At 41.3% G+C, this 105,262-nt stretch overlaps 9 protein-coding genes across 14 annotated transcripts; 2 read left to right on the forward strand and 7 right to left on the reverse strand.

The window, feature by feature from the left end:
- The first annotated feature begins 2,522 nt into the window (after nucleotides 1-2,522).
- cecr2 (CECR2 histone acetyl-lysine reader) lies at nucleotides 2,523-32,502 on the forward strand. Of its 3 annotated transcripts, none has more exons than XM_028407775.1 (19): nucleotides 2,523-2,802; nucleotides 16,183-16,277; nucleotides 17,893-18,076; nucleotides 18,404-18,531; nucleotides 18,785-18,871; nucleotides 19,283-19,377; nucleotides 19,480-19,640; nucleotides 22,578-22,661; nucleotides 22,768-22,918; nucleotides 23,817-23,949; nucleotides 24,026-24,063; nucleotides 24,149-24,240; nucleotides 24,339-24,465; nucleotides 25,161-25,519; nucleotides 25,661-25,801; nucleotides 25,938-26,742; nucleotides 27,140-29,138; nucleotides 29,326-29,398; nucleotides 29,477-32,502. In XM_028407775.1, the coding sequence occupies exons 1-18, from the start codon at nucleotides 2,683-2,685 to the stop codon at nucleotides 29,375-29,377; spliced, it is 4,851 nt and encodes a 1,616-aa protein (XP_028263576.1). In that variant the 5' UTR covers nucleotides 2,523-2,682; the 3' UTR covers nucleotides 29,378-29,398; nucleotides 29,477-32,502. The 3 variants fall into 3 exon arrangements, with proteins under 3 accessions (XP_028263576.1, XP_028263575.1, XP_028263577.1); XM_028407774.1 differs by having other exon boundaries at nucleotides 29,326-29,394; XM_028407776.1 differs by having other exon boundaries at nucleotides 18,788-18,871; nucleotides 29,326-29,394.
- Nucleotides 32,503-32,664: 162 nt separating this feature from the next.
- Nucleotides 32,665-36,144, forward strand: ada2a (adenosine deaminase 2a). 2 transcript variants are annotated; one of them, XM_028407990.1, is made up of 10 exons: nucleotides 32,665-32,945; nucleotides 33,221-33,543; nucleotides 33,762-33,981; nucleotides 34,268-34,478; nucleotides 34,600-34,727; nucleotides 34,819-34,909; nucleotides 34,985-35,093; nucleotides 35,360-35,517; nucleotides 35,654-35,856; nucleotides 35,936-36,144. In XM_028407990.1, exons 2-10 carry the CDS (start codon nucleotides 33,237-33,239, stop codon nucleotides 36,024-36,026), a joined length of 1,518 nt encoding a protein of 505 aa, XP_028263791.1. In that variant the 5' UTR covers nucleotides 32,665-32,945; nucleotides 33,221-33,236; the 3' UTR covers nucleotides 36,027-36,144. The 2 variants fall into 2 exon arrangements, with proteins under 2 accessions (XP_028263791.1, XP_028263792.1); XM_028407991.1 differs by having other exon boundaries at nucleotides 33,221-33,372.
- Nucleotides 36,145-36,708: 564 nt separating this feature from the next.
- ribc2 (RIB43A domain with coiled-coils 2) lies at nucleotides 36,709-38,709 on the reverse strand. Its single transcript, XM_028408463.1, has 7 exons — nucleotides 38,534-38,709; nucleotides 38,359-38,440; nucleotides 37,818-38,138; nucleotides 37,606-37,724; nucleotides 37,132-37,290; nucleotides 36,869-37,035; nucleotides 36,709-36,778 (listed from the first exon to the last, which is right to left on the reverse strand). Exons 1-7 carry the CDS (start codon nucleotides 38,648-38,650, stop codon nucleotides 36,709-36,711), a joined length of 1,035 nt encoding a protein of 344 aa, XP_028264264.1. The 5' UTR covers nucleotides 38,651-38,709.
- Nucleotides 38,710-43,903: 5,194 nt separating this feature from the next.
- Nucleotides 43,904-48,794, reverse strand: LOC114437343 (probable polypeptide N-acetylgalactosaminyltransferase 8). Its single transcript, XM_028407978.1, has 11 exons — nucleotides 48,458-48,794; nucleotides 47,651-48,077; nucleotides 47,352-47,518; nucleotides 46,371-46,557; nucleotides 45,758-45,955; nucleotides 45,563-45,677; nucleotides 45,002-45,187; nucleotides 44,778-44,915; nucleotides 44,559-44,651; nucleotides 44,306-44,476; nucleotides 43,904-44,210 (listed from the first exon to the last, which is right to left on the reverse strand). The coding sequence occupies exons 1-11, from the start codon at nucleotides 48,603-48,605 to the stop codon at nucleotides 44,091-44,093; spliced, it is 1,950 nt and encodes a 649-aa protein (XP_028263779.1). The 5' UTR covers nucleotides 48,606-48,794; the 3' UTR covers nucleotides 43,904-44,090.
- An 886-nt stretch (nucleotides 48,795-49,680) lies between these two features.
- LOC114437353 (probable polypeptide N-acetylgalactosaminyltransferase 8) lies at nucleotides 49,681-54,778 on the reverse strand. Its single transcript, XM_028407999.1, has 11 exons — nucleotides 54,315-54,778; nucleotides 53,548-53,797; nucleotides 53,270-53,436; nucleotides 53,001-53,184; nucleotides 52,511-52,708; nucleotides 52,206-52,320; nucleotides 51,943-52,128; nucleotides 51,563-51,700; nucleotides 51,383-51,478; nucleotides 51,146-51,313; nucleotides 49,681-51,049 (listed from the first exon to the last, which is right to left on the reverse strand). Exons 1-11 carry the CDS (start codon nucleotides 54,472-54,474, stop codon nucleotides 50,915-50,917), a joined length of 1,797 nt encoding a protein of 598 aa, XP_028263800.1. The 5' UTR covers nucleotides 54,475-54,778; the 3' UTR covers nucleotides 49,681-50,914.
- Nucleotides 54,779-55,186: 408 nt separating this feature from the next.
- On the reverse strand, nucleotides 55,187-60,515 carry ndufa9a (NADH:ubiquinone oxidoreductase subunit A9a). The gene is made up of 11 exons (XM_028408043.1): nucleotides 60,445-60,515; nucleotides 59,661-59,834; nucleotides 59,445-59,542; nucleotides 59,221-59,312; nucleotides 58,585-58,726; nucleotides 58,333-58,435; nucleotides 58,054-58,124; nucleotides 56,261-56,337; nucleotides 55,941-56,036; nucleotides 55,549-55,615; nucleotides 55,187-55,440 (listed from the first exon to the last, which is right to left on the reverse strand). Exons 1-11 carry the CDS (start codon nucleotides 60,497-60,499, stop codon nucleotides 55,270-55,272), a joined length of 1,146 nt encoding a protein of 381 aa, XP_028263844.1. The 5' UTR covers nucleotides 60,500-60,515; the 3' UTR covers nucleotides 55,187-55,269.
- A 1,813-nt stretch (nucleotides 60,516-62,328) lies between these two features.
- dyrk4 (dual-specificity tyrosine-(Y)-phosphorylation regulated kinase 4) lies at nucleotides 62,329-72,957 on the reverse strand. Its single transcript, XM_028407964.1, has 14 exons — nucleotides 72,432-72,957; nucleotides 70,158-70,241; nucleotides 68,884-69,036; nucleotides 68,645-68,795; nucleotides 68,270-68,433; nucleotides 66,918-67,054; nucleotides 66,223-66,363; nucleotides 65,311-65,449; nucleotides 64,988-65,069; nucleotides 64,729-64,901; nucleotides 64,553-64,613; nucleotides 64,264-64,393; nucleotides 64,019-64,167; nucleotides 62,329-63,883 (listed from the first exon to the last, which is right to left on the reverse strand). Exons 1-14 carry the CDS (start codon nucleotides 72,453-72,455, stop codon nucleotides 63,606-63,608), a joined length of 1,866 nt encoding a protein of 621 aa, XP_028263765.1. The 5' UTR covers nucleotides 72,456-72,957; the 3' UTR covers nucleotides 62,329-63,605.
- Nucleotides 72,958-84,064: 11,107 nt separating this feature from the next.
- Nucleotides 84,065-93,604, reverse strand: wfdc1 (WAP four-disulfide core domain 1). 2 transcript variants are annotated; one of them, XM_028408000.1, is made up of 6 exons: nucleotides 93,106-93,604; nucleotides 86,931-87,126; nucleotides 86,706-86,789; nucleotides 86,491-86,631; nucleotides 85,424-85,474; nucleotides 84,065-85,328 (listed from the first exon to the last, which is right to left on the reverse strand). In XM_028408000.1, exons 1-6 carry the CDS (start codon nucleotides 93,199-93,201, stop codon nucleotides 85,270-85,272), a joined length of 627 nt encoding a protein of 208 aa, XP_028263801.1. In that variant the 5' UTR covers nucleotides 93,202-93,604; the 3' UTR covers nucleotides 84,065-85,269. The 2 variants fall into 2 exon arrangements, with proteins under 2 accessions (XP_028263801.1, XP_028263802.1); XM_028408001.1 differs by having other exon boundaries at nucleotides 86,462-86,631.
- Nucleotides 93,605-98,799: 5,195 nt separating this feature from the next.
- Nucleotides 98,800-104,252, reverse strand: LOC114437630 (monocarboxylate transporter 2). 2 transcript variants are annotated; one of them, XM_028408442.1, is made up of 6 exons: nucleotides 104,126-104,252; nucleotides 102,803-103,066; nucleotides 102,329-102,472; nucleotides 101,582-102,249; nucleotides 101,231-101,471; nucleotides 98,800-99,339 (listed from the first exon to the last, which is right to left on the reverse strand). In XM_028408442.1, the coding sequence occupies exons 2-6, from the start codon at nucleotides 103,038-103,040 to the stop codon at nucleotides 99,137-99,139; spliced, it is 1,494 nt and encodes a 497-aa protein (XP_028264243.1). In that variant the 5' UTR covers nucleotides 103,041-103,066; nucleotides 104,126-104,252; the 3' UTR covers nucleotides 98,800-99,136. The 2 variants fall into 2 exon arrangements, with proteins under 2 accessions (XP_028264243.1, XP_028264242.1); XM_028408441.1 differs by lacking the exon at nucleotides 104,126-104,252 and adding an exon at nucleotides 103,452-103,562.
- Between the last annotated feature and the right edge of the window lie 1,010 nt (nucleotides 104,253-105,262).

A 105,262-nucleotide genomic window follows, 5' to 3' on the forward strand; every position in this document is an offset into this window, starting at 1 on the left:
ATGCCTGTAACAATAGGCATCTTTTTTCACAACAGACACTGTATTTGACCTGTCAAATAGATGAAGCCATATTAATGATGCCTACATTCCACTTAGGGGAGGTTCAGCTTTGTGTGCAGCTCATTTGAACACATGATCTATCAATAATTTTACAGGTGATTTCCCAGCTGTGACATGTCAAAATGTAACAGTCTTTACCATTAAAGCATCTGCATATGTACTGTAAGTAAAAAGTAATGGGTGTTCATCACCTACACAATCAGAATAGGAAGAGTAATACACTTGATGCAATCTGAAACTTCACCACTAGATGTCACTAAATCATACACTATTCATTTAAGTAAAACTGTCCATATTGTAGTTTAAACACACTGAAGGTGCAACATTAAAACTTGTCAGCATTGTGTTTTTAAACACAATGCTGACAAGTTTTTATATATATATATATATATATATATATATATATATATATATATATATATATATATATATATATATACAGAGAGAGAGAGAGCGAATAACTTGACTAACCAGGGAATTTACTCGGCAAACAATATAGAGTTTTTGTTTGTTTGTGTCGAAGCCCTGCACATTGGACAACTCAAAAATCTAAATCAATAAAATATAAAGCTTTTCATGACCTTTCCTCCCGTGCCATCTTTAAAAGTTTTGCACGACTATTCACAAAACACGTTCCATCAGTTTTACTACATGCACTTTTCAAATATTGCGATGGGGGGCGCCCCTGTTCAGTGAATTTAAAATTGAAGCTTTTTTTTACAAAATAGCAGTGTAGCTTGGAACTTACTGCATGTGATACAACAGAAGCGAACAACACTTATGTGAACTGTTTTAAGTTACTACGACTGTGATGCATAAAAGAGAACACAGAATTAGAAAATTTAACTAGAAAAGGGCATTTCCTGAAGAAAATGCAAGTTTGATTGCTGCAGCTGAAGCATTGCTTTGAATGCTGATGTGAAGGATTGCTCTGAATTACTGGAGAATCTGCAATCTGAACTTAATTTGCTGAAACACGGTTAAGAATTTAGAAAGATAAAGCTCTTATCTGGAAAATTAGAAAATGTTGTAATATTATAAAGATATGAAAAACTGTTATGAAAAAACAGCTGAAGACAAGAACAGTATGAAGTCGCTGACCTTAAAGAATAGCCTGTGAATATACCATATGAAAGGTCTGAGGCTGGATTAATACCATAAGCTTATAAGAATCACAGGCTGTGTGATTTTAATGTGGAAAAGTAGTATACAGCTGAAGGATGATCAATATGACAGATATAATGCTTAAAATGTGATAAAGACTACAAATATGGCTGCTTTGTATGCTTCTTGTGTGTCAGCCTGTCACCATGGTAACAGCCCTGCCTGCCTGCCTGGAATCCATGACAACCTGAATGTTTATCAACTGTATCAACACTCTCTGCCCCCTCCTAATGCATTTCCAATGTAAAAACACCCTCTAAACAACTTCTGGTTTTGTCCAAACTGAGCCTTCAGACAAAAAATATGGACACCATGAGAATCGCAAGAAGTTGCTTTACAACACAGTATGTCTATGGTGTCAAAGATTTGGAGATGGCGGCGAGTTAGAAAATATGGCTGCTCTGCTTCTGTTTTTGGTTTTACATTATGTCTTAATGGAAGAATGACCGGCACTCTCCCCGAACTGGCTGTACGGGCAAAACGGTTGGGTGTTCCTTCGAACTGATATAAAAATTATCCCAGTTAGATGGAAGGTGCAGGCCTGAGTGCAGGTTAGAGAGATTTTTTTAGGCATCTCCCCAGCCTCTCTCCACTCTGAGTGATGACATCATCCACTCTGGCCCCCATCACACTAATACACACTAATGTTAAACTCAGAGGACGCCTCAAAAACCACTCCAACTTTGAGAGCCTGGCGTGCAGAAACGATTCGGAATTAGAAAATTCTGAACACAAGTTTGATAGAGCAGCATCTAATGAGCGTTTTAAGATTAAAATGGAGTCTGTAGCTTGAAATTTGTAGAAGGAGATACATTTGGCAGATGACCCTCGTTGAAGGGCTCTCTCATAGACTCCCATGTTAAACGTAAATTGCTTAATATTTGAAAAATTATCATTTTTTGAAAAACACTTCAAGTTGACCCTGAATGTCCTCTATGAGATGAACATTTTGGTAGTTGAATGGTTGAAATCGGTCAATGTATGCTGAAGTTTCAACGTTTTGGGTTTTTGGTCATTCACCATTTACAGTCATTCCCTTTAAACGGCGGGCGCATTAATCAATCAGTGGGGAACGTTGGCTGTAGACCCATGCTACTAAAAAGGAAATGTGGGTTTGTTTCCAAATATTTTATTGTTCATACGTTATGATTGTTTAACATCAAAGTACAAAGCATTACAATGACTATTCATGCCCACAGTGTAGTTGTACATATAAGGCTAAGTAATCCTCCCCCCTTATTTGTTGTGCAGTGGTATCGTCCTTCCCATCTGTTCAGCTCAGTGAGACTTTGATTGAAACAGATTGTAGCGTTCCACGCGTCGCAATGGCAACCGTCCGGAATAGACGGCAGAAGCAACTGTGTTCGTATTTGTAATGTTACGGAGACAACATAAGTCGCTGAAGAAACTACTTTCTAATGTGAGAACTAAACGTTACACCATTTATCCAGTCCGAAAATGTCCCAGGGATGTACAGTTTCTGTGGAAGAAATCCAGTCGTGGTGGGAAGTCCCCGCCATAGCCCACTTCTGCTCGCTGTTCAGGACAGCGTTCAACCTTCCAGACTTTGAAATAGAGGTAAATAAGAGTTGTGGCTACTTTCAGTAACACGAATGTCTTTCATTACGGAAATGAAAAGTTGTTTGTGTCATGTTTTTTGTCTACGCGGTCCGTTGGGTGTTCTTCCTATAACTAGCGGTTTGGTTAACCAGCTTAGTTGTGTTCCTTGAACTTCTCATATGTTAACGTTACTAAGGCAATCCTGTTAGATAACGATCTGGCGAGCTCGTTAGCGCAGCTAAAAGCTAGCTTTCTGTGCTAGTTGGTGTTCCTCAAAGGTGGAAGTGTTTCGAGCTGATTCATGTATACACATGAATCAGCTTTTATGGTGTAATTTCCGTGGCAACATAACGTGTTGCTCTATATCTAAGGATGCTCTGGTGTTCCAGAGTAACTTAAGATAAAGGTCCTCTTGGACCATGTGCCCCTCGTTTGTTTTTATCCAGCCAGAGGCTCCTGTTTAACAGTTGCCTTGGTCATTTAAACAAAACACACGCTTTTAAAATGTTTGGAAACGTGTCAAACGGTTCAAAACGGTCATGTTTAAGTGATAATCCTATTATGTAAATAAATAACATATGTTTTTATTGTATAAATTGAACGCTAACCTATTTTTATCCTGCTTATTGAGTTCTCCACACTGTAATGATTTCGTTTTTTTTTCTGTCAGTTAAAGTTAAGTTAATGGCATGAGGATGGAGTTTATTGTCTTGCAAGCCATCTGGCTGGAGTAGCCACAGGGACGCAGATGCTGTTCAGGCATTGTTTGTTCGCCTTATCCCTATTTTGTTGCAAAAGACGAGGGTTTAACATTTGTTTACGATATGAATTGGCTACATTAAGTTATTAGGGCAACAATCGTTCACCCACTCTCCCTTCTGTCACAGAATAAACGAAATATATTACAGTACGATTACATAATACAACTTTATTACTCGATGTGGACCCCCCCCCCCCCCCCACGTTCGGAAAAAACTGTGCAGATAATTCCAACAAGCACCTATGTTAGCTTTACATCAGAGTTAATAGAGATGGTTTGTTCTGCCGAGGAATGATTGCACGAGAAATTGGTAAGGTCAACATCACGCATCAGCAGTCCCCATCACTCAGCCATCCCCACCCCCTTCACAAGAGAAACGTAGGCATCAGCTTTGTTGTTACACCAAGTGTGAGGCAGATGGGGGATCGCATTGCGCCTAGTTTACATGAAAGTTAGGTGTGTTGTGCTGGTGCCTTTCTCCCTAAGACAAGAACTGAATTTTAAGGAGTATTATGTTGAACCACTCATTGACTTGATCAAGTAATCTTTCTGTTTTTAAGTAATTAGGCTAATTATGATGGTTTAAGGCGTTCAGTTTAACAATGGTGGTACTGCTGTAACCCACTGTAAAAGATGTATATTATAATAAAATATAATTAACTGCAGTTGCATTTATAATAATAGCTAGTAACTCCAACATGAAAATGGGAAAATCAGTAGAATTTCTTTTATAACGTATTTGAGGTTTGACAACTTAATTTAAATTAGATGTATGTGTATTGAACTTGTATTTTTTTTCTAGGTCTAGCTCAGTGCTGTTTTTGTCACTGCTTGGTTGATTGTAGTACTCACACCATAAGGTAAACAAAGGGATTGTGTTTTTCTGACTTTGTTTTTGTAGTTTCTGTATGTAGTGGAGCATTTCGTGCTTACTGAAGCAGCTGAATTAAGTGAGTTTAGAGAAACTTTGATTTCACTTACACAAAAGCACATTTTATACCACTAATGCAAGAGCAAATCATTCCAAATTATGGCACCTTAATGTGACTTTCAAGTGCTTGTGTGATTCCTCAGGTGATGTTTTGCAATATGTTGCAAACTACTGATTTGTGACACATCATCTCGTCATGAAAAGTACAATTGTCCAGAGTGCCTTGAGTTTCCTGTGTGTATCTAATTTCATATGTAAAGCAAGCATTTAGACAGGCGCCCGGACGTCCTCCCTAAATCACTGAACTTTGGATATGATTATATTAAGAAATCTGCTGACGCACCCCTGTCCTGTTGGTCAGGTTCATGTTGTATTAGAAACATATGAATTCAGTCTTAGGCACAACCAGATCAAGCATGTTTACTTGTAACTACTGTGTGTTGTAGGAATATGAGGAAGCAGTCAAGAAAACAGGTTTGTTGTGTTTAATGCCACGAAGCAGCAACAAGACAAGCTGGCCGGGGCACTCTCACAAATGCAGCCATTTTGGCTGGGAGAGATTGGTTGGGTAATGTCAGAGAAAGACATTGAGTGATTTTACTCTTCACATTGTTTACTCAACTTTCCATCAGTTTCTTGTGGATATGGCATGTTAAAACATTTGCTTTAAGCTGCGTCTGACTCCCAGATGTACCTATAGAGAGCAGGGGTCAGTGTTTCGGCAGCTGAAGGCCTCAAGTATCTTTCAAAAACTGCGTTTTGCTGTCTCTAAGTAATTGCCTTAAATTCTAAAGGTGTATTTTAGTTTTGCCTTTCAGGGTCAGCTGTTGAAGATAAGTAAGAAGGGTGCGTGGATGCATACCTCTACAGGTTTATCACAATTATCAAGTGGGAGTAATTGCCTGAGGGCTTTATGCCTGTTGAGTAAGATTAGAAGCATTACGATATAATCAAGCACACTTTTACCCTGTGTGTAAGTTAAACAACACAGGACACTAGGTACAAATTTGAGTCTCGCCTCTCCTATACACACCTACTTGCTCTTCCTCCATATCTGTAGCTCTATCTCACCCTCTTTCATTGACAATTTGTTTAGATCTCAGTAGTCAAATATCCAGGAAGACAATGCTGTGTTGTACTGTACGCATTTAAATGTCATCAATAAAGTAAATATAGTTCCTTGACTGTCTCTCACCTTTAAACTCCTGACCAGTGAAGTGGGTTTCTGCACTCAGTGTCAGACCATGCAGGATGTATTTTGTAGAGATGGCAAATATTGCCTTCTAGTGATCCTAGAACACCTGTTTCTTTTTTCATAATGGATAATACTTGTGCCATGTGAAACTGCTGGAAATTTCCAAACTCAGTGATCCAGTCCAACAGTGCTGCTGTGTGGCAGCTCTTTGCTTTCTACGGTGCTGGTCAGTGATAATGGAGTCTACCCCCATCTTCCTTGGCTAGTTTTACAAAACGGCCCCTTGCACATTGTTCCTGAACTGATACACTTCACTGTCGCTGGTTTCCACTTTCCTCAGGCTGCAGGCAGCAAGCTGGGAAAGCAGTGTGGATGTGTGTGAATGCATGAGAGAACTGAGTGGGAGAGATGGAGAGCAAAGAAAGAATAAGTGGGAGGGAAAGAGGAGAAGTAGAGAAAAGTGTTCTAGAGATGGAGATGCGTGAGGAAGTGAGTGAGGGAACCAAAAGACATTAGTATGAGAGAGTGATCTGGAGGAAGGCGGCCCAGGGTCAACATGGCTGTCCCCTTTGCCTGGCTTTTTGTCTCTGGCTTATGCTCGGTTTCTTGGCTACGTATCTGTGAAATGATGCCTGAAATCCCACAGCCAACAGACTCTGCAGGCTACTGTTGCTCCATCCTCACTGATGTGCCCTTCGTTGCCAGACATAGCCCTTCATGCCAAGGACCTCTGTTCCTGTCTTGTCTATTTGTGCTTTGCTGGCAGCCTGTTTGGCACATTGTCACACATTTATGCAATATATCTTCATCAGCTGCCTGTCAACAAATTGGTTTCCTCTTTGTTTATTATTAAACTAGGCATAAGCAAAGAACCTTTTAGATCAGACACAAGTATGGTTTGTATGTTATTGTGTCTTTACTTGTGACACTGTACTTTTTTTACTAATTCATAATAGCAATAGAAGAACAAATATTAGAAAATTGACTTGAGTAACTTTGACTGATGGGGGACTTTTGACAAAGTCCCCCATCAGTCTTGATCTTTTGGTATCATTTTGATGTAAATTGTATTTGACAAAAGATGTAGTCTATGAGGCACTCTTTATATATAATTATATATTCCTTTACATATTAACTTTTTTTATTTGTAAAATAATATTATATATATTATAATAATATTTATTTTAGTGTTAGCAACTCGAACTAACATTTAGATCAAAAACAACCTTATGTGTTTTAAAATAGTTAGTTGGCTGTTTTCTTCCTGTTTTGTAAGGGATGGAAGATAATCTGCAACAGAGTGCAAATTCCACCTGTATCACACAATCATGATATTTCCAAAACAGGCTGTAAACAGTTTCACTGTGGTTTATGACCTTTCCGTTGTGTCTGTCAGCAGTTCTATTACCTGAATCATTTATTCTGAGAATTTGTATGTGCTGCTTTATTTAATTTAGTAGATAACAGTTTAGTAGTAATACAAAGAGATCAAATATAGTTATGTTCCTGTTATTGGATTGCCATCACTCCTATCTTATTGAGGATTCTATCTGTGCCCCCCCATCTTTTGTAATAGATAATTATTCCATAGGGAGAGGAAAACAGCATCAACAGCATTGTCAATAATGGCTATTTTGCTGAACTGTTTAATGCCAAGTGTCATGTCAGTGACATTTACAACTACTGGTATGTATTGTGTCTATGCTGACTTGTGATGGAATCCCTTTTAGTGTGTGTTATTGCTGCATCTACACAGGCTTAACAAACAGGTACTTAACTGGGATTATCTTCTGTCTGAACTGCATGTTGGATGGTCAGATAATTTTTGAAACTCCTTTAAACCACAACACACCTGAGAAACTAGATCTGAGGGACCCTGATCTGGCCATTGTGCTTGTGTGTGAAATTGGCTTCCATCTCCACTTTTGTGCTTTCACCATCGAAATAGATATTGTTTTTCTCTCTTCGTTCCATTGTTTAGAATCTATTTTTTATGTCTCCTTTTTATTATCATTTATTTTTTCTTTATTAATATTATTATTATTGTTTTAATTACACCAGGGCTCTTGATCTGTATCTTGTCCCACAGCTATAGTCCTCCCTTAAAATTACATTTATGCAGGTGTTCAGTGTATAGACACACACACCATACTTTACATGGCTCCTGTGTTCTCTGGTTTGTTTTGATGTTTACAATTTTGTGTTTATAGTTCAAAATTATTAGTTAGAATTAACATGCATTCTCTAAATCTAATTCTTTAACTTGACTGAATATCTAATCTACTAGACTGATTTAAAATGCCTGTTTAGGGTGTATAGATTTCTTACTTTACATTTAGATGATGACATATGTTTTTGCTTATCATTAACTACCAAACTACCCTTTCTTTACCCAGTACCCAACAACATTCCCTCTATCCTATTACTCTAAAAGCCCGGTAGTCTTCCTGTTAGTGCACCCCAGCCCCTGGCATCACCATGACTAAACCACCCAGATGGTGGTTCTTTCTTTCCCTTCCCCCTGGAGGGTGCAGTGTCTTCACTCAGACTGGGTGCTAGCTGCTTCTGCAGCTCTCCTGGGGTGGGGGCGGGGGGGCGCTACCTTATTTTTATTTTTTTTAATAAAAGGCCCATGTGTGATTGTAAAAGAAGATTTAGTCCTGTTAGATCTGGTAAATAAGTGAGAGCAGACTGCCTGTGAGCATGTCCTTGTTTCTGTTCTGGATAAACAGGGGGAATAGGATCAAGGCTTAAGTGTTGCTCCATCATGGCTTAACTTCAGAAAGACACAGTCTCCTGATCCACCTCTTGTGAGTTGCAACTGCAGAGTGCTCACTCATTTTATGTTGCCAGTCTGGCCTTAGTGAGGGTAGCTTTGATGTCAGGGCCAAGGATGGTAATGTTGAAGATAGATGACAGGACATTACTTGCAAAGGCAAATGAAGGGTAGAATTTGATAATTTTTCTACAAGAGCAAGATAATATTTGCTGTGGACTCATCTACAGAGATCAGTAGCTAATGACTAAAATCCCTGATATGTGTATCTCTTTCCTTAGCCAGCTTCACCTCTTTTGTCCATGCCAAGAATGTGATTGTAGCTCCCACACACAGCAACAATGATTCATTCTCATCTCACATCTCTACTGTTCAGTTATCCCTTGTCTCCCTTTGTCACCCTTCTGTCCCACCCACATAAAATATCCCAAGGTCAGCTCTTCTTATAACCAACAGACACCAGCCTTTTTCACTTTCTTTTCCAGACCAGGGTATACATAATGCCTTAAACTTTTTCACACTCTGCAAGCACTGCTCAGAGATCAAAAACCTTTTTGCATGTCTTTTTTAATAGCCTGTCCTGCATGCGCTGTGAGGGTGGGGAGCTTTGTAAGGAGCTGAATCCCCTCCCCCAGTTGTGATTGACAAGTGAGAGCGGCAGTACATGCATCAGATGGTTTCACATGGGGAGTGTGTGCACAGAGGGGGAGGCAGAGGGGCACATACACTGTTGTTTTTTTTTCTGCCAGTTCTATTGTTGAAGCTCCCCATGGTTCCTTCTCTCTGTCTCCAGTCTGGGGCGGCATCCTTCTTTTGCAGCTGGTTGTGAAGTAGAAATGAGAAGTGTGAAGGGAAGCCAAAGTTATCAGAATTTCACCAAACTAGGTCTCTTCCACTGGGAAGCTAACTAGAGTTTGCTGGTAATGTGTTTAGCCTGCCTAGAGACCGTTGTTGTCTATGTGTGTTTGAAGCAACATCATAAAGAGTGATGGACATAAAGCAAAATATATTCTGCTGCATGTTGCTGTTTATCTACAAAACAGCCGGAATTAGAAGACTAATTTAAAGATGTTAGGATAATCAGGAAGCCTATTTATTTATTTATTTATTAAAATCCTAAGCAAGTTTACTAGTATGTTTCTAAGGTTTCCTGGGTTGCAGACTGATACATTTTCAGCTGACTGTATTCATTGTGGTAGTTTTTGCTGCGGACCTGTGACACTGTATTTTGGAAACTTTCAGCCTCAAGAAACAATTCCCGGTAGTCAAAATTGTGGATTTTGTTTGTTTTTCAGTAGCATATTAGAATTCAATCTAGAAAAGCTGTTTGAGATTGATAGAGGAGTGCCGCCCCCCTCTCCGAACAGGGGTGGGGCTCGTTATCACCCCTCATACAGAAAACAGATATTTGGACAAACAAGCGAAACCGTGAAATCGCGAATAGTAGCAACAAATCTTCCGCCTCCTCTTCCGCTTCAAACATGTTCGCTGTTTTCTGATACACCCATGAAAACCTAACAGGAACATGCAGAAACTTTGCATTGTGTTCCAGCAGAAGTTGAACGTATTGCAACTTTTCTTTTGCCAGATTACACTGCCAGAGGGAGTGTCTGCCAGAGGCCTCTGCTGTTTTGGCAACGCTGTTGCATCAACGCAGTGGCCTCATTCAAATGAATTAGGGGGCTGGATTGTCTCATGCCGGGTCTAAAGTGCCTGGAAGCTATTGCAGTTTTGTTTGGGAATGTCAGGACCTTGACTTTTACGGACTCTAAATTGGCCAAAGAGTGTGAATGGTTTGCATGTTTGAATGTCTTAGCCCTGTGATAAACTGTGGACCTATCAGACCGACTTTATCAACCAATCTTATCTACCTCCTCAAAGATCTAAAATTCAGCCACTGTCTGACTTCAGCTGACTGACAGGCCCGCCCACCCGGTCGGGTCTGAATTACAACAACAGTCACCCAGAGCATCCTCAAGCAAGCAAGTCAAAGAACGAGAGTAAAGGATCGCAATTTGTAATTCATGTAAGGCCCAAATAAGTATGCAGCATTAGAAACTAGCAATCAAGCTAAGGCTGAAGCTAGCGACAGCAAAGAGTAAGCCAGTAGAAACCAAAAACCCAGGGCACAGTGGTTGCTGTTGTTTTGTTAGTTTGTCCTGTAAATTTATTTTAATTTATTTAACATTTTGACTACCGCAAACTCCTTACTTCCTCTATTTGCAGAAGCAAAATACTGCTGAATTCACGGGTATTGTTTTTCAACAAAACAAGATTCAAACATTGAAGGTGTATGCTATCAGTTTTAAAACTAATTGATTTCAGCCAAAATCGGAATTGCCCGGAAAATTGCAATTCGTTCACCTGTAATGACTACTGAGCTAACTGAAAAGGACAGTGAATTTTATGTGTTTGTATGACTTAAGCCTTAAGAGTAGGCTCTGTTTGCTTTCCATAAACACACTCACAAGAGAGTTTTTCTCTAGTTAGCATCCTGCATTTTAACAATCTGTTTGTGTGTGTTTATGTGTGTGTGTGCATGTATATGTCGCGCGCGCGCACATGCATATGTCCACTGGGATGGCGGCTTGAAGCAGTTTGTATGAGGAAGTTGGATGATGCAGTTTCCTTAATGCTGCCACTGGAAGAATGAGTGCAGAGACTTTGCTGTGATGGGTGGCCTCTAGGGGTGGAGCGGTTCAGGAAAAATATCAGAATATTATGCTCATCTGGTATTTCCAGAGTGTTTAAAGTAGAAAAAACCTCAACAATGTAAACCGAACCGAGAACCGTGACCTCGGAACTGTGATACGAACCGAACCATGGATTTGGTGAACCGTTCCACACCTAGTGGCCTCCCATCTCCTGTGCTTAATGATCCTCACCCACATAGTCAATGAGCTAGTCTGCACCACCTGTCCCACCTGGCCCTGACATTGACACTATAATAAAACCAGGCTGAAAGTTGAAACTGACCCCACAGTTGGTGTACAAGCTATATTTAGTGTTCGTCACTGTTCCGACATTGTGGTTTAGCTCTTGTAGAACAAACATGAGTTGTTCTTTCTGGTTATATTTTCATGAACAAATTTTGCCCTCGCCCAGAGGCTCTAATTATTTGAATGTGTTAGAAGCTGGGCTGGAAAGGCAGTTGTAGACAACACAGCTTTTCAACAGACATTGTGTAAGGCAGGACTAACTGAAAGCAAATTGGGCAACAAGTTCTTGTTTTGGTGCATCAGTGAGATGCATTTGGCAACAACTCAAAGATGTTGATGCTTTCCTCTGATCAGATGAACCGTACATCCTGAGGATGCGAGGGCGTTTTCCTGTGGTGTTACGACTTGTGTGTATGTTTGTCATGTGGCAGGAGGTGGTTTCGTGTGGGGGTGGAGGGTGTTGTCAGATGATGGCTCCTGGAGGACCCATGTGTGAGCTGAAAGTAGGAGGGGGTTGGGGGAGGAAGAAATAAAGAAAGAAGCATCGGAGAGGAGGAGAGGAAGAGAGGAAGAGAGGAGCCTTTACACAACAAACTGGCCTCCCTTCCCCCTCCAGCTAACCATGCACACGTCCTCCAACTGTTGGTGATATCGACCCCGGAGGAGCTGTTAACGGCAGTGGCGTGGAAAGTGTCTGTTGTGAGGGTAGTCAGAGGCCAACCCCCTAATACTATGAGCACCATGCATCTACTACAGCCTTGGAGCTGCTGATACAAATGTTTCAGCACTTCTTATCACATCCCTCCTCTCTCCCTGTTTCTTTCTTTCTCTCTTACACACATTGGACGACGGAGACTGAAGATATGGATTAGGAGTTGGACACATGATGGGCCCATTAGTGTCCATTGAGAAAAATGCATTTCACTTTTATTTAACTGAAAATGTTGTTTTTTTTCTTTCAAACGTTGTTTGACCTTGAGTTCTCTTTTATTTTAAAAAGTCAGACTCTTTCCTCTTTTTAGTTGATTGATGTCTCATAACCTTTACTGACTCGTTCTTGTGTCAAAGAAACTTTGAGACTTTGAGTTTTGTCCCAGTGGTATCGTTGTAACCTCTTTATATAGCAGATGTGCCTATGATGCAGGTTTATCAAATACACAGTGAAGTCACGTGGGTCCCATTTTTATGGTGCAGCTGTGGCTGGTTAATCTCTGTCACCTTCAACGTTGACTCAAGTCTGCATTATATAATTGTATTTCACTGCTTAACACAGAGAATTACATTGACATTACTAAATACCAATACGTTACTTATTTAAGGGGTTTAATACGTATTATTATTATTATTATTATTATATGCTCATAATATTATAACATATGATCTCCACTTCATTGGGCGCTCTGTCACTGTGTTTTTTGGAGGCCTCTTTCACACATCTTGCTTGAGGTGTTGCTGTCACACTTGTAATGCACAATGGTGTTTTATGGGTAGGGTACAAAGATAAAGTCGCTGGTATTTTCTTGCTACTCATTGTGTAACAGGGCAAGATGGCTTGACAGACTCGTGACAAAACCACTGACATGATGACACAACTCTGATTGCACATATTGTGAATGCCGTTTGAAAGCAGCATTACATCAGCATTAGCTGTAGTTTAAACAAGCAAATGTGCTAACATAAATAGGGCAAATAGCACTCTCCCCGTGTGAAAAGGACCAGAAGGTCCCTGAGATGGGCTTAGGCAGCCCCATATCTCTCTCTCACACAGACACACACTCAACAGGTGAGAGGACAGAAGCAGCTTAACCAGAAATTTCAGCAAAATACATCTAAAAAAAACTGTAAATAATGGTGTAACAGTGGTGAAATACCTGGTTATTTTGAACTTGTTGCTTCTCACACTGTTTGAATAAACAGATGGTTGACACTGTGACTATAACAATTCAGTTTATGTTGCCCTAAAGTAAATATGTTATAGTTCTATTATTTCCATCTTACCAGTAAACATTCCCGGGACAATTTATTTATTTTCTACTGTACTGTATAGGTTCTGCTTTCTTCCCATTTACAGTAAAGGCTACTACAAGTGGGGACAGTGTGTTGAGGAAGAAGAGAGATAAGGAATACTGAGAAAGGAAAAAAGTGGGGTGGAGAGTGGAGTAAGGGTGTTGTCAGGGGAATAATAGAATGCCTCAGAGGCCTTCACAGACACCGTGCAGCAGGGCAGGGGGAGGAAAATGGTGTGGAAGGGGAGGAATAAGAGGTTAAGCCAGTGAGAGAAGCAGAGAGAGAAACAGCAGGGGAGTCTGGTGAGAGAAGTGGCAAATACCTTCAGGGTGAATTGCTGATTGCAATCCACGCCTGCAGAAGGACTGAAGTGATGACACACCTTTTGAGTAAGCCTTGACTCACCCTTCAATCTTTGTTCCAGTATGTGAAAGGAATGATCTGGTTTGTTCACAGCACTAGCTCTGTGATAAATCTGACAGTTTGGTTCTATGATTTATACTCTTTAAAGCTTATCATGTATCCAGCTCTCTTATCTTTTGAGCCCCATTGATCATTAATGTAAAGCAGCCAAAGACCTATGCCATGTTTTTTTTTCTGTTGAGACATGTGTAAGAATGAATGTTGGTAAAATTATATCTTTTTGTCTGTTGACTTACACTGTGCGCTAGTTTGGACACTGCATTTTAGGTGTATGTGCCTAACTTGGGTATCTGTGTTTTTTAGCACTTTGCCACAATGGATGGATATTAAACAAAGGGCATGCAATTTTCCTTCCGTTTGCCATCTGAGATGTTGGCACCTAGAACTTGGTGGTGTTAATCTTGCTGTAGCAAGCCCTTCACTCTGCTGCCCTCTACTCGACTCTCCACTCTTTCCCCAGCCATGGCCCCCAGCTTTTTCATGTGTGATCAAAGTGCAGTTTGTCTCTGATGGATGGGCTCACTTGGCCCCAGAGGCTGCCTGACAGGGGACCTGGAAGTAAAGGGGAGTGTGACACAGGATCCTACATCTTATCCACATGTATTTGTAGACAGATACACACAGTATCTTTTTTAGTTATCAGAACTTGTGGCTACAACAACTACATGTGAACAAACAGTGAATTATGTGGCTTTAGGCAGATAGAAGTGTGTAGAAAATACACATTAAACATTAAGAAATACGTTTTCAGCAGATATACCAACTTCTTAAGAAAAGAGTTTGCGAAAGTTGACACACAGTATACATTTTTGTATTTCCAGTGAGATTTGTCCACATGAAAATGTTGTTTTCTTTGATCACTTTTGGCCTCAGCCATTTGTCAAGCACGTGAGTGTGAACAGTGTAGCAGTAGTCTGAATCTAATTCTATAATTGGTGTTGTAAAGTGTTAGTAGTGACCACAGAACTATCAGCAAGTCGAAATTTTTTTTATTTTCATCTTTCACAGTGAATGTGTAAAGAAGCCAGAGTTTAAGCAACTGCGATTTAGCTGTAAAACAATGGCACAGGTCTTGACATGATATGAAATGACATGGAATTGATCCTTTTTCAGGAGTGTATGCACCACCTACAGGGTTGAACAATGTTTGTAAAGTTGCTTAGGTTGTCTCTAGATTGTCTCCTCTGGTATATTTCCAAAATAATTGTGATTTAGTGATTCAGAGGTCAGAGCAAGCTGTCTTCTATTTTCCAACCTCAAGCAGATACATTTATCTTATCCTATTTTTCAGCTTTTTTTCTGACCCTCCTCTCTGGTCCTCCCCTCCTCCTCTTCTGTTTTTCATCGTGGTGACTTGTTGGCTCCTGGCTTCCGTCATTCTTCATGGCCGGGAGGTGTGTACGCTGACCTTTGGTGACCTGAGCTCAACCAGGTTCCTCCAGAGAGGCAGACTGAGAAGAGTGAGCACACCATAATTAAAACGTGCCTCAGTGTCATTGAGCTAATTTTGCAGCAGTTTTCTTGTTGAAGTTGAAAGAAGAGGATACTATGCATAGTAATGTAGTGATACTTGTGAATGAGAGAGGAAGAGTGACACAGAGGAAAAGATAGATGCGTTGTTAGTAGGTTCTTAGTCTGAGTCACTGGCACAGTTATTGCCGGTTAGCTGCTAGCAGTTATGTACACTCAAGAGTGACTGGTTAAGCTTCTACCTGGAAGATACTTTGGGTGTTTTAACTGAAATGGACACTTGGCTGATGGAACACATTACATTTGCATTTCTGCCCCTTCAGCCTCCACTTTTCCTCCCTTCCCTGTTTAACTACAGTAATTTGAGTATCATTGGAGTGAACGGTGCATGTTGGATATGTGTGGGGTGCTGTGTCGAGGTTGGTCAGCAGAGGAGAAGAGGGGGACATTGCAGCTCTGCACCCCTGCTGCCTGCCATCTTTCCTTGGTGCTTTCAGTTCCTTTAGAGTTTGATCTGGCAGTTACTGTCGCTTCATAAAATCTCAATGGATGAAACACAATGCCAGGCAGGAGATGGGTCATGGGTAAACTTAAACTTCAGCTACAGCCCAACAGCCACTGGCAAACCAAGAAGCCGTAATGGGACTACCGGTAGTTGCAAATTCAACTCATCTGTTCACAGCATGCTGTCTACCTCTGCCAGCTTACCTTGTACTGATACCAACGTTTTTGTGCATAGTGATTAGCAGATGTTTGATACACTACATATGTTGTGCTTAGAAACATCTTTTAGTTTGGTCATTGTGCAAGTTACTGTAACATCTGTCTGGATACCACTCATTTTTAAGGGGTACTTGCAGTGTCCTCGGCATTAATTCTGAATTTTGTTGTGTCCAGGAGCTGGAGAAGGCCCTGTCAGAACAGGACTTGGACTTCCTTGGGGACCTCATTGCCTGTCTACTGCAGGGATGCTACCAGCGCACTGACATTACGTAAGTATAAAGTAATAAAAATTCAGTAATTCTTGATCATAATAGCAGTGTATTCCTTATGACCAAGAAGGATGAGCTTTCTACCTGCACAAACATCATTGTCCTTCTTATGTGTTACTGAAACATCATCCGTGATCCAACCCATCCCACCCACCATCTTTTCAAACTACTTTCTTATGGTGGGCCGTAATAATTAAAGTACACTACCAGAAAACTGAAAAAATCTTCCCCACCTTTGTCTACATGGCCTGACACTTCCCTGTCTTCCTACACCAGGTTATTATATATTACCATGCATTCTAAAGATGATTAAAAAGGTATTATAAGTATCTTATTGCTGCTTAAAACTGCATCACCAATTGTAGGAAAATGTAGACGACACTAGGCCTTGACAGTCTACAAGTCTTTAATTAAACAGTAGAGTGGAAATGAATAAATTAACATTTTTAGCTAAATTTGCAATCTTGATAAACATTTCCATTTTCTTGAAATTAGTCATACAACCCAGACGTTTTACAGGAAGTCTGAGTCACTGGCACAGTAACTCACTTAGGAGTTGGAACTTTCTCACCATATTGTGAGTTAAGATTAAAAGGCGGTGTGGTGAAATAATGCTTTACCACATCTAAAACATGACAAAATAATGGGAGAAAGTGAGTGTGTGACAGAGGGTGTTATTGAAAGCCACATATGTATTGATTCTCTCATGGGACTTTCCCTTCTATACAACCTCCTACTCTTGTCTGTCTGGAAAGTAGCATAATAGTACAGTGAACTGATAAGCAGAGGCAGGAATGATCCAGTTTTTTCACCAAGGCAGCCGGTTTTATTGGACTGGACAGGCGCTGGCATCCTGGGGGTGGCTCCTCAGCACTGGCCTTTCACAGAGCTGGCCTTTTCATCCGCACGCGTTAAACGCTCTGCCGGAGCGGGGGAAAAGTGTGTGTGTGTGTGTGTGTGGGTGGGTGTGGGGGGGGTGTTGGAGAAAACGAGGGACAGAATGAAGGAGAAAGATGGGGCAGTGAGGAGGGGAGAGCCTGCAGCTGTGTGAAAAGTGCACACTGCTCTTTCAAGATAAGCCACTCTTTTTCCTCCCTTTTTCTCTGTGTGGTTGCTTAGATGCTCACCCCTGCCCCAAGCCCTTGTTCTGTTCATCTGAGTAGGAACTGAAAGGTACAGATTAATCGGCTAGACCTGAACCGGAACCAACATTTATTTGCCACATCTCCTTATAACAGAGGTCCAGTCGAATTCCCAACCTTTCAGAGGAACTGGTTTCCTTTTTCCCAGCTCCAGTTCTTATATCTATTCTCCCACTTGTATGGTTTGAACTTTGCTTGTTTCTTAAACTATGTATAACAAAAGGATACTAACACATATTGTGTTGACTTTACAATGTTGCATCCATAGTGACAGCATGTTAGTGGCTATAGATAACCTTGTCTGAATTGTTATTGTTTGCAAAATGTAATATTCACATGGCAAAAGAATTACCACGAAGTAGCTACTTGTAATAGGCTAGAGATGAACAGTCAAAATAACACAATTTCTCCATTGTGGGACAAATCTTAAAATAGGCAGACAGACATGATATGGAGACTGCTTTACCATTCAGCCCCCAGGCATTTAGCAGTTACCTGGATGACATCATCAGTTACCGGTGGGAACTAGAAGAGGGAAAGCCCAACCCACTTCGAAAGGGGCCCTTTGAGAGTCTCCCACTGCGCACTCAGGTGGAGCTGCTGCACCGGCTCTGTGACTACCGCCTGGATGCTGCTGATGTCTTTGACCTGCTTAAGGTACACGACTCATTTAAAATGCGTTTGAAGTGTTTTCCTCCGGATCTCTCTTTGTATGTGCATATTGTTGAAGTAAAGATGTTTAATTAAAGTTGCAGCTTAGTTACCATATTTACTGGCTTAAAATAAGGTGATCTATACTATCAGTTTTTAGTTTTATTATGTTAAATGTTTCATGTACGAATGCATACATCTACTCATGTCAATAGGATAAACTGTTTAGGCTCAATGGGCAGCATAACAACCACTAATCCACTGACGATCTATGAAACACAGTTCTACACGTGTTTAAAAAAAAATGTTATGTTCTAACTCTACCTTCTTCAGGGGCTCGATGCAGACAGTCTGAGGGTAGAACCCCTTGGGCAAGATGGAAATGGAGCCCTCTACTGGTACTTTTATGGCACTCGTATGTACAAAGAAGAGCCAATCAAGAGGAAAACAAAGAGGTTCAGGTAAATCCCAAAATTTACAGTGTATCTGCCTTTTCTGTCCCACACACCAACATGAAGCTGTGACACTGATCCTGTCTGTGGTTAACTGGTACATGGGATAAATGTGTAATTGCAGCAGTAGCGTTACACATGTTTACATGCCTATTAAGGTTTAATTATAGAGGCTAATTACACATGTATTCCATTGCTAATTACCCTTGTTAAAAAGCTATCATTTTTATAGGGAAAATTTTCCCTTGTGTTGTTTTTCTAGCAGTGACATAACTGACCTAACATTACCAGAGAAGAAGAAAAGGGGAAGACCACCAAAGAAGAGAAAGTTAGAAGACCCTCACTTAAGGTAAAGAAACGCTGTTTGTTGTCAGTTCCAATAGAGTAATGCAGTGGAGCCCAGCCATATGAAGCTGTGCATGTGTTACACAGATGTGCTAATAATGTTAAAAGAAAAGGCGCAGAGCAGCTGCCACGAGTGTTTGCCACATGGTCTTTCAGTGCAGAGTTTTAGTCAGGAATTGCATCAAGTGTTTAAATAGAAAAACTGCCTCTCTTGTTCTTCAACATTAAAAGATTATGACTGACTGATCTGTGGCCTGCTCCCAAAAACTGTAATAAAAGATTATTTATTCTTACGCTTAACTATGTCTAAGTGTGTTCTAAACACATATGTAAATAGAAATTGTAAATAATTCCACAAAAATAGACTAATTTCACCTGCAATCTACTATTTATTTGTTTTTACTGTTCTTTTTAGTGAGGTGGAGAGTGAAGTGACAGAGGAGAAGACAGAAAATGAAGAAAATGAAGAAGTAGAGGAACTTCCCCCAACCACTACTGAAAGGATCTCATGTATATCAACTTTTTCATTTTCTTTGTTGATTGTGTCACAGAATCTGTGTATCTAAGCTTTTTTTTACGCCTTCTTGACCTTCTCCACACATTTTTTACCAGGCCGTACACGAGGCACTTGGTCTCTTGTGTGTGAAACAGAGGAACAGTGGCTTAGTCTGGCAGAAAGCATCAAGGACAAAACCTCCCCAGAGGACCGCCACCTTTACCGTGTCATCAGCCAGAACTTCCTGCCTGAGATCAGCAGCATGATTGAGCACAAGGTCAGATCCCATAAAGAAGCTACCCCCAGTCTCCATTATAACAGTTAAAAATGCTTTCCGTGTGAGGAAATACCACCTCACAACTGGTAATATGTGATTGTTGACTACTGCTACTGTAGTCAGTGTGTATTAAGAGCAGCTGTATGTTCTTATACTAGTCCTGCTTTGAGCTTTATCAAGCTTAGTCGTATGCTTATGTGTGTCATGTGTACCCTGAAAATCCCTTGCTAGTTTGAAATAATCAAATTTCTGCTTCAATTACCTGGACAAAGACAGCCATCCCTGTTTCTATCCCACCCAATTATATCAAGATGTCTTCTCCTATAATAATATATAATCAACCCACTGTGCCTCTCACAATATTACCAGTGGACTAAAGATTCCTGCTGTCATTTTGATGTTGGCAAAGAGGTCAATTATTGCAAATGGTTGGTGAATGAATGTCTTCTTGTCCTTCATCAATTGTACACTGATGTGCATCCAGTTGTGAATACGGCATTCAGAAGTTCTGTGTAGCTATAGGGTCAGTATATAGTACACAGAATACACACCAGTGCTTCCTGCTGGATGTTTGGTTATTTGTGAAAGCTGTCTTGATCCTTTGATTTGGACCGTTTGGTACAACTGGTATCATGAAGGTGCTTCCAGTTGTGAGAGTGGGACTTTTAACCTGATATTGTGTCCACCAAACATGATCACAGATTGGAAGGTCTGATACATTAAAATGTATTCAAAGATAAAATGAATCTTATATTCCCCATAATGGTCTTTATATATGCGAATACATACCACTGATATCACACAGCAGGAGATCAAATTAGATCATATTAGAATTCCTGTGTTTTCCAATATATTTATTACCACCGAGTGCTGTATAGATTCCTGCAATTCATCTGTAAAAGAAAAAACATACCAACTAAATTGGCAATGATGTAAATGTCAGTTTTCTTCTCATTTGGGGATGTATGAAGTCCATATGAGTATTATCCATAGTAGATGGTGGTCGTTTCAGCTCCAGTTTGGAGACATTGCTATGACTGCTGACACAAAAGCCAAGCAATGACTACAGTGGGCAGGGTCAACAGAAAAATCTATTTGAGCTACCTGGAAAAATACCAGTTTAAGACACACAATAAAGCATGTATGATTAGTTTTTTTTAGTTCGAATCAAAATTAATTTGATAAACATCACAGTCACATAACAATAAATGAGCATTTCCCATTTTCTGCATGGTCTGGTGTTAAAGGTAGGGTAGGAGAATTTGAAAACTCAGTAAGAGTCAGCCAGATTTTGAAAGTAAACACATGCCCCTTTCTCTCGGAGCTCACTCCAAAGCCACGCCTCTCAACCAGTCTGTGACTTCGGCCATCATGCTCTGGTGCGCGCAGAGCAGGAAGAGAGTGACAACCAGCCAACTATGCGCGCAGGGGCACCTCGTGGGATTGGCTGATGTTTTTAGCGTTTTATAGCTTCCACAGATGATTAATATTCTTCGTTTTAACTAATTGGTTGCTATTGGATTGTAAAGAGAAGTTACACTAATTTAACAAAAAGTGCATCAGAATGAAATCTCCTACCCTACCTTTAATAAGCATATAGCACATATAATGAGTTAAGTCAATTAGTCACACATTAGACACACTGAAATTGCATGTGTTTTGTATATACTTGCTATATGTGCTTTACTTGGTCTTTATGGTGATGTGTTCATACAAGCATGCTGAATACTGTGTGTTTATACACTCAAATCTTTTCTTCCATGTGTGTTGGACTGCTGTCACCAGTCATTTCATGGGGCACTGACAGCCAGCAGGAGCTCACCTTAAGGCAGGATGGAGCCTCTTGAGTGACAGCTCTGCTGTGCTGCAGGATTCTGTTGACCTCTCTAAGTAGTGACACCAGAGGCACTTTATCTTGTGTGTGTTGTATGTTAAGGGGGATTCAGTGCTGGTGGTAATATAACGAGGAATTTTGGAGCCTGGGGACACGTCAGTGTTTTCTCACTAAGATGAGGGAGAAGGAGTGGAGACACAAAGAACTGTGGGCAGATCAGATCACATCTGCATTTCCTATTTCTTTCATCTTTTCTCAACCTCTCTTTTCTTTATTTTTGTCTTTAACTTGACAACATCCTCCTTCATCTTTTGCCTTATCTGTTCATTGGCTTTATATGGACACTATTGTTTTTTTTTTAAACCTCCCTAGTTATTGTATGTCCAGAAGCCTGACTGTGACACCCCTCAGCTCTGTTAGCTGTGCCAAGCTGGAAGATCTGCACAGTTCTGCTTAACAGATGAACTCTGACATGAGCTGCTGAGGCTGTTTCAGATATAGACAGACTTCCAGGGGATTTGCCCTGAGCTATCTGCTAGTGTTTTCCCCTATAACAAAGATTACGGATGTTCATTGTTGAGCACATTATAATGGTTAATGCAGGATAATTGTAATACTCAAATTATTGGCATTTCTTTACTTAACTAAACTACTACTGGGCTTACACCGTCATGCGGACCTGTCTGGACAGCACAGGAGGGAGGGTGAGGGGAGAGCAGAATCAATACTCAGTACTCACTCAGAACCAGAGGGGCCTGTCACTGTGTAGGTTTGTGTGTGCTGGTTGTCTGTCTGCAAAGTCTGTAATGTAAAATGGTTGTTATTGGTTGTGATGGACATACTTTCCATGTGCTGAAATACCACCACTCAACTTGCAATTGTGACTGCTGACTACTGTTTTTGCAGTCATTGTGTATTGAGATCAGTTGTATGTTCTCATACTTGTTTGATACAAAGAAGGCCACAAGTTCTGCTGTGAGCTTTATTAGGCTTAGTCATAGATCACAGATTTATTTCTGTGTTTGCATACCTTATAGGTGCAGGCTTATAAGGAACAGGGCTATACTGAAGTTACCTATATCACTTTTCTTTCTTAACTATAGGAGCGGGAGCAGAAGCAGAAGATGCTGGACCCAACTCCATTTCGCACATCACAACGGTTTTCTGAAAATCACATTAAAAATGAGGTGTGTGGTAAAAGGAGACATATTTTGTGTTTTATATGTAAAATCCACGTAGTATCTTTTTATGAGTGCAGACTGTATTAATGGACTTGCATGTGTATGCATCTAGGACAATCTCAGGACCGTAACAGAGGATGAGAAAAAGAAAGATGAAGAGCTGGACAGACAGGTCTTGCTGGCTGAGCAGCGTCGAGAAGAGGAAAGGATTTTGCAGGAAGAACAGCAGAGAGAGAAGATGGAGAAGATCAAAGCTGTGGAGGGTAAAAAGCATCACTCTCTCTTTTGTGCTGTCCAGACACCTCTGCTTTTATCTGTGCTCATCAACTTATTGTAAACAATGATCTATACACCAGGTTTGTATTTGGACGAACCTTAGATTGGTTATGAAAGAAAAGCTTGGTGCTAGCAGTCAAACATGAAAAAGCAGCAATAATAGTACATTCTTTCATCAGTAACCTGTCGGCAGCAGGTTGGTGGCATTGTGAAGGGCACCTCACACATAGACTTGTATATCTTCATTGCTATGGTTCGGCTCTTGATGGCTGAAAAATCTGCAGTAGCACAACAGCACTTGAAGCCTTGTGATTTATGTGTAGTACACAGAGACTGTGAGAGGGAATGTTCAGGGCCTTTAATCACAGGATCACTTCTTTTTCTCCCTGCCTCTGATGTCATCTGTCAAGGGTTAATGAACTACTGATTGTGCTTCAGTGGAGGAGCCTCATTAATGTATTATAGATGAACAGCAGGACCTGGCCTACTCTCTGTGTGGACTGCATATGTGGAATCCTCCCTCTAACATCTTTAATCCACACTGCAGGGGGCTGCCAGGCCTCTATGCCTTTCATGTTAAAAGATAAAGCAGTGATACATATGCACTCTGTGTTCCGTTCTGCTCTTTTGATCAACCAGACCTAAGAAAAGATAGCAGATGAATCGTTCTTTTTACTTATTTGAGCTACTGCTGTCTCTTGCGACCAAGGGCTGTTTTTTTAATTGACAAATCTCAATTGCAAGCAACTGCAATTTAAACTGTATCCGTAGAGCATGTAAATGGCATTCAAATCATTTGCTGCAACCTCCTGGAATGTTTTTGTTTTTTTCAAATTTCATCATTTGTGCTTCTAATTGACCACTGTGTTAATCCTTTTCTCGCAGAGCGAGCAAAAAGGAGGAAGATGCGAGAGGAAAAGGCCTGGTTGCTTTCTCAAGGAAAAGACCTGCCTCCAGAACTCCTGAATCTTGAACCTTCTTCTCCTGTACAGAGCAGAACACGCAAGAACAAACAATTGTAAGAAGCTCCTAACATTTGGTTTTCTACTTTACCAACTCAACTTATCTAACATGCCCTATGTGTGACATTTCAGCTATGACATTGATGATGACTACACTGCTCTCTACAAAGGTATGTTTATACATGGTAACTGAAGCCTGTTGCTTTTATTCCAATCTGCATTAATGTCAGATCTGTTCAAATCTCTGTTCTTCAGTTCTTGAGGTCCTGAAAGCCCATAAAGATGCTTGGCCTTTCTTAGAACCTGTGGATGACTCCTACGCACCCAATTACCATGAAATCATCCAGGTAATAAACACTGTCAGTAATTTCACATTTGGCATGACACTGGAATCACATTTGTACCTATGTATGTGGTTTTAAGTAATAATATCACTTGTCTTCAGACTCCTATGGACCTGTCCACCATAGAGAAGAAGCTCAATAATGGAGAATATGTTGCCAAGGAGGAGTTTGTTGCTGATGTGAAGCTCATGTTTGAAAACTGCCTTGAGTACAATGGAGAAGACAGCGGTAAATTAACACTATGACACACAGACCTCCTCCACACAAAAACAATCCTACATTAATTGTTCAGCCTCAAACAAAGTCTAAATCTATCATGTACACGTATATTGTGACAAAGAAATGCTTATATGCATTTTCTATGGGAGAGGCAGGGGGTGAGAATGGGAGAGACCGCTAAAGAAAAGGGGCAGGACCTAGTGCAGCGTTGGGGCCGGGGCCAGGGCAGCCTTGACAGTGATTAATGGGGAGTGATTGAGTTGTGCTCCAGTGCTCTGAGCCCTGCAGTGCCAGAGAAACATTCCAGCCCCTAAGCCCCCTGTCTGGAGCCATCCATCCAACTGAATACTCTCCCCAGGGATAGGGGGAGGAGAGTGGAAAGGAGGCCCAGAGTGAAGCAGGAGGAGGAAAAGGAAGGGGTTGGAGGAGCAGGGGTCAGCCTATGCCCTCTGACATGGTCAGTTTTTTTAGCATTGGGCTAAGAACAGAGGTGCAATTTTGTGATCTGTAGGTGGAGCTTGTATTCTGGTCACAGTTTTTAAGTACAAGGGATCTACTGGTCATCAGTGGAAGTGTGTAGAGCAGTGAAGAGGAGTGAATATGCTATGAATGTGAATTTGGTTATCTGTTTATGAGATGTGAAGGATGCATTTGTATACAGGAAATTTCATGTGTCATATGAACTTATGTCTGTCTGTCTACAGAGTACACTGTCATGGCAGAGTCTCTAGAACGGTGTTTTACCCGCGCTCTATTGAAACACTTTCCGTCAGAGGATGGAGACACAGATGAAGAGTTCCACATAAGCCGTGAAGAGAAGGAGCGCAAAGACAAAAAGCGCAACCGTGGTAGCAAATATTTGGGACCTGAAGGTTTGATCAGGGCTACTGCGCAAATTCATCGTAAGCGCAACTCCCAGGGGGGCAAAGGCAGTGCACTGTCAGAAGAAGAGGATGGAAGGCTGACACGACCACCTCCTTCCTCTCACTGGACTAATGGCCCCCCTCGCCCCAACAGCCAGCAGCATCTTCATGATGGGGGCATGTATCACCCAGGGCAACAGGTATCTGCAAGATTACTCGTTTTATGAATTTCCTCTGCCAAATCCTATATAACACATGAAATGTATTCTTTTAAGTGTAGGAGCCTGACAGAATTGAAATTTCTCTGCTTATCTTTGTATATCTCTTTCTTATCTTTGCAGCTCCGTCTTCCACCTGGTCCTCATGGTCCACATATGTATACCCAAAGAATGGCCATGGATCCTCGCTTTGCCTACGCAGTTCACATACCTCGACACGGAGACCCCAACTTGAACCGCTTGCCTCACAACTTTAACATGCAGGTATTGTGTGTTACTTCCGTATGTGTGGTCTATTGACATTTAGTCTAAATTGAGGATCCTTTGCATCTTAAACCTGGTAAAACTCTGATACACAGTTATCTCCATCCCTCAAACCTTAATTTTCTATTCTTTACAGCATCGTATGATTGAGGGACATAATATGGGTGCCAGATATCCCATGAGCCTAGATCCTAGCCAGCAGCAGCCTCCACAGCAGCACCCTTACATAGGTCCAACTCATGGTCCATCCTTGGGCCCACGTCCCATGGCCCTTCAGCCTGGACCTCCTCCTGAAGCTAGCATGTACCCATCCCACCATCACCCACAGGGCCATACAATGCATCCTATGGGCAACAGATTTCTAGGGCCAGACAGACCAGCTCAACACAACTACCAAGGCTTGAGAACTCCTGGAATGGGCCTGTCTACAATGTGGACTAGTATGAATCATCAGGGCCAGGAGAGGCCCAATGGGATGCGCATGCAGGATCCTAACATGGTGAATCAGCGCAACTTTAGTTACGGTGGAATACCCCCTCCAGTGGGGCATAAACCATGGCCCGAAGCTGCTGGATACCCCCACCATCCATCCAATGCCCAGTATCAAATGTCTGCAGCGGCCAGCTCCCCAGGGCCAATATCAGTACGCCCTCCTGTGCCCCACCCAGACTCCTCCGGCAGGACACGCTTGGCTTCCATGCTGGAAAGCCCAGAGATGCTGGCCCTGCAGCAGCTGTCAGCCTCTTCTGGACCTCCTGCTGGTACCTCTCATCAGCACATAGGCAACTTTCAGCAGCCTGGACCCCCATCAGGAATTGGCACCATCCCAGCTCACCCCTCTCAACAACCTCCCCCTGCCCCTGAGGTTCAGCTGCTGCGTCCTGCCAGAGACAAAGGGCCAGACAGCCAGGCTTTGCAACAGACAGACTCACATCCCAAAGGTAAACCTGATCTGATCTTGCAATTTGTTGTGATATAGAGCCCAAAGTCAGTCTTTCTTTTTGACAAATTGATTTCAATGATTTTTCATATTAAGTGGCATATTGAATATGCATAAGTTCAGTTAATTTTATCCCTGATGTCTTTGAGGGTGCGAAGGATGGCTTGTCATCAGTTTAGCTTTACTATTAAGACAGCATATACATTTGCATTCTTCATTGTAAGGAGATGAAAAAAGGACAATGGTTTGTTTTTGATTGCAGGCTATTGGTCCTTAATTCGTAGCTCACCAGTGTCTTTCTCTTGTCCTTATTTCTTTTGATTCTGTAACACAAGTATGTGTGCCAACCCCACAAACAACATTCTATCACACTAATTACTGTTTTATTATTATAACAGGGACAACATCAGAGAACAAAATGGCCACAAACAGCATATCTGATGAAAGTTCATCACACAAAAACATTGTTTCAGTTAACCAAGAACACCTGTCAAACCCCAGCCCCACAGGACATCACTGGGGGGCAGCTGATAGAATGCAGAGCCCCCCAGCCTCTACCTTGGGCAGATCACAGGAGAATCTTTCCGGACCACAAAACACACAGAGTTCCACACAGGGTCACAAGCTGGAGGTCGACAGCCGATGTCCTTCTCAACAGAATAGTGCTGCTGCTGTTTTATCACATCTCAGCAGCAAGTCTGCTGATCATGTTCCTCCCAACCCCCCTCAGCCTACACCAGACAGTCCACAGCAAAACCCTGCACTCCTTCCCCAAAATGTACCACCATCAGTTTCCGCACCTCAGGATTTCACTCAACAAATGTCAGAGAAGAACTTAAAACACAAGCAGAGTGAACATCAGCAAAGTGAACACCAGCACAACATCCAAAAACATGAACAACCTCAAGCAAGTAGTACCCCTCCTCAAAGTTTCTCTCAGAGCTCTCCCCAGTCAGTGGATCAGAATACAAAACAACAGAATTCTCTGCTACCTACTCATCGTGCATCCCAAAGCGCCTCGCTGCAATGCCCTGCACAGAACAGCTCTATGCAAGGGATGCGAGAAGCCCAGCCTGCACCTCTTACTTCTTTGCCACCCAGTCATCCTACCCCTCTGTTACCCCCCCAGCCTAGCCCAGCAGACCAGGGAGATCAAAGGCCAAGTGAGCCAACCAGTCGGCCAGACATAGAAGGTTCTCCACATAATACCATGATGACACCAGGGCCACCAAGTAGTAATTATAAACATGAAGCTTTTAGCCCAAATCACCATCAAACCCAACTGTTGGGTGGTAATCTCGGTATGCACGGTCAAAGAGGGCTGCAACATGGTCACAATCCAGCCCTGTCTCCTCACTCACAAGGCCAGGGGAATGGAGCTATGGGTCCATATGGCATAGGGAACCCTCCACATCCACACTACAATCAGACAAACATGAGTAGGCCCATGCTTCCATCTGCCCACCAACCATATCACAACCAGTCCATTAATGCCCTCCACAATCCTTCTCCCCACCCCACCTACCACCAGCAGGGTGGAACTGCTTACTCTTACCACATGGCAGGCCAACAGCACCCTCAGGCACATGGTAATATATATCCACCTCATCAGTACCAGCAGCAGACTTACTACCCACAGCCCCAAGCTCAGGCACATAACCAAACCACTGGTAGACGGGGTTACCCTCCAGAGGAGTGGCATCGACCTCAATATCAGCCTCATCAACCAATGCCACCCAATGCCTTCTTACCCGTAGCCAGTGCAAGAGCCAATGGTCAATCTAAGGAGTGCAGTGTGTCACCCCAGGGTTCTGAAGGCTCCAGCGGTGCTGGTTTGATGTCTCCTGGCCCAGTGCCTGACGTTGGACCACCCCTAGGGGGCACAGAGGAAGGCAATTGTGAAAACAGGGAGCGGGCTGGTGGATGCAGTCCAGTAAAGCAAACTCGTGAGAGCTCAGAGCAACCTGAAAGCCCAAAAGAAATCTTGGACCTTGACAGCCATAATGCAGCTGCCCGCCGTCGGAGCAACCAGCCCTCTCATCAGCAACATCCACCTTCCTCGGCTGCACACATGGTGCCTGGCTTTATGTATGATCCTCGGGCTTTGCATCCAGGAATGCAGCAAGGCCGCATACCTCCACCGCATATGATGTCTCAAAGCCATGGAGTTGGAAACGGAACCCCTTACCCTGGTCAGCCGTACTCGGATCCAGGCCGCTATGCTGCCCAAAGACCTCACCCTCACCTGATGGAAGCTCTGCAGCGACCCCAGCAGCTACCCTACTCCCCAGGCCAGACTCGTATGGCCATGTACAGACACCCACGGCCAGGTGGGCATTTTCAGGGCATGATGATTCAGCAGAGGGGCCTAACACCAGAACGCTTTCTACACCCTGGGTAAAAAAAAATCCTTCTCGTTTTAACTCACATTTTTATCACCAATGTGGTGAAGCTTTAGTATTCTGAAATCTTAGCTAGGGTAATTGATATATTGTATTTAGAATTACTATTTTTCTTTCTGCAACAGTGGCAAACTAAACAGTTGCTAACAGCAGCAGTTAACATATGTTTGGTTGGTTTCTAGGCAGCAAATGATGGCTGCTCAAGGCGGCCCTGGCAGTAAACAGGGATTGTGACCCACCATAAAATCAAAGTGAGTAAATGCACCATTTTTTACTTTATCATGTCTTTGCTAAGGCCACTGTGCTTATGTTTTTATTTTCTTATTCTTTCAGAGATGAAGATCTGACACTCTTACACTGTACTTATGTTGCCCACTTGTGGACTAGAAGATCAAAGCAGGAAGCTGGAAAAGCTATAATGTGAAATATTTTTGAGCCCTGCAGGACATTTTTTTTCTCACTTGCTCTTCTCCTTTAAGTGCTTCAGAATAGCTCTGTGGAACTGTTGGGACTCAAGGACACTTCACTAGAAGGGTTTATAACCAACATTTGACTCTTCATTAGAAGAGTGCCAAGCACAGGGGACATTGCCTTCATGAACACTGGATAGCCCTCTTCTCTATGAGCCTGCCTCTCTTGTCCACTGACTGTAGGACAGGACTGTGAATAAGAAGAGGACTGTTGTGTTTTTCCCTATTTTTCCAACCACTATTTAAACTCAGGTGTAAAAAGGAGGTACTATGAGACTGTCACAGGCACTCAGTCACTGGCCCCTTACAATTGCCTTGGTTTCTTTTGTGAATGTATGAGTGAATGTGTAGACAGCACAGTGATTGCATGTGACAGGACTCTGGTCATCTGTCTGAAGATGTATGACATGTTCAGCCCAGTTACAGTCCTTTTTCACCCTGACTAGTAGTAGTAGTAAACACACATGATATGCATCTTTCTAAGCTGCCTTCATTGATGAGAATGTCTTTGACTAGCAGAGAGGGACAGGTAGGGATGGTGCTGTTTGGCTCAGACTGTACCTGTTTCTCTGTTATGCACTAGATATTTGTTAGTCTTGACATCATGGAATTGAGTGGCCTTGTATAGTCTAATCTAGTCAATGTCTGTTCACAAACATATGTGTTAAAATGTATGTTAATCACACCTTCACTGCAGAGAGGTGAGCATCCGATGATATGCACATGAACACAACCAACACTCTTCAGACATTTGTTGCATCATCCCTCTACGTGTTTGTAGATTTAGGTTTTTTATACCTTCACAGCCCTGCCATTTGCACGGTTGCGTTTCTTTTAGTGCTTCCTCTTTTCCATGTCAATACTAAGTGTGTCCTCAGGGTGTACAGTTTCTATATATACGGGTATTGTTTTGAGTTATTTGAGAGAGGAGCATAGTAAGAAAAATAGGTCTACAACTGCGGCATATCAGCCTGCTTCATGAAGCTGACTGTTAAAAATAACTGGATTAAGACATTGTCAGCCTGTTTTTTTGTCTTCTTTTTTTTGCAATGTTGATTGAATCTCAGTTTATTTGCTCTACATTCCAGTCTATTAGTCTTTTTCAGTTTATTCTCACAGCTGGAGGTTTTGTTCTTTGTCTGCGAACACAACCAGTGCAGTTTAGCAGAATTCAAATCTACCTCAAGTTAGTCTGCCGTCTGCCATCTACTATTACGTCCACTTCTTCGTTTGCTCTGCTAAGCTCCTATGGGGTCAACATTTTGTGGCCAGCTGATGATTTTTAGCACAGCTTTTAGAATTGTAGGCTTACAAAACTGATAGTAAAACGATCTTACAATACTTTACGAGATTGCTGTGCACAGTTATGGCACAGACTGGCCAGCTCAGTTAAGCGATTATTCAGCTGTCAATTCAACATTGATTACTGGTTCTGAAATATTTTTGATATGTTAGTATGATAAGTATGATAATATGACAGCATATTTCTGAAGTTGGCCTATTGTACAGATTGCATGCCTTCTAGCCTAAGGGTTGTTGACAGATATGTTGGCAGTAGTCCTGTTTAGGGTCTGAAATAGCAACATGACTCACATGACTTAGTTATAGGTACTTAGGGTATTGAAGGAAATATCTGAGAAGGGAAGATGGAAAAGCAAAATGTTGTGGTGTGGCAAATTTGTCACACAACACTTTGTCATAGACAACTTGCTGTTTTCTTAAAATAGGGAAATGTCATACTATTTTTGCCTGCACAAAGGAGCAAGTCTGTTCATTTGTGCTGTCCAATGTATGAAGAGCAGGCTTTAAAGGTCTGTGAGGTTGTAATATTGTCTTATGTTGTACAGGTGTGTTTGTATGTGTGTGTGCATGTTTCTGGTGTGTAGAATCGGCACGGAAGTGTGCATTCAATATTCACTTTTAATCTGCTGTCATCTCTCTGCACTAGCAAAAAACATTTAGGCGTGATTAAATGTGAAACATATTTATTTGCTCTTTTAAGAATTTTTGTACATTGTTGGACTTTGTTTTAATATAATGTGGTGGCTGTTTCGTTTTCTCTTGATGTTTTTAAGCAGTTGTCTTTTACCTCAGTAGCATGGTGGCATCAGAAAAAAAGACCTTTCATTTTTAAGTGACGTTTACAAGTTCTTATCTGACTGACATAGATTATTTTGGAAATGGACTGGAATATTTTCTATACTGTACATTTCTTAGAAATAAATAACTTTTGAAAACAGTTTGTTTTATAATAAGAAATAATATCTTTGAGGAAATTACTTTTATTATAAAATGACTGTGTGTTTGTGTGACCTATTTGACACCGATAAAAATGGATAGAAACGAGGAACACTGTGTAGAATGCATCTATAATCCATCATTTAAAAAACTGAAAGGCCAAAAGTGATGAAATGTAAAGAGACAAAACAACAGGGCTAGTGCAAGACAATGAATTATTCTATTAGCGTGCTTCACACTGTCAACTTGAATTAGTGTTTATCCCTTTGACGGACACCCTGCACAGCCTGAATGCTTCTTCGTCTGACCCTCCTTGTGTCTCCAGGAGTCAGTAATGTGATGTGACGTCAGTCTGAAGAGAAGAGAAAGAGCAGCTCCTGCTTTTCAATTGGCTCCCTGTAAACTAACAAGTAATATATTCTTTTGTTGAGGTCTAATTAGGGCAAAACTGACTGTGGAAAATATGCAAATGTTAATAAGGAACTTTAATTGGGCGCAGTTATGGATGAAAGATACAACGCAACATAGTAAACAACTCTGTTAAATCATGATTTAAATGTGGAGGTTTGGAAAGTTCAGCCTAGTCAGTTTAAATTTGTCTTGTATGCCTATTTTTCACGTGACTATTATGAAAGTAAACAGAATCAGGTACTGTTTCCCCCGAGCTCTGTCTTGTCGGCCACTGTTTATGCAGCCACATTCACCAATCAAACGGCAGCAATGTGACGTGTCAGCCAATTGTAGCTAAGGGGGCGGTGCTACACAACGATTTACATGCCTAAAAGGCAAAGCCCCAAGTAAACAAATCCCATGTAATGCAAACAGACGCCACTGTGCCTTGCTGTTGGTTTAGCGCTGTGAAATCGTTACCTTTTGTATTTTTAGTTTCCACTGTAATAAATTACATTATTGGATAAAAGTATAGCGTATTTCTAGCTGACACGCCGAATAAGTTCGTCCGTAGTCCTCTACCTTTGATGTTAACAGGACTGTTTGAAAAGCGTTGCGGCTCCAGTTAAGCTAAGCAGTGTGCACCTGGTTCAGAAATCATATTTTACATCCAGAAGACGCTACACGGCAACGATTAACGCGAGGTAACGTAACGGTGTTTCGTTTTCTTGTGTTGGCTCTTTCTCGTTGGCTATTGTCGTTAGTTAAAACAAGAAAATGTATTAAATATTTAATGTGCAAAAAATGTGCACATTATATGTAGCTAGAATAAACCCCTGTTTTTTATAGTTCCGCAGATGTTGGTTGCGCTTTATTTTTTCTGCCTTACGTGCAGAACAGTTGTTTTCACTTCCCTAAACATGGTGGTCTGACTGAGTTTGGTCTTAAGCTCAACCCCCCTTTATGTTTTCCATCACAGCTACCCTGTTCCGACAATGGCGGTCCGGCTGCAGCGCCCCCATGCGGCTGTGGTGTTTGGTTTCCTGCTGTGCTGTATGTCCAGAGTACTGCCCACCCCAGACCCCAGGCGTAGAGAGGCCCTCATACAGCAGGAAGTCTCCATGCAGACAGGTGGCCAGATGACGCTGTCTGATGCTGAGAAGCGGCTGGATGCTCGCCTGTTTAAAATGAAACAGGAGGAAGAGCAAAAGGCTGATTTTCCTCCTGCCTTGCACTTCTTTAAGAGCAGGGATATTATCAAGACCAGTCCTATCTTCAGTCTGTTACAGAAGATGCCTAAGGGTACTTTTTTTTACATTTTTAAATACAAAAACAATGCTTTATGCTGATACAAAAGTATCAGCATAAAGTGGCAAATATTGCAAAAGGTATTCTGCAGTAATGTTTAGTAACATACACAAGGACACGTTATACAGCAGTGAGTTCATAGAAGATTTAAAGGGCGCACAGTTCCACAGGATCAGTTCAGATAATTGAGTTTTCTTTATTTATTGTTTCAGGTGGAGCTCTCCACGTCCATGACTTTTCCATGGTAGATGTACAGTGGCTGGTGAAGAACGTGACATACCGTCCACACTGCTATATGTGCTTTACTGACAACCTCTCCATTAGATTCATCTTCATGTCTCAGTGGCCCAAACCTCTGCCACACTGCTCTCCCTGGAACCTGCTGGAAAACCTCAGGGCTAAGGTGACCAACATCACAGATCTGGACAACAGGTAGCTTGCTCTTTGTTAAATTTAGACAGATTTTCTGAAGTAATGATGTAAAGATGCTCTCATATGTCCCTAATAGTCCCCCTTTTTGCCTTTTTGAGTTATGCATTGGAAGTTTCAGCTATTGGATTATGTTGTGTATTGGGATTTATTTTATTAGAATATATACTACAGGTCTAAAAAGACAAGGAGCATGCAATATTAAATCGTTTTACATAGCTGCTTCTCTGTATTATGTGAAACAAGACAATGAATTATTACTGCATAAATTATTCTGATTTACTCTCAGCATCATGGCCAACCTTACGCTCTTCACTGATGATCCGGAGGCAGCGTACCCCAGTCAGTATGTGGTGTGGGATCGATTTGAGCAAAAGTTTCAGGCACTTTGGGGTCTGGTCACGTATGCTCCAGTGTTCAGAGACTACTACTATGAAGGCCTGAGACAGTTCTACATGGACAATGTCATGTATCTGGAACTGCGGGCTCTGCTCCCAGAGGTACAGTAATGTCTACACTCCACATGGCTTTACTGCATGCTGTGCTTGAGTCAATAGCATTCACTTGCACACATAAGGTCTATGTTTGCATGGTATTTGATTGTCATTGATGCTATTGTAGCTGTATGAGTTGGATGGCAGCACTCATGACTCAACCTGGACTCTAAAGACCTACCAAGATGTCACCCGGCAGTTTACAGAAAACTACCCAGATTTCTATGGGGCAAGAATCATCTTTACAGTCCACAGGCAAGTGCTATTGCTGACTTGCTATTTAATGAATTCTACATTACTTGTTGACCAATACAGTCATGGATCACACACTGTTTATCTGCTTCAGAGGAGTAAATGCATCTGTGATGACTGATGTTGTGGAGAAGGCTATGAAGCTGCAGAGAGACTTCCCAGATATCATGGCTGGTTTTGACTTGGTAAGAGCCAACATCAGTTATGGTGTGGCTGTTTGTTTGCTGATGAAAGTGCTCACTTTCTCTCTCCATGTACAGGTGGGGCATGAAGATAAAGGCAGGCCCCTGTGGTATTTCAGAGATGCCTTGTCACTGCCTGCAGAGAAAGGGGTCACACTGCCTTTCTTTTTCCATGCTGGAGAGACAGGTAGGCTCAAACCGGGCTTCAATAATCATCTTGCTGCCAGTGCAACAATGTTTTTCAAGTCTATATTTTCAGTTTCAGTAGCAACTTAATCTTAAATATTGTATTCATTACAAGGCCTGTAAATTACACAGTAATGATATTATTAGAATGCTGTTGTTAATATCAACTGTAAATCTAAAAACTCCAAATAGCACACCAGCATCACAACTGTCACACAATCACATTCTGCAACTACAGAAGACAAATACGCATTGTCCTTGTTATAGATCTGGAGGGCACAGATGTGGATCAGAATTTGCTGGATGCTCTTCTCTTCAATGCATCTCGTATTGGTCATGGATTTGCTCTCCTTCGCCACCCAGTGGCTAAAGATCTGTCCAGGAAGAGGGAGGTTGCTGTGGAAGTGTGCCCCATCTCCAACCAGGTACACACTGCACAATATAAATACTTCTGTCTTCTTGCTGCTAATGTGTGTTACTTAAACTCCTCTGAAAAACTGTATTTAGTACTTGGTTCCTGTAACTTGTGAACACATTTACTTTCCTATGCCCCTTATTCAGGTGATGAAGTTGGTAAAAGATATGCGAAACCACCCAGCAGCTGCGCTGCTGGCAGAAAATCATCCAGTTGTCATCAGCTCTGATGATCCTGCCATGTTTGGGTCCTGTGGCCTCTCATATGACTTTTATGAAGCTTTTGTCGGATTTGGAGGCCTAAGGTCCCATATAGGCTCCCTTAAACAGCTGGTTATAAACTCTATCAAGTAAGATTGATTTGCAGATCTGATTTGTGTGTTCCAACATGATATCTGGGTGGGTTTTATATCCTGGTCTGTCTTTCAGGTATAGCTCTTTGACCAATGCACAACAGGAGAAAGCACTGGCTCTGTGGCAGAACAGCTGGAACAAGTTTGTCTCTGAAAATGCATTTTAGGGGGAACAAAACTTTTTTTGATGCTTTTTGAAAAAAGGGAAAGTTGGCACAGGTGAAATAAAAAAAAAGGAAATGAGAAATGTTAACTGTGCTGCACAGCTGCTGAGGTTCCAGTAAGCACAAATATGGGACAAAGAAACTCAATCTAAAGCAAACATACAAAAGAAAACACGTAAGTATTGTAATTGCACTTTACATTTTTGGTTTGCCTGTATTTTGTGGTGGCAGTAACAGTGTCATACAGAATCATTAGGTGGTGTAGGTGTTAAATGCTTTTTTTTTTTTTTTTAATCTGTGGTGTGTTTGTGGGTTGTTGTGCTTTGTAAGTGTGTAATAGGAAGCTTTTTTAAAATGGGTTTTAAATTTGAGCCGTGTAACACTGTGTGAAGACAGAAGAGTTTTTACACAGTTTTATAGGATTTGTACTTGAATGTAATGTCTCTTCACTGTCAGGACTTCTACACAGAATGTGTTTGTTATAATAAAAAAAGTACACAAAGAGCACATTTGCCGCCTTTTTTTACCCAATAACAACAATTCTATGACCTCACCATTACACAGACATCCATTAAATACATTTTAACATTATTAAAACAACAGCTGTTTTACAGTGCAGTTTGGTTTATTCTGTGTTCTCTTATAGCACCACAAGTAAGTCTTTAACAGTGCAGTGTGTCATCCATCATCTGCTGCAGGTGTTGAATTTGGAGAAGAAGCTGTCGTCGATGTATCCTCTTTTAATGTCTGGGTCTCTAAAGTGGCAAAAAGTTTAAAAACATATTGAGATGATATACAGTGTGTAAAGAAGGATTAAAAAGTACTAAGATATGTATGTTACTGACTGTTGTTTGTGTGTTTGGGCCAGTTGGACGTTGGTGCTGTCCAGGTGTTGCCTCTGCTGTTTTTTCAGTCTGGCCTGCTGCCTCTCTCTAAGCAGAGCTGTACGATTCAAGTCCAAGCTGAAGCGTACAACACGCTCCTCCTCTTGCTTCTTCTCAAATTCAATCCTCTGAATAAATTCACAAATAATGGTCAATGAGCAGGTGCATGCTTTGTGTATCCTGCTTATAAATGATCCTTGTTATTTAGATGCAGTTTGTATTACCTTCTTTTCATCTATTTGGTATTTCTGGAACTGCACAATCTGCTGCGGACTCTCAGGAGGAAGTCTCCTGTCGCTACTCGGATTTAGTCCAAGAACACCCACCACGCTTGGGGCACACTCAGTATCTACATCTGCTTGTTGTCTACGCTTCTCTTCAACCTTTGCCCAGAAAGACCTCCATGTTACAATGTACAAATTTACAGTAGAAATAATCTGTTTACAATATGGTATAAAAATGGTCTCATTAGCTCATGACACTGTATTTGTGGCAATATTTTTTATACAATATTTCTGCAAAATTAAGAGTCATATGTTGTCTAGGTGTCATTCATTTTACATATACTGTACAGTGTTTATATTACAGGCCATGTCCCCAAACCTTTACTCTTCTTTGTTGACTCACACAAGCCTTATGTAATATAATCAATTACCTTCATCAGTGAGTGAGTCTGAGACATTACTAGAGGGTCTCACCATGGCCAGATTGTAGTCTTTAGTTGCAATGACAGCTGCTTTCCTCTTCTCCATCTCAAGGATCTTTAGCTGCATAGCTTCATTTTCCATGTCTGCTCTGCTTTGGTCACAATGCTGCTCTAAATTTAAGTACAAAAAGATGACGTGAGCTTTTATTTCCATGTGAGTGAACCTCGGAAGTGTGCCCTGTATAATATGAAGACAAAATGTACCTTCCAGCTTCTGTTGATGCCTTTCTGCTGCCTGATCATTCTGCTGCTGGAGGAGCCACTCTCTGAGCTGCTCCTTCTGTCTCTGCAGTCTGATCTCACTCTCCGGCTCCTCGCCCACCAGGCCGGGCAGCATCATCTGTGCATCACATTGGTCTGTTTTTTTAGAGCGGTCCGGGTCGTTCAGATCAAACTCCTGCCTGTGTTCAGGCTGCTGGTACTGACGCCTGAAGGTTACGATGTCCTTTTCCATCTCGCGCTTCTCCTTCACTTGTCTTTGTTGAAGAATACGAGCTGTTTTGCTATCACGGAGAACATCTGCATCTGTATAGAGAACACATATACACCATCTGTACTTCACTTTAAAGCATCACACGAAGAGTGGCTGAGGTGGAAGTATATCAGTTATATAGAAAGTTTGAAGTTGATAACATGCTCCATATGACTACTGGACTACACGTGTATCTGTTGACTGGGTGAATGAACACCCTTCAATCAGTCCTTGGATGCATCAATATTGGTTATTGTTTACATTAAAACCTACCACAGGCATCCTCTTCTTTTTTCATGTCCTCCTCTTGTTTCTTCTTCTCTTTCACTTGCATGTCCAGAGTATCTTTGTCAATCTGTGGGAAACAAAAAAAAACAACAAAAAAAACCTTTATTGACCCGCTAGCATTAGGCCTACATGTGTACTAGCCTAAACAGAAAACACTCACCCCAATCGTCCTCACTTTCTCATTAAAAATCCGCTCTCGCCGTTCAGCTTCGTTGTTGCGACGCTTCTCCAGATTTAATCTGGCGATGCGCTCTGACGGTAATTCATTAATAAACATTTTCACTCACAATTTGGGTCTAAATCTGAAGCGGACTCTGCTAGAGACGAAGAAAAGTTTCAAACATACTGGTTGCTAGGAAACCAGAGGGCTCGGGAGTCTGCGTAGGTTGTCGTCTCCTTCCGGTGTCATCACCACCGATTGGCTCATTTTAGCGCCTTTTGACCAATGAATCGAGACTCAGGTCCTACAATGTTTGCAGCAGGATGCTCCACCTGTTCTACCAGTCTGCCATGGAGAGCACCATTTTTTTGCTGTGGGAAGCAGGCATTAAAGCAGGGGTTCTCAAGGTTTTGATAGCTGAGGGCCAATTAATTTATGAACCCGACACTGGACTGAGGGCCGCCAATGAAAAAAAATGGAAACAAGAAAAAATAATTACAGTGTAACCATTTTAATGACCCAGTTGCATCTGTTTATTGTTATGTATGTGCAATAAACACATACGGGGATAAACATTGTTATTCACAAAAAATCCCTGGTGATTAAAGCTGGGCGGTATGACCAAAATTCTATATCACGGTATTTTTATGATATTATAACGGTTTCCGGTTTGACAGGTTCTTTCCCCTCATGCATTGACTGTGAGAAGAATTACTGCAGTAGAGTGGTTACCCTATTCCACAGTCATCAGAACTGTATAAAAAAATCCACAGTAATACAGTAGGGCTGTGGGTTATTATTTAATAACCAGTAATATCTTGATCACTTGAGGGTTTTTCCGCAATTACGATTACAAAACGATCATTTTTATTGTTTTAAAAATAATTACAAATAATTGGGGGGGGGGGGGTATATTTAAATTATACTCAGCTTCACTCGTGGCTTCGAGTGAAGGCAGACTAGATGAAGGAGGCGGAGTGACGTGACAGAAGCCTGTTAAATACTCCACGAGGACAGAGAAATCTGCTCGTGTTCCTGAGGTGGCAGAAATAAGAGCAAGATCCGTTTGGACCGGACTTTTCATACTTCATGAGAAACGAGTGTGCAGAACTCGCAGCGTCACACACACATACAGGTTTTGCCGCTATTTCGCTGCTAATCATCGGCAGAAGCAGCAGTTCAGGTGAACATGTATGAAGCGAGATATTTGGCAAAGCCATGAAATACCAATCAGTAGCAGCGTCTCCAAAACCTGTTTGTGTGTGTGTGTGACCGCGATGTGCGCTGAGAGCCGTGTGAAGGGTTTTACACACGTTCCTGCTTCAGAACGTCCCCTGTCCATTCTCACCAACAACTCCACTAATACCTGTGCTCTGATCCATGCGTGAGCAGCGTGCAGCAATGAAAAACGCCCCGTGAAACAATTTACTACCGCGCTGAGTTCCGGACATTTTAGGTCATTTAAAATTCATATCATAACACAAATTCATATAATTCATTGCGCCGCCATACATTTTTCTGCGGGCCGCCATTGGCCCGCGGGCCGCACATTGAGAACCTATGCATTAAAGCAAAGGAGTCAGAAAGTCATTCCTGCCGTCCGCCAGACTGTAACTCCTCTGTGACTGTCAGAGCTGTGCTCACTAACTTAAACTAAAGCATCACCTCAGGTGCACTTCAGACTTCTCACATTAACTGTATTTAAAGGTAGGGTTAGGAGATTTCTTTCTGATGCACTTTTTGCTAGATTAGTGTAACTTCTCTTTACAATCCGATAGCAACCGATTAGTTCGGCAGTTTCGCGTTAAAACGAAGAATATTAATCATCTGTGGAAGCTATAAAACGCTAAAAACATCACGTGCATGATGGCCGAAGTCCCAGACTGGCTGGGAGGCGTGGCTTCGGGGTGAGCTCCGAGAGGACATCTCCTACCCTACCTTTAAGTCCATTTGTCTGAATAGTTTTTTCTGTGTATATTGTATTTATTGTTCTTTGATATAGGTTGCTACTACAACTTCATTTCCCCACAGGGATTAATAAAGTAAATCTTAATATTGGTGACAGCATTTTAGTGACATTTAACCTTTCCTGAAGGGACTGACCTAATTTTCATTTTTGAGATGTCATGGTTTTATCAGATATGGAGCACTTTGAACTTTGTGCACAATGTACCTCCCAGATAGCAAAATTATTATGGCCCACATTTGGGCCAAAACTGGCTTGCCATTTTGGTAAAGTTTTGGCACGGCACATGGCCCCATTTTGGCCCAAAATAGGAATGCCAAAATTATAACCAAAGGAAGCCAAAATCAACCCTAAACCTGCCAAAAACCGACTATGGAACTCCAAAACATAGCCATAACTGCCCCCCAAAACTCCCAAAATCCCACATTCAGCCAAAGATTAGCCAAAAGTTACCCAGAATGAAACCATAACTATGCCATATGGCTTATTCATTTATTTATTTATTTACATTATATCTTAGCACTCTATGCTCATAAAGTTATATTGTGAAATTATAGGCTATGGTGTCTATTTGTAGAAAAAGCACAATTCATTTTTCCCAGCGACTGGTCCAGTCACTGGGGAACCCCCAACTCTGGCTTCCAGCCCTGACCCTGGAGGGTCCCCTGCTCTAGTTTCCTGTCGGGACCCTGGAGGGTCCCCTGCTCTGGTTTCCTGTCCGGACCCCGGAGGGTCCCCTGCCTTGGCTTCCTGTCCGGACCCCGGAGGGTTCCCTGCCTTGGCTTCCTGTCCGGACCCCGGAGGGTCCCCTGCCTTGGCTTCCTGTCCGGACCCCGGAGGGTCCCCTGCCTTGGCTTCCTGTCCGGACCCCGGAGGGTCCCCTGCCTTGGCTTCCTGTCCGGACCCCGGAGGGTCCCCTGCCTTGGCTTCCTGTCCGGACCCCGGAGGGTCCCCTGCCTCGTCTTCGGTTCTGGCTTCCTGTCCGGACCCTGGAGGGTCTTCTGCTTCGTCTTCGTCTCTGGTTTCCTGTCGGGACCCTGGAGGGCCCCCTGCTTCGTCTTCGTCTCTGGCTTCCTGTCGGGACCCTGGAGGGTCTTCTGCTTCGTCTTCGGCTCTGGCTTCCTGTCGGGACCCTGGAGGGTCTTCTGCTTCGTCTTCGGCTCTGCCTTCCTGTCGGGACCCTGGAGGGTCTTCTGCCTCGTCTTCGGCTCTGGCTTCCTGTCGGGACCCTGGAGGGTCCGCTGCCTCGTCTTCGGCGCTGGTGTTCTGCCCGGACCCTGGAGGGCCCGCGGCCTCGTCTTCGGCGCTGGTGTTCTGCCCGGGCCCTGGAGGGTCCGCGGCCTCGTCTTCGCTGGTGTTCTGCCCGGACCCTGGAGGGTCCGCGGCCTCGTCTTCGCTGGTGTTCTGCCCGGACCCTGGAGGGTCCGCCGCCTCGACTTCGCTGGTGTTCTGCCCGGACCCTGGAGGGTCCGCTGCCTCGTCTTCGCTGGTGTTCTGCCCTGACCCTGGTGGGTCAGCCTCACCGTCTCCGCTGACCTTCTGCCCTGACCCTGGAGGGTCAGCCTCCTCGTCTGGTGGGTCAGCCTCCTCATCTCTGCTGACTGTCTGCCCTGAACCTGGTGGGTCAGACTCATCGTCTCCGCCGACCTTCTGCCCGGACCCTGGAGGGTCCGCAGCCTCATCGTCTCCGCCGACCTTCTGCCCTGACCCTGGTGGGTCAGCCTCATCGTCTCCGCTGGTCTTCAGCCTGGACCCAGGTGGGTCCGTCTCGCCTTCATCGCTGGTGGTCTTCCGCCCGGACCCTGGAGGGTCCGCGTCTCCATCGCTGGTGGTCTTCCGCCCGGACCCTGGAGGGTCCGCGTCTCCATCGCTGGCGGTCTTCTGCCCGGACCCCAGAGAGCCCTCAGCCATGTCCCTGCTGTGCTGCCACCCGGACCCCGGAGGGTCCTCACCCCTGTCCATGCTGGGCTTCCGACCGGACCCTGGAGGGCCCGCGACTCTGCCCCCACTGGCCCTTTTGCCCTTTTCCTTGCCTCTGTTGGGCAGCTGCCAGGACCCAGAAGGTCCCAAACCCCTGACTGTTTTGGCCCCCCGGCCATTTTTGACTCTGTTTTTGCCCCCTGGCCATTTTTGACTCTGTTTGGGCCCTCTGGCCAGTTTGACTCTGTTTTGGCCCCCTGGCCATTTATGAACTTTGTCTTCTTCCCGAACTTTTGCCCATTGGGTCACCTTGTGTTGAACTCTGGCCTTGTAATTTTGTTTTGGTCCCTCCTCCGGACCTCCCCCCACCCTCCCGGCTCAGTTTTGGACTCTTGTTGTATTTTTCCTTCAGGGACGTCTGGGAGCCGTCCCTTGAGGGGGGGGTACTGTCATGAGCCAGGGTCTTGGCTCCTTGTCTTTTATTATATTGTTTATTTTGTTATTTAGTTTTCAGTGTTTGTCCTCTTTCTCTGCTCCTCCTCAGTCCTTCCCTCTCTCCTTCTGTTCCTCCTCCCTCCTGTTCTCTGCTCCTCAGTCCTTCCCTCTCTCCTCCTCTAGCCTCCTCCCTGATTATCAGCTCCTCCCTAATTGTGTTCACCTGTGTCATCTCTCCTCTTTTTAAGCCCTGTGCCTTCCCTTTGTCTTTGTCAGTTCTTCCCTTGTGATTCCCCGTGTGCACCCCCGTGTGTACTCCCTTGTGATTCCTCATGTGCACCCCCGTGTGTACTCCCTCGTGATTCACCTCTTCGTCCTTCTTCTTCCTCCGTGTTTCCTCATGTTTCCCCGATCATCCTCAGGTTTGGTTTGGTTTATCCTTTTGTGTTTATTTTGTACTTTTTACCTTTTGTTTGGCACTGTTCCCAGTAGCCCTCCTTTCGTTTACCTGCTCCTCTGGACTGGTTTTTGTGTTGGCTTTAAATAAAGCTCCCCTTTTGTTGAACATTATTTTGTCTGCGCTTGGGTCCTATTAAGAACTACACCCCACATAACAGAAACGCATTATATACCAACAACTCCACTGAGCACTTTTATAAATTCATTTTACCTCCAAACACATTCATAATTTAAAACATGTTTCATATTTACACAATAAAACAAAAAACATAATATTTTCTAACTCATTATCCCTCAATCCTCTTCTTCATTCACACCAAACTGTCACAGATATAATAAACAGATAATATACAAATAACCCACAGTCAAGCCTTCCCTCACCCAACAGCTCCAAGGTTAGTGCATGTATCTGTAACAGTCTGAGGTATCCTCAGCGCACAGTAACCATTCAAACAAAACAAAGCTCATAACCCCTCATTTGCTCCAGGATTTAATATTAAGAAATCCAGAGAGTGCTTTATATATGTGTGTGAGGTGTCACCGAGTAACAGTGTTTTTGTGTTTATTATTAAGAATGGCAGTTCAACAGGTTTCATCATCATCTAAGATAACAAAGCCTGTCAGTTCTCTTCAATTGTTATTTGTCACATATGGTAAAAAAAACAGTGGTACTTTTTCCCCATCCTCATAAGAATGCTGATGTGTTTTGTTTGTTTGTTTTGTACACATTCAGGCACTGGTATTTACTGTCCAAAGAGCAGAGATTTTTTTGCCTAGTTAAACGGCCTTAATTATGTTTTGGATTTCCCATCGCTGGCCAGTGCATTCTTGTATTAGAAGCTTGCTGTTTTTAATTTCCAGGCATCTCTTTGTCTGTCTGTTCCTCATTTCTTTTCCCTGAAAAAAAAACACAGTCAAAAACAAAGTCAGTCTCTTGGCATGAGTCAGCCTAAATTAATCGAACCATTTTCTAACACTTTGTCTGATAGTACCTGGCTGAAGTCCCAATATATCCCCATTCCTTTCTGCATAGCTTCTTTGCAGTTGTACAGGCCTGGCTCAGTTTCTTTTTCACCCATGTCAGTCAAACATCGATTGTCGTTGTACTTGTGGGATTTTATTCCACCAATGTAGAGCTCACCAGTTCCTCTGTAATATGTGTACTATAACGTGGAAAGAAATTAGAGTTGTAAACCTGTAATTACAGACTGTAATTATGAATCCTGATAACCACAGATCACTTACTTGAGGCCCATAATAGTAACAGTTGTAGGCAATAGGTGTGTTGCCTGGCACAGGACCTTGGTCTAAGCACATTTTGGCATCCAGATTCTTTAACTGAGAACAAGCAAGCATAGCAACGTAGGTGTGTTAGGAAAACAAATTAAAAAAAAAAACACAAGCTGATGTGCCAATGTGCCTGAACCAAATATAATCTTACAAAAGTAATGAAAGTAAACTTACTCCACCATAGCCAAATAGGTTGTCCCAGGGGTCCAGTTTAGGATACACGTTTTCCAGGTACCACTTGAAAGGTTTACACTTCAACCTTTCTCTGAGTTGCTTTCGTTCCGAGATATCTCCAATGTCAATCCCATGATTCTGCAGAAAATATCAGCAGAGCGTTCCTGTCATTGCTGAGATACACTGGGTAATAACTCATGTGCATTTCTTGACTTAAGAAGTACCTCAAATGGCAAGTTCCATGCTAAGTTTATGTTGTGCTTGTAATCATCCATCCAGACCTCCGCGACACGCAGGGCATTTCTCTTCATTGCAGGGCTCAGGTCCAGCAGGTAGGGCTTGTGGTACCTCTCAATGTGAGCGATCTTGGAGCAAGGGACTACTTCAACACTGCCCCCACATGTCCACACCTACAGGAGCAGCAAAATGCACAACTTCTAATTGACCAACCACCAGTTATGGCAACGTGTGAACTTACAATCTTACAGTACACCGTATGAAAAAAATTCAATAGTCTTGGCAGCATGTTGACACAGCAGTATGACTACTTTAAATACAAAAATAGTAGTACTTGCTAAAGGTGGGACAAGTGACACTGAGTGTTGAATTTGGCTCTGAGTGGTGTGATATCAGTGACTTGATGTCTATTACCAAAAGAAATATTTGCATGTGCATCATTTAATTTCCTGGAACATCCATTCATAAAGAATATGTTTCACTAGGAATTGTCTGTCCTGAGCCATCATGGCATAAAGTTCAGAGTATGAATTTAAGGATTTACTTACACGAACTCCAAGCTCAACATTCTCTCCACCGTACACTTTCATTCCTTCATCGAGACCGCCGATTTCTCTAAGAAACGTTCTATCAGCAACAAAGATGCCCATGACGGACGGACTCCTGAAATGAAAGGAGAGAGGCGTTACTGCTGAGGAGTGCATTGAGAATGCATGATTAAAATTCAGACTGATTTCACTTACTTTCCAGGTAATGAACCATCTTTAAGTTCATAATACTCAGGAGAAAAACTCTCGTACATGCACCATAGAGCCCAGTCAAAGGCGTGTGCCGCAGGTTGGTACTGAATAACCTTGAGATCATCAAAGTTGACTCTGTCAAACACGGGGGACACCACTACTGTTCGGTCCCCTTTGATCTGTGTCAGCAGGGGTTCGGCCCTGTATAGGGAAAAGCATGGAAATGTGGCTTAGCCCTCATCTGTTAGTCCACTAAACCCATTTTTTTCTGTCTGATTCCTCATGTTAAAATGCCCAGTGTCTGTGCAGGTTGCTCATGTGTAGGCGTGCCACAACGTCGCACTTTTTAGAAGTGAGTATGTGTTGCCTGTCTTAGCAGCACCCTCATTACCACTGAAGCACCTTTGCGCAAGCCAATATCCTGGCTAAACAAAGACTAAGGATAGCATTACTGCCTTAGAAGCAGTCTGTCAACATGTATGAATGTGTGTGTCAACATGTATGAATGTGTGTGTGATTTTAAAAAAAAACTATGCAAAGGCAAATTTCAAAAGACATTTTCTTTCTATACTGTAATATATTGCAATATATAAATATATTTATGACACACTCATACCACATTTTGTGAACTTCAATGTGTGCGTCCAAGATGGCCACCACGTCAGCAGTAGCGGCCTTCCACCCTGATGATCTGGCATGAGCGAGGCCTAGCTGCTCAGTGTGCCTCACTCTTACAATGCGGAGACTTGGGTTCTCCTGCTCAAGTGACTTCACATACGTGTCAAGTTCCCCCTTCAGGTTTTCTGAGTTGAAAAGAGAACGTAGACATATATTTCAGAGAACAAGTCTGATAATCACATGGTATTCCCAGGTCACTGTAGCAAGCTCTGATAACCCAATTTACATAAAGGATAACCTGAATGCAAAGCAGACAGAGAACCTGTTTTTTCCTGATAAATGTATGCTTCTCAGAACAATGATTCTGTCATAAATACTCCCTCTGGGAATCATGTTCTTGTTCAGTTCGTTCTGACTGTGTGACGCTGATGGAAGCATACATTGTAATGAAGTATTGTCTGGGAAAAATAAATGAGAAACATTACGTAGGACACTGTACTCCACTGTGAACGCCACAGGGACTAATTAATCAGGGACTGTGTGTATTTGAGCTGTTGCTAAGGCTCAGGCTACTGCAGCTGCTGTTATTAGCTTAGCAACGAAAGGCAGAAAGAAAACAGCCAGACCGGCTTAACAATGAATAGAACAAAAGCCTACATATTTTTATAAGACATCCCATAAAACCCAAATTATCTTTACAGTTCTTCAGTCTTGAGAGTAAGCTAACCAGCTGCTTTCTGTGTATCATATGTCTTCATCAGCTAATACACAGTGTATGAGCCTAAAAACAAACTTTTACTTGAGTAACAGCCTTCTTTTGAGACTGCAGGGATTTACATTGTTTGACAAACAAAGCATCAGAGACATCCAGCAGCACATCATTATCACTCATTCCTGTCTCTCAGTAATCTGCAAAGACTATAAATACTGGGTGAGTTTTTGTTTGTCAAACATTGTTTGCAATCCATTAGCAACCAACCATTAGAGCTGTTGTCATCAACCATTATTATCTCCTTCAACAGGTTTTTAGGGGTGCGGTCAATTATGCTTCGCAGGGCTCTTTTGATCACGGACAGAGCTTCATTCAGGTAGATCAGGACCACACCAAGGCTTGGTAGGTCCTCTGGGTAACTCTTTTTCAAACACCTACACCAGGACAAAGACATGCTAAAATTATACACTGTGTAAGAAGTTAATCAGAAGTGTAATACTAGGTGGAGTTAAACTGCAGCTGTGTTTCCTTAACCTTTAGGGTGGCATGAAAACTGTCAGCTTTACCTTGGATCCCTGGTATCAGGAAGAGCTCGATCCAGAGGGAGGCGATCACTGAGGAAAACGTTGTATCCATACTCCTCAAACAGACGCTGGGCCTCTTTCTGGTCATCCTCGGACAGATTCTCCCCCCACTCTTTGAACAGAGCAGACTTAGGGTACAGTTTATGGGACTCCTTTGCTTTAGGGGCCACCTGTTTAGGAGCTTCCCGTTTGTGGGCCTCCTGTTTGTGGGCCTCCTGTTTGGGGGCCTCCTGTTTGGGGGCCTCCTGTTTGGGGGCCTCATCTTTTGGCTGGATCTTCACGTCAGCTTGCTTTTTTCCCTCTGACTGCTTTTGGACTTCTTGCTCCAAAGCCTTTTTCCTGTCTCTGTCCTCCTCAAGGAGTTTCTGCATTTTATCCTGCTTTTCCTGAAAACTTTTGACCAAATCGTCTGTAGAAAATGTGAGAGATGAAGAATGACAGTGAGAAAACAACACACACACACATTATATATATATATATATATATATATATATATATAAACAAATAAAAGAGCAGTGTAGGGATTGGAAAATTATTGAAGAATAAAAAGAATGACTAAAAACTTCAAATTATAAAATTATTGCTAGATTTAGAATTTCCACACTAATAAATTGCTTTTTTTTCTTTAGACATGTAAGATTTTCCACTGAACTTGTTCGAAATTCTTCATATTTTAATGTCATTTTACCCTAAAACATACAGATTTATTTCCTGAATTTGATTCAGTATTGCAGTGTAAAAACCTGATGGAAAAAAGCACAGAAGAAATATTAATATGCAAGAACTCACAGAGGATGTCAATGTCCCTTCGCGGTTTGTCCTCCTCTACTTCAGTCCTCACTTGCTCGTACCCATTCTTTATAAACAAGAGTATGTAGACGGTGAACCCAATGCCCCCCAGCACGAGGACCAGCCGCTTCAACGACGCTGCCCTCATATTGATCACACGCCGACCCTTATCCAGACAGTAAAACCTCACAGACACACACTCAAAGAAACACACAGAGGACTCAAAGCTCACCGGACAAACGGTCTCAAACAGACAACTGAGCTGTTGCTCATCATGATTTCAAATGCAGAGTGAAAACATCATTTAAATGGAGCCAGGGTGAGTCTGCTCTTCCGTAGATGCATGACCATATCGGGCGCGGACAGGGCCTGCCCCTGCCTGAGACACGCAGTGCGGGTACTGATCAGCGCAGGTGTGGAGGCACCTGTGGAGGCTCCGCCTCAGTGAAGCGCAGCCGTTTAAGCACGGAGTCATAAATAGAAAGATGGGTAGCTCTCGGCTCTTGGTGGCTCTGGCTGTTGCAATCTGAGCAGAACCGGATTTCACCTAACTTAAGGTTTTGCAGGTTTGAGCAAAGCAGGGCACCCGGGATTTATGTCAATTAACCAGACTGGTGATCTGTGACAACATTTGTCCTTTATATTTATTAAAATTTATGAGTTATAAGATATAATCACATTCACTGATTTCAGTTATCATGAATGTGGGAAATTGTCCATGTGTTGGAGACTAAAACATGGTGGAACATTTTAAAGTCGGGGTCCATGGGGATGGACTCACGTCTGAAGCCAGCCTCACATGACTGCTTGGGATTGATAGCCATTCATTCCATTTAGGGAAGGTCCTGCTGTTTGGTCTGGGTGGGTCATTGTTATGGTTCACTGGGACTCTATTCATTGTTAGTCTTACCTCAAAATACATTTAAGATAAATGAATGTCTGCTAAATCTGCCTAAAACATGTGTGACAGAGGAGTCAATGATCCTGTTGTGCACTGAATATAGGCGTGCCTGATGGCTTACTCTAGCATGTAATTCCCATTGTCTCTTTTTGTTGTATATAATCTGGTTTTTCTGAGCGTTTGTACACTTAGAAAATTAATTCATTTCTTTACTGCTATGACCAAATTAAATGCCTCGGTTGTTTCTTTCTCTTATTCGCATATAAGGCTTTCTATTTGCCTTCCTAACCATGTTTTCTGTTGAAACCATAACCAACCAAAACCAGTTTTGCCACTTTATTTTTTCTTTCTCCACAAACAGGCATCCTCATAAACACAACAAGCGCCAGAGACAGACATACTGTTTTGTTCTATATGATAAGCTGGTGGCTGAAATGAACTGTTGGCATTTCCTTGTTTGACACCGTAGTGACAGATTACTGAACAGAAACTAGAAACCTTGCTGAAAACCTGCTGTTTTAATGATATGTAGCCTCACTGTGAAGCAAAGGCAGATACAATCAGCCAGTACTGGGTGAACATAACACATCAGCATAACAGCTATAGCATATAGTGGACCCACATAGAAGCCTATGTTACAGAAGGGTCAGTGCACTTCAGCTTTTTGTTTACAGTATTCTCTACAGAGCATCATAGCTGAACAGATGATGGTGTGATAGTGCAAACATTCTTTTCATTGTTTTCTCAAGTTTCTTAAACATTTATGAAATGCAGTCAAAAAAAATCAAGACTCCATCATTTGCATTGTCAATGCTAAGAATACACTCTCAGAGTCTGTATGAGTCGGATTTGAAATGTGAACAAGTTGTCTTGACTGTTTGTTATCCTGTGTACAGTACAGGATGGTTGCAGCCTATTATCCACACACTGGAACAACTGAACAAAACAAACAGATGTGCAGCTGAAAGAATGGATTGGTTATTTTAATGTGTTTTAGAAATTATTTCTGCATGTTCACACAGTGTGAGTAAATGTCTTTGGTCAGGCAACCATCCCATTATTTATGTGCAAGTTATTAATAGACAGTAGTCAAATAAGTGACTAGTACCAACGCACACAGAAACTGGTTTTTATTACAAGTGTGTTTTTCTAGCTAGCTAACAATCAACAAAATACTGTGAGGTATTCTTTTGATACAGTTGTGTTCGTGTGTTGTATTTTTAGGTGTGTCTATAAAAATAGATGGTGCACAAAGTTTACAGAGAAGCAACTGTTTTTCAGTGCATCAGTAGGTTATTATAAACATTCTTATTATGTGTGCACAACAAACCTGTGCTCAGAATCTGTTTCTGTTTGCATGTTCAGTGCGATTCATCCCTTGGGATTGTGCAGACAGTCAATGTGTGGAAAACTTGGAATTTAAATATTTTAAGACTTCACTGCAAAACTCAAAAGTTTAGCTTTTAATTCTGTCTTATTAAGTAAGTCTTAGTAAAAATATACACATTAGATCCAATCTGACACCAGGATATAAGAAAATTAATTAAAGAACTGCACTAAAAACTCTTGATGAGATGCTGAATGCTCCAGCTCTGCCCGCTGCACTGCTGAATGATGAGCTCATAGTAAGTGTTTTCCCCCTGGGCAATCTCAAGACATCTGTTTGTTGCTTTGTTTCTGATGGCTTGACCCTGCAAATGTTGGGCAAAGTTACTAGTACTTCTGCAGAATGTAACCATTGATGAGAAGATTTTTGACTCTGGTTCCTCCTACTGGTAGAGTCTTACCTGTTTGAAGTCCCAGTGCATGTGTAGTTGGTTTTGCTTTGCCAGCTGACATGAATGCAGAGTGGGAGTGCTTCCTGAGTCCGGGTCAATCAGGCAGCGGTTACTGTTGTATTTGTGAGATTTAATCATCCCAATGATGATTTCACCATCTGTGTTGTAGTAGCAGTACTGGTGGAAAGTATATAAAGTTATGATGTAATATTATGATAAAATTTAATAGTGTTATAATGAAATTACCTGTGGTGATTGAAAGTGGCACTCATGCAAGATGGGGATGTTTCCTGGAATGGCTCCCTGGTCCACACAGTAGTTCTTAAAAAGGCTGTTCTGCAGCTGTAGTGTCAGAGCTTTGTGTTCAGTAATGTGAATATTCATTAAGTGTTAGCTCAAGGAAGGAAGGAAATAAATTCCTCTTACCACACCATAGCCCTGGAGATTCTCCCATGTTTCCAGACTTGGATAGACATTCTCCATGTACCACCTGAAAGGTTTACATTTCAGCTTTTCTCTGAGCTTCTTCCTCTCTGAAACATCACCAATGTCGATTCCATGATCCTGTGTATCACAAGGCATTAATAATGGAAAACTGTGTTATTCATGTGAACACTGACAGGTAAGATACAATGCAGTGCAGCTTTTCTTTGTTCACTGACTGACTGGACAGTGAGGTCTTTTCTTTACACTGATGATGGTGTACATTTTGGTGTGTGTGTGTGTGTGTGATATGAAAGCCAACCCCACTAGCCAACTTGATAGTCAATTTAATTGCAGCTACAACACAGATCACATCTACAAACCTTGAGAGGAAGGTTCCAGCTAACTAACACATTTTTCTTGTATTCATCCAACCAAACTTCAGCAACCCTCAAAGCATTTCTCCTCATGGGGAGGCTGAGGTCAGGTGCATATGGCTTGTGTGCCCTCTCAATGTGAGCTATCCTGGAGCAAGGCACCACCTCTACGCTTCCACCACACAGCCACACCTGTCAGACACAGATCACATGATCATTTTGCAAATCCGCAGTTGTCTTTTCAACTAGCGCTACTGTATAATCCTCACTCGAATCCCCAGTTCAACATTTTCTCCTCCATAGACTGACATTCCTCCATCAAGTCCACCAATTTCTCCAAGAAAACCTCGGTCTGCGGCAAAGATTCCCATAACAGATGGACTCCTGCAGGTAAAAAGAAGACATTACAGCACAATTAGCTTACTTGCAGGCAATCAAATGCTACTTTTTTTACTTTTTGTCTGTTACATCATGACACACCTGAACAATTATTGCCTACAATAAACAATCAATTAATAAATTGATAAGTGGACATTAAAGACTACATCATTAAGAATAAGATAATCCCACATACTTCCCAGGTTGTGACACATCGTTCATCTTCTGCCACTCAGAGCTAAATGACTCATACATGCACCACAGCGCCCAGTCAAAGCCATGAGTTGCTGCGTAATATTTTTCCACATGCAGGTCATCAAAATGGACCTTATCAAACACAGGGGACACCACCACAGTCCTGTCAGCTTTTATGCGGGCCAGCAAAGGTTCTGCCCTGCAAAGAAAACACAAATGAATATTGCAATATCACATGGCTTGACTCATTGGAGTGACTACGCTCAGTACTTGCTGATAGTCTCCTAAAGGGGTGGGGCAGTGACATGTGACACAGGACTCTTTTAGTGCTTTATCACTTCTGAATATTCATTTCATGGTATCCCCTTCAGATTTATCCAGGACATTAAATTTGGTAAATCAAAAAAAGAATGGGCATTCTGGGAGGTAGGTACCCTTCCTTCCTGTCTTCAACTTTGAGAGATGTATTTTTTTAAATATGAAACACTTACCAACCCTCTGTGGCCTCAATGTGGGCATCTAAAATGACCACAACATCAGCAGTGGCTTGCTCCCAACCTGAGATCCGAGACTGGGCCAAACCCATCTGGTGATCATGGTGCACTTTCTTTACAAGTCCAGGTCTCTCTTTGTGAATCTCTTCTATGTAGTCTTGTAACGGCTGTCCAAGGTCATCTGACAAAATATTCCATTGTCAGAACTAATGCTGAACAAAATATTTATGAAAGTCATTATATAATAGTACTGGTATTAAACTTACTGTAAGTACTGCAATCATCCACCAGAATGATCTCCTTCAGCAGACGCTCTGGAGTGTGAGTGATGATACTTCGTATTGCCCTCTTAATGACAGAAAGAGCCTCATTTATGTAGATCAGTACCACGCTGATGTTTGGCAGGTCTTTGGGATAACTCTTAGCAAGACATCTAAATGGTGTCACACAGTATTTGGTTCATCAAATGTTTTTTTTAGTATCACAAATGCAGAGGATGATTGCATATAAGAAAGGGAAGAAGTGAATAAAATGTTGGCTGTACCTTTGTTCTCTTGAGTCTGGGAGCTGTCTGTCGAGTGGTAACCGATTACTCAGGAAAACATTGTATCCATAAATCTGATAAAGACCTTCAGCCTCCTTTTGTTCCTTTTCTGACAGGCCGTCGCCCCACTTAGTAAACAGATAGGAGTTTGGGTATATCTTTGGCACCATCCCCTTTGGTTTTTCTTGGGTTACTTTTTGAAAAAGTGTCTCAGTAGAGCTCCTGAGACCTGACACCTCCATTAGCTTTGCTTTAATTAAGGTTAGGAAATGAGAACAATGACTGTTAGTCAGCTTTACTCAATTGGCTTGAAGGATTAATGGGAATTAATCGTTCAATAGACCCAGCACACAACATCTGACCACCAGGAATTTGCCACAATTTTTGTTACAGGTAGAAGACATGAGATTTCTGTTTTCTTAATAAAATTCAGTAAAGACAAAAAAAATACAAAACTAATGTGGCCAAGTCCATATTACTGCCTAAATAGCAGTCACTCAGTCCTGGAACATGTTTTTTAAAAGTGCCAAATCTGGTAGGACATGTTAATAACGGCATTCTTGACAGCCATCCATACGGTGCGAGTGATACAAGGGCTTACAACTCATCTCCTTTATGCTGGAAAATTAAATGCAGAATAGGACATGGTGTTTTATATTATGCTGCTATGCCCTTTTCAGTATATTAAACAGTCCCAGCACATCAAGCTAAGAAGAAACAAAGTGAGAACCTTGCATCAGAAATCTTTCTGTGTGAACTGTACTCACCCAGTTTATTTAATGACTGTTCAATTCTGTCCAGCTTTCTTCTCACAACTTCCTGATCAGTGACTCCTGAAGATTTTCCTGCTCTCCAGCTTATCATCATGTAGATGACGAAGAGTGAAAAAGCTCCAATTATTCCATATCTTCGCACATATGTCTTCATTTTGTTTTCTCACAAGGGATCACCTTGTAATCCACCAACACTCACTGCTTGAGTCGAACATTGAAGCACATCTTATCTTAAAGATAATACTTCCTACCACTTGCACCTATAATGGGGCATTTACTTTAAATCAATAATAGCACAAGATAGTAAGGCTGAAAAAAGGTTTAACACGTTAAAGAAACCCAGAACACCTGTACACACAAGTGCCTGACTGTGTGAAGAGGTGTCCAATAAGTCACGATACAGCTAATAGTACATGTTTCAAAGTACAGTACTAATGTTTACAGCATGTTTTTGATGTCTTATTGTTTTACAACTTAAGTGACTAATCAGGGTTAAAATATAACAATGTAAAATTAATAATTACCATGATTCTGCGTGGATTTCTACTAAAGAACCACCCAATTTTAGTGACTTCCTGCTTATAACAATATGGTGGTCATTGCTCTCATATTTCTCTCAGTCTAATTAATTCTGATTATTTCAAAGTTTTATAGTTTTATGCTCAGCAGTTTGGCTGCTGGGGCACCCTTGTGGGATTACAGAGTACTCCAGTAGCTTAAAACACCTTAAAACATTCTCATTTTGCTACTTTGTATAAGATCTGGCTCTAACTTAATCCCATCATGATATCAATATTATCTTTAACACCTAAATCTAAATTGTAAACTTAAAAAAAAGTTTTTTTAATCAACTCTCAAAACAAGACTAACCCTTAGAGGATAGTTCTTTATTTATGTACACAATACAGTTAAAGACAAAGCTTTTAAAGGAGACCTCTCATTGGGAGCTTTAATAGTTGACAGTCTTGGCTGGCTTTGTTTCGTCTAGGTCAGCTTCAAGATAACGGAATCGGCGATGACGTCGCAGAACCTCAATTGCCCTCTGTTCTACACTGGAAGGAGTGATACCGAGATCCTCCAGACCAGGAAGTCCTGGGTACTTCATGTCTGTTGTATGAAACTGAAAAATGATCATACAACACAGCATTTCAATTTGTTTTAGTTGCTGACAGTCAAAAGTACGTTTCTCAAAAGTTTTAAGTGATACTGAAATTCCTGGGTGTCTTACCCTGTCCACCTTGTCTGGGCTTGTCCAGGGCTCAAATGGGTTCATTGCAAAAAACTGGGCTGACAGGCTGTTAAGGCAAAACATTTGTCATTGTATGAGCTGAAATGTTGCATCTAAGTGACCCCTGTAACATTAATAAACATTAATAAATGTTTGGATTAGTACTGGCGCTGGCAGAGGTTAGCAGCCTTTCTAGTAGCTCTGTCTTCTTGAATTCATTTAAAATGAATATTGATTTAAAAAAGGTCAACCTGGGAGTGTGCGTTTCCATTGTTTAAAGTACCGTACCTGCTCTGCAACAAAATTTGGATGGGTTGAAACGCTTGAGGTAATTTGAAAGAAAACAAAACATTTTCTGAAACATGTGGAGGAACATGTATAAAGGTGCTTACTGATAGAGTGGGCGGGGTAGAGGATAGGGCACAAAAGGTCTGTGTGCCACTGCGTAAATGTACTCCACCAGGTCATGAAGGAGGTAACGGCTGGGACTAGAAAAGAAAAAAAACAGGACAAATTAATAAAAGTCTCCACTGTATAAAGCAGAATAATGTGTTCACAAAGGTGTTTCATACACATCTAACTGCTTGTAAAAAACAGTCGACTGCATGATTTTGATAGATGTATGTATTTGCAGGTTTGCTTTTGAGTACTGTTTTTAGAAGGTGTTACCATCCCAACTTATCTGTAAAATTATTCGTATCTGAACACTTACCCAACTAGCGCGTATGTCTTTCCATTAGCATCGGGGTCTCTGACAGCACTGATAATGGCCTTGGCCACATCAGCCACCTGAGGGAGGAGAGGACAGTTTAGTTCATCTTTTTGTCAGTGAAGCAAGGTTATAAAGATATTAGTTTTTTTTTCTAAACAGTTAAACATTTTACAGAAATGTTCCCACCACCAACTCAACTTGGACAACATCCATGATTTAGTGATTTTAAGTTTCTTATAAAGTAAAAAATGTAGGGATGTCCCGATCCGATCACATGATCGGAAATCGGGCCCGATTACGTGATTTCAGACTCGATCGGAATCGGACATTACCTCCCGATCAGGACTCGGATATTTTTTTTAGGGCTGTCAAAGTTAACGCCTTCTGTGCAGGGTGGCTCTGTGTCTTGTAGTGCAGGGGTATGACAGCTGCTTTTGGTGCGACAGGTCCTGGTTCGAGACCTCGATGTGCTGCGTGTGTGAAATCTCCCAGTGTGGCGGCACACACACACACAGGCCTGTCGCTAAACAATAAATCAATTAATTGCACGATAACTTTAAATGGGCTCTAAGTTTTTCGGCCGCGATAAATTACATTTGCACGCTTGTTTGTTTTCCTCTCTCTCTCTCTCTCTCTCTCCCTCTCGCTGCCAAAGAGGCTGGATGACAAAAGGCGTCACTCGGTGCGTCGTAGCGTATAAAGTGTGCAAAGTCCGGCCGTCAGATTTAAAATGTCCCGCGGCTTCTGTCTTAAAATGTGTCAAATCAACAGGTAGTTCTTATTTTTTTAACTCATTGTGTGACGTTTACGGGATGTTCTGAGCAGACCACGGTCAGCTCGCTGTCTGCGTCGCCACGGTGCGTCACAGCGCTGCAGGGCTTGGACGTTACAGCAACACAGAGAGCTGTGAAGCTGCACAACACCGGTTCAACACTTCGACACAATTCACCACGAGATTAAACATGCTTATGAATACAACGTGCCATCAGAGAGAGTCCGCGTTGTACGAGTGAAGTTCTCTGCCTTTTTACCGGCGGCACTCGCGGCAGCGCCACCATTAGTTCTCTTGCCCAGTCCTCTGGTGCCATCTCTGCTATTTTATGTGTTTCTGTCTACATGGTGGCGTTTTTAAAATTCGCTGATGCGCATCTACACACGCAAACGCGTGCGCACACAAACACATGTGCGCACAGGTGAGCCCACTCCCAGCAGCAGGTAGAGTGCGTGTTGATTTGCTCTCTGTTGCTCATGACGTGCTAGTTGGTTTGACTTAACTCCATTGACTATGCTCAGATAAGCCATGGTAATAGGCCTACCACTACTCATAATAATAATATTAATATCATTAATAATAACAATAATAATAATAATAATAATAATGTTGATGATTGGGGGCCTTTCCAGTGTTAAAAGTTCTTTAGAAATTGAAGTTTATTGATCTTTAAAGGGTGTACTTGCATTATATGTCGTTATCATTATGTTAGTTGACAATATTATCGCTTATCGCAATAATTTCTCTTGGCAATTAATGGCCAATCGTTATCGTGACAGGCCTACACACACACACACACACACACACACACGCACACACACGCACACACGCGCACACACGCGCACACACGCACACACAGGTTCTGCCGCAATGAGTGCCTTTATAGAAAGTATGGGATCGGGACTCGGTATCGGCAGATACTCAAAATCAAATGACTCAGACTCGGACTCGAGGGCAAAAAAACCTGATCGGGACATCCCTAAAAAAATGTGCCCACAGTTGCTTCCATTCAAATACGTACGTGGACTGGCTGCTTTACGGTCTTCTTCCCCAGGGAAATCAGGGGGACAGCATTGCCAAACCAGCGCATGTCTTTAAAAAAAGCAAAAAAAACAAGGCACATAAAACTAAACAGTAAACCGTTTTAAAGAACATGAAAAGAAGTGTGGGAAGGAAATATATTTCTGATTCTGTCTAGTAGCACTTAAACACTGCAGTTACACACACAGCAATCTAACTATGAACTAAATATGTTAATTTAAGTGGACTAATCACACCATCACACAAACACCCCTCTTACTTGCGTAGTAATTGAAGAATCTGTCCTCCCTTCCAAACATTTCAGAGGGCTTCATGATGATCGCGTCAGGAAACTCATCTCTCACTGCTGTTTCTCCTACAGCCTTGTGTACAACATTAAACACAAAAATCAAATATATTTCTGAATACTCATCGTCATTAATGTATCCAATACTTGCATTAAAATAGTCAAACCGACACAGCAGTCAAGAGTGGAAGATGTGTGCAACATGCAGAGAGACAGCACACCTACCTTGTTCCTCAGGTATTTGGACGGGCTGCGTATATCAGCGTTAAGGTGTGACATGTGGACAAACTTTGTGATGCCGGCTTCTCTGGCTGCCCTAGCAATCTGTTGAGGGATGGTCACGAAGACATCCTCAAAGCGATAGTTCCTTCATCAGAAAATATATACAATTCATATGCATCTTTATATTCAATAATTGCACATGTACCATGCTGTTTACCTCCTGACAGTTTTTGCAATTATTCATTCTCTGCTGAATTTGCACAACAGCTGATGTAGCACACATGCACATTTATGTATATAGCTCTACTTGACTTTACTTATTCGTAGTTTATATAGCACATATGTCCTATGTATTAAATGTACATGAAGAGATATAAATTTGATTATTGAGGTATTTCACTGTTTTCTTTTAATTTACAGACACCCCACATCCAATTTTATTTAAATATTTAAATATATCTTAATCTTTAACAGCATTCAGTGTGAACAGCAAAGTAAGAATTGCAGTCTATAGTGAAACCTGTTTCCTTACTGTGTTTACATGGCAATAAACGCTTTGAAACTTTGAAACTTAAATCAACCTGCCTGAAATTTAGCTTCATGTATAGAACACTGTAATAAATTTTATTTTTTTTGTACCTTGTCTCCCACTCTCTGCCCACAAGGTTGATGACAACGTTAGAGTGCTCAAGGGCTCGTTTGATAGAATCTTTGTTCCTTGCATCCCACTCCTTATAGAAAATAAAAAACAAAGATGACAGTTAATGTATTTAATAGTCTAAATGCATGAGCACAGATTATTGTAGGATTTTAACATACAGAAGTGTTTTGACATTCCTACAGCATGTATATCTGTATCTTACCATAAAAAGGATTTGCCCAAGATCACCCATAGGCTTGAAGTACATGATGTCATACTGATCACTGCGGTGAGGGATTACAACCTGAGAGCCTATCCTACCTGTAAATCACCATACGACAATCCATCGGTTTCAACAAACTTAAATCCAATGTTATACTCTTTATGTATTAGCACACCATTAAATACAGAGAGCTGATGAATACTCAGTAAATCTCACCCAGCCTGTTGACCACATATCGACCCAGAAAGCCAGTGGCACCAAACACAGTGGCAGCTATTCCACTGGATGAGGAGCGGCCACCTTTCCCTTTGGGGGTGACAGCATGGTGCAGCTTTCTCTGCTGGACCGAAGTGGCAGAGGCAGCTGATAATACAGCAGTGGAGCAGCCGTCTGTTTAAATGAGAGGAAGATAGGTATCAGTCGATCACCATCAGATGGTAGGTGTAGGTGGTATGCCTTGTAATGGTTTATAGGATCCCAGAATTGTATGGATTTATACTGGAGGTTGTGCTACTATATTTTTATACAGCTCCAGGTACTGTAACGCAACGGCTCTGTTGCTCAGTAAAAACACTACTTTCTCATTACGTTCGCGATGGTGTGTAGCAAAACAGTGCTTCGAGGAACAGACGAGTGCACAAAAACAACTTAAAACTGTGTTAATTATTTATACGTAGTCACACACACACACACACACACACACACACACACACACACATATATATATATATATATATATATATATATATATATATATATCGTGGGGACACTCTTATAATGTCACAACTTTATGAGAATTTAGATTTACAGTCCAAATGAAAGATAGTAGCTAGCTTGGCTAGCAGGTGATTAGCTGAAAGTGTTAGCAAGGTCACTCCACCAATGTGTACTCTACATATAAACTAGCGTTGGAGAAGCGTATATATAAAAAATAAACGCTACATTATATTGCAAAACATATATTTAGCTGTGCCTAGTCCACTGCTGTAAAATTACTCACTTGAAATCTTAAGAAGGACACTCGCAGGACGGCTAACCAGCGCCGAGGTCGCCATCTTTCCAACTATGGCAAGCCCGATGGCCCAAAATGAATTCATGCGCGTGTATTCACCAAATTACAAACTCTGCGAAAAACTTTTCCAGAAACATAAAGTGCAGCATTGCTTGGCCATGAGTGAGGAGCCAGATTACTCGTCTCTAGGATCTTGCTCTGAAATTAATCCTTCCTATTGTGTGGGAATTTTTTTCAAGTGCGTTAGTATGTTATTAAAATAGTTTATTCATCTAGATTGTTTCATTTTTAAGGGGTAACTCTTCGAAGCATGAAAGGAAAGGTTGTTCACTGGATTTGGACATTTTTTTATAACCATTTTAGTAGAAGGAAGAATGTGGGAAGGGCTTGGAAGATGCAACACCTACAGTAGTTTTGTTGAACAAAATTCATGTTTTTGTTTTGATGATGAATTAGACTTGTTATTAATCTTCCTAAAAAGCACAAGATCTTGAACCATGAAATAATATTGAAAGTAAAATTTTTAGTATATAAGGTAAAGATTTGTTGCTGCCTTACAGAACTATAGTTTTCATTGAATTACATGGAGAGAGGCTCTATCTATGAGCATTTCTAATAAAAACATGGAGATTTAGTGTCTTGTTGAAGTGTGAAGTTTGCAAATATTCAAAATGTTCAAAACTCAAATTTCAAGGTGGGAGAACGGTGCCAAATCTGAAACTATGAAAATGTATACTTAAAAAAAAAGCAAGGGTGCAACAAGGGGTTTGAATCTCTGAAAAAGTGAGGGTGAAACTCCATAATAAGCATGTTGCACGTATATGAAAAATTACAATTCCATACAATACAAAATTATCAGAGATTAAAAAACATTTTTTTCATCCTTTCAAAATATTATTCAAGGTTGCAAAACTTTTTAGACTTGCAAAACTTTTTTTCCTTGCTTTAAATTTTCACTGGTTTCAAAATATTTTTCTTTCTGTTTTAAATGATGGCAGGATTCTAATATGCAAGTTGTTTTATTTTTTTTTAATGCTATATCAATGTAAAAAGGTAACAAAGGTCTTACTATATGGCCCAAGATTTGGCAAAAATCCTGAGTTTGTTAACGCTTTTGGACAAACCAAACTATAATAAGTACAATGTTCATGCTGTATAGCCAAAAACCTTTAAGGTTTTATGTTAGCTGATGTTTGGGCCATACTAAAATATGTGTCCATGAAAAAATTCCATCACGTTACCACATGCAATATAATCAAGTGTCAACGTTATTATGTGATTGAGTGGTTTGTATGTATCGCAATCTGCAATCTAATTTTCATGAGCCAAGAGGTCGCCTAGTATGGACGCCCTGGTGCTTGGTGCACTCACTAAACACCAAGGCAAATTCCTAGTAATGTGATTCTTCAGTTACATGGCAATAAACTCAAGTCTGATTCTGGTATGACCCAAATTTGCCTTAGCATCAACCCACAGCTTTTTGGGGGTTTGGTTATAACTGACTCTTGCAAACATTTATAAGACATATTTCAAACACATCTGAATGACATCAATTTTGGATGCCTCAATGACATCTTGATGTCTAGATGTCTTTAAAACTGACATCTTAGTTTGCCATATATTATCAATATAAATCATTTTGACCATGCACACTATTTATAAAAGAAATGAAAAGAGAAAAAACATCTAACAGCATGAACACTTTATAATAGCACTGTGGATAGTGCATTAAAGTTTTTACACACTCTTGGACACATTTGGAAATATAAGGATAACACTGGAAAATGTCAAACACATGGTCTTTAATACAACTTTATAATTCATCATAAAAGACATAAAAATGACGTTTCTTCCTTGTCATTAATTAGCTACAATCTATCCTCTTAGGACCTCTAGTTGTTGAGCTAATACAGTGAGGGCACGGGTCTTGTCTTCAAGTTGGATTATTGTGTTGGCGACTAAAAAAACATAAAGCATTTATAAAAAGCTCATTTCAATATGTTGTGTTACATTAGATGAGAAATCATTTTGTCAAATAAACAGGGATCCTGGCAGGCTAGTCCAAAGTCATGTCATGACAATGCAACGGTTTCTAATCCTAAAGTGCACACACAATTATAAAGTGCAATATTCTAATACTGCAAGGCACAAACTATCCAGAATATGATTGTCGCTTTGAGTCTAATATAAAAATATTAGGAATAACACAGACATACAAAATGTTTTCATACAGTAACAACACAACAAGTAGAACCTTGTCTAAATCCTCAACAGGTATTTGAAACATTTTCTTAAAATATGTTCTGAAGTACATGTGTATAAGAAATTACAGCAGAAATATATACAATAAATTCTAATTACAAATACATATTTTACGGTTGTTGAGTTAAATTGTTAATAAATATGAAACACGGGTTTAAAGATATTTCACAATAAATACGGGAAATCAACATGAATCAATATGTAATTCATAATCAACTTCATCCTACAGTTAAAAAGTACATGACAATTATTTGTTACTGTAATTAAAAAAAATGGCTCAGCCTTTATTGCACACAATTCTTTGATTCTTTGATAATGAAAGTAAAATGAAGCTAAAATAGCAACAACAGATTTGTTCATATATTTCTACTCATGCACTGTAATCAGCTACATCATTTTCCTTATAAAAAATGTCTGTCCAGGTGATCAGAGCAAAGATTAATTCAATTAATCATATGGTAGATATGACTGCAAAATCTATATGCTGCGTTATGAACCTAAACATGTGCATTCATACTGGGCATGTTTAAATAAGTACAACAGGATGGTTAACTTCACTGTCATAGAAACTCACAGAACAAAAGGAAGCCACAATGACTGTATACTTAATAGATGTCTTTTATCTACCACATACATACACATGTTGTTCATGGCACATGGGAACTGAGTAGGTTCCTCCCTGTTTGTAGTAAACACCTCTTGGAGATGATTTCCAGCTTGAAACGTTCTCTTGTTGTTTGGTGACATTGTGTAGACACATGGCAGTGCTTGATGTATATTTAATGTTCCACAATGCAGCGCCAAAAAAACAAAGGCAGCTTGCTCAGCCATCCGCTTTGAAAAGTCCCAGTTCCCACTTGTCATAAACACAGCAACAAACCCCTTAGTTACATTATAGCGGGCAAACACTGAGACGGTTCCTGGCTATCCTTCCTTTCTGTGACCTCTTCATCTTGAGGCTTTATGATGATGTGAACGGGCCTCTCTCCGCTGCTTTCTCCCCTGCTGGTATCTGTGGAGCAGTTCCCCCCACTTTCACACACTTCGTCCTCTGCAGAGGCTCCAATGGGCCTCAGGCGTTCTGAAGAAGCCATGTTTGCTTCTGCTGATGAACCCTCCCTCTTCAGCTTCTCATTACTCTTACTTTCTGAGTCGACCTTCTCAGCTGTAGCAATGAAATGAAGCATAATTAAAGTGTGCTTACAGTGAGAAAAAAAACAGCTAACAACTTATGTTACATATTTGTTGAATTCTTCAAATGATATTCAAGTGGAGGCAGTTTGTGATCTACCAGTCTTACTGTTAGCTTGTCGGTCTGTGTTGGTGGAGCTGTCAGAGGTCTTCTTGACTGTAGGCTTGGTTCTGGGCCGGATTTTGTTGAAATTTCCTTCCAGGATCCACTGATGCTGTAACCCTTCATCAGGACTCATACGCTTAGTGGGATCCCAACTTTTGAGGTACAGAAAAATAATTTCAGTCAACCATGCAGGTGGTTAAAACACACTAATACGTGTAACCTGTAATTTATTAAAATATCAAACATACGTGAGACAGCGCTTAATGAAGTCTAAGAATAAAGCATCATTTGTCTTCAGTGCTTCCGACAGCTCCTTGGAGTTGGGTCTTCGTTTCTTCCCCTTGCTGTTAGTGATGTTTCTCGGGTTTCCTTTTGAATCTGCACACAGGACACAGTATAGATGTATCCACATTGTCTTTTCATGTTTACCATCCATCATAAACATTTGTTATATTTGCTCTCTCATTATTATTTTTGTGCCATATATCATGCCCTTCTTGGCATGATGTTGTAGCTGAGAAGAACAAAAATTCTCACCGAAGAATAGCCTCCTCCTGGATGCAGACTGAACAAAATCATTTGGAGGCATTCCCAGTACCTAAAAGAAAAACGAATATTCAGATCCAGTACAATATGTATTTAATTGTTATTTTGATAATGACTGACAATAAAATTACTGAATAAATGAAGGCACAATTATTTTCCTGCTATACCTCCATTATGCAGGCAATCTGCTCTGCTTCGCTCTCTCCTGGGAAGAGAGGATAGCCTGTGTAGAGCTCAGCCAGGATGCAGCCCAGACTCCACATGTCAATGGCCATGCTGTAGTTGTGACCCAGGATGACCTCCGGAGAGCGGTAGAAGCGACTCTGGATGTAGGTGTACACTAAAAGAAACAAAAGTTTAAGAGATTTAAACTTGAAGGCTTAGCCATTTCTTTAAATATATATTATCATTAACTTATTGATCTACCTCTTTGTTGTTCGTAACAGCTCGATCCAAAGTCAACTACCTTAATGTTTCCCGGCCCTCTCTGAGACAGAAGGATATTTTCCTGTCAAAAAAACAAAAACAAACGTTCTGGTAATGTTGCTTTTACTGGTGCAATATTTGGATGTTCCACAAGATGGAGCAAGATTCACATTATTATTAAACTTTGCATTACCCACAGGGATACAGCAATGCAGTGCAAAGGCGTGGTTCTTAGGTTTGGTTGGCTTAACTACATTAGTCAGTATCATAATTTACTTTCTCCAAAAAGAATTTGATATAAAAGAGGTCAGGGGCATCTGTACCGGTTTGAGGTCACAGTGGATTATCTTCTCCCTGTGCAGCATCTGCAGGCACCTGAGAAGTGCGTGGGTGAACCGACGGATAAGAGCCAGACTGAATCCTTGGAAGTTGTTTTTTTTGATTAGCTCATACAGGTTTACCCTGTTGAATTGAGAGAAAGTGATTAGTTTAAGATACACATGAAACAAAAAAAAACATTTTCCACCATAAATGTTTAAATAAAACAGTGTAATACATAGCCAGTATGATTTGACTTAGAGGAAGATGGACCACATGAATAACTCCTTCATGCTCCTCAAATAAACGCTCCGAAAAAAGATGGCTGCTAAATTTGATGTCACTCAACACCTGCAATAAACCATCCACTGACTGTCAGGCACATACTTGGAAATAACCTATGATTGTGCTTGCTTTCAGATGCAGACATAGAGCGTATCCTCCTGCTATTTCCTGCTCTATGTGATAAGTATAAACTTCTTTAGACTGTGTAACTGGATCCTTCACACCATGAAGCAAGAAGAGTGTAAGAGATAGGGCCTCAATCAAGGCCTTAACTAAAGGATTCGGTAACAGTAATGTTAGACAAGGTGGCAGCCCAAGACGTCCTCTAAAGGTCATTCAGCCACAGTGATACACAAAACTATCTCCCCTCAAATAGATATCAGTGGCGATCCCCGCTAAAACACAGATAGCTTAAGGTACACAGGTAATCACTTAACTCCTGATTGACTGCAATCAAAGTAATGACTAGAGTCAAGTGAGAAGCTGTACAGTGTTCACACCCTAATGGGAAAGGTGGCTCATCTCGAATACCTTTGATTAAAAGATCAATAATTCAGTAATGTCTTCATAGTCTTGTATACTACTTGCTGGGCTATACTTGCTGAATGTGTGACAACACGTTGTATACTGACCCCAGAAGCTCAAAGGAGATACAAAGGTGATTCCGGAAGTAAAAGTACTCCTTCATGTGGATGACGTTGTGAAGGTTGTCTTTGTCTTTCCTTTTTATTACGTCCAGGATCTTCAGCTCTACTAGAGCCTGCTGATGAAACCTGCAGACAAAACAAATAGTGTTATAAGCATTAGTTATATTTTTTTCTGATAGTCAGCACTAAAACCTAACCTCTGATGCTTTCTTTATGTCAGCCACCTGCAGACATTAGATCTAAGATAGCCATCTGACCCAGCAGCTAGTTCCTCTGTGCCCGCTGTGCTGAGGTGGTTTACACTCATTTTGTTTTCTGCATTATTGAAGTAGCCCAACGGCACCTACATCTAACCTACAGGACTCATTGGCATTCATAGCCACAATGAGGAAGGACAGGTAAGATAACACCACGAGGTGCCGACTTCTATCAAGCTAAATCAGGTCTTAGTGATTTGGCAGCATCCTAATATGTAAAATGATCACAGTGTAGTCATGAAGGGAAAAAACCCTCACAACAAGGTATCAGATCACATATGAACGCCAAAAGTTGAATCCTTTGAATGTGACAAATTCTAACTATGAAAATATACGTGCAACAAGTAAAATATTAACAATACTCATAAAGAAATTAAATATTTAGGTAATAATTTAGTATGAAAAATGTGTCTTTCTTTGTACCTTTTCTTATTGCGTATCATCTTAATAGCTACAAGTTCATTGCTTTTGTGGTCCAGGCATTTTAGGACCTGTCCAAAGGAGCCTTTCCCAATCACTTCAAGCACCTCAAACCTGTAGGCTATGTGGTCATGCAGCACCTGGAAAAATACGAGAGGAGCATGGTGAATATTTATTTCATTAGTATGCAATGTGCACATAAACATAACATAAACATTAACCATATCAATACATCAAAGCACATTTTTATTAACATAATATTGACTCAGTGATATTGTAGATAGTATCCTTTTCTGAAGCCACTACAGTATTAACTCTGGCTTTGCTGTAACTGTCAGTCAGAGCTGTGACAGTGAGATGAGCCTCAACAGACATGCTATGAGGGGCTGAACAATAGTAAGTCACTCAGGCTTAAACAGCTCATTCAGCCCGTATTGTCCTCTGACACACGACTGCCATCTGATTTATTTGTTAGTGGGTTTGTGACCTCAGTGCAGTTTATTGTATACAGTATTAAAAAATAAAGTCACTCAAACTGAAAAAGGATTAAGGTCATATAAAGACATCCGTTCACGTACAGTTCAGCTTAGGCTGCATGAAAGCAGTGACTGTGACACATTCCCACATTGTGTTGTGTTGTTGTGTTTAAAGGAGAAACTGACGCACTGCTTGTATGTGCTGTACATGTGTTGCTGGCATGCTTGCAAATGGATTATCAGACACTTTGAAGATCATATTATGCGAATTTGAATGCATATTAAAGTCAGTGACTGCCTTATGAATTATAGTTCAAACTTTGACATTGAGATGCCTCCTCTGGCTTTACAGTTTGCATTTTAATTCTTGCAAGCCTATTTCCTGGAGACTTATGTGTGACTGATTTTGTTCTCAAAGCTGACTCCAGGAAATCATGAAACCATTCTTCGGTATTCAAGGGCTTCTGCAAAGCACAATACAGGATATTTTCATCAAAATAGCAACATCTGGGAACTGCAGAATCTAGAATGGCCACATATTCGCCCCTATGTTTAAATGTCCTACAATATACAAAAATGTTTACAGTCTAGCACAATAACTGTTTTAATATAAGTGTGGGGGATGTTTATGACTAACTTCATATTAAAACTTATTTATTTTTAAGGGGTTGACCACTCACAGGTACCCTTACAGGAGGCTTACTGTCTGTCTAGGGATTAACTGGTGTCAACTACACTGGATTAGCTGGGAGGCAGCATCTACTGACATCAAAACCACTTTTTCAGGCACTGGGAGCTGCAGGTCATTGATGACATGTCGCCTCCAAAATAATGACTGGACAACCAGTAAAATTACCAATATAAACTATAAGACATTACCCTGACATAGCTTCCATGTTCGTCGTCATATCCAGAGTTCTGCGGCGCACTTTGGGAGCCCTCAATCTTCTGGGAACCCAAACCCATAAACCAGACCTCTGCATAGTCCATGATTTCCTCCTGCTCAAACTCTGTCAGGCGCTCCTGAAAGTTCTTCAGTGCGTCTGCAGCAGGAAGTTAGATGGAGGCGGACAGGATGAGTCACTATCATGTTGATAAGACCTCTGCCAACTGCAGAGGAATGTGAATACATGTCTTCTAATGCCAGCAATCTATTTTCATTTCAGCATAAATAAGAAATATTAGTTATGTGTTTGTGTTGAAACACCCACAACAGATTTAAAAAATCTTATATTCTTATATTCTGTTGCATACCTATAGGTGACATGGGTAACCTTTGTCCTTCATATGCTTTCTCTTTCTCCAGCTTGTTGCTAAAAATCTTGTTGTTGCGGGAGACTGACACTTTATCCATTGCTGCACCAAACCGCATGGCGAACTGCTGAGTGGGCTTTGGCCTCTCGTCCTGTTAAATAAGAAAGCGTTATAACCAAAAAAAAACAGCTGTCACACACTGTTGTGCAAAACTAGCATATACAGGCAACAAGTCTCACCGGGTGTGTCTGATAGTTGTTTTGACCCCCTTTATTGGCAATCTGGGGCAGGATGTTGTCTGACTGCTGGTGCTGATTTTTGGCATTGCTGACCACCACCTGGACCACTGGTGGCTCAAGCTGAGGCAGAGTCCCCACACCAGAGCCAAACTTCTGTAATACAGAACAACTGTTAATGGAAATAACAACAAAAGTATTCAAAGTATGACTAAATAATTCAGAAAGAAAAAAGTCAGAAGACAAAAAAACTCTTTTCTTTTTTTGATTTTGCATTCAGGCTGTGCTTCCGTTCTCAGCTACCTATTTCTCTACATGCATTTTATCCATAGGTCTCAGGTGACCTGGCCCCCCCCAGCAGGTAGCGGCTGGAATTACTGATCAAGTTGAGAGTAAAATGGGGGACAAAGCCCTGTGAGGCTGGTTCTTGACAGAGTCTGTCTGTGGAGGCTTTGTGGGGGAGGTGAAGTGCAGCAACCTGCTTTTCTCTGCCTGCCACCCTGATTGCTCAGGGAGCACGATTACATGTGTCACAGGCTTGCATCGCCTGGCCCTGGCAATGATGGGCAAAATTAGATCTCTGTCCCTTGCCAAGTCTTCTGGAGGAAATATCCTACAGAAGTGTGTTTGTGACAAGAGGGACATTACAGAGTATTTAAAACATGGTTTTATTTCAGAGATTCCATCTATCCAGCACATGTAGCCTTAAGCGATGTACTGTATTAACATATTAAATTCTTTCATATCAATTACTAATAAAAAAATCTTTTCCATCCATACAGTGGATTGTTCTCATGTTTAAGAGCTGGTGCAAGATCTGCCAACTTGGTTATGACGCTTAGAGATAAGGCTAAATATAGTCACAAGCACCTGCCACAACGGGCAAAGGAAGTAAACACTGTTACGTGCCTGTACATAACCGGGGAAGGGGGGGGGGGGGTCGTGCTGTTTAAACAAGATGCTCTTGTATTATTGGAAATCTGTGATGTGTTACACCGCATCATGACCACAGATGTGCACAGAGATGTGCCTCAGCTATGTATTTTTCTTTTTTTCTAGGATTTTCATTTATTATTTAATTTTTCAGTGATTCATTCCAAATGGGAATTATATATTATATTACATGTCAATGAACAGAAGAAGAGGAACAATTTATTTTAGGTGTTGTTAGAAAAATTCAAGCACACTGCATAAAAGGGTAAAGATGGCACTGTTGATACAACACATTCTGTGCATGGGTCAGCTGTAACAGCATCATGCTGACGGGAGGCGCTGACCTGTGAGCAGGGTCTATTTGTTCCAATACGGCTGCCTTCTGCTGGGAGCCTGTGAGGGTGAGGGAAGGCCTCCGGTCGTGATGTCTGTGGGAGGAATAAGAACGATTCATAAAGTGCACCACAGAAAAGTAAAAAATAGCTCCTTTTTGTTGCCAACAAGCTGGAAAAAAAGACAGAATGAATAACCACATTTGTCTTTTGCGCACACTTTTACACAGTGTGACGTATATTTAGGCATCCCTTTACATCAAAAGATGCAGACATTAAAAGTATAATAACCATAATTAAAAAAGTCTCTTTGTTCTTGTTGGCTGGATTCTGCAGTCTCTTCACAAACACACGGCCTCTGGGCAGCCGAGCGAGGTGGAAACAAGACTAGCAAAAATAATGCTCTGTGATCCTAAAATAGATTATCTGTGCAAAAAATAAAAAAAGCCCAGCAACAACCATCCTCTCACTTTCTAGCACTCTCTTGTGCAGGTGCGTTTCCATGTGTGCATCCATGTGTTTAGCAGTAGGTGTGCACGTGCCTTGAAGGTTGTGCACACTGGAGATCCATTTTAATAAATGTGTTAGAGAGAAGCAATTAAAAGGAAAACACACACAAACATTTGGGATGATTCTGCATGCTTCCCTTCAGCATCAAGCCAGATACACGTGCCTTATTAATTGGTGAGCGTGCAGCTGAGATGGGCAACACCATATGGGTGAAATAAAGCTAAGCCTCATACGAGCTAAACACAATCCAGGAGTCTGGCAGAGACAGAAGGGAGGGAAAGCCGGGTAAGGCTGGCTAAATGGGGGTGCTTTTCACAGGTGCTTGATTGGAAACAGCTTCACAATCATATATTTTAGCAATGAAAAAGTAACATCAGGTCATAATGACCTAACCATGCTTCTCTAAACTCACACTTGTAGTCTGGTAATACAATGATGTATTTATGTTACAATATCAGGAGCATTGTGAGTGACAGCAGGTGACATGTAGGTCACCGTGACCAGCTGGCTACTAAAACAACACCTGTAAAGGTCTGCTGTAAGCCTGGCTAATGAGCACTGAGCCAGTGGAAACCAAGTGACATCATAACAAGTGCCAAAGAAAAATAGTGTGTCTATTCCACTGTCAGAAATGCACATGAGCATCCAGACAATATAAACAGTCCAACCCATGTGGTGGAGTAGGATTTCTTTACACTTCTATTCTTTACTGTTGTGGCAACTTTACACGGACAGGTTGCTTTTCCTTTCTCCATGCCATTAAGATAAACTAACTAACTAAATTAAAAGCAAGGAAACAAAAGTTGCACTACTGACTCTAGAGATGAGGGTGTTTGCTGGAGGAGAGAACCTCCTGTGTGAGAGGAGCTTTGGCTCATGAAGGTCCAGAAGGGTCAGTTGGTCAGAAGGTCAAACCAAAGCAATAAAAGCAGGAGTAACTGACGGTAAACATCAACAAACTGTAAACTGGTGCTCACTCACACTATCATCTGTCAGACACACACACCATTTTTCAGTGTATAACAACACTATGCTGTCAGTTTCTCTGCATCACAGGCTGCCTTTCACTGGCATTTGACGTCATTACAAGGTGGGTGGGTGGGTGGATGGGGGGGGGGGGGGGGGGGGGGTGATACTATACAAAAAAAATCAATGAATGAGATGAAGATGCATTGTTATTATGTGAGGTGTGAGCATGAATGTATTTCCTCAGTTCTGTTCTCTAAGAGCGATGAAAAGCCCCCCAAAAATCCCAAAACAGTAAGGGTTAAATTTATATCAGTTTCCATGTAAGGTGTGAAAAATACACCAGAACGCATATAGACTTACAGAATCTGTCAGCACAACAAACGCTGAAATAAGTAGGCTAAACAACGACTGAAATAGAAATGGATCAGATTTTTCATCAGAACTTGGCATGCTGTCAGGAGGAAGGGGGCGGACCACAGAATAAGCATTCAAGTGGAGAAGAAGATTTTAAAGTGAGAATTACTTCTTTGCATAAATCAGAAAAAACTACATTTTTTTTATTTTACACTAAAAGTGTGCATGTTAGAGGGTTTACCAAAAATGGACTTCTGGTCTGTTATTGCTGGCAGAATTTGAAGCAAATATAGAAACGAGACACAAAGTGATATGGGGAGAGTGAAGTATGTTAAAAATAATATTCTGGACAATAAAATCAGAGAAAATCATCAAATAAACTGTAACACTAATACATATCAGACTACAACATGAAATTGCCGTTGTAACAGTCATCCAGCGACAGTGTCTCACCTTGTTGTTTATTTCTGGCAGCATGCTGTGTTATCAGTGTCAGTCTTTAAATCCAAACACACTGGGAAAATAAAAATTATAAGATCCAAGAAAAAGTCATTGTATCCAACACGGTCAGTCCAGAATCACAACCAAAACACTCTTCTCCACAGGTCCAACTTCAGGACGAGCACTGAATCAACACTGATGAGTAAGAGCCTGATGACTGATCAGATCCCCCCTCAACCCAAAGCTGCCGTACTCCCGGTTTTACGCGCACGGGTAAATACGCTGTCGTCAGAGAGGGAGATTAGCGAGCGAGGCAAGCTGTTGAGGGTCCCTGCGTCTTTACGGCGACACCGAAGGAGCCACCTGTTCAGGTTTTTGCCGCTGACAGCTGGGGCTCTCCCGATATAGATTTGTTTTCTATCCGTTTGTCCACCTACATACACCACACCGCGTGGCTGATGCGCTGTCCAACACCGACGTGGTAAAGACAGGGCTTTTTTACACCGACGCACACACACGCACGTAAGATAAAGTATGTAGACTGCTCGCTTCTCAGGCTGAGATACAGAGAAGCCTGTCTGAAGGGTGTCATGTAGTCACACAGTCTCACGGTCAACCTGGAAATCTGAGCTTTGTTCAAGCAGTTAAGAAAGATGATCATACTAAATGTTTTCAGGGGGGAAAATGGATCAGCTGGAAACAAATTACATTTGTCGTTTAACGTTATTATAACTTTTAATATTAGGGTGACTTTCTCTATAAGAATTCTTTATCAGCTGTCAGAGTGTGGACCTCAGATTCCTGCTCAAACCAACAGATGCAAATAGCTGCTTTTAGACCTTTGTAGTTATTTGTATTCGTCTTTGTAGAACAATATTTAATTTTAATTAGAAACTCAGAGCTGATGCCACATCTAGTACATTTTGAACCATAACCACGATTTTTAAAAACTACAGGCAAAATCAGGAAACCTCTATGAAACTTCTTTTTTTTTCTCCTGAGCACAGTGAAATCATCTTATTCTTAGTAACAAGAGACCAGGCATCACATCATCAATACAATGATGCAAATAAGTGGAGGACACTTGTTTTCCAATGATGAATCCTCTCTGCAGGGGGGGAAACAACTCACTTGCTCCTTTCAATTATTAGCTCATAACAAACACAGAAGAGGATGAATAGGATAACAGCTGTTATACAGCAGAGGTGGCCACTTCAGTAATCAGTCTTATGCTTTCTGGATGAACAACTATTGATGACCACTTGGTCCCTGCTGGTGGAGTGGCCTTTAAGGAAAATAAGGGAACCACAAGATGAAAACACAGTCCTTTGAAAAGTTGAGGGACTCCTTTAAATCTAGAATGATTAATATGGACAAGAACTGCAGTAGGAGGTGTTTATCTTATACAACCCAGAGCTGGAGCAAAGCAGGAAGACGCACTGTACATGTGTTTGTTCTTCCTTATGCTACACAGTTGTACATTATGTTCCATCTGCTGCAGCATGACTGGGAGAAAAAAGACAAGGATATCGACACCACTCTCGTGTCTGTTTGCTAAAAATAAAGGCAGCTTAACCAAGCATAAAGACTGGAAATTAGATGAAGCAGCAAGGCTGAGTGTGCACCAGTAACCATAAACCTTGGCACAGCAGTTCACCTGGGAGTGCAGCATTATGCTGTGTAAAGTTGGTCACCCAGGTGACAGCGCATTGGACAATGCATGCGAGCAGCTGGTGCAAAAACAATGCTGATAATCTCACCATGACAACTGAAAATTTAGTAAACAGAGCATACAGTTCACATGTGGCTAACACAACGTATAAAAAGAGTAGAAGAGAGGACAAGGTGTGGCTGAATGGAATAAAACATTCATTGTCTTGAATCCTGTATTTAGGCTGCATTGCCTTACCTCAGGTTGCACCCTCCTGTTCCTGCCCCAGCAGCAGCTCTGAAGGAGGCTAAAACCACAGCAGGCAGGTGAGGTCCCGTCGTCCCACATAGCACATCTCCCCCATGCTGCTACAACCACACCCCGAATCCCACCTCAACCTCTACACCCCATTTCCAGCCAGGGGGGAGCTAGTTACTCAGTGGGTCAGAGGTAAAGAAGATGCCCTAATGATTTTGGAGCAGAATGAGGGATGATGAGGATGCCAGGCCTGCATTTCCTGTGGTTTAGTTTCAGGATGTTGCTCCTTGACTCGGTTATCTTTATGATAAGTTCCTGAGACCTTAATGCAGAACTTCCTGTGATTCTTCACATCTCTCTACTGTACGCGGAGGTCGGCGTCATTTATTCATATAAGGTTACGTTCCGGTTGTTTGAGACCTCGGTGCCCCTGTGTTTTTCTTCTCTGTCAGGCTCCTTTAAACTATTTTTCTCTGCTCCAGGATACAGACAGAATAGAGAGGCAGACGGCCAACAGACAGCGAGAGGATGCTGCTGCTTTGTGCTGTTGCTGCAATCGGTGAGGGAGTGCTCTCTGTCTTTGCTGCTGCTGCCGGTGACGTATGGACGGGACTCAACCAGGGACCCATCCTGAGCCGGAGACAAAGCAGCAGGGGCCTGGTGCTTACTTTAGGTTCCTGTAAAAGAGGCCTCTGGGAGTGCAGGATGGGTGGTGGTGGTGGGACTAGACAGACAAGGAGAGAAAGGTGCTGTAGATACAGATCCCATCGTCCTCCCAGGTGGGCTCTTCATGGGGCTGAGGAAGTCAGACAGGGAGGAGGTGCAGCTCTAATGGATCTCCCATGTGGCTCAACACACGCCTGCAACTTTCCTCTGCCTGCTCACTTGCCACCGTATCCTGGAGACAAAACCAGCGGGGATGTCAGATCCCCTGCCTGCTTCTCCTCTCCTCCTCCATCTCTGCTACCCTTCTCCACCTGCCACAGACCCCTGCAGGATGCTACAGCCTCACTGACAAATAGCTTACCCTATGCTACCCTAGCTACGCCTGGACTCCTGCCTGCGGCACACAGCAGCAGAAAACTGCAGAGTCCACAGCAGGACAGGACACAGAGGCTGACTATGAGGTTTATACAGCAGGTGGTCATGAGGGAACAAAGTGTTGCAATTACTTCTGTGTGGCTCCTCTTTTTAATGTTGATAATTGGATGATTTAGTGGAGGTCATTAAAATGATTTAGTGGTACCTTCCTATTTAACCTAATTTTATAAGGTTGTTATAGTTATAGTACAACATTTCATTTTAAATATTGTTTTCACAGGAGGGCCACACACTCAGTAAGTGCAAGTATCTTTGCTTACAGCCACTCCAGCCATTGGCCAAAAATAAAATCTGTAAATCACCATGTTTTAGTGACAGGAAAAATGTTGCTATTTCTGTAGCATGAAGCACCCGGGTACTGTATTTCATTACTGCTCTGTCAGCCGGTTTTGACACTTGTATCACACAGAGGTACAGTAGCTGCTGTATCTCCTTGTGTACTGCTTTAAGTTTTTATTTATTTAATTGAAGTTTTTGTGCCCAGCTACAACAGAGTTATTTTCCAGGCTGTTGCTCATCCAGGGCCACACCTAGTCCATATCTTTGAACCATCAGGCCAGAGCTGGATAGAGTGAACAGCAGGTGGTTGGAGTGGCTATGCCACCAGACCAGATGAGACTCTGTTAAAACAGGACCAAATTACCTCCTCTGATAGGACTGTAACCAGGTGCCACACATTCTGTCAGGCCGTTGGCTAATCGCTGCCAGGTGCCAGACGAGGCGAACTGAAGCGAGCTGAGCCAGCAGCCAAAACAGACAGTGTCAATGTCTCTTGCCATTTGGCAGGGAGCAGTGTGGGTAGTTTGACCTGGCTGGCAGGTGGACTGCAGCATCTGCAGTTTTAGACGCACAGCAGGCTACTCAGTGACAGCGTGCCACCATGTGAGATATGGGTCAAGTTCACAAGTTGACACAAGTACATACACTTAGACACACTCACACACATGCAGGCGATTATAGGCTCAATTGTAGCTTACATGTTTATAGTGCCTGAAATTAGCCCATAAAGAAGGGCATAACACAGAACAGCGATAAACTGTTTGTGGTGATGTTTAACTCAGCCACCAATCAACGGAAAGGTTTTTTTGCTATGTACCCCTATCGAATGATTTGCTTAGCTGGAGCTACTGTAACAATAATTGCTGATGAACAACCCTCATAGAGTCAAAAAAAAACTTCTTATAAGCTGCTGTCACAGAAGTAATTATAATCAAGACAATTTCTGACTGTTATGGTGATTACCCTCATTCTCTCTGGTGTGTGTTTGTGGACACAGCTGAAAATCAAGCAGTCACTCAGGTCAAGCCAAATCTTATTAGCTATGTGGAGAGGCTCTCTGCAAAGAGGGTGAAGAGAGTGAGACAAATAATTAAATAAATAAATAAATCACCTCTTTGTTGTGTCCTTGTTGAGTAACCAAAGGCACGGTCTGATTATAGCAGAGCATTGTAAAGGTCTAATGCTTCCGTCATAGTCCTGTCATGTAGAAACAGCTTGTACTGTGACTGGAATAAACTTACATTATGCCAAAGAAATGAGTAGAACTTGCTACTCATTTCTACTCATTACCTGCAATATAAATTTCCCCACATTAAAATGTGGTAAATGTGATATAATTTTACAACAATCAAAATAAATAAAGTTGTACATTTTATGTATTCAATTAGCAGGATTTATGATGGTGCATGTTACTCAAGATCTCCATTCAAACTGACATAAATAACCACATTTGTTATTTGTGGGTGTCATTGTGTGGGGTGGTTGATGGAATTACAGGCTGACCTACTGCACACTTCATATTTGTGTCAACTGTGCAGCCCCGCCCCGCCTCTCATGCTCTATAATACATTACTTATCATTTCATGTAATAAAATAACCAAAGAGACACACCGAAGACAGACAGAGACCCAGACAGTCACCTGGTGGCAGTTTGGATTGGACTTCCATGGTATTATAAATGATAGTATTTTCCTCTTTTGCTTGCAGTGAGACCTAAATCCCTCTCTTTTGAGGCTAATCTACAACACAGACTAAATGCTTGTCTCCTCTTCCTATTAACCTCGATGTTAAACAACTCAGACTCCGTGCTCCAGACTAGACTTTTTATAATCTCTCACTATTTCATCACTCTTTGCAAATGCAGGAGCTGCAGCCATCAACAGTTACTAAAACATGCATGGCATAAAAAATTCAATTATATAGCAGTTTGTGTTGCAGTTCTGTAAAAACAGATTCCTGTGTGAATACACTGCTATGGAAATAAAAGAAATGCATAAGATAGTGACAGAAAGTGTAGTGTTACAAATCCGAGTTTTTAGTTGACATTAAAGATGTCAAACAATGACAAACAATCACAAATGAATCATACGTAATACCATTGTAAGTTCATTGTTGTCCTTACTGGTGATGTCACCATTCCAGTTTTGAATGCCAAGATCCCAGTAACAGATAACAGTGAAAATACCCTTCCAAAAACATCTCCTTATTCAGCTTCTAAGACATCATAGCCTATACCTTGTATATGCGATTGCCATGGAGTCAAAGGTCTTACCTCATTAATCATTCTTTCATCTAAGATATGCTGCTTCCCATCCCTGGAATCAGACCTGACCCACGGCTCCCAGAGCGTCACTGTTATTTCAATAAAGCTGATCGAATGAAATAACTGGCCAGTCTGCAAGACAGCTGAGGAAGGTGTGGTGTAAAATTTTGCACAGGTGCATGTGTGAGGTTATCTGTATAGTGAAAATGTGCAAGTCATAGGTTTCAGTGATAAATATGCTTACAACACTGCAAGCTCCATCCCCTATCATGTGCAGTGTGGGTGTTGACCTAAATGCCCCAGACTCTGCCCTGCCAGGTCGGAGAACCTGAGGATGGAGGCGCTGTCAGGCCTGTGTGAGTGATGATGGGCTGGCATCCGTGGCAGCTCTGGGGTCACACAACTTGCCACAAAAGGCTCTGATGTTGCCCCCTATCAAGGAATATCTCTAGGCAACCAGCAGTATTTCAATATCCATTTTAAACTTTCCTAGAATTAATCTGCCGTCTTTAATTTCTTATCTTCCAGTTATTGCCGAACCCATCTGTTTCAAGTAAAATCACTGACATCCGCATCAGTGCCTGTGTGTCACTCTCTGAGACCTTTTGCCCCTCTCAGGTGAGCAGAGTCATCCAGGTAAGATGAGCATCATCAGCCTTTTGACTCCTACTGTAAGTATACACTCTCCTGTGACCTTCCAAAACAAACTCTGCTCAGTGATCTGCTTTAGTCACCACCTGGACACAAAAGAACACCAACACAGACAAGCCTTCAAATTGTAACAATTAGCACAAATTACAGGATTTAATCTGATGGCATGGCACACTTGGGCAATGATGACCTGAAATGCTTGTTGTCTCTGACTGCCGAATACAAAAAGCTATACTGTTCCACAAGCTGTTCTCTGACAGTTTGTAAAGGAAATCCTGTCTTAGATTCTACAGGCTTTATTATCCAGGGCTCAGATGTAATCGGCAATCTGGTAGTAAGGCTTTTCTTGCCTACCAGATGCTGCAGGTATCTACTGACACACATTGGTACAGTAGCACAGGTGTGGCTTAAAGGTTTATCTGATTAATGCAATAATTATTATATAATAATCCAGTCATAAACACTTATCAGTGTTTATGACTGGAGGTGAAATGTAGCTAATAGAAGATGATGATGATGATAATGATGAACAAGCAAAAGAAAAGAGTTTCATTAAATGTATGATATGATCACTTTATGAACCAAAAGGGAGAAAAAAACATTGCAATGCTACAAATATTGCCTTGTGGCTATTCCTACTGAGTATAAAATCTAGTATATATGCTATACTGTATAGTCATGCGTAAAGAAATCTGTGAGCTTGCCACAACAACAACATGGTCCTCTTATGTAACAATATTTTAGATAAGATGATTACACAACAATGCTCCTGAGCCTATAGAGATGGAAAGAGAGGGTGCGACGGGGGAGGACGCTGGCATACCCTGCAGCTGTGTTGCATGACTCACTGTTAAAGGAAAACAGACACTTCATGCAACCAAGCCAGCAACTCATTAACTAAACTCCCTGTGTGGCTGTTTACCCAGCATTCTTTGTAGATTCAATTAATGTTTATCAGACTCAGGGAGTGTCCAGCTGTCCACTTTTGGGGGCACCCTCAGCACAAAACCTCCTCTGCAGCTTTGGCACTATAACCCTTTGCCTGGCTGTATGAGGACAGACGCTGCCCAGGCTTCCACAGTCCTGTGTAAACCAGTGGGAGGGATCACAGTCATCAACAGCACTGAGGATGCTGCAATTATGCCTTGGACTATTTTTGCGCTAACGTGGAACATAAAGATTCACATGTTGACAAGCAGTCGCCACGTGACAACAAACCACAGGCCTGCAGGCATGCATGGACATGGACACACAACAGAACACACTAATGCACGTGCACACAGACACATACACACAGTTGAATAGAAATAAGATGATATAAAACCATTTATATATGAATATAATTTGTACAGTGTCAGTGTGAACCTTGTGCTCAGTGACACTGATCTCAGCCTGTAATTCAGCAGAGGTGAGCTCTCTCTCCAAATGACCGGCTTTAATTCAGGGGGTCCGGTGTCAACAAGGGACAAAGCTGTGATGAGAAACCCTATCAGGGGCAGGGTTCATCCGAATAATAGGGTGACACCCTCCTTATTCCACAGTATGTGGGGGGTGATGGCTGGGCCATAGGCAAACAATATGTTAAAGCAGCTTATGAAGTGCACAGTAAAATTAATCAGACAGTGTTTTTGTTTTTTTATATGGATGCAATCACAAGTGGTCAGTGGTGCAATGTATTCATATTGAAGGTACTGTACTATTAAAATTCCACAAAATTTGATACTTCTGTTTCACTTTTCTCTGGCATTTGCCTTTGACCTCTTCAACAAACAAACAAACAAACAAAAAAAACCATATTCTTCCTGTCCAATTAAAACCATGTATGTAAACCAGCACCAAAGCATGACACACAAAATGTTTTAGTAAAAATTTATGGTGATGATAAGCTATGAATCCATTCAGTTTTATCTATTTAAAGACTCTGAACAGGCTGTGATATAAGAGTGACTAACTTCAGCAGTGAGTCAAACCTACAAACATGGAAAACACTGCCTGCCTCAGTATCAGGGTGTTTCATATCTTAAAGGGGTAAGGGTTCTGTTGAGAGCTGCTGCTTGCGTCTGTATTTTGTAATGACGCAGATTCTTTGCATTGATGTTCTAAAAACAAGAACCTCTTTTGAACTGACAACCTTAGCGAGGGATTTCACTCATAGCAGATAGTGTTCCATTCAATTTCTGACTGATGTTCAAAGATAGTTTTTCTTTTGGTTTTAACAACCTGTGGTGAGTGTCATTGCTAATTAACAAGGATGTCTATGTAAGAAGCCTTTTAAAAACCATCATAAGGGGTCGTATAGGGGCCTATTAATTTGCAGCGACAGTCCTCAATCACTAAAACTGCATCCCTCACAAACACAGACAAATGCTTACATGCAAAAGAGCTAAATTGTATTCAATCTCTGTCCCGTTGTTTTTCCTCTGCAGGTAGCTTTATTGTGAGACAACACTGCTCAAAATCCTCCTGGTACCTATAGAAAGGATTTTGTCATTCCTTTCTCCACTCACCTGTCCACTAAAGCAAAGATGTCCAAACTGTTTAAATTAAATTAAAAGTTTAATCAACAGTAAAGTGTCCTATAAGAGCTCTGAGGGGCTTTGAAACTCTCTAATCCCTCCATGCAGGATGGGAGGGAGGGGTGAATCGGCCCACCGCAGCATGAATGTGCCCTTGTAGGGCAGAGCTTTCCAGGAAAAATAGATGATGGGGTTAACCTAGGTGTCAGAGTAGGAGACCTCAGATACATGTGCCCCGGGGTTGGGCACAATTTTGCTCTTCCCAACAAATAGGAATCAGGCACCTCTCTCAGAGGGTTCCGTGGTGCAGGCCAAGAACAGTACAAGGTAGAGTATGTTCCCTAATAAATCACTTCTGCTGAGTGCATGCAATCACCTAAATAACATTTATTTAATGGGCTGCAGATGAACACACGGTGTTTGGTTGCTCAGAGGACTGCCATCATGCCACATAAACATGGTGACCACTGTAACTTATAAATGGCTGTCAGGGTGAATGGAAAACAGGGCAACCCAAAACTTAGTAAACAAAATATACATTGATCAGAAATAAATAGCTCTTTCCTTACCTTGATTAGCAACGGAAAGGTGCATTTCCTCTCCTTCAGCAGCTTATCCAGCTTATTTTTGGAGCTATGCCTGTTTAAATGAAAAGTCAGACATTAATATAAGAACAGTACACATGAGGCGTAAACATGGAAACTATTCTGTGATGCTCAGTGATGCAGATAGGCAACTCTGACTGAAATGAGAAGCATATTAATACACAACATTTGAATGACATGAATTTGTGAGCTGCTTTCGTTTGTAGAGAGTCACAGCTGTAAGACAGCAACAACAGTTGTCTTTGCTGGAGGAGCCTTTTGCAGAAACTACACTGACACCTTCTGGGCACATGTTTGTGTTATGGTAAACACTATCTGTTTATACTGTAGGTGTCTTCACTGCTAAACAAAGGATGCAGGAAGTAGGGATGCTGACTATTTTATATTGTTTTACTGCAATATACTGTCAGTTAAATAATACAGGTGTCTCATGTCTAACCTTGTAGCTACATCTCAGTAGGAAATGTTACCACTTTTTTCCTGTATTACACATATAGAGTTTGGACAACATGAGGTGAAAAGGTTGTGTATTTTAAAATATTGTTGTTTTTCAAATAACAGAGATAATCTGTGATCTGAACCCAATGTTGAATCAGTGTTTATAAAACATAAAAAACGCAGGACTGCAAAAAACATGCACTGAAGTCAAAATATTAATATAATGGCCTTTTCCTGCAGTCTTTTAACATATAAAATTATATTCAAATTTGATAAACTGACTTTTCTCAGCACCTCCAACTCTGACCATCCATGTGCCAAACTGCCAGTAGAATTAAATGTCTTAAATATCTTTAACAGTGAACTGACTGACCCACATCAAAGAAAATATGCAGCTCTTAAACCTATAAGAAATCCACACCAACCTTTTGTCTGAGGGCTTGCTGGATGCACTCATGGTGAAATGATCAAAAAGGTGGCTGTGATGAAGCTGTAATGCATGACATGCCCAGCGGGTTTTTAGGCTCCAGGCTGATGATAATATACAGCTGAGAGCCTGCTGTGTTGTGTAGCGTTACCACCTCCACTACCGGCTTATATCCACAACACAATGGCTTATACTCACTAAGTACTCACTGTCTCTGTTTGGTTCCACCTTTTTTTCTCTGACGCAGCTTTTTAGGCAGGTACTTATGTGCATGGACACATGTGTGAGAGAGCACGAGACAAAAGACAGGCAGACACCCACTGGGATATACATTTTCCACAAACTGTGCATCTCAGTCATGCATAAAGAAGACACACTAGCTCTGGCTACACAAAAAAAGTTATCTTTGCGTTACACTTCTAAACATAGCTGCTACAATATTCTCTCTGAAACAACTCAACAATAAAAAAAAAGATTTTAAATACAAATGTACCATGTTTGTTCAGTTTAAGTAAAAGAAAATACGCTAGAAAGGCTGAAATGCTGACGATAAAACAGGAAAGCCTGCAGTCAAACACCTGTAATCGATAGGCTCCAGCATGAATTTTTAATAGAGGATTTGTCTGTATTGTGAAATAATACTCTGCTTTATCCCACAAAAGTTCAAACAGAGCTCTACTAAATACTACTAGGACACTTCTGTTACTGTACTGAAAACTTACACCTGCCTACCGGTACAGACACAGACACCGCCTCACACAACTACCCTCTCCAGATGACGTCTGCTCCAAGTTAAACTATAAAAACAACTTCTAAAGTAGACAAAAATCCACTGAAGATTAAATCAAAACACACTGTTACACATAAAGTTGAATAAAATATTATTGTACCTCTTGTGATAAAATGATTGTGACAATGTGATGATTCTTTTTTTGATCTCTCAAACACATCACAATGAAAATTAAAATAGCAATAAAAAGAGGAATGTGTAAAACAACATTAAATCCAGCTATGTGTTGTTATAATGACACATATAGAAGTAGGATTACATTTTGTCCTATATATCTCTGTAACCCTAATGACTTGAGATTAACCTGAATTTGATGTGGAACAGGAGCATGTGTTTCTGTCCAGCAGGGGGAGATGTTGTGCCGACCATCCTAGATAAAAAAAAACAGTAACAAGTAAAAAAACTAGAAATAATCCCACAGCAAAAGCAATGACCTAATGTGTACTCCTTAATGCCTTGCAGGCAATGTATTCACTTCCTGCCATTGTATATTGTGTGAAGTTAAGGTGTGATGTGCCTCGTACAGGGTTGACAGGTGTAGAGATAGACTTGGGTTCATCTCTTTTGTTGCTGCTGCTTTGTGTGTGGCCTTCTGCAGCTAAAACAGAAATGACAAATCTGAGTTCAATAATGTTTATTTAGATTGAACAAGGCATCAATGCAGCACCAGTCAGAGAGCAACATTCAGACATCACTTTTGTTTCTGCACCTTTGATTCACATCTTCAGCTTATTATGTGACATTTCAGACAATTATGTGACAACAATTAACCAGAGCACCATCTGAGCTGAGACCACTTAAAGCAGCTCAGGATTGTTAAAAGCAAAGAAGGATCTGTACTGCACCAGGGATCATCACTGATCACTTTATAAACACACTGGATTATGTTGTTTCTCAGATAATTTAGTCTCCAGATGACTCACACACTCAAACATTATATAACACTTGAATAATTGCACTAAACTGGCTGATATTTGTTGCATAATGTGCTACATTAAAAGCATCAGTTTATCACATTTATTCCAGGAAATTAACTCCAGACATGATTGATCTTAGAGGACACACACACACACCATAAACTATTACATTTAATAGCTTTTAACGAAGTCACTGTCAGCATCTGTTGGCTAGAAACCGTCACAATCATATGGTATTCATTCTTTTAATTATAGTTATTAGTTGGAATATTAAATCACTTTTGGATGTATTTCAATGGGTGCAACCAATACACCTGGGGTTTCTCTTCTTTGTCACAAAACTTTCCAGATTTTAGAAGAAGAATTTCAAACAAAGGCTGCCACATGTTCTTGATTTTCTCTGCTGACCAGCTTTGAGGTTAGAGAGCACGCCTGTGCGTGTGAATAACGAAGAGTTTTGAGAGCTAGAGGGTTGTAAAGAAATGAAAAAAAAAGCTAGAGGCTTCTTATTTCCTATGAGATTTTGAACAGCTTTGGTGCACAACCAGCTCTTCCTCATCTCTTCCTCTGCTCCACCATCAACACCACTCTCCTTCCTTTGCCAGACACCAGAAAGGGACAGACCTAAAGCACTTATTTCTTTGGCTGCACACTGTAGGTGCATCAGACTCGTCTCCCTGAGGAATGCAGGGAGAAGCCTCAAGACGAGGCTTGTAAAGTGGAGGTAGCAGCTGTGAGTGTATTTTAAAAAAAAAAGGTCATCTCTGATCCTGGTTCAGGTGCGAGCAGATCGAACAGCACTGGTTATGGTGATGTCTGAGCTTGTACATAGAAATGGTCATAGCTGAGACTGAGGTCACATTGATCTGACAGCAGATGTAACAAAAATATTAGGCTTTGTCCAAAGGAAGATACAGGTTACTTCTTATAGGTCAAAGTGGCTGAAAACAAATCTCATCCCAGGTGCTTGTGATGATGCTTTTCGTAGCCTACTGCATTATTAGAACCGGTACCTGTTAGAAGAAAAAGCCATCTTAATGCCAGATACTGTATCATGTTCAATAGTACGGCTTTGAGCTCTACTTATAAGTCTACTTATGTTACTTACCTAAGTAGTCCTTGTAGTCTTTGAAGTATTTGTGCCTCAAGCCACGTCCATCTGTGAATAAAAGTATCAAAACAAGATAAAAAAAAACTTCTCAGATGTGACTATAATACCCATTATTCCTTGAATAACTGTTTAAGGCACAATGACAGCTATACTAAGGTCAGGTTCTCATCATTAAATAATTAGTTTAATAATTCTGCCAACAGCTTCAACCACACATCAACAGTTCATCTTGTGGCACTGCACTCATTTGCCAGGTCACTCTAGTTTGCATATATTTTCAGACTAAAAAGAAACTTGGCAACTACACATCATGTAACCTGCCAAGAGATATCAGGCCAGACTCAAGACAGCTGCTGGCACAGTTCAACATCCTGCCCCTGCCCTGTGGTGCTTTATAAGCAAGAGGCCTGGATCTAAAACATATCACACTCAGCTATAAATAAGTCAAGAGATGAATCCTACACTCCAAAAAATCATTTGTTGGGGCAACATAAAAAAAATTATGGAAAGTATTTTCACCCAATTATAACATGCTAATTTAGCAAGAAATTGTTTTGTTGAGTGATATAAATGTAAATATGCTGGGTCAACATAATTTGTTTGTGTTACTGTGACTTAATTAGAAAGGGTAAATCCAACATTAACTTTTAAAGTTTATTTCAACTTAAGCCTCCTTGAGGCTTTGTAAATCAAATCAGGAGAAGGCTTAAAACTTCACAAGGCTTCATCCACCTATCTCCAATAATAAAAATCCAATATGTATCAATTTTGCCGCAACTGGAAAAGAACCTTTCCACCAGTACCAGTACGTCATATAACTAAGTGCTGCCACCTAGAGTTAGGCATATAGGTTTTAGATTGGTGACTATGCGATTTACTCAACATTGTTGTGTTGAATGTACTTAATTGGTTTGTGTTGGTTTAACAAGTATACATTTTAAGTTACACTGACTAAATTGGGTTACGTTTTAAAGCCAAACACAAAAATGTTAAGTAAATTACACATAATTACATTTACTTGATCCAACAACTCACAGAGTTCAGTTTTTTGAGTGTAGCCATACCAGAGTTGCCACGTTGCTTGATGCACTGTCCCCGGTTAGGGATGCCAGCAGCAGGGTTTCCTGGGTTGATAATGTGGCACTCATAGCCTGTAGGACAATGGAGAGGTTCGTCTCCATCCTCAGTTGTGCTGCAGGCCTCAGCTAAGAGAGGGAAACGTACAATTATCCCATTTTTCTTGCTGACCTTACTTGACTGTTCAGCTGTGCATACTCACCTTGCAGAACCTCTTCAGGCCCATCTAGCAGCCAACCGTTACCCCCCAACCACCGAGGCTTGGGTTGCACCAGCCAGTCCAGCACTGTCCCGAACACACACATAATATAATATATTCAATCCAATATTATAATACACATAATGTTATTAACTCTATGAATGTCAGCATGTATTTTCACTCTCTGGCTGTGTTCAGATCCATACACAGACTGCTGGTTTTGCTGACCTGGTGGTGGCTGAACAGACTCCAAGCAGGCGTAGATGCAGCCATTGTAGCAGCAACGTTTATGGCGCTCGCACTCTGAGTCTGAGCGGCAGCCCGGCACCTCACAGGCTCGTTCTGGGAGCATCTGGGGAGGCGGGGGACACCGGTCGTTCTTTTGATGCTGTGTGGACTGAGGGTGGTTTGGGTACTCATAGTCCTGAAGAAAGAGAAAGAGGCAAATGTATGAAGTCTCAATATGAATGTGGAGGTTGTTCATTGTCTCTAAACAGAAGTTTAAAATAAAATAAACACACAAACAAATCGTAATGATGTAAATATTAAATTCTACATTATTGGCATTTTCCAACCACCAGAGGGAAGCAATGATGCTGTGTGGCCACATATTTGTACAGTGGAGCGCAGACAGTGAAGGTTGATTTTAGTATGCATGCCTGGTTGTGACCGTCTTGACCTGGATTTGGAAGGTGATTCACTGTGGGAACAAATACTTCCCTGGAGGGCGAAAGTAGGCCACTAGACCCTCAGCCAAGCAAAGATGCACTTCAAACACTCAAAGTGTAGGCCTACACGCACGAAATACAACACACCGTCCTTTCCACTGCAGCTTAGAAGATCTGTAATTACACACTTTGCAGAGGTTAGTGTAAGTTTAATAAAAGCTACAGGCCGGGCACAGATTCATGGCTTCAGAGCAGAAAATGTGTGGGGGCTTGGTTTAGTAATTTACACAAGGGTATCAAGTTTCATGCATTTTGTGCCACACCATGAGCAGCCCTTCATTGTCTTGGATACACAAGGGAAGTATTACAATGAAATCCCAAGAAGCACAGCTGCCCTTGACTAAACATTAACTCTCATATTTTCTCACACACTGAATTTACTTTAATGGAACAAACCACACAGTGATCATATTTCCAAATATTCAGTCTTTTTCACTTTGGACACTATTGGCCATTGTTAAGGGTCTGTAGGCCTTCTAATTCCTTATCTGCTTATTACTTTTCCACTCTGCTAGAACAACACAAATCTTTTTTACCACTTTCTGGTCTTATTTAGAAAAATGTTGTCTGTGTGTTTTAAAAACCCCACTGTGACAATCAATGGTCATTTTTTCTTTCTTTCTAATCTTTTAAAAATCACGTGGGCACATTTCTGTGACTCTTTTATGGTGTTAAAGCAAAAGAGAGAGAACATTTTCCTACACTAGATTTGTAATTAGATAATTAGTTTGGGGGTTGCACATGATCATTAAAACTGTGCTGTTTATTTGGCAGGCTTTCTGACTGCTCCTCCAAATGGAGCAGAAAAACAAAAGCAAATGTTTGGCGCTGACGCTGGTATCACACACTTTAAACACACATTAATTCGTTGTGGCAGCTGCGAACTTAGTGTGTGGACTGTTGGTTATTTTGGGTGGTGGGAGTGGATTTACACCATGGAGCGATGGAGGGAACAATTGTTTGGCTCGGTCTCAGCTCATAAAAGTTAAGCTCTGGGTCTTTTAGTTTTGAAAGCTGGCTTTGAATGCAAAGAACCTTAAACATTTCCTAAATATCCCTATTTAAACTTGTGATTAACTGTTTTGGTCATATGGAGCAGGAGTGTAGATTTGCTTTTGACATTGGTGGGGACATAATGGAATTTAACCCTTTCTGCACCCAATAAGAATCTGTTTTTTAAGGAAGGGATCAAATTATTGGTGGGGACGCATCCCCTCCGTCCATGCTAAAACTACGCCCTTGATATTGAGACAAACTGATTGTTCTCATCAGCATTATTGATTGATTAAATCAAGCTAGCAAACACGACGAAGCACAGAGAAGCTATAAACAGCAGGAGCTGGTGGAGACCAAACGGAGATTAAATAAGAACACATAATGAGCTTACATTAATGAGATGGATGTATAATTTGAAGGTGGTTTTCTTTTTTTACTTTGAAAGCAAAATGCTAGAAACTGCACAATCAGACTGCATTTGCAATTCATTTACCCTTGTTTGTTGGTTGTTGTTGTTCACATGTGGACAAATTCTCAGGAAATGCCTGAAATATCCAAGGCCCCAGGTAAAAAAAGAAAAGCAGGAAGGCCTGTGTGGTGTGTGTGTATGCCTGCCAGTGTAAAGTGACTCAGTAACTACTTGATCAGAACATCAGCTTTAAGACATACAATGTACAGTTCGAGTGGAGTTCAGTTTTTTTCTTGCCTGTTTATAGCTCCACAGAAACCAACTGGCCACCAGTTTACAAGGCTGTGCCAGAGAAAAGCTTACACTTCTGCTTTGAAGGTGAAACAAACACATTTTGGTGCCACTAAGGATGACCCAACCCCCCCTTTTTAAGTCCGAGTCCATGTTGACTTCCATGGTAACACACAACAATTATTGCCAAATAACCAAAAAAAGAATGAAAAAGAGAGGCAGCTACATTGGTCCAGTCCTGGTATAATTAGGTCTATGAATGAGTACTACAAAGGCTGCTGTGATTGGATAATGACATAACGACTACTGCTGTCTCCTCTTGTCTCATATCCGATCTGTTCTCAGTGTCTCCTTTACAGAAGGTCAAGCGTACCCTTCCTGTTTATACAACTGTGTGCATAAATTGTGAGCTTGTGTGTATACACACTGTTCACTGAACACTGTACATTGCAATAAGTATTTAATTCTTAATGTGTGTGATGTGATCCTCCTACCAAGGCAGGACTGGGCTAACAAGCTGCTGCTTTTCACCTTTTACTGCTTCACTTTGAGGGCTCATCTTGTGCTTTTCATCTTATATATTCCAGAAGGGCCTCCATGCTCTACATCCTGAGCTCCATCACACAATCCTGCACACATCTCTCTGATGTTCCACATTGTTTGTTTACACTTCTGTCTGCTCTCCCATAGAGACGCTGCCAGCGGGCATGTGTGATGTTCATGTCTATCTGCGGGCATATTCTCTGTGTCTGTATCATTCTATCTCTCTTCTGCCTTGATATTTTCTCTCCCTTTCATTTCCTATTGTCGGTGTTGAAAAGCAGTAGCATGGCGGTGGCTGCAATGTTTGATCTTAGCTGCTCATCTTCTGTATCTTTAGTTTTCCCCCATCTCTCCTTTAAATACTGTTGCTCTGTGGTTCATGGGGAGCTTGTGGGAAGAAGCCACTAGAGACCCTGTCTGTTTCTGTAAGTGAACAGATGAGACCGTTTGTGCTTCCATATAGAGATCTGAGACAGATACTAAGATTTCCTTTGTGATTGGATATATACACACAGACACAGAAACACATGCCATTTCTCAGACATAAAACACTGCAGTGTCAAGGGTGTGTACACATATGCATAAACTGTGTTCTGTCATTTAAGTGTCAGCTTAAGATAGAACCCACAGCAGCACCGGTCTGGTTAGCTTTTCAAATGTCAAGACTAATTTCCTGTCTCTGTACCAGCAGTCAGTTTGACAGAAAAATCGATAGACATGTAAACAGATAGAGGCAGTCAGAAATGTGAGTCATGATGAATGATGTGAAGACATGCCGACAGAGAAACAGATCGAGACACAGCTGGGAAACGCAATCCTTGAACACACTAGCAGAGCAACAACCTTGAAATGCAGACGAACAGACTGAACCAATATGAGGTGTGTGGTTTACACAACAGGACAGAGGTAGACCACCTGTGAATGCAGCTAATTAGTGTGGGGAAACAGTTTGAAATATCATCTGCTACTTTAGCAGGGGAGGCCACAATACAGGGGTAGCAAGCATTTTATGTTCTTGCTGTGTGTATGTGAAGCTATGGAACAGTGTGTGTGTGTAATATCTGCTTCACTGTTAAATCCAGTAATGTGCTGCTGACCAGCAGGCCCACATCATCTGACTGGGATTAGTCCAGTTTAGAGCTGCAGACACCAGTTCACAATACTACTAGTTAATTAGATGGCTGATGACTACAATCTTTACAGAGAGAGCAATATTTACTAAATGTAAATATTTATAAAGAGTAATGACAGAAAAGTATCCTAGGTTATGGGAGGCATGTTACCAATTTTTTTAAATCTTTAATCACTGCTTACAAATCCCCCTCAGTGTAAAAGCTGCATGTAGTATATCTGTTTTGTTTTACCTTATGGCCCCCAAGCCCAGTCAGCCAGACCAAGAACAGGAAGTACAAGTGTTTCTTTGGGGCCTCTGTCTTTAATACAAGGTGCTGTCAGAATTGTCCACATCACATCAGATAAATGAAACTGTAAAGATTTATGTTGCTTGTGTCAGACACGGTTTGTGCACACTGACATGCTCAGGCAGATGTCCAAGTCAGAGGGTGTTATGGCTGTAAGAGACTAAACAATCTAGATTTCTCTCTCTCTCTCTCTCTCTCTCTCTCTCTCTCTGTAGTTTCCCACTATTACCATTAATGTTTATTACCTCAAATAACACCTATTATGTCCTTTCAGTTACAAAAGAGATGTATGTGTGTGTTTCTCCAAATGATACTATGACAAAAAAAGTTAAAGCAAAGCCAACAAACACACTATAGCTATAATTTAAAATGTAGATTTCATAATCCAGGGACTGTGTGCTTTTCCTGCAAGGTGTCAAGGAATATTGAAAAAGACTGAGAGAACAACAGTGTAAAACATAAGTATCAATGTGCTGGTGGCCTTTGGTGTGTTACAAATCTACCATTTTTATTCTCAGGATGTTATACAGTGCGGCGTCTATGTGTGATACTCAGTGACTATAATTTGTCTTTCTGCACTGGTGTTATGAATGAGGCAGAGGGTGTGTGTGGGAGAGAAAAAAATGTAAAGATTGAAAGATAGAGATTAAAAGGTTCAGGGGAAAGAGACAAATTCCGTCTGCACAGCCCTCTCAGCATGTTCCAATTACAGCAGCTTTGAAGCAGAGTCCAGCAAGACGGTGCTTTTGGCCCATCCTGAGAGCAGGAGGAGACAAGAGAAAGACATTTGAAAAGAGGGTAAAACAGAGGGTGGTACGCTGAGAGAGGCGCAAGCAGGGCAGAGAGAGGGTGGAGTGATTTTATGTGAGACAAAGGCTGAGCATGAGAGAGCGAAAGGAAGGCCAATGAGTGCATAAACAAGTCAGAAAGTGAGAACATTGAAGCATGAAAGGTTGTAGAGAGGAGGAAGAGAGAAAGAGAGGAGAAGGCAGCATGCTACACTGAGGCCTTGTTAGAGATCAGCTACACTGAGCTGAGCTAACAAGCAGAGGCCTGGTCTCCAAGTTCAGTTCCTGCCCTAATAATCCACACACCAACAAGTGATAGACATCCCATGCCCTTTAATTACTCATATGGAAACCTGAATATCAGCGACTTCTTCTGACCTGTGACTTTCAGTTGCTCAGCAAAACAAAAAACTCACCTGTCCAAGTACAGGTTTCATGCTTCAAAATCAAAGCGTATCAACTCCCACAATTCTATTCTTTTCTTCACTCTACTCCTCTTCCTCGTGGATTATGAGAAGAATGTGCAAAGAGTATTATCAGAGCATTATCACATATTACAAGTATTTTCACACCATTGAAACTGAGCTAACTGTGTCCCACACTTTTGGGGGTGAAATATTATGATTAATATACAGCTGACACATTCAGGCCTACACAGGCTAGAATTTCCTTGTAATGCTGAATCAGTGACACGGAGCTCAGGGATGTGCTCAAGTAGAGCACCCCCAAATCCGATTTAATTATACGTATGTACGATAAATATAAGGTTGCAGCTAACAGCTGTCAGCTATGTTTATAGTTATTGTTCCTGGCCTAGAAAAAGTCGTTATGTTCTGACTGTGAACATCTTGAACAATGCCTGGTTAATTATTTAGCTTTACAATTCTTGGTTTTCTTACTGGATGCTTTTCCTTTTTCTCCTTTCTATATTCTGAGCTAAACAATAATAACTGCATATAACTGCAAAGACTTTCCTTTTAACTCTTTAAAGTGTCCCTTAACTTTGAGTAAATGTGTTCATTATGTCTCAGGTCAGCTCAACCACCTCTCAACTCAGCCCCAAAACTGCCCTGACTGTGTGAAGCACCTCTCAGTAACAGAGCCAGTATTGTGCTGTGAGCTTTCACCCACTTCCACCTTAGAGGATATTCTAAAAACCACCATTAAACAGAGACAAACAAAGAAGTTGCTAAAAGAAGTTAATAAAGGTGATGTTAACAACCCCACCTTATGGTTGAGTCCTCTTTTCCTGATTCTTCTGGCATCACTTCCTGTGGAAAGGACCAACAGGGACAGCAGCAGCACCACCGAAGAGTCCGGCATGGTCTGTGATCAGCACCTTAACCCCAGTCCCTTGCAGCAGATCCCTCTTTCTCCTCCCTTTCTTTATAGAGGTTTTTTCCCACTTCGCCTCACTCCAGAGTTTTAAGTCAGAATTTAGCCACCAGTTGTCTGTTGCGTTGCTTTCCAGCTGAGATAGCAACTCTCGGGTGCTCATGTGAAGCCAGAGATTACACAAGCCCTCTCCCTCCAATAGGACCTGCCTTTATATCTGCCTGAGGAAAAGAGCAGAATGACAGAGTAGGGGAAAGGAAGGGGGAAGAACGGAGGGGATGAATAGAGGCAGTGAATGGAAGAAACAGAGGAAAGAGAATACAGTTAAGGGAGTGAAAAAAGGAAGGCAAGGGGAGAAACTGCAGCTGTCTGTGCATCAGTTGTTGCAAGTTGAAGCTGTCTGCGGGCACAGCGAGCGCACATGTCTCTGGGAGAAAGGAGGGGAGGTGAAAGGAGGGAGGGGAGAGTGTGGAGAGGGCAGAGTGTGTGAGACCTCCCCCTTGCCCCCTCGCCGCATCTTACAGCACATCTGGTGATCTTTATGTAAATTTGACAGAGTTGTGTCACTGTGCAATCAGGTCATATTTTATATTCTGAGGTTTTACTCTTTGTGTGTGTTGTGTTTTAGAAGGGGGAATAAATGCCTTTGCCAAGCATGGGCTTTGGGAAATATTTGACTGCAAGTGTGGAGTTCCAGCTTGCATTTTAACTATTACCTGCCCAGCACATGTGTTCCTGATGTTTCTCAAGGACAGGGTACGCCTGAGTTACAGTACATGACAGTGTGAAATACATAAAAAACCTGTGTATGTGTGTGAATACACATAGTCCAGTTTGGTTTGTATGTTTGGAGGGGATGCAGTATGATTTCACACAGAATGAAAGCATGTGCTGTGTTTTAGGGAAAGGGGGCCTCTCTGTCTCTTTCTTGTGCTTCACTGGTCCTTTTTTTTCCACATTTCTCCCAAGTTGCACCCTCTGTAAGTAGGACACCCGTCTCACCCCCACCGAACTTACCACTGGACCTTTCCTCCCTGTCTATCCCCTCCTTTTGCTCTATTCTAAGTGTCTTGTGCTGAAAGAGAGAAAGAATGCTAAGCCTGCACAAATCTCAGTCATTATTAGTTTTACAGGAGCAGGGCTCATGTCACTGGGAGGCCCCGGCTTCACTTACACAAAAGACAGAGCAAAGAGAAAAAGGGAGTGCAGAAAGGGGGGGCATAGAGATAGTGGGAAGAGACTGCATGAATGAATGTGTGAGAAAGTCACAGAGAGGTGAACCTGTCCATGACTAAAGACTTGTATACATTGGTGTAAATATGCATTTAGGAGAAATAACACAATTACTAGCTACATAAGATGCAGTTTACAGTAACAGGGTCACTACACTAAACAATAAATCGTGTTCTGAAAGAGTAGGTCAAATGGAAGAAATTAATATAAACACAGATTCTGATCCTGTATTTAGGGGCTATTTTGTAATGTTCTGATTCAGAAAAAAATATGTTATGTATGTTATATGTATGTTAATATTGAAAATAATTCACTCACTTCCACTTGTTACCATCACACTAACCAGATCAACTATCCACACAATGCTCACAGCCCTTCTGGCCTGGCTGGAGACAAGAAGTGTTTACCAGTTCAAACCATTGTGGTAAGATATCCTTGTATTAGATCAATTAAAACAACCCTCTTCATTTCCTTTTTAGGCAATATCAAATCGTCATGAAATTGTTCTTTTAGAAAGAGATCTTTCTTTTAGGAAATGATACACTTGCTGCTCGGGTAATACTGTGTGTTTGATTTGAGGCCTGCCTGGTATGCTGCAGTGGAATGGAATTTAGCTGCCCAGTTTACAGCAGCAGACGGTGTAGTTTTGTTCCCAGACGTGTTCTCACATACATTATCCATGGAATCACCCTGGAATTTAAAGCACAGAAGAATATAAAAAAAAATAACAATTCATGGACAGGATATGGGCTGACTCCAAACATCAAATGAAACAAAACACAGTGTTAGTGCTGTATGTGAGACAGAAATTAGACATGGAGAGAGAGAGAGAGAGAGAGAGCGAGAGAGGAAGGAAAACCTCAGTGATAAAGTGTGCTGATGTACAATCACTCCACTGGAAACAGAAATTCCTTTCATGTGCAGGGAAATATGCGTTGTAGCTCTTTCTGCAGGCGGGAAAGTCTGCACGTCTCAGGGGAATTCATATCACATGCGCCTACTCTCTGATGGTCAAGATTAATTCCAGTCTGATTCATGGTGTAATATTTCGTAGCTGTCCAGAGACAGATCCGGCTGAGCAGACAGGGCAGCTCCTCAGTCACAAGTGATGTTTATATGGGACCAGTGAGTATGAATATATACAAGCCAAAAAGGAATATGCCTGGCATATGTGTCATAATGATGGCCAGCTTAAGCATCTGGAGGGAATATGTGAGCTTTCAGGACTAACTGAAGTTTATGCAAAACGATTTGTTGTGTTGATACTCTGTGGTTTTTGTCTGTGTACACAAGACATTTACAAGGTGCAATATGTATACACTGTATTTACTGTATCTCTGTCTGAGTGTATACACCTGAAATTAAAATGGTCAGAGAATCATTCTTCATTAATGTTTAAATGTTTAAAAAACTGTTTTTTAGCTTAGCATGGAGCTCTTCCTTTGCTACCTCACAACAATGGCACCCAGCTACACTGCTGGCGAGCTAACAGGTCACTTATCATTTTAGTGTCACTTTAACGTCCATTGGCTACTCTGGTGGGCTGCAGTTGTGTCAGTGTGCTCAAGCCTGAAGCAGAAGCCTGTCGAAGTCATTCATCCCAAATTGTGGTTGTCAGCTGGGTCAGAGTTCACCCAGAAAGGTGGGGGGGGGGGGGTCAGCTGTGATTGGTTGGTTTGAACCAGGCTGCTGGGTTTGGACAGGACACAAAGTGACACTTATACAATTCATGTATAACGCACTTCTAAATAATGCCTCCTTCTGTATTTTTTCCTGAGTTGATTTAAGTTTGCATTAGTGTTGTGCTTTTTGCACATCTTCTGAGACATTTATGGCACTTTGACTCATGCAGTTCATTGAAAATCCTTTTTATATATATCATATATCATATGATATCATATATAATATGGATGCCTGCACAATAACAATGTTGTGGCTTTTGTGTGATTTATTTGATCATAAAGGGACAAGGAGAGAGGGACGCCATCACTTTATGAGACTATCAAACAGATACATCAGCACAGAAACTGAAAAGTTTTCACATGGGTAATATCCAATTACAGTCTGCAGGAGTCTGTGTGATACCAAAACACATATTTCTACTGTCTGCGGTTGCTGTGTGATTTTTATAAGTGTGTGAGACACAGCGATAGATAGGGTCTTGATGAGTGGAAGTGTGGGTTGGCACAGCATGAAGGTAAAAAGAAAGAAAACAGGAGAGGTGCAGATAAAAAGAGAGGAAGTGTCAAAAAAAGCATTCACACAGTCCAATCCAGCATCATCAGAAAGGCTTTGTGTTTACTTTGTGTCATTGTCAAAATGAAAGTTGGACAGAATTTCATCAGAGCACATTCTTGGCAGCTCAGCTTGTTTAATTATAGTCTAGAAAAATCAGTCAGATTGCCCCAAATACACATATGTCACTTCATGACAGCTCAGATCAGCATCGAGACAGGAAACTGTCCATCTTTGTGCCAGTTAAGAATTTCAGGAGTAAAATCAGGAGGTGGAAGTCTGGTTAACCCTTCATAGCTGTAGTAATCAGTTTTCATCAGCCAGCATGTCCCTGCAGTCATGCCTGTGTTAGCTGCTCCTCTTTCATGATTGTTTTATTCTTGTATTATTATTCTGTCCTCTAATGTCTCAAAGAGCACAGTCTGCCTGTACTCAGCTGGCTCTGAGGGTTTACCCAGTATACTGTAATTGCTTCTTTTCTGTCTCCTCTTTCTTCACAGTTTTAGGTTTCCTTCTTTGTATTTTTCTTTTTCATCTTTCTCCAAACTGGTTTCTTATCCTCCCTCTCTGATTTCTGCTTCTGATTTTTTTCAGCTCTCTTATTCTGCTACTAAACATTGCAACTCAGGTAGCTCTGCAGCATTCCTCAACATGACCCGGAGGTCAGGGGAAAAAAAAGGGAAAACTATTTCAGCTGTTTCTATAGCGACCCTGAGCCCAGGGGTTCCAGTGTGGGGTCAAAGTGACAAAGAGGCGTTTCAGTTAAGTCCTGTTAGACTTCAAGACTTCAGCTTTGTTTTCTGCTTTATTGTAATTGATGTGGAAGGATCAAATGTATATTCTAACTGCTCTCCCTCTCTTTCAGACATGCATTTAGGCCAGAGATAAAAACATGGTTTATTGATCTGATTGGCAGATGATACACAGTCAGTGAATGGTCATTTATCACCTGTATTTGATGATGATTTGGTGGTATTAGGACACAGACTAGTATAATTTTGGTACAGTCCCGTGATCATAGTGTAAAGACAATCTTCATGTCAACATATATATGCAGTGTAACTACACATAACTGTTTTGTGTATTGTTCAGATGAACTTTATATTTTCTACTAGCCATTTAAGCCTGCAGTAACCTTTTCCTGATAGCCTCTTCACTTTCTTGGCAGCCTGCCACCACACACTGTGTGTCTGTGTGAGTGTGTGTGTTTGGTTTTCATGTAGAGCTCCTATGAAACATGGATTATGTCTTTGTTCCTGTCTAAAAGATCAAAGATATGTGGTATTTTGTCACCAGCTCTCTTGTTGTGGCAAGTTTTCTTTTGCGCAGTCCTTTTCCTTGGTGTGTGTGTGTGTGAGTTGTGTGAGTGTGTTGGTAGTATGTCTTTCAGTCTGTGGGGGGATTTCAGTGTGGGCCTCTGTTTGTAAACCCTCCTTTGGAGTTTGTTATTGCAGGTTTATGGAGAGTGACATGTTTATGTACACTCCTCACTGTATATTTGCATTATTCTAGGTTGAAGATGTTTATGTGTAGCCGATGTTGTTTTGGGGTTTTGAAAGCTGGTTTTCTCTGTGATTAAAGATACCAAACACTGTGCAGAAGAGAACATTGGAAAAGCTTTTCTGTGCTGTGATTCAGGCTGCAATGACAAACTTAAAGTCATTCTTTAAATTATTTTCAGCTAATTTTATTGTTTCAGCAGTGTATTTGTGCTTTTAGAGCTGTACATCTTTTTAGTGCTGTAATCTTCTTTGGTTTGATACAGTATATTATATTAGCATTTTTCAGCTTGATCTTTTGGTTGTCAAGATTGCAATATTAGTATCTTTTCACTAGAGGGAGCCATGGTCAAAATTTAATTTGATAACTCAGCAAACAGGCAAAGCCTTCAGCAACAACTGAACAAGTTTTTGTTAGTATATCTTTCTACTAGAAAAAAACATTTAGTCTGTTTAGTCGAGGATCTGTAGTTTCCTTTTTGCATTTTATATATGGGCGTTTTCTGTGTTCAAATGACCCATAAAGAGGAAAAGTCCCCTCCTTTGTAATGGACTACATGGATCTTATTTTGGAACAAAAAGGGCACCAAATGGCTCTCACATTGAAACTAAGCCAGAGCAGTGCAAATAGTAGGAATAGTTAAAAAACAAGTCTGGGTGGGGGAAGTCAAGTATAGTGCTGTAAGAGCTAACATTACATTGTCACACACAATGTGTTTATGTTTATGACAAACTGCTTTCATCACTTACAAGTAAACTGTCAAACATATTACTAAATACATGGCACAGTTCATTTAGAATCAAAGTCTTACTTGCTTTAACCACTCTCTATATAGTATCAAATGGATAGATGGATCTTAGTATTTCCTAGCAGTAAATACTTTCTATGGTATGATGTGATAAAAACAACATAAATCCATCAGCGCTTTTAAAAAAAATAGAAACATGTCTGTTGTTCATGTCATATCCTCCTCTTTTTCTTCAGCTTTTTCACACTGCTGCATTTTGTCCCTGTGCTCAGGCTGGTTGTTGGCGGCTGCGCCCCGCATCTTTCGGTTCATCTGATGGAGGAGGAGCAAGAATAAGGCAGAGACAATAAGAGCCACTCCTGCCATGAGGAAACCTGTCCCATAATCTCTCATCTTGTCAATGAAGAATCCTGAAAGGAAAAGTATTGGTTCATGAACGGGCCAACAGACTGAGGCGGAGATAAGGAGTGGATTGAAGATAAAAATTAATCCTAATGCAGCAATGCCATAGGATTAATAACGTAATTAGAATGCTTTGATGCAACCTCAATATCCATCAACTATCAGGTCTTCAAAGTATTAAAAGTGCTCTAGGAATGGTAAATAAGTTAGAAATAGTCTGTGTCAGACCGGGCAAGTTGAGTTAAAAATAGGACACCACCGGCTATATCTGTATCTGCTTCACTTCAATTAGCATTTAACTTTATATGAGGTCAGCTTCAGCCGTTAGCACTTTCCTTAATTTAACATTTGTATGTGGCAGCATTGCTTTAATACTAATTTGTTTTTCAGCAATATAACACTGAGAAGGAAGAAAGTGTTTTCTAATACATGATCCACCCAGTAACACTGGACTTCACTCTGTTTCTAATGGGGGAAAAAAGGAATATCTGAGTTCTTTGGAATTTAGATAGGACTAAGAGTCACACTTCAATAATTCAAATTGTTCTCTCTATCTATATATATTTTGCCTCCCAGTCAGTCTTTGTGGAAATCCATAAATGCCATCTTATGAACCATCCAGACTATAATTATGTAGTTGTGTTTTGTTTTCCACTCTGCTGGAGAGGTTTCCCCAGCTGATTTATTGCTGGATAGGCGCTTTTTGGCAGGGGTGTCTGTGTCTGAAGGTGCCAACTCGTGCTGGGTGCTTTTCAGGCTGTATTTACTGCTATAGTTAGGAGCTATGTGTGAATTTGGGTCATAACCTAAGCAATCAGGTTAAAAAGGCCACTAATTTGTAAGACCATGGCCAAGAGTGCCAGGGGAAGATAATTGCAGGCAGATGGTCTGTGTACAGCTAACATATCTATATACTGTATATCTATATACATCCTGCCCCCAGTACATATGCACCATAGTCACATGCATGCACTGTAAATGTACACCATTTCAACCACCTCACAAAAATCAAACACTACTGTCCTTTTGTAGAGGTAAGACACATTAGGCAGTAGTAAGACTTTTAGTAGACACACAATTACACACAATCAGCTTTAAGCAAAAAAAGCTAAAAATGACTGTATGTTTATGTGCTGATCATTATTTTGCACTGACTTAATAATGTTGCAATATGAGCCTTGTGTTTGTGATATGTTACTGTATATCACCACAAGTTCAACAAACACAATCCTATTGGACATTTGTAAAATAAGCTGACTTTCACCACTCAACTTTTTTTTTGCTATTACACAGCTGCTCTGACATTCTGTAGGACACAGTGTATGAAAATGTCACAAGTCAGCAGGGGAGAAACTCCATTTTCCAGGAAAAAGAAGAATACTTGGAAAGCAATCAGCCATGAAATTAACACAACCATAAAGCATCATGATGCTTTAATATTTTACCCAATTGCTGTCTGAATATAAAAATCTGAGATCCTGTGGGATAGTAAAAAAAAAATCCATGATTAACTGAAGGGTGGTGCTGCATGTCAGAAGGGTATCAAAATCTCATTTTGTTTGAATGAGGCTCACTGGGATGTACTTTCAATGCAGAATGGTGTATAAGCACTATTGTGGAAGCCTTAAGAACTGCACCAAGAAATCGACCCACCACCCTGTAACCTTGAGATTTTTCGAAAGCTCTGCAAATAGAAAAATACATAAAGCCTGCCTTAATTTTATGCAGTTCTAGTAAACTCCATGCTCTGTGCAAATTCATGTTTATTTCTAGCTTGCTGCTGCCACTGTGGGATGAATCACAGGGAATTCTGCAGCAACTACTCAACACTGAGATCCATTTCCTTTTGATATGCACAGTAGATTCACTCTGTTTTTGCAGTTGACTATCAAAGCTTACCAGCAATGGGCGGTCCAAGCAGGCCTCCACTGCTTCGTATGAGCATGAAAAATCCCAGCGCACTTCCAAGCCTCTGGACGCCCACCACTTCAGCAAGCACAGTGATGTGGATGGAGACTGTGGCTCCGTACACCAGGCCGTAAGCTGCACTAAAAGCAGCCAGCTCTGGGAACGAGGAGGCCAGTGGGCATAGGAGTAACACAGTGCCGAGCAGAATTACTGTGGCTGTCAGCTGCTGCACCTGGTTGGAGGAAACAAAGGAGACAGAACGTATTAGCTGTTGTCGTTTGAAATTTCAATTTCAATGAGTAGCAAACAATGTGACACATTTAACATGTAACACTGACATACCGTCTCTACTAGTTTCTGGTTTGCAACCCAACCAAAAAACACCCTTCCAAACAAGTCCAACACTGCAGAGATGGACATAAGAGCAGCTGCCTGGTACTCCTCAATCCCCTTACTGCGAGCATATGGAACCAGGAACAGACCTGGGGCAAAGAAACCCAGGGCTGCAAACACCCCAAACATAGAGTAGACCATGAAACGAGCATTTGTGATGAGGGTGTAATCTACATAGTGAAGGATTTTAGTCCTTAGTTCTGCCCCCTTAGTCCTCCTGTTGGTTAAATTAGGTTTCTCCTCAATGTCTTCATCACATGCATTAATTGTCAACTGATCTGCCATCTCATTTTGTCCTTCTCCTTCTTTTGAAATCACTTCTAGGGACAGGCCTTCCTCCTCTGCTTTGCTCTTACTGACAGGAGTAACATCTCTGGTGGCTTCCATGGGTCTCAGCAGGGCCCCACACACACACAGGTTAAGCTGCAGACCACCTAAGATCAGCAAAGCACCCCTCCAGGAGAAGATGTCTATCAATAACTGGAGGAGTGGTGTGAGGACAAAGGTGAAGATGCACTCTCCAGAGCTTGCCAAGGCATTTGCCACGGGACGCCTCTTCTCAAAGTACAAACCCAGCATGGTCACTGTGGGAGTCCAAGTTAAAGCATAACCAAAACCTACATTCAACACAAAAAGACAATGTCACTCTCTGTATTTTAGCATTAAGTTTGTGTGTGTGTGCTTTCAATTACTAACCATTTAGGAACCCCACTGTTAGGTAGAGGTCAGCCAGGTTACGAGCAAAAGCCCCTAAAACAACTCCTCCACTGCATATCAGTCCACCAGCTATCACCACAGAACGGTGGCTGTAGCCAGCGCTCAGGGCTGATGCAACTGGAGCTGCAGGAGAACACACAAAACATGCCTATAAAAACATGTAAATCCATTCAGGTCGGCTGCAGTATGAAGTCCATAGATGGTATTATGCCATTTATTTTGTAAATGGTGAATAGCAAACACAGTGTAATATTATCCCCCACTGTCTGTGTAAACCATCACAACAAAGTACTCGCAATTAGATCCTATTGTACTTTCCTAATGGTTTAAGTACCATTTCTGAGATGTCTGAGAGAGCCATCTAGTGGTAAGAAGTCTGCACCAGTGCTGAATTATCTAAGAAAAAGCTATGAACCTGCATAAAATAGAACAAAAGAAACTGGTGATAGTTACCCACAATATGAATAGTGGCCACAGCAATGGAGGTAATCCATGATGTTCCTGTTGCTGTGGTTTCAAAGTATTGGTGTATCTCTACATAGAATACACCAAAGGCCTTAATGACCCCAAAGGTCAGACCAAAGACAAGGAAGCACGAGAGCAGGATGAACCAGGCGTAGCCACTGTCAGGGGCTGCTGATGGTGGTGTCACAGCTACTCTTCTTCTCTGAGCCTTCACTGGAGACTCCATGTTGGGCTGCAGCAATGCTCAAACACCTAAGGAAGTACAAGGATGCCATGTTATTATTATCATTTTTCAGTCTTATTTTATCTTTATTTTTATTGTCATCGGCAAAGAATAAGAACTGATCCATTTCCTCTATGTTTGGTTCTTGTGCTTTTAGCTATTTATTAATGAAGAGACACCCCCCCAGGTTTTCTTTTTCTAATTTAAGTCTACCTAAGGATATTTACACAATAAATTGTTCATTCTAGCAAACAATATTGATTAATCATTACACTGCATGTAGTAATGTCAGAGCTTTTTGCAGTGCACTTATCAGAACACTTGCAATGGAGCTTAATTCTTGAGAAATACATCATGAAGCTTTTAACCATCTATTTTCCAATATGCATTTTTGCTTGTATGTTAGGAGCTTACTGTATATAGGCTTTATCTGTAGCGGAGAGCTCGGAGGGAGGGATGGATTAATCCATATCTGCTACAGTGTCTTCTTTATGAGCCATGCATGACTTCTTTCTAATGAATCTGCCACGAACTAAACATAAAACAGCAGTTGGCCCAGAATGGAGATCACTCTTCCTTTATGTTTCCTGGTACTGAAAATTCTGTTCTTGGATTAGATGTTTCAAAGGTAAACCTATCCATATTAAAGTGGTAGATCATTTACTGAATGAACAAAGGTCCCTCTCATAAACGTTGAATAACCTTTAAGAAATAGTAACTAAATACTACATTTACAGTATTTAGTCAAGACTAGCAAAGACAACAAATGCCATTGTAAAAAATGTGTTATGTCTTTTGGCTACAGGCCATGAAGGCAGATCAGATTTACCATGCATGATAGGATTTAACTCACTTCCTATTTGTGTTGATCAAAAATGTGTAATACATGTAGTAAAACAACGCGTCGGAGTGCTGATTACAAAGGATTTTTCAATCATTTTAATTATGGAGACTACCCACATTCTGTGTGCTCTGACTTAAAAGAGGTCAGACCTAAATCTGGATCATGACCCCAAATGCTCCCAATACAAATCACAGTGAAGCAAAGCAAAATCCACAGTCTGTGTCACAGACTCAAACGGTCTTACCTGTTATGATCAGTATGAAGCCATCTCATGCTCTTTCTGTAGGCAGCAAACTGTGCAACATACCTGGACTGAGGATCAGAAAGTGCAGGGTTAAAGCATGGAAATGAAAGACACAGGTAGGAGAGGAAGGGGGACAACAAAGAGATTAAAAAAACATGTGCAGCGAAATGTTGATGATCACATGTGAGCAGCTAACCAGGCACACATAGGTCAAGTTTTATCAGTTGTTTTGTAAATTTGTGTACGGAAGAGGATTAGGGCCACTCAAAACAAAAGGTCGTGACTTTATTCTCAGAATTCAGAGATTCTGAAGAAAAGTCAGAATTCTCAGAATAAAGCCTTGTGTGTGACCTTTTGTTTTTTTCTTGTTTTTTTCCAGTGAATCCTCTTCCGTACTTGTGCGTATCTGTGCGCAGGTGTGTTAATCCTATTACCACCAATAAGAAAAGAAGCAGGTCTGAGCCAGGAATGTGATCTTATCATGCACTTGACACAATCACTTCCTCTTCTCGTTGTAGCCTGTTAAGGTGACGACTTACATTTTTTTCCCACACATTTGTAGTAAAAACAAGGATTTAGGGAGGTCACCACTCATGCGCTTAAAGTCCAGTCTGCTCTGATTGGCCAGTTCAATGACGTAAGCAGGCACTGCCATTATTCTGACTCAGCACTGCAGAGACACCAAAGACACTCCATTCGCTGATAACACACACATTATGCATGACAATGGAATGATGGTGCATACTCTGCCAAAAGTACAGAATACACCTTTATGTATCTGAGATTCGTTTGGCATACTGTGTTTTTATATTCTGTTGTTTTATGTCTTTATAAACAGAAAACACATCAGACAGGACACTCAGTGAAATCATATATTAGGATTATGCCAAAGTTCACAAAGCCATACATATTTACACACCCATCTCCTATAAACCAAAATCAAAATAATTGCCAATCCAAACAAAATTTCGGTCGCGTTCAGCAGCCTCCTAGTGTTTTTTTGTGGATTATCTTGTTTGACCAGTGTGGTCAAACAAAGATAATCCACAAAAAAACACGAGAAAAAAAGGTAAACACAAAAGAGTGACTGCTTTCCCTTCTGGTATACCAGCAAAACAAAAAACGAACAAAAGAAAA

The sequence above is a fragment of the Parambassis ranga genome, chromosome 6, assembly GCF_900634625.1.
Source record: "Parambassis ranga chromosome 6, fParRan2.1, whole genome shotgun sequence".
Lineage (NCBI taxonomy): Eukaryota > Metazoa > Chordata > Actinopteri > Ambassidae > Parambassis > Parambassis ranga.

Coding starts and splice junctions, on each gene's coding strand:
- wfdc1 (XM_028408000.1), bottom strand. CDS start 93,201: ATGCCGGACTCTTCGGTGGTGCTGCTGCTGTCCCTGTTGGTCCTTTCC. Junction 86,790..86,930: donor GTCTGTTCAGCCACCACCAG/GTCAGCAAAACC, acceptor TGTTCGGGACAG/TGCTGGACTGGCTGGTGCAA. Junction 85,475..86,490: donor CAAGCAACGTGGCAACTCTG/GTATGGCTACAC, acceptor TTTTATTCACAG/ATGGACGTGGCTTGAGGCAC.
- ribc2 (XM_028408463.1), bottom strand. CDS start 38,650: ATGTTTATTAATGAATTACCGTCAGAGCGCATCGCCAGATTAAATCTG. Junction 37,725..37,817: donor GCATCAACAGAAGCTGGAAG/GTACATTTTGTC, acceptor ACTTAAATTTAG/AGCAGCATTGTGACCAAAGC. Junction 36,779..36,868: donor GCCCAAACACACAAACAACA/GTCAGTAACATA, acceptor TTGCCACTTTAG/AGACCCAGACATTAAAAGAG.
- dyrk4 (XM_028407964.1), bottom strand. CDS start 72,455: ATGCTGCCAGAAATAAACAACAAG. Junction 70,242..72,431: donor TGCCAGAAATAAACAACAAG/GTGAGACACTGT, acceptor TTCCTCCCACAG/ACATCACGACCGGAGGCCTT. Junction 67,055..68,269: donor AACATGGAAGCTATGTCAGG/GTAATGTCTTAT, acceptor GTATTTTTCCAG/GTGCTGCATGACCACATAGC.
- LOC114437343 (XM_028407978.1), bottom strand. CDS start 48,605: ATGAGGGCAGCGTCGTTGAAGCGGCTGGTCCTCGTGCTGGGGGGCATT. Junction 47,519..47,650: donor CCTGATACCAGGGATCCAAG/GTAAAGCTGACA, acceptor GTCCTGGTGTAG/GTGTTTGAAAAAGAGTTACC. Junction 44,477..44,558: donor GTTACTATTATGGGCCTCAA/GTAAGTGATCTG, acceptor TCCACGTTATAG/TACACATATTACAGAGGAAC.
- cecr2 (XM_028407775.1), top strand. CDS start 2,683: ATGTCCCAGGGATGTACAGTTTCTGTGGAAGAAATCCAGTCGTGGTGG. Junction 22,919..23,816: donor GAAGATCAAAGCTGTGGAGG/GTAAAAAGCATC, acceptor CTTTTCTCGCAG/AGCGAGCAAAAAGGAGGAAG. Junction 24,064..24,148: donor CTACACTGCTCTCTACAAAG/GTATGTTTATAC, acceptor TCTGTTCTTCAG/TTCTTGAGGTCCTGAAAGCC.
- LOC114437353 (XM_028407999.1), bottom strand. CDS start 54,474: ATGAAGACATATGTGCGAAGATATGGAATAATTGGAGCTTTTTCACTC. Junction 53,798..54,314: donor ACAGTCATTAAATAAACTGG/GTGAGTACAGTT, acceptor CCTTAATTAAAG/CAAAGCTAATGGAGGTGTCA. Junction 53,185..53,269: donor GGATGATTGCAGTACTTACA/GTAAGTTTAATA, acceptor ATATTTTGTCAG/ATGACCTTGGACAGCCGTTA.
- ndufa9a (XM_028408043.1), bottom strand. CDS start 60,499: ATGGCGACCTCGGCGCTGGTTAGCCGTCCTGCGAGTGTCCTTCTTAAG. Junction 59,835..60,444: donor TGTCCTTCTTAAGATTTCAA/GTGAGTAATTTT, acceptor TCATTTAAACAG/ACGGCTGCTCCACTGCTGTA. Junction 58,727..59,220: donor GGCAGAGAGTGGGAGACAAG/GTACAAAAAAAA, acceptor TTTCTGATGAAG/GAACTATCGCTTTGAGGATG.
- ada2a (XM_028407990.1), top strand. CDS start 33,237: ATGGCGGTCCGGCTGCAGCGCCCCCATGCGGCTGTGGTGTTTGGTTTC. Junction 35,094..35,359: donor TTTCCATGCTGGAGAGACAG/GTAGGCTCAAAC, acceptor TCCTTGTTATAG/ATCTGGAGGGCACAGATGTG. Junction 35,518..35,653: donor TGTGCCCCATCTCCAACCAG/GTACACACTGCA, acceptor CCCCTTATTCAG/GTGATGAAGTTGGTAAAAGA.
- LOC114437630 (XM_028408442.1), bottom strand. CDS start 103,040: ATGGAGTCTCCAGTGAAGGCTCAGAGAAGAAGAGTAGCTGTGACACCA. Junction 102,473..102,802: donor GGCCACTATTCATATTGTGG/GTAACTATCACC, acceptor GTTCTCCTGCAG/CTCCAGTTGCATCAGCCCTG. Junction 101,472..101,581: donor ACCAGAAACTAGTAGAGACG/GTATGTCAGTGT, acceptor TCCTCCAACCAG/GTGCAGCAGCTGACAGCCAC.